Source organism: Panthera tigris, chromosome A1 (genome assembly GCF_018350195.1).
Source record: "Panthera tigris isolate Pti1 chromosome A1, P.tigris_Pti1_mat1.1, whole genome shotgun sequence".
In the NCBI taxonomy this organism is placed as follows: Eukaryota; Metazoa; Chordata; class Mammalia; order Carnivora; family Felidae; genus Panthera; species Panthera tigris.
In genome coordinates this window covers 111,018,765-111,162,943 of record NC_056660.1, presented here as the reverse complement: position 1 = coordinate 111,162,943, position 144,179 = coordinate 111,018,765, and the positions used below count along the sequence as shown (strand labels likewise).

The window sequence follows — 144,179 nt, the reverse complement described above, 5'->3', positions numbered from 1 at the left end:
TTTGGTTCCCAGTAAAAGCAAGAGATTCGATGTTCTCTTGCCAGAGCAGCAAGAGAATCATTTCTTCTGTGGGTGTGCAAATATTTAATCAGATATTGTGAGCAAGTCCCAAGCCAGCCAAGAGTGCTACCTGGCCTACTGACTCCCTCCTATAACCCAAGCTCTCACCCCTCCCATCAGGCTAGCCAGCCCGGTGGGACTCGAGTGAAGACAGCACTCAGTAATCCTGAACTCACTAATCCTGCCTGGGTTTATGGTGGCAGGAGTGGTGTGGGGGTGGAATCAGGCAATGTCAGTGTGGGGGATTGGAAAAGGCTGAGATGCAGGGGACCCACAGCCTAGCTCAGGAAACTCAGCCCAGGGTTGGAGGAGGGCTGAGGAGGGTAGAGGTCATACAGTGGGAGGATAGGTGAGGATGGGCAAGTACCAAGAGTTGGGAAAGAAGAGGTTCTTACTAAATTGTGGGAGAAAGTGGAGGGGATATTAGAGAGAAACTAGTGAGAAGTGAACAGAAATTAAATATTTGCAGAGAAACATATTTGGCATATATTTAGGCGGCAGGAGAGAAACATTTAAGGGAGGGCAAAAGGATCAAACATGTGAGGAAAATAAAGAATTGACTATTTAAGAAACAGTAATGGTCAGATATTTGGAAAGACGGGGAAGAAACTTAAATATTTGAGGAAGAATCAAAAGGATCAAAAATGAGGGATAACGGAGAAAATGGACTGGGGGGGGAATAGTTCAGATAGCAGGGTGGACCAAATGAAAATAAACGTTTGGAGGAGAAATGGGCATATCAAACATTCCCGATAAAGATGGAAACAGATTATTTGAGGAGTGAAAAATAGAATGAAGAATGAAGGGAGTCGGGAGATCTTATATTTCAGGGAAGAGAAATACCTTTTGTATTCGAGGGAGAAGAAAAAGAATGGAATATTTAGGAGACAGACCGGGACCCGTTTGGAGGAGAAGGCCGGAGATGGACCAGTTGAGAGAGGAAGAAAGCAAACGAATATTTGCTAAAACAAAAGAGGATCGCTCCGGATTAGGAAGAGAAAATAGATTTAACTCGGGGGGAGAGGATCTAGATCAGAAAAGGGGAAAGAGGAATGTTTTCTGGGGACAGGAAAGGAACCATTAAGGAGAGGCTGCAGGGGCGGAAATATCGGAGAAAAGAGACGAAATTCGGAGAGAAGGAACCCGGCGGAGGGCTGGTGGGGGGGGGCGGTGGAGGGAGTGGAGGTGGAGGGGACTTCCCGCGCTCGGCAGCCCTGACCCTTCTCTTGCCCCCTCCCCCAGGTCTGGTTCAAGAACCGGCGAGCCAAGTGGCGGAAGCGCGAGCGTAACCAGCAGCTGGACCTGTGTAAGGGCGGCTACGTGCCGCAGTTCAGCGGCCTGGTGCAGCCCTACGAGGACGTGTACGCCGCCGGCTACTCCTACAACAACTGGGCCGCCAAGAGCCTGGCGCCAGCGCCGCTCTCCACCAAGAGCTTCACTTTCTTCAACTCCATGAGCCCGCTGTCGTCGCAGTCCATGTTCTCGGCGCCCAGCTCCATCTCCTCCATGACCATGCCGTCGAGCATGGGCCCGGGCGCCGTGCCCGGCATGCCCAACTCGGGCCTCAACAACATCAACAACCTCACCGGCTCCTCGCTTAACTCGGCCATGTCACCGGGCGCCTGCCCGTACGGCACGCCCGCCTCGCCCTACAGCGTCTACCGGGACACGTGCAACTCGAGCCTGGCCAGCCTGCGGCTCAAGTCCAAGCAGCACTCGTCGTTCGGCTACGGCGGGCTGCAGGGCCCGGCCTCGGGCCTCAATGCGTGCCAGTACAACAGCTGACCGCCCCCGCCAGGCCCCGCGGGCCCGCGGCCGGCACGGCGCCGGGGCGGGGGCGGCGCGGAGGACCTCGCCACGCCGCGGCCCCCGCGCCCGCGCAGCCCCCTCCTCCCCACCTCCCCACCTCCGGGCTGGTTGTGTGTTTGCTTTTCCGGACCCCACTCTGCCCTCCCAAACGAGACGAAACAAAACAAAAAGACGTCGGAGAAAAAGTGCTGCGAAAAAAAACGGATGAGTTGCAATTTCCCTCGGGATGGCGCGGGTGGTGTGTGTTGACTCCCTCGGGCCCCGGCGGGCCGTTGCGCGGAGGGGACGCGGCGCGGGAGGCGGGCGGTCCGAAGAGGACGCCCTCGTAGCCCGCGTTCCCGCCGCGCTGGACCCGGAATGAGTGGCCGCGCCTGCGGACTGGACGTGCGGAGCCCGGGCAGGCTGGCCCCGGCCCCGTACGAACCGAGGTGCCCCCTCCAAGCTGGCCCCGGCCGAGCGTACCTTAGCTCGATTCGGATCCGAGTTGGAGCGGCCGTTGGGTCGGGGATGACGGTGCCCAGCCTGGGATCGGGGACTCGCTGTGGAGCCGCACGCGGCCGCGGCGCGCCCGGAAGAGCCGTCGGCCGCCCAGAGCCCCGGAGTCCTCTTTTAAGGCTAAGGAGACGCAGCTGGCGGTGCGGACGTGGCAGGAGAACGGGGTGGGCTCGTCTCCGAGCACCCGGCCTCCGAGCTTCGCCGCAGGCCCAGGTCCTCCGCTCCGCTCCCGGGGTAGGAGGTGGCCCCCTTGGCCCGGCGAAGAGCCCCCTCCTCACCGCCCGCCGTGCAAGAGTCGAGCCGGGAGAGCTCGGGGCGCGGCCAGGGTCCCCGCGCCGCGCCCACTTTGCACACCCGCTCTCCGGCCCGCGCCCCTGTTTACAGCGTCCCTGTGTATGTCGGACTGACTGTATAGAATTATAAATCTGTCTATATCGACTTGTCCATGTACGTCTATTAAAACCATAGTACAAGCGTGCTAACCACTGCCGAGCCCCGACTGCTTCATTCCACTGGGTAGGGAGGCGGGTTAGAAAGGGAACGCCGCCACCGCGGGTCCTGAGGGTTAAAGAGAGGAGCCGAGGCAGCCGCCCTTCAGTGGAGAGGGAGGTGCCCTCTCTTCCCACCGCAATTCCCGACCTGCTCTGCCCGGCTCCCGAGAGGGCGCCATTCGGCGCTCCGGGCTCCGAGTCCGCGCCCACCAGGCGCTCGCCCGCTGGGCCGCTCGGCCTCAGCGCTGTGCTCAGCGGTCCTAGCCAGCACCCCCACTTCCCCGGCTGCCGGGCTCTGCAGGCTCTTCCCAAGCAATGTCTGCGGGGACCCCCGAAGCCCTCAGGGTGCTCCGTGGCCCTTGTTCACCGGGGGAGTTGGGGTGAGGGCCACTGAGAGCCCCTTTGGTCCGGGAGTTGCCTTTCCTCCTGTGGGCCCAGTACCCCCACCTTGGAGCCCTGCCCTAACTGCTCCAGGCGGACTGAGGGTGCAGGATCAGCCGGTGTCTAGCCAGGGCCTCCCTCAGCCTTTCCCTCCTGAAATGACACTCAGGGGCATCCGGCAAAGCTGTGCTGGAGAAAGTGACCATCACACAGAATTAACTTCTCACTTCCCTTCCACCCCAACTTATTGGAAGGAGGCTGCGGGCACTTCCACCCTCCCCAGGCTTTGGAAACTACTGAACAAGACCAGCCTGTAAACTGCCTGTAAAATTCTGCTTCCCTTAAGTAAGTCACTTCCAATGGCAAAACAAAATGTTTGCAGCTGCAACGGGGGAGGAAGGAGGGGTTGGTATTCTGCTTTAGAATCACCTTGTGACTAGGATTGGCGCTGCCCTGGAGCTGGACCCAGGCAAGCCCTTGATGGGAGTGGGGCACAGCCACGGGCTTGATCGTGAGCTAATAGCTGGAGAGCCCTGTGCACACATTCGCAAACCAGATCAGCCCTGCCTCTGAGGTCAGGAGTGTTGTCCCTATTATACAGATGATGGAACCGAGACTTCATCATGTCATGCAACTGGGCCAAGATCACAGAGAGTCAATAGTCTTTAGATTCCAAAGTATCTTTCCTCTGGTCTTCCCACATTAAGATGAGGAGTGGAGGATGGCCCAGGATGATGCTGTAGGATTTGCATTGTGGGGTTCTGAGAAGGACAGGGCCAGATACACAGGCTAGAGGAGGGAGGTGGGTGGAGGGAAGGCTGGGGCAGGGGGCTGGAGCCAGACCACCCCTCCCCCAACGTCTCCAGTCCAGAGCTCTGACCCCTCATTCTCTGGAAACATAAACATAATCACATCTGGACTCAGAGTGCCTCCCCCAGCCTCACACATCTGCCAAGGCCAGGGGGCCCTGGTCTCTCTTGAGGGCAGAAGGCAGGAGAGACCTAGGAGATGGGACTGGAGGAAAAAGGGAGGCAGAGAGGCCTCTCCTGGAAGTCAGGCCCCGCCTCAGGTGACTCAGCCAACGAGGGGCTCTGGTAGAGACTCAGTGTGGCTTTGGGGCCACAGACCAAACAGCTGCAGATGGGCGGCAGGGCAGAAGCAATCCCAGAATGACCTCATCATCCAGCAAGAACCATGGCCAACAAGGTGAGTGTAAGATCCTGCGTCGGGCTCCCCCCAGCTCTCCTGTGGCTGCAGATAGTAGCCAGCCCTTCCCAGCTGCACCAGCTACAGAATCATCTCTGAAGGGAGGCTGAGAAATATATGGGATTCTGGAAGCCCAATCCTCTGAAAACAAAACAAAACAAAACAGAAGGTCCTAGTTCTGCTCTGCCTGAAGAAGATTGGGGAGGGGGTGTCATTCATTGATGCAACATTTACTGTGCTCCCGCTCTCGGTGCTAGGGATCGAGTGCTGGAAAACAGACAGTCCCTGCTCTCATGGACAAGTAAACAAAAATGTGTATAATTACAAACTGAGCTGAGTGCTTTTGAAGAAAGAGAACAGGGTGCTGTGAATAAGAAAAAAAAAATGAGAGTCCTGCTTTTAACAGGACGCTCTGTCTGGCAAGGCTGCTCTGGAGAGGTGGCTCTGTCTCTGTCTTAATGGGTAAGCGCTACCATTTATTGAGCCCGTTTGGGGTCCAGGGCCCAGGGCTAAGTGCACACTCCTCGCTGATTGGCCCTTTAACCTACACAACAACCCTATGAGGAAGAGTTCTCATTATCCCATTTCTCTGATGAAGTCCCTGAGGTCAGGTCATTTGCCCAAGGTCCAGAGCAGGAGTGATGGAGTAGATCCAAGCCCAGTCAGTGCCCACTCTACCTTCTGCATTGGACTACCTCATGCCAAGCACCGTGGGCAACATGGTGGGCAGAAGGCAGAGTTTGACCTTGAAGAGATAAGTGATTTCTACTGGCCACACAGGACTAACCCCAGGAAACAGAAAAGCAGATTTGGTCTCACTTGGTCCTGAAAGCCCCAAAGGGCAGCTGCAGGTTTAGAGAGGTTATGAATTAGAAACAGGAGGCAAGAGGCTGGTGCCCAGCACTTGTCTGCAGACACCCTGGGCCACCAAAGCCAAGTGCACAACCTCCAGAGTGCCTGGTCATTGAGGAACCGAGTTACCTCCCCTAGCTTTATGGCCCCAGCCAGGCTGCAGGCCTCCGCCTGAGCCACAGCATCCCCGAGTGCAGCTGGCAGAGTCATCTAGAAGGGTGAAGAAGTCACAGCTGGAAGGTCTGCCTCGAAGGGGGCACTGCCCAGGGAGTCCAGGCCCTGGAGGTGGCTCTGTGTTGTCCTTCGGCTCCACATGCCTGAGTCTGTTGCTCTCCTGTGAGATTGCAGCAGATAGCAGCAGGCCTCAATCACAGGAGAGCCAGCGTGGGAAATGAGAGGAAGGGTGGTTTATGCCCATGAACTCCCCATCTCCTGGGCCAGTTTCTTGGCTCTGGCATCCATAGGAAGCTTCAGTGTGGTCTTTGAGAGCAAGGGTTTGAGTTCTGGCTCCACTACTGAGTTGCCTTGGACAAGAGACAATTAACGTCTGTGAGCCTGTTTCCTCTTCCATAAAAGGGAATAACAATCACTTCACACAGTTGTTTAAAGGATTAAAGGAGATAACACATAAGGCATTGGTTGTGGTGCTGGCATATAGTTATTACTGATGGTGTTGGTGATGTTGTTGTTAAAATGACACATCCGGCCTCTCCCCTTGAGGGCCCTGTTCCCCACTTTCCACATTAAAAACGCTTCTCTAAGTTTCTCAACAGGTCATTTCTGAAAGTGTCGTTTGGGGCCCAACTTGGTATTCCCTCCAGGTTTGCTGGGTGTTGTGAATGTGATTCATGACTGACTGTCCCGCTGAATGTCTTCCCCACTGCATCCCACCCTGGGACCCATCCTGGACTTGGACCCTCAGGAACCCAGCCCGGTGTCCTATGGCCAGGCCCTGGGAGGCCCAGAGGAACTGTGTCCAATCCCTGCCATCCACTGGTCCTGAGGAGAGGCACGTTGGCAGTCAGTACTCTGAGACACGAGCCGGGGGAGCAGAGGGGCCAGTCACCCCAGAATTCTCCTCTAAGGGCTCCCTGCATCATGGGATAAAGAGGCCCGGACACTTCTTTTTGTGTTCTGCTATCTTACTGACCACTAACGTCAGGCCCTTACAGAGTGCCAGGCCCCATGATGCATTTTATAACAATTACAGTGCTCACTCCTCACAGGCAGGAAGGGCACCCTGCCCTGACACTGTTCGACCCTGAGGCTCAGAGGGAATCAATAGCTCACCTGCGATGGCACAGTTAATGAAGGACAGAGTTGGGACCTCACTTGGATCCTCTGACCCAGGTCCATGGTCGTATCTACTGCACACTACACTCTCTTGATATTTGTATTGGGCAGCGGCAGGGGGAGGGGCAGAGAGATAAACAATTATAATTCATGTAGATTCCTGACAAGAAGCTGAGCTCAGGGGTGCTCTGGGAGGGAGAAGGAAAAGGCCCCAGGCCCCAGGACGTGCCTTCACTGAGCTCACTTGGCTATAGGGGACAGCAGCAGATGGCACAAGTGACAGGGGGACTGAGGAAGCCCCAGGATGAGGGCGGCAGAATGGAGCGAGCACATGAGGACATAGGGAAACTCTCTGGCGAAGGCAGGGCCCTGGAGTATCAACCATTCAATCCAAACTTCTGTCTCATGCAGTATTACAAACTTATTTCCTAGATGCGTACTTCTCGTCTGCCTCCTTCTAGAAGCCCTCCTAGGCTGCCTCTCAGCCCTTGCTAGCCTGCCTCCTTGGCACCTCTCACCATTGGAACCCCACTGTTCACACTCCTGTGTTGCCTTTGCAGGGCCCTAGACCATGCCTCCCTATTGACTGGTGTTGCCCAGAGCAGGTGTCCACCTACTGAATGGCTATAAGAACTTCAGGAGATGCAGCCGCCAGAGCCCAGCCAGGCTGGGGGTGCTGACCCTGGGAAAAGAGCTACTGCAGAGGAGCAAGTCAAGGTGCAGGAAGCTGCACTGGGACTGGGGTGGAGGAAAGCCATTTTGGCTGTCTGGGTCATGTGGCTGTATCTCACTCTGTGCTATCCCGTACATATTTTATTTCTCTTCTTAGTCTCACTTTATAGATAGGAAGCTGGGGCTTGGAGATGTCGTGTAACATGCCCAAGTGGGCACAGGTTTTAGGGACTCAGATCCTAGCCTGAGCACAGTGCCCACAGCACTGGCTTCTATGAGCCCAGCCTCCTGGAGGCACGGTTGCTGCAGTCACAGAGAGCCAGGATGCAGAGGCCAACAGGTGTACCCAGCAGCACTTGGAGAAGTGTCTGCACGGTCATGCTCAATAAATATTTCCTGAATACAAGAATTGAGGAGCTACCTTCCCTTCCCCCTCACTCCACAAAACATTTCTTGGCCCCTTCTCCCTCTCCCTGCTCCTTTGTCTCCTCTCTCTTGCTTCTTTCCTTCCTCTACACCACCTATTCCTCCCTTTCAGCACAAGCAGCTCTGGGCACGGCTTTTAAAAGGGAATCGACAAAAAAACACAAACCACCCAATTCAAAAATGGACAAAGGATTTGAATAGACACTTCCCCCAAAGAAGATAAACGCGTGGCCGGTGAGTACATGAAAAGATGCTAAGCATCACAAGTCATTAGGTAGATAGATGCAAATCAAAACCACAGTGAGATACCCCTACACATCCATCACGGAAAACAAACAAACAAACAAAAACAAAACATTAGGTTTGGCAAGGATGTGGAGAAATTGGAACCCGTGATCACTGGTGGTAGGAATGTCAATGGTGCCGCATCTGTGGAAACAGTATGGCGGATCCTGAGAACAGAAGACTTAGAATTCCCATGTGATCCAACAATTCCACATCTGGGTATTTACCAAAAGAAACAAAAGCAGGGATTCAAAAGGATACTTATACGCCGGTTCAGAGCAGCCTTTCTCACAAGAACCAAAACCAGGGAGCTACCCAACCGTCCGTCAACAGATGGATCAACAAACATACAAAGCACTACTAATCAGCGTTAAAACAGACGGCATCTTCTGCCACATGCTACAACATGGACAAACCTTGAAGACATTATACTAAAGTGAAATAAGTGAAATAAGTGAAAGGTACAAAATACAAGTATTGTGATTCCACTTATCTGAGGTACTTACAGTAGGCAAATTAATACAGACATAAAATAGGATGGCGGTTGCCAGGGACAAGGGAGAGGGGAAATGGACAGTTAGTGTTTGATGGGAATAGAGCTTTATTTGGGGATGAAGAAATGCTCTGGAGATGGATAGTGGGGATGGTTGCACAACAATGTAAATGTACGCAATGTCACTGAACTATAAACTTTACAGGGGCACCAGGGTGGCTCAGCTCGTTAAGCCTCCGACTTCAGCTCAGGTCATGATCTCACAGTCGGTGGTTTCAAACCCCTCATCAGGCTCTGTGCTGACAGTTCAGAGCCTGGAGCCTGCTTCAGATTTGCCTGTCTGTCTGCCTCTCCCCTGCTTGTGTTCTATATCTCACTCAATAATAAATATATATTTTTAAAAATAAAATGTAAAAAAGGTTAAAATGGTACATTTCATGTCTCATGTGTATTTTACTACTACCTTTTTTTTAACAGGTAGATCTGTGTTTATGCCCCTACCTTATGCAGAGTGGTGACCAGAGGCTGGTGTCTAGGACTCTGAGGGACTGAGACCACTGCAGGAGGTGGTCTGCTGTCTGTTGGAAAACGATTCCCTACAGCTATCTTTCATCACAACCGCTCAGAAGCCCCAGTGACAGCTACTCCCAACCAGGCCCTCACCTCACCCTCTTCCTCTGGGTATCCACAATGCACCCAAGAGAGTACAGCTGTTGTGGATGATTTTTGTCTATAAATTTAGCATAAAATTAAACAATAGGTCTGCCACTGTCAGAAAAATATACTATATATTCATAGGTACTATACATTCATATATATATTCATATGTATATTCAGATATACATTCATATGTATATTCATATATATTCTCATATATATCCTTGTATATTTTCATATACTCGACTATATATTCATATATACTCTAATATATTCACATATATTCATATACATTCTCATATATATTCATATATGTTCATATATATTCTCATGTATATTCAAATATATATTAGAATATATGTTCATACACATTCATATATTCATATTTTCATATATATTCTCATATATTCATATATATTCATACATATTCTCATATATATTCATATATATTCTCATATATTTATATATATTCATATCTATTATTTCTATATATATTCTCATATATATACATATATATTCTTGTATACTCACATACATTTTCATATATATATTATTCATATATATATTCTGATATATTCTCATATATATTCTCATGTATATTCATATATTCCTATATATTCAAATATATTCTTATATATTCATATATATTCTCATTTTTATTCATAGATTTATTCCTATATATATTCCTATATACATTCATATATATATTCTCATATATATTCATACGTATGAATATCTATTATTCCTATATATATTCATATATTTTCTCATATATTCATATATTATTCCTGTATATATTCATATATATTCTCATATAGTCATATATATATATTCATATGTACTCCTATGTATTCATATATATGAATATATAGTCATATTTATTCTCATATATTGTCATATATATTCATGTTTATATTCATATGTATTCTCATATGTATTCATATATATATTACTCATATATACATTCATATATATTCATATATACATTCTCATATAAATTCATATATATTCATATTCTCATATAAATTCATATATATTCACATTCTCATATAAATTCATATATATATATGTATATATATTCACGTATATATATTCTCATATATATTCATATATATATTCTCATATATATTCTCATATATATTCATATATATTCATGTACCTATTCATATAATCATATATATTCATATATATATTGAGATATATATTCATATATATATTCTTATCTATATACATATATATTCATATGTATATTCTCATATGTATTCATATATATTCATATATACTTTATATATGAATATTCATATATATTCTCATATATATTCACATGTATATTCTCATGTATATATTCATATACATTCATATACATATTAATATATATATTCTCATATATATTTTATATATTCAAATATATTCATATGTATATTCTCATATATCATATATATTCTTATATATTCATACATATTCTCATATATTCATATATGTGTTCTCATATATATTCATATATATTCATATTCACATATTTATTCAGCTAGTGTTGTTTGGTGATGGGCAGGGGTGCGTTCAGGAATGAATATTTGAATATATATTTATTTATATATTCAAATTCCCATATTCCTACAGCGAGGGTTCCTTGGTGCTGTGTGGGGTTGTGCTCAGTAGCGAATATTTATATATATTCATATTCGCATATTCATGCAGCAAGGGTTGATTGGTGTTGGGCAGGAGTGCACTCAGAAGCGAGGATGGGGCCCGCTGGTCAGCCCCGTTGGCCTCGGAGAGGGAATGGGTCCTTGGGGTGTGGGGCGATGATGGCGTCCAGTGGTGGCAGCAGGGTCTGTGAGGCGGTGCCTGTTGTGCCTCTGTCACATGCCAGCAGTATCTGTCCGCAGCCGGGGTCAGCGTCGAGGTGTGGGCAGTGCCACACCTGTCCTCCCACCTCGCCCATCCTCGCCCTATCCAGGTACCTGGTGCATCCTGGCACGGAGGTTTAGAGATCCTTTGGGGTTGGGGGTTGCCCATCCGCCTGGGGTTGGGGTGTTTGGCCAGTGGGGAGTCGTGGAGCCTGGTTTCCCAATTCTCCCCCAAACTCTGCTGCCCACTCCTGGTCCCCAGGCAGTGGTCCTGCAGCACAGTGCCCACTCCAGGGTCCTCCCCGGATATATGAGTATGTATATGAGTATGTATATGAATATGTATATGAATATGTACATGAATGTATCTAGGAATATATATACATATGTATGTATATATGTATGTGTATATATACATATATCCATATATATATATATATATATATATATATATGGATATATGAGCACAGTACCATTTTTGCTCTTACATATGCACAGGGAAGTATCTGAATGTACACGAAGCGTTAATACCACCTACCTTGGGGTGGTGGGATATGAGGCATTTTTTTTTCATCCTAAGTGTTTGGCACTGAGCATGTGTTACTTTTGTAATGATGACGTGAACAAATATTATTTTAAAAATACAAAGACCTATGATCTGTAGGACAGGGAGTGGCCGGCCCACAGGTGCCTATCCTCATCCCAAAGGTATCAGTCATCACCTACCTGAAATGACTTGTCAACCCTCAGGATTCAGCCTCATTTAGGGGGCAGGCCAGATTTTTACAGAAACGAAATTTTTGCATTCAATACATTCTTCTTTAACGGATGTCAAATTATTAGGTGCCAAGAGGAATGTTCGAAAGAAGAAGAATTTGTAATGCTTTTTTTTTTTTTGCTAGGAAAAGATGACCCACGTTTTTAAAACAGCTGTCATAGGCACGGAGTCCATCCCTGTCCCTTCTGTCCCCTCAATGCACCCCAATCCCTGGCCCCAATCCTCCAACACAGCAACCTCTTTGCACTGCTACCTAGCCCACGCATACACACACACACGCACACACACATGCACACACATGCATGCAGGGTGTGCCTGCCAGCCAGCATGATCATGGAATCTTTATTAAAGAGGTCCAAATTACCAAGGTTTTACTACACTACTAAAAATAGTCATGCTTACTTAGCCTGCCTAATAAGCACACCATTTCTAATTTTTCTGCCTGAGTAAACTGAAACATCATTCCAGAAATACATTTTTACTGAAACAAGAAGACTTGTTTTTTCTTCTTCGATCATACATTTTCCCCCTCTCCCTCCTCTCCTCCTCTCTCCATCCCCTGTGTCCCCCTCAGCTCCCCTCCCCTACCCATTTTTAAACTTCAAAACATAAAGGGGAAAGTAACAGTAATTTGGACTTGGCTTTCACACAAAATGGACCAATTTTTTTTAAGTGTTGGTAATTTGTCCTGAAAATGGATATAGGGGAGTCGGGCTGGGAGGCTTTGAAGAATGGGATTTTATGAGAGGAAAATGAGGCCTGAGTGTGTGGGAATGTACCTCCCCTCCGTGCCTGGAACAGTGCAGGCACGTGTAATAACCACAGCTAATAGCACCATTATTGCTATTATCACATTATAGTATTATTATTCATCAGAATCAGACAAAGCATATTAACCCATTTAATTGAACCAAGGGCTTAACGTCCCAGTGACTTCACTGAAAGTGCTTGGCAAAGTCTCCCGGACGTTGCAGCCACAAAGCAGCCGGCCACTTTGCCGCTTGCCAGGCTGTGGCAGGGCCCGGCAGAGGTTTCCCCAAACTGTTCCCGCCTGTGGCCTATCTGGGAACTTTCCAAGACACACTGGGAAGGATGCTTATCCCCACCCTCAGTCCAGCCTTTTCATGCACACACCTGTCTGTCCCTGTGGATAAACCTGGCCTGACGAAAGAGGGTGACACAAAACACACATGCACACATACGCACGCGGTGTGGCCAAGGACCCCTCCTCTATCCCCCAAGCTGGCACTCCTTTTGACTCACCCAGTCTGGCACACGAAATTCATGCTGAACACCCGGCTTCTCCTGAACTTGGTGCCCACTGCTCCAAAGCTCCTGGACTCTCTCACAATACAGAGATCGGGTGGGGCTGCCGTGTCCACCTCTGACAGCCCCCAGGCTCAGAGAGACCGACCCAGCCCAACTAGGGAAGGATACAAGCAGAGCTGCGGCTGGTAAAGGCAGCTGGGGGAGGCCAGGACCCCTCTGGCTCCTCGCTCCTGGGGTGGGCTTCTCCCTGGGGCAGGCTTCTCCCTGGGGCTCAGCCTTCCCTTCGTGGAGCCTCGGTGTTCCCCTCTGTCAAATGGGCACTGGACCTGCCATCATGCCTCTTGAGAGGTTCAGTGTCAAGGTTTGAAGGGACCCTGGGTCCAGCATGTAAGACTTTCAGGTAGGCTACTGCTTCAGAGGCACAAAATTGTTCTTAACCTACAAGCTCTTTGTTGGTCAGCAGGCTCAGCCTCCCTCCCCTCCAGATTCCCCCACCGCACCACTGCCAGGTGGCCCTATGGGCAAGTATCTGGCTTTACTGGGGATGATAACACCCGCCGAGGCCTCAGCAGGGCTGCTGCAATGCACCCAGATCCCCCACTGGATCAGGAGCTACCACCTGAGATGGCATCACCTTTCCACCCTGAAGTCCATTTCCACTGGGCATGGGGCAGCAAGGTGCACAATGGCACCACCTCAAGCCCAGCCCAGCCGACCTCCTTGGGGTGAGGGCCCAAGACCAGAGTATCACAGAGGTTAAGACTATGGGCTCTGGAGTGAGACGGGACCTGGGTTCAACTTTCAGTGCCGCCACTTACTGCCACATTAACCTCTCCAAGACCCCGTTTCCTCATCTGCAAAATGCGGCTAGTTGTGAAAAGATATGTACAGTGTTTGCCACTGTGCCTATGACATAGGCTCCAGATCACTCCTGGGTCTCTGCTGCCCATTCCTCCTCTATCCACCAGGACTCTAAAACTGGCACATCTCAGGCTGTCCATCACTGGCATCCAGATGTTAGGGCAAGATTCCCAGTCCATGGCCCTCCCCTGGGAGTATCTGTGGATGGAGGAATTAAGTCTGAGTTAAGGTCAGGCATAAAAGGTCAAGGGTGAGAGTATGAGGAAGGAGAAATCAAAGGTCACCAGAGCAATCTGGGAGAGCTTCCTGTGATAGGAAGCCTGGCCCTGAACCTTGAAGGACAAACAGGTTTAGAATGGGTGTGTAGGAGCGGAGGTGAGGATGAGTCCTGGCAAACGGGGTCCTGAGAGATATGGGAAGAGAAAGGGGGAGAGAGACTAGGGGAGGCTTAAGTGCCAAGCGAGGGTAATAAGGCCTCTCTCAGGCAGCAGAAATCAAATCTGGACAGGTTACCGCCCCGCTTCCACACTGGCAAGCTGAGTACTCATGGTCCTTAGGATCTGGCCCCAATCTACTTACCCAATCCCCCAACACCCCACCCTGCCCTGCAAGCTGTGGCCACACCAACCTCTCAGTACTTGCTAAACCCTCTGCTGATCTACCCTTGTTTCTTTTTTTTTTTTAATTTTTTTTAACGTTTTATTTTTGAGACAGGGAGAGACAGTGCATGAACAGAGTAGGGTCAGAGAGAGGGAGACACAGAATCTGAAGCAGGCTCCAGGCTCTGAGCTGTCAGCTCAGAGCCCAATGCAGGGCTCGAACTCACGGACCGCGAGATCATGACCTGAGCCGAAGTCGGCCGCTTAACTGACTGAGCCACCCAGGCGCCCCTACCTTTGTTTCTTTGTGCATGTCATTCCTCTGTTTGGAACGCCCTTCTACCCGCCACAGGTGTGGGTGCACATATACACACAGTCCACTTAACATTTTTCATTCAAGGTGACGATTGTGTTATCTGCCCTGATTGTACATATATTCATTCTTAAAATTTTTAAAGTTCAGAAAACCATGAGGATAAAAATCAAGACCACCAAACCACTATTTTTCCCTTTTTAAAAATGTTTTTAATGTTTATTTATTTTTAAATTTACATCCAAGTTAGTTGGCATATGGTGCAGCAATGATTTCAGGAGTAGATTCCTTAATGGCCCTTACCCATTTAGCTCATCCTCCCTCCCACAATCCCTCCCATAACCCTCAGTTTGTTCTCCATAGTTAAGAGTCTCTTATGTTTTTGTCCTCCTCCCTGTTTTTATATTATTTTTGCTTCCCTTCCCTTACGTTCATCTGTTTTGTATCTTAAACTCCTCATGTGAGTGAAGTCATATGATATTTGTCTTTCTCTAATTTCACTTAGCATAATACCCTCCAGTTCCATCCACGTAGTTGCAAATGGCAAGATTTCATTCTTTTTGATTGTCGAGTAATACTCCCTTGTATAGATATACCACATCTTCTTTATCCATTCATCCATCCATGGACATTTGGGCTCTATCCTTTGGCTATTGTCGATAGTGCTGCTATAAATATGGGGGTGCATGTGCCCCTTCGAAACACCACACCTGTACCCTTGGATCAATACCTAACAGTGCAATTGCTGGGTCATAGGGTAGTTCTATTTTTAATTTTTTAGGAAACTCCATACTGTTTTCCAGAGTGGCTGCACCAGTTTGCATTCCCACCAGCAGTGCAAAAGAGATCCTCTTTCTCTACATCCTTGCCAACATCCGTTGTTGCCTGAGTTGTTAATGTTAGCCATTCTGACAGGTGTGAGGTGGTATCTCATTGTGGTTTTGATTTGTATTTACCTGATGATGAGTGATGTTGAGCATTTTTTCATGTGTCAGTTGGCCATCTGTATGGGTTCTTTGGAGAATTGTCCATTCATGTCTTTTGCCCATTTCTTCACTCGATTATTTGTTTTTTGGGTTGAGTTTGAGAAGTTCTCTATAGATTTTGGAAAATAACCCTTTATCTGATATATCATTTACCAGTATCTTCTCCCATTCTGTCGGCTGCCTTTTAGTTTTGCTGATTGTTTCCTTCGTTGTACAGAAGCTTTTTATTTTGATGAGGTCCCAATAGTTCATTTTTGCTTTGGTTTCCCTTGCTTCCGGACACATGTTGAGTAAGAAGTTGCTGCGGCCAAGGTCAAAGAGGTTTTTGCCTGCTTTCTCCTTGAGGAGTTTGATGGCTTCCTGTCTTACATTTACATCTTTCATCCATTTTGAGTTTATTTTTGTGTCTGGTGTAAGAAAGTGGTCCAGGTTCATTCTTCTGCATGTCGCTGTCCAGTTTTCCCAGCACCACTTGCTGAAGAGACTGTCTTTATTCCATTGGATATTCTTTCCTGCTTTGTCAAAGATGAGTTGGCCATACGTTTGGGGGTCCATTTCTGTGTTGTCTATTCTGCTCCATTGATCTGAGTGTCTGTTCTTGTGCCAGTACCATACTGTCTTGAGGATTACAGCTTTGTAGGACAGCTTGGAGTCTGGGATTGTGATGCCTCCTGCTTTGGTTTTCTTTTTCAAGATGGCTTTGGCTCTTCGGGGTCTTTTCTGGTTCCATACAAATTTTAGGATTGTTTGTTCTAGCTATGTGAAGAATGCTGGTGTTATTTTGATAGGGATTGCACCAAACCACTATTAATGACACCTTTTCAGACATCCCTCAGCCTGCACACATGTGTATGTAAACATGTGCACACACTATTACATAAATGATATCCTGTCACATGTTGCTCAAGAAGCCACTTTTTTCAATCAGTATAATATCAAGAACATCTATTCTTACCAAAAAAAAAAATCACTATTTTTAAGGGCCACATATATAGACTCATAATACTTTAACCATCATCCTTACCAAGTGGACATTTAGGTAACTTCCTATTTTCTTTTGTTGTGTTTCCATTAACAGGCCACAGTAAACATTCTTATCAATGCATCTCTGTGCATTTGTCAGGTGGCACCTTCGGGAAACTTCAAGAAGAACTGTTGAGGAGTCACCTGGGTGGCTCAGTCGGTTGAGTGTCTGACTCTTAATTTGAGCTCAGGTCATGATCTCACGATTCATGAGTTCGAGCCCCACCTCAGGCTCTGTGCTGACAGTGCAGAGCCTGCTTGGGAATCTCTCTGCCCCTCCCCAGATCGATCTCTCTCTCTCTCTCTCTCTCTCAAAAAATAAATAAACTAAAAAACAAATTTTTTTTTAAAAGAAGAACTGGAGAGCCACAGGAATGTGTACATAAAATCTAATCAGGACAGTTGTCTGGACTCTTGACAGTAGAGACTGCCAGCTTCAGGAAGTGTAAAATGAACATTTTTTAGATCAAAAATACGTAAACAGACAAACAAACAAATTCTACTACAAGTTGTCTTAGGAGAAGGCCACACCTATGGACACTGCCAGCAGAAGACAAGGCTGCCCAGTCTCCAAACTCTGGCCAATACTAGGTTTTGTCTATCATCTTCGCCACCTGGAAGGAAACAAATATCTCCATGCCACTTTGTGTGTGTGGCTTTATTTATTTCTCCTTTTTTAAAAAAAATACAGATGGTATCATATAAGTACAGTACTACACCTGGCTTTTTCCACCTGCCAATTTTCACTCCTTTTCCACTTGCTCATCCAAGGGTCAGGTAAAAAGCTACCTACTTGAGCCAAGACACTCACAAAGTGCCCCCTCTGGGTGCCCGCAGCTTCTACCCTTGCTGATGAGTTATCAATGGGTGCAGGGGCAGGCAGAGAGACAGAAAGTATGCACCTTAAGGTTACCACCCAAGAGGCCAACCCTCTAGGCACAGGGATGGCTGGCGATGCTCTACAGCACAGACAAGGCTGGCTCATCCTGCCTGCTGAGCTCACATCCCATCTGCTGGCCAAGCCTCCAAGTGCGTCTGCCTCACTGAAACCCAGGGAAGGGTAACTTGTAAGCCAAACCCTCTTCTGCCTAGGCTGTAATTTCCTGATTAGGCGCCACAGTCAAAACCCATCTGCACACACGGATTGCTTCTTGCCATGTTCTCCATCTCTGGAGCTCCCAGAGCCACGCCAGGAGCCATTGGGCCAGCAGACTGCAGCCCCAGGCCTTGCTTGGAAGGCAATCATGGTTTGATTTTTAAAGTTCAAAAAATAGCTTTGTGAAGAAAAACTAACGTTGCTCTAGGGCTGTAGAACAGGGGGACACATGTGTAGCCTGAATTCAAATACTGACTGCACGCTTTAATGACAATCTTGGCCAAGGGACAGTCCCTCTGAGTGCCTGCTCACCCACCTATAAAATGGAGCTAAGAATTCCTTAGAGGATTGTGGCAAGCATTGTAGCACAGTGGTTAAAAAGCCAGGCTGCATGGTTGTGAATCCTGGTTCTTCCCCCTTAGTTGTACAGACATGGGTAAGGTTACATCACCTTTTTGAACCTTAGTCTTACCACCTGTTTCATGGGAACAATGAAAATACCACCTTTGGAGCCTGGGCCTGAACTCTGCCTGGATTCCTCCTCCTCTCGTCTAGCAGCAAGATGTGAAGAGGCTTCTTACCTCAGACTGCCATTCCAGGTCTCAAGGTCCTGCTGGGGAAAGGAGGGAGTCTAGTGGCACGTGTGCTGAACTGGGAGGCGGTGGGGTGCCTCTGCTATGAGGACAGCGTTGTCCCATCACCCAGCATTGTCCCATTACAAAGGCTGGGGTCAGCCCCCAGGTTCCCAAGAGTTTTAGAACAGACACTTCATCTTCCCCACTTCCTTTTGAGATTTCAGTTTCATTTTACAAAAAGCCAGCCACATATGATGACTCTGCCCCCTGGGGTGCTTCACCTAGGAGCCTCTAAGCCCATTTGGGGGTTCAGGTGGTGGTTTGTAAAGCCCTCTTAACATTTCCCAGTGTTAGCCTGAGAGGTCCCTATTACACAGGATGATCTTTAGGCCGCCTGAATATAATCCAGATTCCACGTGGTCACGTCTATTCATGGGGTTCCATTTTTAAAAGGCACAGTCAGCAACCAAAAATTATCTTTAAATGATACCAGCTATGACTTGCCTATCACAGAGAACATCAGACAGTATCTGGTTGTCACCCCACAAGGACCTGCCATCCCCCTTCCACCCCTTTGCAGGCCTAACACTCCAGCTGGGTCAGAACCTCTAAGAGTCTTTGATTCTTGGGGGCACCTGGGTGGCTCAGTTGGTTGATCATCCAGCCCTTCTTTTTTTTCCTTTTTGAGAGAGAGTGAGCAAGCACAGGAGTGGGCAGAGGGGCAGAGAGAAAGAGAGAGAGAATCTTAAGCAGGATGCACTTTCAGTGCAGAGGCTAATGTGGGGTTCAATCCCATGACCCTGGGATCATGACCTGAGCCAAAATCAAGAGTTGGATGCTCAACCAAAGAGCCACCCAGGCACTGGGAGCATCCAACCCTTGATTTTGGCTCAGGTCATGATCCCAGGGTTGTGGAATCAAGACCAGGGTCAGCCTCCAAGCCAAGCATGGATCCAACTTAAGATATTCTCTCTCTCTCTCTCTCTCTCTCTCTCTCTCTCTCTCTCTCTCTCTCTCCCTCCCTCCCTCCCTCCCTCCCTCCCTCCTCCCCCTTTTTCTTTCTCCCCCCCGCCGTCCCTTTCCCCTACTTGCACGCTCTCTCTCCTTCTCACTTTGCACACACTCTCTCTAAACAAACAAACAAACAAACAAACAAACAAACAAATAAAGGTCTCTGACTCTTAGCCCTCAACTTTTACTTCCTTCTTCCCTCCCTGTCCCAGCTCCTGATTATGCAGACCCATCAAGCCTGACTGGTCTCTTCATTTTCTCTGTTTTGCCCATTACCCTGATTCTCCATCATGGAAGAGACCAAGACATCACAAACGCCCCCCCCCCTTCCTTTCCGATCCAGACCTGGCTCTCCCCCACCCTCCCAGTGCCGCATCACCCAGAGCCTGAAATACAGTCAGAGCTGGAACTCGAGGACGGTGAGGCATGGGGCTGACCAAGCACAGACAGGGCTCCTGATGGTGGTACGTGGGAAAGAGCAAGGCTCTCACATGTTGACAAATTTCTCTCTGTCACATTTAGCCCCCTTCTCCCCATTTCCCAAGCCCTGAGACTAGAAATGGCAGCCATCACCTCTCCTTGCTGAGCAGCCTACTTAGGAATCCAGAGCCATCTTCTCTCCTGAGAGCCTGGGAGACAAAGGAGCAGGCCCAGGCAACCTGGAGCCAGGGACAGAGCCCAAAACCAGGAGAGAGACCACTGACAGCAAAGCCTGACTGGCTGAAGGGCGCTGTGATTTAGGAAGCATCCCATCTCACCCACAGTTGAAGAAAATACAAGGTGTGCAGTTCCCAGCTTCTCCATGTAGGATTTCTAGGGGCTGCTGGAATAAATAGCAGAGTTTATATTCTCACTCACTGCCTGGATCTCCATAATATAGAGACTGCTTCCTGCTGGTGGAATCAACAAGCTGTTAAAATAAGAAAGAAAAAAAAAAAATCCGGCCACCTTCCAAACACCTCCAGCCCCGGATTCCATCTCCTTCCCACAGGAGCTGGGGGAGGGCCTGAGCATGACCAGAAGACTCAAGCCCAGGTCCCCTGCATCCCAATGCAGCTACCGAACCACCAGGCTGGCAGGAGGGAGACAAACAAGCCATCTGGGGACAGTTCTGCTGGATCAGAGGGCTGGGGGACGGTGAGAAAGGTCCTGCTTTCCACAACCAGGCCTGGACAAGCAGAGCACTTCTGCCCCAAGCAAATCAACTGAAAGTCATGGCCAAGCCTGTTTGAGTTGGTGAGGGCCCAAGTGGGAATTCCAATCTGCCAGTGTTTGCTCTGCAGACGAATAGAGCCAAAGAGAAATGCTGCTTTGGGACTTTGCGCCAAATATCCGCTGGCTTATTCTGCCAGCAGTGCTGGGCCAGCCCTCTGCACGTCACCCTCTCCCAGCTCTCTGCTCTGTGACAACCTTCCGCTTGTGCCCTTAAAGGCAGCGTGCCCTCCCGTGCCACAGCCCAGAGCCCCATACCTGGGGCTTCCCTGAGGGGACCCAGGCCTTCCGGTCACATGCCATCTGCCCTTCCTGTTGGGCCAGGTCCCGACGGAGACCCTTCACGGCCCAACCCCAACGCAGGTTCCAGACCTCCACTGCCTGCTCTCCGCACCATACTGTCCTCCCTGCCACCCTGACATCTGTGCCGTCCTTCTCTGCCCTGGATCAGCACGGCCCAGAGTAGCCGGCCGCCCAGCACAGAGACAGAGCTGACAGCGAGAACACACCAGCCACAGCTGACTGCATCTTTTTTCACGCTCTCACATGTATTTCATTTGATCCTTAGAGTGGGTCCATTTTATCAGCCCATTTCTCTGTAGAAATAGCTGAGTTTTCAGAAGATCAGACTCCTTGACCAGGGTCACCCCATTAAGGGATCCAGATCTCCTCACTCCAAAACCATGGTACTTTCCAACTTACCTGAGGCTAATTTTTTAATCTTTTGTTCACTTCCAGAGGCCTAAGGCAATTCTCAAGATTCCTAGTGAGAGCAAGGGAATGTGTTTTCGTATTCTCCCAAGCAACGTAGGCACACAGCGTGCCAAAAGTATACACAACAGTGTGAGCAGCTGGCAATGTTTGCTTTGCCCAGCCCTGAATCAGAGCCACGGCCTGAGGCCTGCCTGCCTGTTCTACTGACAGGGCTGTGCCCCCAGAGCACCCCTGGAGGCCCTCAGCCTTCATGTTCAAGCACCGCATGCATTAGGCCCTGGGCTTCTCCCTGCTCCAAGAAGGGCACACACATCCCGCTCACTTCTGGCCCACCTCCCAAGACATTGGCATCAAGTTTTCTGCACCTCAGGAAACAGCTAGGCTATACCCTCTGCCCTCAGAGGGCTCCCCTACGGCATGGTGATGGGTCTCATACAACATGGCAAGCCTTCCTGGCATTTTTACACAATTCTCAATTTGGCCCTGAGAGTGTGAACATTCACAAGCAGCAATGATCTGAGTATCTTAGAAGACTCGTGCTCTCTGCATTCAACAGGCACTTCCTTGGGGAAATTTCTTTCATCCAGTCTGGCTGGATTACTCTTTCCCCTGTATAACCGAGGGCCCCAAGAGGACCAGGACCAGACTGTGGGTTTCTCATTATGGCACCCGCAGCGCCCAGCACAGCTCAGGAAATAGCAGTTGGATGTATGAACAAAACACCGAGTAAAGGGTTCCACGTGCCCTTGTCCTGTGGCCTCAGAGGGGCTGTCACCCATGCCCGGAGATCCTGGGGCCACCCAGGGGACCCTCTGTCCAGCTGCTCTCAACTTTGCCCCACGTGTTTTCTGCTGACCTGACTCCCCCGTGTGGGTGTGGGGCCTTTTCTCCCCTCAGCTGTAGGTGTGGCTGTCCTACTCCCAGTCCAGCCAGAGCTCACTCCTCCCTCCGTGAGAGGTGGCACTGCTGAAGGGATGGGCCTCAAGAATACCTCCCCAGCAATGGGAGCCGGTGGCACACTGTAGGGCCTCTGGCCTGGCCAGGTGGGAGCAAGGGGTGTCAGCCAACCCTGCCCTCCCTGTGCCTTCAGAAGATTCCACCATGGCTGCATCAAGGTAGGGACAGGTCCTTGCCAACTCTGCTAGTCATCTGGCCCAGGAATAACACAGAAAATGCCACCTTTTGAAGTGAAGAGTTCTCACTAACCGTAGGAGGGGAAACAGTCCAAAGCGCCTGATCCTGCTGCTCCTTTGACCCCTATATGAGGTGCCCTGGCACTGCTGGGAGGTCACTCCCCCAGGTCGGGCCACCGTGAGCTCCATGCCCACACAACACAGTCCTGCCAGTCACAGCTGCACCTGCTGGGGCACCACGACCACTGTGAGCCTAGAGGAAAGCAGAGTCAACTTCCAAAGAGGGGTCTCCGCGACAGCAGGTCCACAGACAGAGATGACGCTCTGCCTGGTGCTCACCCACAAAGATGAGCCCAGCTTTAAGAGGTTCCAAGAGCAGGGGAGCCTGGGTGGCTCAGTCGATTGAGCATCCGACTTCGACTCAGGTCATGACCTCACGGTTCATCGGTTTGAGCCTCACATTGGGCTCTGTGCTGACAGCTCAGAGCCTGGAGCCTGCTTTGGATTCTGTGTCTCCCTCTCTCTCTACCCCTCCCCCACTCCTGCTCTGGCTCTCAAAAATAAATAAACATTAAAAAAATTTTTTTTAATATAAATAAATAAAAAAAAAAAAGAGGTTCCAAGATCAGTGGTGTTACACCAGCTCAAAGGGGCCATACACACTTATGGGGCTGCCAGAGGCCCTCCCTGGTCTAGGGGTCCTGAGGTGGCTTTCCCAGGAACCCAATAAGTCCTCGCTGCTGAGGTCAAGGGAGGGGATAGCCACTGTGGCCCCTGGATGTGGCCTCTGGCCAAGGTCAAGTCTTGAGCGTCTCTCTCCCCACTCCCCAGGCCTGGCTATATCATGTTGAGGGAGGGAGTAGCCCAGGCAATCAGAATTCGTGGTCACCCACGTAGACCCAACCCCGGCAGCAGGGAAACACCATAACCCAAAGGAGCTGCAGAGACGTCAGTTCAGAAAGCTTGTGTTTAATGGGGGGCCTGTCACGCCCTGCAGGTCACACCGGCACCTGGTGCCCACGCCCCCTACTGCTCAGTGGCCTTTTCAGAGGACTGGGACTGTTTCTTCTGCGGCAAGTCTTCAAGCATCAGGCTCAACACGTGTGCGATCTCACAGTACAGCTCCTGAAGCCTGAAAGTGGAGGCAGGGGAGAGGGGGCCTGAGCTCAGCAGGGGAGGTTCTCCATGCCACCCCAGCTCCGCCCACCACATGCCTGCACCTATGGATTCACCACCCCTGGCAGGTATGGGTTCAAGGGAGAGAAGGGCTGTAGGCCAGATCAGGACAGCTGGAATCCGGGTCTGCCGCTGTGCCTGTGGCCCCCAGAGTAAGTTATTTTAACACATGTGTCAGGCTGAGGACAACAAATCCTGGCTGTAAGTGAGGTGACCGTGTGGAGGTGACCAGACACTGCCTGGCCCGCTCTTGGGCCAAAAGTGGATGTTGCCTGACACCCTCCTTTGAGTTTCTCTAGTCCATGAATTCCTCCAGGATGCTTTTGTCGAGAAACCAGCCTACTATGTCCTTCCTTGCTCAAGAGCCCACTGTGGCTCCTCAGTGCCATGCCGGGCTCCTTCCAGCTCAGTAACAGACAGGTATAACTCCAGCTAATGCACACAGAGCACAGCCCTGGGCCGGGCCAACTCAAAGCTTCACACACTGTTTTTATAGAATCAGCCCAGTAGCCTCTGGTATGACAGGTGGGGAAGGGGCAGAGACCTCCCCAGAGTCATAAAGAAAGGTAGCTGTCGGAACCAGGCCACAAGCCTCAGCTCCTGCCTTGCCAACCAGCACTCTTTCTTCTGACTTCTGTAAAGGGGGCCGTGAGGAGGGGCCTGAAGAGTCTAAAGGGCCAGTCAGAGCAGGCCAGGGAGGGACAGGGGAGCAGAGGCCCCTGAGCCACAGGCCCATCCACAGCCACACAGGCCCTGTGCATACATGGAGTCGTGCATTTCCCAAGAAGGGCCTCCCTGCACTCACCCTGCACATCAGCCACCGCCCCCCTGCTCTCCCAGGGCACCTGCCAGTGCCCCACCCTCGAGGAAGCCTGTGGACTAGGAAAGGCTTGGTCTCCCTGGGCCAGCGGGGCTGGGACTGACTTGCAGATCGTAGTGTCCTGGTTGTCCAGGGTGGACAAGTAGACGTCGATGAAGGGCAGACTGGTGCCAAAATCATCCAAGACCATGGGGTCAGTGTGCCGCAGGGTCTTCTTGAAGTTCTCTACCAGCTCACTGAAACTTTTGTAGTCACCTTTTTTCTAGAGAGGCAAGCATAAAGAGGGCAGTGAAGAGGAAGAAGTAATACCCCAAGATGCAGAGACCTGGGGATCCTGATGCTAGCCCCAGGATAAGTCTTGATCTTCTTAATCACAGGTTCACCCCCACTCCTTCCAAGCCTCAACCCGCCCTGACCAAGGTAGCCTCATGAGCCACCATCACTGACATGAGGACAGGTGACATAGACAGGAACCAGTGAGAGCCCGAGTGCAACTCGGCGTGGTCTCACCCTGCCCTGGACAAACCTGGTGACAGTCAAGACAGGCGGATGTCTCCAGCTCAGAGGAGGGGCTGAGGAGGGATGCACTGACTGCATGGGGGAGGGAGGGCAGGGGTTCAGACCCAGCAGAGCATCCAGGGCTCGGCATGATTTGTTTGGAGAACCCAGGCTGAGAAAAGACGGCTCTCCCCCAGGCTTTCCCCATTGTATCATGTTTGACAGAAGATCTCTAGCCCATTGCGCTCATCCCGGTTCCAGTTTAGAAAAAACAGAGTTGAACAGAGCACCTGGGTGGCTCAGTCAATTAAGCCTCTGACTTCAGTTCAAGTCATGATCTTGCAGTTTGTGAGTTTGAGCCCCACATCAGGCTCTGCACTGAGAGTACAGAGCCTGCCTGGGATTCTCTCTCTCTCCCTCTCTCTCTCTCTGCTGGTGCCCTGCTCACACACACACTCTCTCTCAAAATAAATAAACTAAAAAAAACTAAATTAAAAAAGGAAGGAAGGAAGGAAGGAAAGGAGGGAGGGAGGGAGGGAGGGAGGGAGGGAAGAGGGAAGGAAGGAAGGGAGGGATGGAGGGAGGGAAACTGGAGTTGAGCAGCACCTGTCAGGACCTCCACGGCCTCATCCACTGGGTGCACAGGTGCCTGCCTGGCATCCAGGGGGCCTCAATAACAAAAGCACTCCAGGCAGAGGGCCTGGAAGTGGAGTTGTGCCCAGGAAGAAGGGAGGAACTATAACTATAGTACTCAACTCTCTAAGAGATCCAGAGAAATACAAAAATAGAATAAAGCCTGACTCTGGAAAATACAGGGTATAGGCACCTGCCTTACCTTAGACCAGAGATGTCTGACGTGAGCTGGCCCCAGGGCCCTTTGTGACCTTTGCTTTAGCCCTGACTGTCCATAGACCAGTTCTTTATCCACCCGCCTGGGGAGATCACCTACCTGTGTCTGCATCAGCCTGCTGACCTCTTCCTGCTGCCTCTTCACAATCACCTGCTTCTCCTCCATGAGTGTCACATGTCTCTCCGCCATCAGCTCCCGCTCAAACTTTTTAATGGAGTCCTGGAGAGGGGGAAGATGGAGGTAAGATACAAGCTCTCACTGCATACCCACCCCGTTTTTCTTCTTCCCTAGTCTTACACTGCCGCTAAAGTCCCTCAGCAGGAGGATACCCCATGCAGGGCCAAGCCCCCCGCTCAAGCAGCCATCTGTGGCTGCAGTGACTCTCCGAGCCCCTGTCCTGCTGACTGCCATCCCAGGGCAGGGAAATGCACTGGCTCAGGGAGAAGAGGGGGCCCAACTGGCCGCCTCCTCCCCGGCCCTGGAGACTTGGCCTGCAGCTCCGCCTGCCACAGCTGAGCCCACAATCATTACAGGTGCAGCTGAGCCAACCCCCAGTCCTTACAGGTGCAGCCTCACCTCAGTGTGGATAATCATCACACCCACGAACATGCTGAGGAAGACGAAGGAGGCAAGCAAGATGAAGATGATGGTGAATGCCCGGCTGAGAGCCAAGTTCCGATTATCCAACTGTTCCTGTAGGTCTGTCCAGCCATCGACCTGCTCAGGCAAGGCAGGGCATGCCAAGTGCCAAGGCCCAATGAGACAGGCCTCCTTCTCACCCACCCTAGGGGAGCCCCAGCCCCACTGAGAATGCAGCTGGCTCTGCCTTCACATCAGCCTCTCCCCACCAGCCCCCATCCACTCCAGCCCATATATGGTGGCCAGGGACTCAAGTGCAAGGCACCACTAGGCATAGACAGTACTGGCCAAGGGGCCGCAAGGCACCCCATCCTTCCAAAACAGCCACTGGCTCTCTGCAAGGCCCTCCTTTGGAAAGACCCCAGAGTCTACACTTCTAGACTTGGGCTTTGCAGGCCGATTCTGATCGGATTTGTGACAACCTAGTCCCAGAAAGCCTATGTGACATGGGCATCATTTCTAAAGTAAACTTAATCCAAATGAGTTCTCTTTTGAGAACTCTTTGAAAGTTTTATAACCCTGGGGGACAAATGGGAATGCTTTAGGGAGTCACATGATTAGAGAGAGCAGTGGACCCCTAGCCAGGGCCCTGGCCTCTGCTTAGTCCCGGAAGGCCAGCCTTCAGCTTACCCAGCCCAGCTAAGTACCTGATCATGAGGAGGACCCCATGGAAGGCCCAGCCTGTCCACACACCCACACCCACTCCCTTCTCAAGGCCCCCACCCCCACCGCTGTTCCCAAACACGGTACCGTGGCCAAGCTGAAGAGGGTAAAGAAAGCCACAGCCAGGTTCCCCCAGTTATTCGGGTCACCCCTGTCTGGAACTCCAAACAGGCAGAAGCCCAAGATGGCGAAGATGAACATGAGGACGAAGAGTAGGATGATCACGGAGGCCACGGTGTAGGCTGTCTGCCCCACGGCGGTGATGAGTGTCTGCAAGGCAGAGGCACTGGGGCTAAGCCAGGCTGCCAGGCTGGGAGCAGCTCAGAGGACAGGCCCAGGGTGCCCGACCACAGCTGTCCCCAGCATCCAGTGCCAGGCCTGGCACATAGGAGATGCTCCATAAAGGGTTGGGGGAATGAATGAGTGAACGAACGAGCGAATGAACGAACAGGAACTGTGCCCAGACTGAGAGCTGGACCAATCCAATAGTGGTTCAACAATGCCTGGCCTCCACCCTCAGTCACCCAGGGGCAGACTGTGTGCGCTGCCTTGGGCCTGGGTGTCTGCAACGGCACCACCAACCACTTCCCTCGAACCCCACCTGCCTCTGTGGTCATCCCAATGGGTCCCGCCCCTGCTTCTCAGCTGAGGGCCGGCCTGAACGCTCTTCCAAGCCCAGAAGGAGTTGGGGAGCTACCCTAGGAGAGGGAATGATGAAGGCTAAGAGGAACGTGGCTTCCCATTCGCCCCGAGTACTGTTGCCCAGGCAGGTCTCTGGCTTGTGACCTCAGTCTTGCCCTAGGAAGTGGGCATTTGTCTGACCTCCCACTATGTTGACCTCTCCAGGGAGCACAGTGTATGGCTCCTTACCGTTTATTCTCCACACCCTGGAGTCTTGTAGTAGTAGGAGGAGTAGGAGTAGGAGTAGGAGTAGGAGTTCAAGACATGTTCACCTACCTACATGCTGCAACAGACACTGTTTTAATGCAGGTGGGTGTTATCATTCATCACATTTCAAGATGAGGAAGCACAGTCTCAAAAAAGCAAAAAGCCTTGGCCGGCATCACGCTCCAATACAGCAGCAGACCTAGGACCAAGTCCCGAGCCCTGTGCCTTGTGCCACCAACTTCAACCACAAAAGCCCCCTTTCCCAAGTCAAGAAGCCGTTTACTGGCTCAACACTAGGAACGGAGGTGCCGGATAGAGCTGGGCCACAGGACAGGGAAGCATTGGCACTTCGGGATAACTGGGGAAGCAGAAAGGCAAGCTGAGTGCCCCGGCACTGCCCTGCACATGGACTGCTTTGACAGCTGGCTGCAGAGGGGAATGCTGCCTCTCCTTGCGGGAAGAAAGTCAGTGTTTGGGGATTAATTCCCAAAGAGGTGAGATGCAAAGAACTGGCTCCCTCCCTGCGATACAGAGACAGAACTTCCTTCCCGAGAACTACCATGAGCGAAGGGGTCAAGCCCTCATGACAAATGTTGCAACGGGACGACGCAGTGTGCAGAAGAGGCCTCCCAGGTGGCCAGGGAAGGGGCAGCCGACAGTGGGAGAATGGAAACACCACGGAAGGGGTGGAGGATGGGCTCCAGGGGGGTGTCCACTCCCAGGCCAGCCTGAGGCCCAGTGCTACCTGAGGCCAAAGCCGAGCAGCCTCGAGAACGGCAGTGGAGAAGAGGCCATGCTCTCCAGAAGCCCTGACATGTGGGAATCCTGACAGCTGGCCTTGACGATGTTCTTCAAGCACAACCCAGGCGGTCCCACTTGGTCTGCAGTCCAGGGGTAGAGAAATCCAATCCCAGCAGATGCTGCCCAGAAAGAACCCCATAGGCTAGAAGCTCCTTCCCAAGGAAGACTTGAGCTTTCAAAGCTACAACCTGACCCCCACAGGTGCCTGGTTTTGAATTCTCAAATTCTTTGGAGAAGCAATTCCTGGTCCCTAGCTCAGCTCTCCCGGGCCCTGGGTCGAACCACAGCCGTCCTCCTGGCCCTGGGGCGTTCAGGGTACAGAGAAGAACTTGAGGCATGGCAGGGACCCAGGACCAGCCACTCTTGAGAGAGCACTTCTGTGCAACTGCTCTGATGTGTGGAAAGTGATGAGCTTCAAGGAGAAGCCCCAGCGTCTCCCAGGTTGTTCCTTGGGCTAAAACACAGATAAACGGGGCAATGTGGTCCTCGGGTGCCCAGCTAACAGAACCTCTCTGTGTGCAAAACAACAAGGAACTATTTCCCCATGGTACAGGTTTACTGCCATGTGGTGGATGAGAGTGTCATTTTAATTAATCAGGGGATAGGAGCCAAGATGGGCCTGAGTGCTAGCTTTGGGCTCTGAGGCTATGGCTCTGTTAGAGCCTCGTTTGGACTTCAATGAATATAAATTATCACAGAGGTGCAGGTCCCTCCCTTTGGCACCTCCAGCTCCACCTGGCCCGTGTACAGAGGCTGTGTAATCTAGAGTCACTTCTGTGCCCCTAGGGATCTGGGGTCCAACGATATCCCATAGGCCTTGGCAAGCCACAGGCAAATGGCTTGGTGGTCCCCAGGGAACAACTTTGGGACACAAGGTTTGGCTTAATGACAGAAACCCCTGAGGTCAAATATGAGCCACATGTCCCTGAGAATATTCCATCTACATGTCCATGGGTCTCTGTTCACGTCTACAAGAACCAAAGGCTGAGCAAAGGTCTGTAGTCATCAAGCAATTCAGGCTGGGTCCTGGGACAGACCTTGGTCAGCTGGGAGGGCTCTCCTCTCTTCACTGGATCCCTGCCCTGGAAATATGGGCTGTCTCTGCCAGTCCCTAAACCTCAGGCATCTTCAGGCCTTAGCCTCTGACCAGGCTACCGTGACATTCAGCAAATAGCTCATTCCCTCAGCTTCACAAGGTGCCAGTCTGTGTCACTGTCCCTCCCCCAGACCCCTGTTCTATCTGCTTCCCTCCTCCCCATGCAGCCTTAGGCTTCCTTTCCCTCAGCCCACAGCCATCACCTCCTTCATCACATGCCTCCCACAGGTTTCTGCCACCTCCAGTCCATGGCGACCTCTCTTGTGACCTCACCTGAAAATCCTCTCCTCCACAGGACATTACTCCTCAGCAACCCTCTTGAGGAAGGCTGACTATTCCTCACCAGCCTGATTCAGGAGACCATCCCCCGTCTTGCCCTGAGAGACCCTGTCATCATGGGCAAAGCCCCTGCTTCTAGAAAAGTCCAGCCTTCTAGCTAACTACTCACCCTCATGTCTTGGAATCTCTGCCTCCAGGCTCCACACCATCCTGCTGTCATCCTCAGAGACTTCAGGATCCCTATGGAATATCAACCATCTCCCAGACCTCTTTGTCCCTTGACTCCCTCAGTCCCAGGGACCTTGGCACCATTATTAGGCCCTTGCTCCCTTGGTACCCAACACCTGCACAAACTAGACTATACTTCCAACTGTCTTTCTGACGGTTCCTTCACTCTGAGGTGCCCATCAACCAGCATCCACCTCCCAAGGACCTCCAGTCTTCTTTCCTGTCCATGTGCCTTACTACCGTCCCTAACTGACACGGACTCCAATACCCAGCACCTCTGACACTCCCCTCTCCCGCTTCTAGGACACATTATAGGCTTTATCTCTAGCCTACAAACAAGGGGAGCCACTCTCCAGTTTGAAAGGAAGGTGACTGTGATTTGATGTACCCTTTAAAGATTCTCCCCAGCTGCAGGGGCATCTCCTCTCTTGGTAGTGTGGGAAGCCAGGGCAGGAGTCCTGATGAAGATGGGTGGTGATGGAGAAAAGATGATGGCTGTAGGAGTGAAAAGATGTGGACAGGTCACTAACTATGTAGGAGGCCATGTAAGAGGACTTTGAGACAGAGGCGTTAATGCTGACACTCAAACTTACAACCTGGCAGTTGAATGGGGGTGGGGCGCACCCTTCACAAAAAGACCCAATGCAGGAGGAGGAGCCAGGCTTTGGGGATGAGGGTGGGGCAGAGTGATGATTTCCAGTTTAGACAAGTTTGAGTCTGAGGAGCACGTGAGATGTCCAGGAGGCCGTGGGTCTGAAAGTCAGGGGGTGGCGTGGGAGGGTGCAGACCCCTGAAATGTGGAAAAGATCACCAAAGAGGGTATGCAGAGTGGGAGCTGAAGAGCACTCAGGACACAGTCCTGAGAAAACAGCACCTGCGGGCCGGGCGAAGAAAGCACACATCCGAGCAGTCAAGTCATGCTCAAGAGGCTGGAGGAAAACCAAGAGAAGGCGGTGACAGGGAGGCCAGTGGAACTGGCCAGTAGACTTGGTGACAAGGAAGTTGTTGGCAACCTCAGAGAGGCTAGTTCCTTTGGAGGGAAGAAGCCAGAGCACAAATGACAGGTAAGGCAGTGGGGACTAGAAGTACACATACCTCTTTCCAGGAGCCTCCCATGAAGGGAAGGAGAGGAGGACTGGCCTACGCTGTCTGGGAGGGGCACACAGGCACGTGACTACATGAGAGCATGGAATGAATGGGGGGGTGGATCTGTGGCAGGGCTATCTTTTCAACATTCTCCTCATTTTCTCCCCCAGGCCTGGGGCTGCTGAGTGTAGAGCCCAGGTCCTAGACAGACACGCAGGCTGGGGCTGGGGGCAATGTCTCAGCAGAACAGGCCGACACACACCCTAGCTGCTCAAATGGGTCCAAAGCAGCCCCCTCCTGGAGAAGCATGGATATGGGGCACAGAGCCAGGGCGAACTTAAGGGCAGTTTGGTTCGGCTTTCTGGAGCCTTCTGAGCCAAAGAGCTGCACGTGGTGCACCTACAGCTTCCAGAACAAAGTTGTAAGATTATTCTCTTCAAGAAGCAGCAGATTTGGGGCGCCTGGGTGGCTCAGTTGGTTAAGCATCTGACTTCGGCTCAGGTCATGATCTCTCGGTCTGTGAGTTCGAGCCCCACCTTGGGCTCTGTGCTGACAGCTCTGAGCCTGTTTCAGATTCTGTGTCTCCCTCTCTCTCTGATCCTCCCCCGTTCATTCTCTCTCTTCTCTCTCTCTCTCTCTCTCTCTCTGTCTCAAAAATAAATAAACATTTTTTTTAAAAAAAGAGGCAGCAGATTTTTCATTGTACGGGGAAAGCAGTGAGTGGCCAGAGCCACCAAAAAGCTGGGGACTCCTGGGAATGTAGTTCAAATGTAGCCTGTGCCATAAGAAGTCAGTCCTGGGGGATCAGGTCATGATCTCACAGTTCCTGAGTTCAAGCCCCATGTTGGGTTCTGTGCTGACAGCTCAGAGCCTAGAGCCTGCTTCTGATTCTGTGCCTCCACCTCTTTCTGCCCCTCTCCCAGTTGTTCTCTGTCTCTGTCTCACAAAAATAAACATTAAAAAAAAAAAAAAACTTAAAAAAAAAAAGAAGTCAGTCCCTTTGTAGCATGGGAGAGAGGATAAGTTCAGGTGGCCACTGGAGTCAGACACACCTTTCAAATCTCATCTGTGACATCTAACTGCAGAGTGACTGTTGGCCTCAATTTCTTCATCTGCAAAATGGAACTAATAATACTTTTCCTCAATTGTTCTAAGATTAAATGAGACAATATTGGTAAAGATCTACCTGCCACAAGGTAGGATTCAGTAACTGGATAATGGTAGTAGAATTATTATTTTGTCTGGGGCTGGTGGGCCGATAGGCCCTGCTGTCTACACTCCCAGGCCGAGGTGCCCCCCAGGTCACTCACCCGGATGCCACGGCTATAGGTGATAAGCTTGAGGATGCGCAGGGACTGAATGCCGTCAGCAATGTTGAGGTAGGGGTAGTGCTTGCCCTTGAATTTGCGGAGACTGTAAGGAATGAAGATAATGATGATAATGATTATATCCAGCAGGTTGTAGCCATCCTTCCAGTAGTTGATGGGGTCCACGTAGAGCTTCATGCAGAACTCAGAGCTATAGATGGACACAAAGATGAGCTCCGAGACCTGCAGGGATGCCAAGGGTTGGAGAGTCAGGCTGAGCCACAGAGCCCCGGAGTTCCACCCTCTCCCTGCCTGAGGTACTCAATCAAGTGGGTGCATTGTCGGAGGGAGGGTACTCCTAAGTCACCCATGTGACAGAGAAACCCAAGCAGAGGCCCAGGCGCACAGTGCACACACAGTGTGCCTGATTCTCCTCTTTCTGAGTCTTCCCTCCCTGCAGCCCTAAGCCTGGGGCTAGTTCGGACCCAGGGTGCTTAAGAATGACGGACTGACTGGCAGACAGAATGACCATCTAGGCCCTGGTATTAGCAACTCGACATGTCAGGTGACCTGAACGTAAGCTTTCCCAAAGAGAAGATCCCAAGTTTTCTAGCCAACCTGAATATCCAAATTTTTAGGAACAGAGATGAAATACTCAAATATCTACTAATAGGTATCAATTAATCACACATCCCAAAATCAGTTAAGTGAACTATTTCTGAAGAACACTAAGCTTTTTTCCTCACTTATATACTTTATGAAATAATCTTATTCAAAGTCTTCTCATGCATCTATAATGCCAGTGGCTTTGATTTTACCAGGAAAAAAAAAAAACAAAACAAAACTTGAGTCAAATAACTTTTTCCTTATCATCGGTGCACTGATTCACCGAAGCAGCTTTGTTGACTAAGCATCTCCCATGAGCCAAGCAAGCACTATTTTGGCATGGGAAAATGCAACAATGAACAAGGCAGAAAATGTCCAGGCCCCATGAAGCTTATGATCTGGTAGGGGAGACAGAAATGAACGCTCAAACAAATACACAGTGTAACATCAGAAAGGAACAAATAGGAGAAAAGGAAAGAGCCAAAGGGGATAGAGGGACTGGTCATGTCAGGGAGGGAGAGTCATGGCAGCTGTGTTAGAAGAGGTGGTGGTGACTGGAGGCCTTGAAATGGAGCCATCATAAAAACTGGGACAAAGTTCCCAGATGTTAAGTACAGGGGTCTTACGCCGAGAAAGGGTTTGTTCAAAGAACAGCAGAGTCAGCATGGCTAGAACAGAAAGGGGAGGCAGGCCATGTAGGGAGGGCCTTGTAGGCCTGGTAAGGGCCTTGATTTTAACCTCCACCTTGGAGGATTTTGAGCAAGGGAGTGATATGAACTGATTTACATTTTTATGAGATCTAGATGGAAAAGAGACCGGTGGGGAGCTGGCAAGAATAAGGACTGGAAGGCGACTTTGGGAGGAGGTGACAGATAGCAGGAGAATTACTTCCCACAGTCAGCCAGCAAGAGGTGAGGTTAGACTGGACTGGATCGGGGGATGGTGTGGCGTCGAAGAGAAGAGGCACAAGGAGGAAGTATTATGTACGCTGCCATCTCAGGACTCACTGCTGGAGCCCGGGGTGCACAGGAAGGCAGAAGGCAGAGAAGACTCTAGTGTTGCAGACAGAGCAACTGGGTCAGCGGGGATGCCTTTCCTGAGATGAGTTTCGGGTGAACTGAAGTGGACTAGAGAGAGTTTCTGGAGGGAAATAGAAAGGTTTTTGAGGGGCGCCTGGATGGCTCAGTCAGTTGAGCATCTGACTTCGGCTCAGGTCATGATCTCACAGTTCGTGGGTTCCAGCCCCACGCCGGGCTCTGTGCTGACAGCTCAGAGCCTGGAGCCTGCTTCGGATTCTGTGTGTGTCTCTCTCTCTGCCTCTTTCTCTCTCTTCTCTCTCTCAATTAAATAAATGTTAAAAAAAAAAGGAAGGTTTTTAAGATTTATCACCTTTTAAATATATGCCAGATGCTGCCACTGGAAAGGGTAATTCAAGCCACAACTATCCATTTGGGTAACAATAAGGCAGCTGGTGTTTTATTCGTCCTGTATACTTATGTTTGTGGCCCCTACTTGGCAACCATTTACATACATTTTTATTTCTTAACTACTATGTAATATTTAAGATACACAAGATGATGTAAAAAAAAAATAACAGAATGAACAACCATATATTACCACCCAGCTTAAGAAATAAAACATTATTGGGGCGCCTGGGTGGCGCAGTCGGTTAAGCGTCCGACTTCAGCCAGGTCACGATCTCGCGGTCCGTGAGTTCGAGCCCCGCGTCAGGCTCTGGGCTGATGGCTCGGAGCCTGGAGCCTGTTTCCGATTCTGTGTCTCCCTCTCTCTCTGCCCCTCCCCCGTTCATGCTCTGTCTCTCTCTGTCCCAAAAATAAATAAAAAATGTTGAAAAAAAAAAATTAAAAAAAAAAAAAAAAAAAGAAATAAAACATTATTACCATGCAGGCAGTCTCCTGTCCAGCCCTCAATGACCCAGTCCACTTCCCTCCCATGAAGGTAATCCGACCATAAATCCAGAACTCCTGTATTTTATACTCTTACCACATATATATCCCTAAAAGTACATGGCATCCTTCTGCATTTTTTCATATATTACACAAATAGCATAGCCACTGAAGTATTCTTTGGCAATTTGTTTTTCTTTTTTTTTTTTTTCATTTAAAATCTATGAGATTCGTCTCTGTTGCATTCGTAAACCTAGTTTACAGTTTTACTACTATGTAGCAATACCACTTAGGAAAATACTGTAATTTATTTATCCAAGAACCCACTGGGTGATATTTGGCTTGGTGGTAATTTTTACTATTGCAAGCAGCATACTGGTACAAAAAGGTAGAGTAATACTTGTACGTTTTATCATACCCATGTGTAAAGCTTCTCCCAGTAATATCTACAATATCTACTAATATCTACGAGTAGAATTAGTCAGTGCCGGACTGACGTCAGCATCTTCCACTTCGTCGAATAGAGAAGTGTTTTCTGAAGCTACTGTACCGATATACCTTAATATCAGCAATGTTCCTATCGCTTCACGTGTTCACCAACACTTCGTACTGTTGAACTTCTTCATTTCTGTCAGTCTGATGAATATGCAGTGGTATCTGATTTTTTTATTCTGCTTGTCATTTCTCTAATCATTAGTGAAGTTGGACATCTTTTTATATGTTTAAATTGTAAGCTGCCTATTTCTTATCTTGTGCCAAATTCTCTGCTGGATTGTTCTTTTTCTTACTGGCTTGCAAGACAATCAAATTTTCACGTATTCTGAATCTGTACTATGTGTCACAAATATCTTCTACGCTGACGTATGTTTTCACCTTTTCAATGATCCTTTGATGAACACAAGTTTAAAATCTTAATGGAATCAAATTAATCAAAGCTGTTTTTTCATGATTTATATATTTTGCATTTTGTGAAAATTTTCCCTCCTGAGATCCTGTAAGTATACTCTCTTCTAAACATTTTAAAGTATCACTTTTCCTGGGTCTTTTGTTATTATTAAAACAATTTTTTTTGACATTTATTCATTTTTGTGAGAGACACAAAGCATGAGTGGGGGAGGGGCAAAGTGAGAGGGAGAAGTAGAATCTGAAGCAGGCTCCAGGGTCTGAGCTGAGATGGTGACCTGAGCCAAAGTCGGACGCCTAACCAACTGAGCCACCCAGGCACCCCTTGTGTTGGGTCTTTAAGCCAGTTGTGTGTGCTGTGAGGTAGAGATCCAGTTATATGCTTTCTCCACATGTACAACCAATGGTCCTAGGACTGTTTCCTGCAGAATCTTCCCTGGTGCCACAGGTACGTCTTCACACGGGCCAGAGTCTGGTTCCAAGCACTCTACCCTGCTGTGCTGGTCTCTGCTCCTGCTTCATTACCCTGCATTCATTACTAAAGCTCTCCAGAAAGTCCTGTTACCTGGTAAGTCAGGCCTTCTCTCTCCTTTTAACTGTCAAAACCATCTTGTTCATTTGCTTTTTGTCTTGCATTCTTTTCTTTAAATTTTAGCATCAGCTTTTGGCAACCTGTAAAAAAACCCTGCCTTCTGGATTTCTCTGGGGAGAATGCATCTCTAAGAAATTGAGCCTTTCTATCCATGGTCTAATAGATCCTTCCATTTCTGTCTTCTTTTTTTTTTTTAATGTTTTTTATTAGTTTTCTTTATTTTTGAGAAGCAGAGAGACAGAGCATGAGTGGAGGAGGGGCAGAGAGAGAGGGGAACACAGAATCAGAAGCAGGCTCCAGGCTCTGAGCTGTCAGCACAGAGCCCGATGTGGCCCGAACTCATGAACTGTGAGATCATGACCTGAGCTGAAATCAGACGCTCAACCAACTGAGCCACCCAGGCGCCCCTCTTTGTCTTCTTTAACTACCTTTATATATTTGAATTGTTTTCGCCTTAAAGATCACAAAAGTCTTTTATTAGATTTGCCTCTAGTATTTTTCACATTTTCTTATTAGAAGTGCTATTTTATAGCTGATACATTCAATGTATTTGATTGTATTTATTGGTCATATATCCAACAAACTTGTTAGACTTTATAATTAACTTTGGAGCACCTGGGTGGCTTAGTCAGTTGAGTGTCCTGACTCTTGATTTTGGCTTAGGTTGTGATCCCAGGGTCGTGGGATCAAGCCCCACATCAGGGTTTGCGCTGAGCCTGGACCCGGCTTAAGATTCTCTGACTCTGCACCTTGCCTGCTCAAGTGGGCACATGCACTCTATCTCTCAAATAAACAAAATTATTAACTTTATTAAGTAGTATTAACTTTATCAACAATTTTTTCACAAAACAATTTTTTTCAGATTCTTTTGGGGTTTCTATGCAGAAATGACACATTTTTAACACCTTGAAAGAGAATACTGCTAAAGTTTCATCACTGAGTGTGCATTTTGATGTAAGTTTTACATAATCAGTTTAAAAATAAGTCCTTTCACGGGACACCTGGGTGGCTCAGTCAGTTGAGTGTCTGACTTTGACTCAGGTCATGATTTCATGGTTTGTGGGTTCAAGCCCCACACCAGGCTCTGTGCTGACAGCTCAGAGCCTGGAGCCTGCTTTGGATTCTGTGTCTCCCTCTGTCTCTGCACCACCACCACCCACCACCCCACTCACACTCTGTCTCTCTCTCTCTCAAAAATAAATAAATGTAAAAAAAAATTTAATAATTCCTTTCTATCCCTAGTTTGCTAAATTTTTATCCTAAAGGATATTCATTATCAAATTTTTTTTCTGCATCTCTCAAAATGATCTCATGGTGTCTTTTTTTCTCCTTTAATATTTTAAGCTAGTTAATAAAACGTGTAAATTCTTCTAATACTTGCCTTCCTAAAAAAAAAAAACCAACTTGACAACGATATACAATCTTTTTCATACATTTTGATTCAGTTTCTCAATGTTCTGTTTGGGATTTTTGTGTGCATGTTCATGTAATCGGATGTTATTTGTCTTTCTCATACTGTCCTTGTCTAGTTTGGGCACTAAGTATCCTGCAGAAATGAAATTCACAAAATGAATTGTCTGTGGGCAGGGCAGATGTACTCATTTATCTAATCAAAACAAGCATTTTCTGTGTTTGGAATTGTCTCCTCCATGAATATAAAACCATCTAGTCCAGGTGAGTTTGTAGGTTTTGGGAACAGAAAGTTTTAACTATGAATTCAGTGCTTTATAGCACTGAAAACATATAAGGATATATAAAGACTATTTCAGGTTTTTCCTTTTTTACTGAAAGTTTTATAATTTTTTTCTAGAAAGTAATTTCAGCTAGGTTTTTAATTTTTGGCACAAAATTATTAGATTTCTGATACTATGTCACCTATAATTTTCCTTTTAAAACTCTAACATAATTCAGGGCTTCTATTTATCTTGAATTGTCTCCTGAATAAAGTTATTTTGTAATTGTTTTCTGAGATCTAACTTTTGGCTTTGTTGATACCTTTTATGTTCATTTTCCATTTCATTAATTTTTGCTCTTTACTATTTCTTTTCTACTTTCCTTCCTTTTTCTTCTCCTTATTCCTTCTTTTTGATTTTATTTTGTTGCTTTTTTCCAACAAGTAAGCTCATTAATTTTTAAAATGGAGAAATATTTCATGTACCATAAAATTCATTATTTTACAGTATAATATTCAGTGGGGGTGTGAGTTATATTTATAACCTTTGTTTTTGATTATAGTAAAATATGTATAAAACATGATAATTATCATATTTAACCACTTTTAGGTGTACAATCAATTCACTGGAATTAAGTACATTCACAGTATTGTTCAACCATCAACACTATCCATTTCCAGAACTATTTCATTCTCCCAAGCAGAAGCTCTGTAACCATTAAGCAGTAACTTTACATCCCCTCTCCCCTATGCCCTAGAAAACTCCATTCTACTTTCTGTCTGTATGCATTTGCTTATTCTAGGTACAAACCATATAATTTGCTCTTTTATATATGGTTTATTTCACTTAGCATAATGTGTTCAAGGTTTATCCACATTGTAGCATGTATCACAATTTCATTCCTTTTTAAGGCTGCATAATATTCCATTTTACATATACACCACACTTTCTTTATCCATTCATTGGCCAATGGACACATGACTTGATTCCACCTTTTGGCTACTGTGAACAATGCTGCTATGAGCACTGGCGTACAAGTATCTGCTTGAGTCCCTGTTTTCAATTATTTTGAGTACACACCTGGTGGTATTGCTGGATCATATGGCAATTCTATGTTTAACTTTTTGAGAAACTGTTTTCTAAAGTGGCTACATGATTTTACATTCCCACCAGCAATGCACAAGTGTTCTAATTTCTTCACATCCACCTCACCAACACTTGTTATTTCCAATTTTGGAGTTTTTGTTTTTATAATAGCTATCCAGTGGGCGTGAAGTTGTTTTGATTTGCATTTTCCATTCTAATGACTATTGACTTCGAACATCTTTTAATGTGTTTATTGGTCATTGGCATTATCTTCTTCGGAGAAATGTCTATTCAAGTCCTTTGTACATTTTTTTAAATGGTTATTCATTTTTAAGAGAGAGAGACAGAGCATGAGCAGGGGAGGGGCAGAGAGAGAGGAAGACACAGAATCCGAAGCAGGCTCCAGGCTCTGAGCAGTCAGCACAGAGCCCAAAGCAGGGCTCAAACCCACCAACCATGAGACCATGACCTGAGCTCAAGTCAGACACTCAACTGACTGAGCCACCCAGGTGCCCCCCTTTGTGCATTTTTAAATTGGGTTATTTTGTTGTTATTGCTGTTGAGTTGTGGGAGTTCTTTATATAGTCTACACGTTAATCTTTTAACAGCTATATGATGTGCAATTATTTTTCCCTTTCTGTGGGCTGTCTTTTCACTTTTTCACTGTCTTGATAGTGCCCTTAGACTCACAAATGTTTTTAATTTTGGTGAAGTCTAATTTATCTACTTTTCCCTTTTATTGCCCATGTTTTTGGTGTCATACCTAAGAATCCACTGCCAAATTCAAGGTCATGACCATTTTCCCCTGTGTTTTCTTCTAAGAATTCTAGCTTTTAGATTTATGATGTTGATCCATTTTGAGTTAATTTTTGAATGTGGTGGGAGGTAGGGGTCCAACTTTACTCATTGCATGTGGATATAAAGTTGTCCCAGAATCATTTGATGAAGAAATTATTTTTGCCGTAAATGAATGGTCTTGGTACTCTTGTTGAAAATCAATTAGCCACATTATTTGGTTTTATCTCTAGGATCTCAATTGTATTCCATAGGTCTACATGTATCCTTATGCCTGTATCACAGTTTTGACTATGATATCTCTGTAGTAAGTTTTAAAGTCAAAAGTGTAAGTCCTCCAACTCTGTTCTTCATTTCCAATACTGTTTTGCCTACTCAGGGCACTTTGCACATCCATATGAATTTGAGAATCTACTTTTCTTTTTTTTAAGGCAATTAAAATTTTGATAGGGATTGCATTGAATTTGTAGATCATTCTGGAAAGTCTTTGTAACAAGTCTTAACAAGTCTTCTAATCCATGAATATGGGATGTCTTTCCATTTATGTAGGTCTTATTTCTCTCAACAATGTTCTATAATTTTCAGGACACACATCTCTCATCTCCTTGGTGAAATCTAATCCTAGGTATTTTATTATTTTGGATGTTTTTAAATTATTATTTTAGAGAGAGAAAGAAGATGTAAGCAGGGGAGGGAGAGAGAAAGAGAAAGAATCCTAAGCAGACTCCACACTCAGCATGGAGCCCAATGCAGGGCTCAATCCCATGACCATGGGATCATAACCTAAGCTGAAATCAAGAGTCAGATGCTCAACGGACTGAGCCACCCAAGGTGCCCCTTCGCCCCTTGGATGCTTTTGTAAATGGAATTTTCTTAATTTCCTTTACAGATTGTTCACTGTTAGTATAAAAAATACATCTAATGTTCGTTGTTTATCTTGTGCCCTGCAACTGTGCTGAATTTAATAGTCCTAATAGTTGTGTGTGTGTGTGTGTGTGTGTGTGTGTGTGTGTGTATTCTTTAGGATTCTCTATACATAAGATCAAGTCACATGCAAAAAAAGATAATCTCAATTTTTCCTTCCCAATTCAAGTAATTTTTTTTTCTTTTTCTTGCTTAATTCCTCTGGCTAGAACTTCCAGCATAATTTTTTTAATGGTGAAAGCAGTCTCCTGATCCTGATCTTAGATTAGAAAGATTTCCAGTCTTTCACCACCGACTATGATGTTAACTGTGGATTTTTTCATACCCATTATCAACTTAAGGAATTTCCCTTCTATTTATAGTTTGTTAAGTTGTGTGTGTGTGCATGTGTGTGTGTGTGTGTGTGTGTGTGTGTGTGTGTGTGTTTTATCATGAAAGGGTATTGGATTTTGCAAATGATTTTTCAGCAAGAACTGATGCAAACATGAATTTTTTCCTTCATTCTACTGGTGTATGACATTGATCGACTTTCGTATGTTGAAGGGATTCCTAGGATAAATCTAGGAATGAATCATAGTGTATAACCTTTTTCAGTATGCTGCTTAGGGGCACCTGAGTGGCTCAGTCAGTTGGGCACCCAACTTTGGCTGAGGCCATGATCTCACCATCCATGAGATGAAGCCCCGCATAGGGCTCTGGGCAAACAGTTTGGAGCCTGGAATCTGCTTCAGCTTCTGTGTCTCCCTCTCTCTCTCTCTGCCCCTTCCCTGCTACTGTTCTCTCTCAAAAATAAAATAAAAACATAAAAAAATTTTAAGCATGATGCGTAATTCAGTTTGTTAGTATCTCCATGAGGATTTTTGTATCTGCATTCATAAGGAATATTTGTCTGTAGTCTTCTTTTCTTGTGATACTTTTGTCTGGCTTTGGTATCAAGGTAATCCTGGCTTGATGTAATGAATTCAAAAGTGTTCCATCCTCTTCTAATTTTTGGAAGAGTTTGAGAAGGATTGGTGTTCATTTCCCTTTATTTTTATTTATTTATTTTGAGAGAGAGAGAGCAGGAGAGGGGCAGTGGAAGAGAGAATCCCAAGCAGGCTCCCTAACATGGGCCTTAATCCCATGATTCTGAGATCATGACCCAAGCCAAAATCAAGAGTTGGACACTCAATTGACTGAGCCACCTAGATGCCCCCATTCTTCTTTAAATGCAGCAGAAAATTAACAGTGAAGTCATCTGGCCCTGGGCATTTCTTTGTTGGGAGATTTTGATTAGTGATTCAACCTCTTTATATATAAAACTAAAAAAATAGTCTCCTATTTCTTTTCAGTTTTGTCCTATGTTTCTAGGAATTTGTTAGTTTCATCTAGGTTGTCTAATTTGTTGGTGTACAATTGTTTATAGTATTCTCCTATAACCCTTTTTATCTCTATGAGGTCAGTAGTAATGTCCCAACTTTCATTTCTATTATTAGTAATTAGAGTCTTATTTTCCTTAGTCAATCTAGCTAAAGTCATCAATTTTGTCGATCTTTTCAAAAAATGAAATTTTAGTTTTGTTGATTTTCTTTATTCTCGATTTTATCTCGTTCTAATCTTTTTAATTTCCTTCCTTCTGCTACCTTTAAGTTTGGTTTGCTCTTTTTCTAGTTCCTTAACGTCTAAAGCTAAATTATTAATACAAGATCTTTTTTCTTTCCTAATGCAGGCATCTACAGGAATGTATTTCCCTCTGAGCACGGCTTTTGCTGCATCCTGTAAGTTTTATCATGCTTTTTAAAATTGAAGTATAATTGACATACAATATTAGTTCCAGGTGTACAACAGTGATTTGACATGTATATACATTGTGAAATGCTCACCATGGTTAAGTGTAGTTACTATATGTCACCACAAACTTATTACAATATTATTGATTATATTTCTTACATGTTATGTTGTGTGTTCATTTTCATTCACCTTAAAGTACTTTCTAATCTTCCTTGTGATTTCTTCTTTGACCTACTGGTCATTTAAGAGTGTTCCATATGTTTGAATTTTTTCCAGTTTTCTTGCTGTTATTGATTTCCAGTTTCATTGCATTGTTGTCAGAAAAGATACTTTGTACAATTTCAGTATTGTTAAATTTATTGCAGCTTGTTTTGTGGTCTAACATATGGTCTATCCTGGAGAATGCTCTGTATGCAGTTAAGCAAAATTATTGTATTTTCTTGATGAATTGACCCTTTTGTCAAATATGTTGTTTCTTGTAACAGTTTTGCCTTAATGTCTATTTTATCTGATATCAGTACAGCCAACTCAGATCTCTTTTCATTTATACCTGCATGGATTATCTTTCTTCATCCTTCTACTTTCAACTTATTTGGGTTGTCTTTTTTTTTTTTTAACATTTATTTTTCAGAGAGATAAAGCATGAGCAGGGGAGGGGGCAGAGAGAGAGAGGGAGACACAGAATCTGAAGCAGGCTCCAGGCTCTGAGCTGTCAGCACAGAGTCCAATGTGGGGCTCAAACTCATGAGCCACAAGAAGTCAGGTGCTTAACCAACTGAGCCACTCAGACGCCCCTACTTTCAACCTATTTGTATCTTTGAATCTCAAGTTAATCTTTTGGAGATAGCATATATTTGGATTTTAAAAACCCATTCTGTCCTAATTGGAAAGCTCAACTGCTCTGCATTTAAAGTAATTACTGACAAAGAAGAAATACCTCGGCCATTCTATTTGTTTTCTATATGTCATACCTTTTTGGTTCCTTAATTCCTCCACTACTGCTTTCTTTTGTGCTTGATTTTTTTTTATAGTGTACCATTTTGATTCCTCTCTTATTTCTTCTTGTGTACATTTATTAAGTTATTTTCTGGTGGTCACTCTCATGATTAAATTAAGCTCTTAAACTTGTAACAATCTATTTTTAATTAATACAACTTTAGCTTCAATAGTACATAACAATTCTGTTTCCTTACAGCCCCATCCCTCCCCCATGTTTTTGTTGTCACAAAATACATTTTTAATTTTTTTTAATGTTTATTATTTTTGAGAGAGAGAGAGAGAGAGAGAGAGTGTGTGAGTGGGGGAGGAGCAGAGAGGGAGGGAGGGAGACACAGAATCTGAAGCAGGCTCCAGGCTCTGAGCTGTCATCACAGAACCCGATGCAGGGCTCGAACTCACGAGCCATGAGATCATGACCATGAGCTGAAGTTGGATGCTTAAATGACTGAGCCACCCAGGCACCCCACAAAATACATTTTTATACATTGTGCACCCATTAACTATAACTGTTTTATGCATTTGTATTTCAAAGCATACACATACACACATACATACATATATTTAGTTACAAACCAAAAATACAATAATATTGGCCTTTATATTTACCTATGTAGTTACTTCTATCAGTGGATTCAAGTTACTGTCTAGTTTCATTTCCACCTAAAGAACTATCTTTAGCACTTCTTTTTTAATACCTTTTTTTAAATGTTTATTTTTGAGAGAAAGAGTGTGAGTGGGAGAGGGGCAGAGGGGACAGAAGATCTGAAGCAGGCTCCGCACTGACAACAGTGAGCCCAATGTAGGGCTCAAACTCATGAACCATGAGATCATGACCCTAGCTGAAATCACATGCTCAACTGACTCAGTCACCCAGGCACCCCAGGGCAAACTTTAGCATTTCTTGTAAAAGAAATTCCACAAGCTTTTGTGTATCTAGAAATGTTTTAATTTCTCCTTCATTTTTTGAAAGACAGGTTTGCTGCATATTGAATTCTGGGTCAACAGTATTTTTCTCTCAGTACTTTAAATCTGTCTTGTCACTTCCTTCTGTCCTCCACAGTTTCTGGGGAGAAATCAGGTGCTAATATTATTGAGAATTCCTTGTACATGAAAAGTTGCTTCTCTCTTGGTGCTTTCAAGATTCTTTTTGTGCTTGGCTTTCGAGACTCAATTATGTGTCTCAGTGTGGAACTCTTTGTGTTTGTCCTTGGAGTTTATAGATTCTTGGATGTATATATATATCCTTTATCAAATGTGGGAAGTTTTTAGCTATTATTTTTTCAAATATTCTCTTTCTCTTTCTTCTTCTGGAACTCTTAATTTATGTATGTTGATATGTTTGTGTCCCACAGGTCTATTAGACTCTGTTCATTTATCTTCATTCTTTATTCTTTCTGCTCCTCAGACTAAGTTAGATTTGTCTTCAAATTCAGTGATTTTTCTTCTGCCTGTTCAAATCTGCTCTGGCACCCTCCAGTGAATTTTTCAATTAATGTACTTTTCAACTCCAGAATTTGTTTGGTTCCTTCTTATAATTTCTATCTCTTTATTGATATTCTCTCTTTCTTGAAACATTGTTCCCCTGGTTACATTTAGCTCTTTTCCCATGGTTTCTTTTAGCTTCCTGGGCATATTTTACACAGTGAACTTATTAAACTTTTTGTCTAGTAATTCCAGTGTCTGTGCTTTCTCAGGGACAGTTTCTATTCATTTCTCCTGTGTAAAAGTCATACCTGCTTAACATGGATGGAACTGGAGGGTATTATACCAAGTGAAGTAAATCAGTCAGAAAAAATATCATATGTTTTCACTCATATGTGGAATTTGAGAAACTTAACAGAAGACCATAGGGGAAGGGAAAGAAAAATAAGTTACAGACAGGGAGGCAAACCATGAGACACTCTTAAATCAGAAAACAAACTGAGGGTTGATGGGGGTGGGGGCAGGGAAAATGGGTGATGGGCATTGAGGAGGGCACTTGTTGGGATGAGCACTAGATGTTGTATATAAATGATGAATCACAGGAATCTACTCCCAAAGCCAAGACTACACTGTATACACTGTATGTTAGCTAACTCAACAATAAATTATTTAAAAATAAGTAAAGAAATAAAGCCATACCTGCTTGTTTATTGGCATGCTTAATTTTTTTTTAAACTAGACTTTTTAAAAATTTTTTTAATGTTTATTCATTTTTTGAGAGGGAGAGAGAGAGGCAGAGCATGAGAGGGGGAGGGGCAGAGAGAGAGGGAGACACAAAATCTGAAGCAGGCTCCAGACTCCCAGCTGTCAGCACAGAGTCCCACATGGGGCTCAAACTCACGAACCAAGAGATTATGACCTGGCCAAAGTTGGACGCTTAACCAAGTGAGCCACCCAGGCGCCCCTGAAACTGCACATTTTAAATATTACAGTGTAGTAGCTCTAAAAATCAGATTCTTCCCTCTCCTCGGAATTTGTTACTTTCTGTGGATAGCAGTCATTTGTTTAGTGGCTTTTCTAAAAAGTTTTTGTAAAATTGTATTCTCTGTGGGGTGCCTGGCTGGCTCAATTGATAGGGCATGCAACTCTTGATCTCAGGGTTGTGGGTTCAAGCCCCATGTTGGGTGAAGAGATTACTTAAAAATAAAATCTTTAAAAAACACTGTATTCTTTGTCACATGTAGGTCATTGAAGTCTCTTCCTTTAGCTAGTGTTTAAAGAGATATTTTCTTAAATGCCTCAAACAGAAGAAATAGAGCGAGGAAAGAGAAAAAGAGAAGGAAAGGAAAGGAAAGGAAAGGAAAGGAAAGGAAAGGAAAGGAAAGGAAAGAAGAGGAAGGAGGGAGGGGGGAGGGAAGGAAGAAAGAGAAAGGCAGAGAGAGAAGGAACGAGAGACAGAAAGAGAGAGAGAGGAAGGAAAGAAGGAAGAAAGGAAAGAACGAAGTGACTGGTGGTTCAGTCAGTTAAGTGTCCGACTTTAGCTCAGGTCATCATCCCATGGTTCGTGGGTTTGAGACCCATGTTGGGCTCTGTGCTGATAGCTTGGAGCCTGGAGCCTGCTTCAGATTCTGTGTCTCCCTCGCTCTCTCCTCCTCCCCCTTTCATATTCATTTGTTCTCTCTCTCTCTCTCTCAAAAATAAATAAACATTTAAAAATTTTTAAAAAGGAAGGAAAAAGAGGGAAAAAGGGAGGGAGAAAAGAAAGAAAGAGAGGAAAGGAAGGAAAGAGAAGAAAGAAAAGAGAGGGGGGAGGGAAAAGAAAAAGAAACTCTCCTAGTCTTTGCAGACTAACTTTGTGTTGGAAGACCCCTTCAAGGCTTAGCTAAGCCATTTTTCAACTCTACCTTAGCCTTCATTTCCTACTTGTGCTGATCATAGAGATCAGCCAGAGGTGAAAGCTTGGGATCTTCTCAAGTCTTTTCTAAGTATGTGTCCTGCCCTGGGCATTTATGGCTCTCTAAATCCTTCCATATACATGGGAACTTGTCAATGCCTTCATTTTCCAAAGTCTCTCTTTTCCTGGATTTCACCATGTCCTTTGTTTACATCACCACTATCCTGATTTTCATAATAATCACTTTCTTACATTTCTCTATAGATAGGAACCCATGTATACATCCCTGGAACTAATTCTTCAAGTTTAATTGTAATTTTTTTAAAATTTGATAGGTCTTTTAAGTCTTCCATTCCTTTTTCTCTTTCCTTACACTTTATTTGTTGATGAACCCAGGCAGCCTGACTGGTAGAATTTGCCAGTCTGGATTTTGCTGACTGCACACTCATGGTGTAGCTCAGCATTCTCCTCTGTCCTCTATTTCCCGGAAACAGGCAGCTGGATCCAAAGGCTAGATCAGATTCAGGTTTCATCTCTTTGGCAAGATTGTATGTTCTGTTCTTTCACAGCAGGCATATAATGTCTGGCTGTCTCTCCTTTTATGACGGTAGCAGCCACTGATGCTCATGGCCTAGATCCATTACTTCACTGGGGGATGAAAATAGCGATATCCTAATTCTATCATTTCTTTTTTCATTTATTAACTGGGATGCTTTTTTATTGTAAACATTTTTTATTTTAATATTTTAATGTTTATTTATTTTTGAGAGAGAGAGAGACAAAGCACAAGCAGGGGAGGGGCAAAGAGAGAGGGAGACACAAAATCTGAAGCAGGCTCCAGGCTCTGAGCTGTCAGCACAGAGCCTGATGTGGGGCTCAAACCCATGAACATGAGATCACAAGCTGAGCTGAAGTCGGACGCTTAACCGACTGAGCCACCCAGGTGCCCCTGGGATTTTTCTGTAAAGAGAGTTTCCCCTTACTATGTAATATTACTCTGTAATATGATTTATATAAGGTTAGTAATGTATGATTCTTTCTCTTAATTTAACAGTTTTTGAGATAAAGGATTAGTTCCTTATTACCCTCCAAAGTGACATTAGTGTTTTGGTATCATTGCAAACTTATAGATTGTTTGATGAGTTTCAATCCATTTTAATTATTATCCTTATTGAAGCTCAAAGTGTCCCATCTTTGTCCAGTAGGAGGCTCTTCTTCAAGTTGTTTCATGAGTCCTTTTGACATGACCCCAGTAATCTTTGATAGCTTCCTTGCTATGTGCATGACAAGATACTCCTGACCCAACTATTTCTTGCCCTAGACCTGCAGTCAATCATTTCTCTAAGAATCTCTAATCTGTCTGTTTTGTTTGTTTGTTTGTTTGTTTTAGTAAGAAATGGTCTTTCAAAATCAAATTGTGGGCAGTAAGGATGCATAACAGTTTAGCGGTCAATGTTCTAGATCTTTCATGAGTAAGGATGAAATACATTAGTAATTTATACTGATGTTTCAAATTTAAATGTGAAACTACATGGTTTTTACTTAGTTTTGTCTATATGTTTCTCCTTTCTTCCATGATTATTACTGGTTCTCAAGAACACAAAGGAGGGGCACCTGGATGGCTCAGTCAGTTAAGCGTCCGACTTGGGCTCACGTCATGATCTCATGGTTCATGAGTTTGAGCCCTGTTTCAGGTTCTCTGCTGTCAGCACAGAACCTGCTTCAGATTCTCTGTCTGTCTGTCTGTCTCTCTCTCTCTGCCCCACCCCCACTCATGCTTTCTCTCTCTCAAAAAAAAAAAAAAAACAAACATTAAAAAAAGGACACAGAGGACAACACAACTAAACTGTCCAATAATCACCCATCTGCTTTATCCTGTATTACACACACAACAGTCTCAAAATGACACAACTACTAGTATCTCCACTAAGCTGACTTCTAACAATGGTTTTAAATTTTTTTGCATTAACTCTCCCCAGTCCCCCCCATTTAGTCATAGTGTATCTTCCCTGCCAGAGGACAGATTCATTATATGCTGGAATCTCTCGTTAACCCACAATTATGATTATTTCTACAAACAATTATGTTTAATGCTCATCCGCATCCTAATGTTGATGCATCTCTAGTCACTCTGGTTGGCTGAAACTTATTCTTCACCAGATTCCAAAGGAAGAGCTCAAGGGAACAGTATCATCCAAGTGTTTTAATGATCGGTGACAGTTTCTCCATGTGCATGATACTTGGAAGTCAGTTATACTGCATCTAGAATTCTTGGTTCACATTTTCTTCCCTCAAGTATCTTAAATATATTACTCCGTTTCCTTTAGCAGAAAGCATTACCAGAAAAAAGTCTGTCAAACATTTTCTTTTCCTTATCCAATTGAGATGCTCACAATGTCCTCTACCTCTTTCCTTTTGAGTCCAATAATTTTACTAGAAAGTCCTGGGGTTTATTGTTCTCAATCCATATTCTCAAAGTGTGCTCTTTCAATATATAATTTTAATTATTTTATTTCAGGTAACTTTTCTTAAATACAGGTTTGTGTTTGGTCTGTCCCTTTGTTTTTGTTTCAAATTCAGGGACTCCTATTATATTTATGTTGGATCTTTTCTTCCCACATCTTCAATATTCATCATTTTCTCTTGAATCCTTTTTATCTCTTCATTTCTTATGGATTTTTAAAAATCCCTTCCATTAATCTAATATTTCACTTAAGCTATTACCTATTGTGCCTAATTGCTCTTAGTTGCATCTTCAACTTTTTTTCCTTTGAAAGAAAACACACAAGCAAGCAAGAGAGCAGGGGAGGGAGGGAGGGAGAGAGAGAGAGAGAGAGAAAAGAAGAGAGAATCCCAAGCAGACTCCATGCTCAGTATAGAGCCCGATGCAGGGCTTGATCTTAAACCTGTGAGATCATGACCTGAGCCAAAATCAAGAGGCTGACGCTTGCGTTTCATGGGTTCAAGCCCCACATTGGGCTTTGTGCTGACAGTGCAGAGCCTGGAGCCTGCTTCAGATTCTGTGTCTCCCTCTCTCACTGCCCCTCCCTGACTCGTGCTTCCTCTTTTTCTCTCAAGAATAAACATTTAAAAAAATATTAAAAAAAAAAAAAGAGTCTGACACTTAACCAACTGAGCCACCCAGGCACCCCACATCTTCATTTTTGAAATGACTTTTATTTCTAATTCTTTTTTTTTTAATTTCTTTTAATGTTTATTTTTGAGAGACAGACAGACAGAGTGTGAACAGGGGAGGGGCAGAGAGAGAGGGAGACACAGAATCCGAAGCAGGCTCCAGGCTCTGAGCTGTCAGCACAGAGCCTGATGCAGGGCTAGAACCCACAAACCATGAGATCATATCTGAGCTGAAGTCAGACACTTAACTGACGGAGCCACCCAGATGCCCCTATTTCTAATTCTTTCCTGAGTTTTGTCACTTGGCCTCTGTTCTTTCCTATCTCATATCATTTTCTTAAACATTTACCTAGTTCTGAAATAACATGCTACAGTTCTCCTCTGTTTTGTGGACGTGTCTTTGTGGTAGGCTTCCATTATCTACAGGGGTATTATTCTCCACTTTATTCTCTTTTTTCCTTTCATAATAATTCTCTGTGGGATTTTACCTCAATCTATTTCTAGTATACTCTTTTATACTCTTTCCTGAACTTTTATTTTTTTTTAATGTTTATTTTTGAGAGAGAGAGAGAGAAAAAGCACATGTGCGAGGCACAGGAGGGGCAGAAAAAGGGAGACAGAGGATCTAAAGCAGATTCTGCACTGACAGCAGAGAGCCTGATGTGGGCCTCAAACCCACCAACCACAAGATCATGACCTGATCTGAAGTCAGATGTTTAACCAACTGAGCCACCCAGCTGCCCCTTCCTGTACTTTCAGAAGGTGTGGTTCTAACTACATGTAGCTCCCTCTTTTGTGCTGTGTTTCAAGGTGGGGTAGCTTCAGGTCATGATCTCACAATTGCATGGGTTCAAGCCCCACATTGGGCTCTGTGCTGACAGTGCAGAGCCTGCTTGGGATTCTCCATTTCCCTCTCTCTCTGCTCCTCCCCCACTCACACTTTTTCTTAAATAAAAAATAAACTTAAAAAATTTTTTTAAAGATGTGGCCTCATTTAAGATTTCTTTGTTCTGTTTCCCTCCTCCAATTTTATCTGGACCTTTTCCTCCTTCATCTCTGGGCCCCTACCCTGCTCAATTTTTATTCCACTCCCAATATCTCTCCTAGGTGGGCAGGGGGTGGGAGAGTGGCGGCCCTGAAGGGAGCCCTGGATGGTCATTCTTCAAAGTTTACAAGATCCAGACTGTTCTAGGCACTCTGGAAACTATCAAGAACTTCTTGCACTAAGCCAGTACTGGAATGGGCAACGCCCTTCCCACCATCAAGGGCTATTCTCACATCAGCCCATCATACCTTCCAGTGGATATTTATTGAATGCCCTCTGCTTTGTCTCCTTCAGAGGCTAACACTGTGCAGTTATGGCTCTTAGTAAAGATATCTTTTTAACTAGTTTGGGTTTCAATGCTGCCCATCGGTTTTTAGCTCTGCTCTCAAATTGCTCTGCTTTCAAGAGGAAACTCAGGGAGATTAAAAAACACTGTCATCACTGCTACTGTTGCCACCTTCTTCCCCGATTTTACTGTAGCTTTTTAAAGCCCTTAGAATTTTTCTATGGAAAATTTTCTTGAACAAAATGCCTTAAACATAACATTTTCAAAAATAAAACAGGTGAAACAGAAGAAAATGGATCCATTTTTGTCTGCTTACCTCACAAAGTGTGAATAAGTTGTATCTTGTATTATAATCAGTCCACAAGACCACAAAAAAGGCATTCACGGAGACGATACTAATCATAATTATCTTAAAGAGATGACTCATTATGACTCTCTTCACAAATTCCTGACATTGAGGATCTTTCCTTCTGTCAAAAAGTTGAAGCAGAGGTATGATTATCTTACAACAGAACTAGATCCCAAACATTACACATTTTTGTAGGGATGAGGGTCTGCTCTATCCTCTCTGTGAATGTAAATTTAAATATACTGGGGCACCTGGGTGGCTCAGTCGGTTAAGCGTCCGACTTCAGCTCAGGTCATGATCTCATGGTTTGTGAGTTTGAGCCCCATGTCGGGCTCTGTGCTGACAGCTCAGAACCTGGAGCCTGCTTCAGATTCTGTGTCTCCCTCTCTCTCTGCCTCTCCCCTACTTGTGCGCTCTCTCTCTCAAAAATAAATAAAATGTAAAAAAAAATATTTTTTAATGTAAATACACTTTCACATTGCAACACAACATGAGACTCCTGGCTGGCTCAGTTGGAAGAGCATTGACTCTTGATCAGGGTCATGAGTTTGAGCCCCATGTTGGGTGTCAAGATTACTTAGATAAATATTATTTAAAAATTGCAACACAACACTAACTGAATAACCACTGAAATATGTATAATGATCCCTAAATTGTTCTGTCCCCACTCAGTTATTTAGTACCTTCGCTTTAGACCTCGGTGGGGGGGGGGGAGGGGAGGAGGGGGGAGTTACCACTACTTCTCAAGGAAAACAAAGCATCATCTTCATTTACTCATTCAACAAATTCTTATCGAGTGAGTACTACATGCCAGGCAATATAGCAGACACTGTGCATATAAGGTGAGCAAACCTCAATCCTCTCAATCTAGTAGGAAAAACTGGTAATCCAATAATCACCCAGACAAGTACTCACAAATTAATGATTAAAAAAAAAAAAAAAACTGGACACTCCAGGAAAAAACAGGCAATCAATTTATGAAATAAATATAAATGGTAATGAACGTTCAGTAGCATTACTAACCAAGGGTATGCAAATTAGGTGAAACCACCATTTTCGCTTATGAAGTTAGCAAAGACTTAAACGTAATAGCATTTAATACTGACAATAGTGTAGTGTGATGAGGCATTCTCATAAAATGCCAGGAGGAATGTAAATTGGCCAGCTCCTCTGAAAAGCCTTAGCACTGAGTGTATCCTCTGATGTAAGGAACCTACCTACCCTAAGAGAATACAATCTGGAATGAGGTGACTATGGCCAAACACATGCATCCCAGCATTATTTATAGTAGTGAGAACTTGAAAACAATTTTAAAAAGTCTAGCAAAAAAGACTAGTTAAGTACACTATAGCATATCCATCTCATGGAATATTATACAGATACTAAAATATATCTGTGCATTTTTGATGATTTGAAAAAATGATGATCCACTGTATAGCAAAAGACAAAAACAAGATACGCAACTCTGTATACTCAGAATTATCTCATATGTACAAAAATAGGTAGAAAAAACTGAGTAGGAAACATGCCAAAATGTCACTAGTATCTGCCTATGGAAAGTGAGCTTATAGGTAATTCTTTTTCTTGGTTATTTATATTTATATGTATATTATATGTATATTATATGTATATTATATATTTATATAATATATATATTATATGTATATTATATGTATATTATATACACAGTATATGTATATATATTATATGTATATTATATACACAGTAGCTAATAAAAGCAAAGTAAAAATGACAAAAAGGTAAAAAGTAAAAAAGGGCAACAGAGAGTCAAATTCAGTGTACGGGTCAAATAAGAGCACAACTGAATGTTGACTTAAATAGCCAGTCATAATAAGGCCAAAGAAACAAAGGGTTTGGCTAAGCCTCCACCAACCTTACCAGCCACAGAAGGCAGATTCTCAAGGGCATGCACCTTGTTTTGGGCAGCGGAGGAGCGTGTACAGGAAGAGGCTAAGAGAACATTGATACCCTGCCCCCAAGCTGCCATTTGCGCATTTCTTAACAAGCAAGAGAAATAAAGAATATTTACTGAAAGCTCCCGAATCTCGAATGGAATGGCATTGAGGCATTATCCAACAGCGAGCTTGAAATGACTCTTGTGTCCTTCTGGTAATGAAACTGTTGAGGCATTTTCCCAAAAAAATTTTCCATTTTTATTCTTTGCTTTAATCATCCAACAGAAAATCTATGCTTAGAGATCTCCTTGGCATCTAGATCCCGAGAGGCCACAGAGCAGGGCCCACAAAAGGAACCCTTGCTTTATGAGGTCACTCTTGGGCATTCCAGTATAGTGGTAGTCTGCAGTTCCCTGGAGTAAAATCCTCCCCATCTGACCTATGCAGACAGCTTGTCTTCCCTGGGAGACTAAGCACCTCAGTTCAGCCAGAGGGTTATGAGTACACAGGAACTATAAAGCTCCAGGCTAAAGGTGAGAGACAGATGCTAGAGCTAAAGCAGACAAAAGCCCTTCCTTCTTCAGAAGTATCCCCATCGGATAGACAAAGTCCCTTAATGTGTTAGAAAGAGATAAGGGTCATATAAGAGGGAAAAAAAAAAGTTCTCTGAGTTCTAGAAGCCAATAGCGTAACTCTAGGGCACAAGACTGGACTGGAGACACCAGGAATGACAGAAAAGATTTTGGTGGGTTTGGGGCTAGAAGGCAAGAAAACGTAGAAACAGAGAAGGTTAGCCATGCCCAGCACTAGCTAATTGGGGGGATGTAATTGTGTGCATACGATCCTCCTAAACAGAGTTTAGGGGATAAGCCTGTGGGGTAGAGATACTTTATGTGCATGAGCAATAGGGTTTTTGCTCGGTTCAATTCTTGGGATTAATATATTCACCATGCTTTCATACTCCTAACCCCTTTGGTTTCCAAGGCAAATCTAGACAGAGTGATCTGAGGAGCCCTGTGCTGCACTAAATCTTTAGTGGCTAAATTGATCAAATTTGTGCAAATCTAAGTTCTTGATCACTAAGAAAAGGAAGTAACTACCACAATGCCTTTGCTGTCACAGGCATTCTAAAACAAGTGTATATGACTGTTCCTGGTAGGAAAATACTCTTAGAGGCAACCAATACACTGAACTGGGAAATAACATCTGATTTATTCAGTTTCTCCATTTAAAATCATCAACAGTGAAGCATGAAGAACCACTCTGATTAATGTCCCCAAGATTCATACTTCAGCTTCTTTCTCTACATTCTCTCCCTCAGGGATCAGCTCTTCCTATACCCCCTACTGCCTTCTTTGGTCATATGCCCCCTAAATTCTTCTGGGCTTGTGGCTGACATTCCCACAGTGGTCTCCTGGAGCAGCTGCTGGGAGACAGTCTGAAACAGTTCTCCACCTGAATCTGTTTCCACCTTCCCCCAATACATCAATGCGCCCACTCCCCCTGGGGCACACAGAAGGCCCTTTGCAGGTGTGTGCTGTATGAGTATACAGATGGATGGCATCAGGGATCCTCATGCTCACTCAAGTAGCTGAGCATGGTGCAAGTCCATCCCCGGGAACCCCAAAGGTATACATACCTCCATGCCTTCCCTCTTTAAGCATCAAAGCACACTTTGGGGGAGAAATAGAGAGGAGATTAAGAATGTAAAGAAATCTTTCACAATGCTTGCAGGGGTGAAGAAAGTTGGCCAGCTGGAAGCAGCAGAGAAAAATCCAGTTGTTCTTAGTATACCATATCAGCATAGCTAAGCCCATCTGAATGTGGTTTCTGAAGTCACTGATGAAGACATCTAGTCCGGGAATGGAACTCCAGCTGGTGAAGAGAATCAGAGGCGACAAACTCATCCAGGGTCCACAGAAATCATCCATATTTTCTCATGGACAGGTGGACAGGACGGGAACACTGGAACAAGAAGCCAAAGGGCCACCTCTTCTACCCTTTTGGAAGCAATCCACACTTGGCCCCACTTGGGGACACACAAGCTGAGCATGGCAGCTTGGGGACTCAAGTCTTCTGGCCAAGAGTCATTCCTTTAATCGTCCCAAGTAACTGGCACTGAAACAAAACGTTCACATATTCTAGCCAAACCCTTTTATAGCCCTTGCTGTTTTGTAGGAAATTCACAAAACTGTAAGTTACAGAGTTCAACCAGCTTATTTTTGAACATTGGATGAGAAAGCAGATAGACTTGCCCCGTACCTCTAAGAGTCCTGCAATCCTTCAACACTCTAACGGGAGTCAGGTTTGTGTCCAAATACAATATACCTGCTGCTGCTTTCTGTCTAGAGCAAAAACACGAAGAACCATGCTTATTCTGTTGAGCCAAAGATCTCCTAACTCCTACCAACACCAGAAAGTAACCATTATTTTCACGACTTTCATTAACTTCAGTTTATGAAAGGAACTGTCAAACATGCTGGCACCTGGTTTGTTATCTATGGAAGTCATACAAGGGGTCATAGTTCGTGTCTCTAACTCTTCTGGGCTCCAGAGATCACTTAGAAAGAAAATGGAGGGAAACCAAAGTTTACCATGTCAGAGAAACCACTGCCATCACACAAAGGTTTGGAACAAAAGGGAATTTGGGGGCCTCCAACTCGGACAGTGTCTTTTTAGGCTGACATGTCAGTTACTTGAAGAATGTCTGGAGATTCATTCTGTTGGAATTTACCACAATGAGTATTTCTACAGCCTTCTCATATGAGATCTCTAATTCTCTACAGTAAAGTTTGTGAGTTCCAGCAGACGCAACAACCCTTAACAAGGACCTTATGTCAAACCCTCATGTAGCTGCTAATTAGTAGATGCATTCTTGGGTCTTCACCACTGCAATTACAAGCCATATCCTGCTCCCTCCACTGTGTTAATATGTGGTGTATGTTAACAGCCAACAAGTTGAGCCCCTCAGGCTTGCATTCAAAATAAGGGGAAAAGTTTCCATTCAGGGTACGTGAAACAAGTTAAATGACACCAAAAGGAACAAATTCAGAAGGTGGGATCCTCTAAAGGACACCTGACCCCACTTATACAATAAGTCAATGACATGGGGCAAATGGGGAAAGAAGGGGAGCTTGCTGGCTCTAGATTGAAAGAATAAAGAGAGCAGATGTGATGGGTGGACTCACATGGATCCTAATTAGAAAATTACTGTCCAAAGGCATTCTTAACCTTCCAGGAAATTTGATTTTGCCTGGGTACTGGGTGATATCAAGAAATTGTGGTTTATATTGTTCGGTATAATAGTAGCATTATGGTTTATACAAGAAAATGACCATATTTTCTAGTGATATTTATGAAGGATGTAAGGGTAAAATGACATGCTGAGACTAAGTTTCTAAGCATTTTTTCTTAATTTTTTTAATGTTTGTTTATTTTTGAGAGAGAGAGACAGAGTGTGAACAGAGAAAGGGCAGAGAGAGAGGAAGACAGAATCCGAAGCAGGCTCCAGGCTCCAAGCTGTCAGCACAGGGCCTGACGCGGGGCTCAAACTCATGAACCAAGAGATCATGACCTGAACTGAAGTCGGATGTTCAACTGACTGAGCCACCCAGGCATTCCTAGTTTTTAAGCTATTTTAAAGCTTTTTAGCAAAGAAGAGAGAAATGGAGAATTATATGAAGTAACTGATGTAAATTCTTGGTAATTGTTAAATCTGAGTACATAAGGGTTCAATGTACGATTCCCTTTATTATATGCTTAAATTTTTTCATGTTTAAAAATTCATGTGAAAAAACTGAAGCACTGAGCTAAAAATCTTTGGTAATAAAATGTATAAAAGTTCCTCAATCTACAATATAGGAAAGACTTTACAAAAAACATAGCTTTAGGGCACCCAGCTGACTCGGTCGGTAGAGCACGTGACTCTTAATCTGAGGTTGTGAGTTTGAGCCCAACGTTGGGTGTAAAGATAACTTAAAAAATAAAATCTAAAAAAACCCAACAGCTTTGCCTTTTCCTCTAAAAAAAATTCTAAGAAGCAGAATCTCTCAGCAGCCACAGAACCTGGGTGGCTCTTATCTCTCTTCCTTCCCCGCACACTCCATATCCACAGGGCAAACTGACAATACCTGTCTCACCTAGGCCAAGAGACCTAGCAAAAACTGGCTTTCCAGAGCTCAGCCTCCTTGTCCTGTTCTCATGTGGTTTCTCTGACTGGGGCCAGGGTTGGGTGAGGAGGGGAAGTTTTGCTTATCATAGCATACTGATTTTTCTGGTCTCTGAAATGAGGTGGATTACAAAGATGATCCCTGTTAAATCCTACCACCATAATGCTTCAAGGGATGAACACATGTTCCTTGGACAGATATATATATTCAAATGACAGATATTCATAGGCATATATATGGATATATATGTTTTTATATATAAAAAATTATATATATTATAATATATAATTATATATTAAATTATATATGTATAATAAATTATATATATATATGTATTATATATATATAATTTTTAAGTTTATTTATTTGTTTTGGGGGGTGGGGAGAGAATCCCCAGTGCAGGGCTCAAACTCACAAACCGAGATCATGAGCTGAGCCAAAAACCAACAGTTGGATGATTAGGCGCCCCTATATATAAATTATTTTAATCTACATTCTAATATGATTAATAGGTACATTCCTGAGTTCCTTCACAGAACACTATTATTGCAATTTTTAAATAATAGATTACTTTATATTCCATTTTACTCCTGTCAGTGACACACAAAACAAACAGAGCTTATCATTAGATAAAAGCTCAGTAACTTCTAAATCAGTGGCTACAGACCCTCAGTTCAGGAGTCACAAATGGCAAATGATTTTTAAAAATGACCTTGGTTCTTCCTTCACTCAATAAGTCAAATAATGACCTGGCAAGTTGGTCACTGTGACAGTGAGTCCTTATACTGCCCCATGTTGCCAGAAGCCATGGATAAGACACTTGTCCTCTTCTTCAACTCCCTGTCTGAAAATGATAAAACACAAGAAAGCTTACCCAATTTTCGTGACTTCTGTAACCTAATTAATTACATAGGTATAACAGCAGCTAAAATCCAAATCAACTTTGGCATCATAAGAATTACTGTATGCAGTTAAAACCCTTTACCTACAGGGTTCACTGTTTTTCTACCGTACAACTATCCTCCAACACAATGCATTGGCAAAGTCACCATAATCACTTGGATTTCTGGGTTATAAAATGTGTGAATACCCCCCATCCCAATTTCTGGTCTTCAAGAATGCTATTTCTCTGGTGCCTGGGTGGCTCAGTAGGTTAAGCATCCCACTTCATGTCACGTCATGATGTCACAGTTCATGAGTTCTATCCCCATATGGGGCTTTGCAGTGACAGCACGGAGCCTGGAGCCTGCTTCAAATTCCATGTCTCCCTCTCTCCCTCCCCCACTTGCCCATGCATGCGCTCTCTCTCTCTCTTTCTCAAAAATAAAAACAAAACAAAACAGAGAAAGAATGCTATTTCTCTCTTTGACTATTATGAATATAATTACCTTGGTTGGTTTGCCTCATGTTTACAATTAGAAATAATGAAAAATACCTCAGGCTCAAGTTTAAATCATTTTGTAATTAAGCACTGATTGATTGTACAAGACTGTGCAAAAGGCGAGCTTAAATTTACAACTTAATTTGTTCACGTAAACTGCCTTCAACATACATGACAACTAAGATGTGTACAGGGTTTGACATGCATTTTGGAAGAAATCACACAGAAGCAGCTGCTTTTTCAATAAACTTGGCCAGTTTCACATCTCTCTTGGTCAGTCCACCATAGTCATGCGAGGTTAGGGTTATCTGCACCTAAGAGACACAAAGGTAGTTTTTAAAACCTGTAGCTTGCAATTCATGGTACTCATCTTTGGTGGTTCAGAAATCAATCTATTATTCACATTCACATTTGAGAATTAGGGAGGTTAAATGATTTACAAAATACTACATTACAAATCATCACAGCATTTCCAAAACCCAGTAAACTCCAGGGACAGAGTCTGCTTCAGGCTGGGCCCAGCAGCCGCCCAGGGATAAAAAGGTCCTCTCATATGAAGGGCAATTCAGCTGCCAGCATCTCAAATCTTGTCTCTCAAAAAAAAAAAAAAAAAAAAAAAAAGAGAGAGAGAGAGAGAGAGAGAGACTAAGGTTCCATTTTAACTCCCATTACTTTAATTACATGACTATTTTCAGGCCACTGAGAAAAACCAAGCTATCAAATGTAATATCTTAGCAACCACGTTCAGAAAAGCCCATTTCCAAATTAGGGAAGTGGGGTGGGGGTGGGGTGGAGGAACAGACTGTCACTTCTTGAAAAATAAATTAAAAAGAAAAAGCAAAATTATGGACAAAGAGAGGAAACTAGGAAAGAAAAGTTTATCGTGGTACCTGCATGTTCTGAATTACTCTAATAAATCCCAACTACATCAGGAAATTTTCTCTTTTTTCAAAGAGGACTTTTAAAGAGAAAACAGAACTGCACAGAAATCTAGATGATAAGATATCCCAAATGTCATGGCCATAAAGGCAAGGACATTTTTCAGGGGGTACCATGATTGTCCCTACTGTGCCCCCTAAAAAACTACATAAAATCTTTTTCACCTGCTCTTTGTCTTTAGAAAGCCAGTTCCCACTTAGAATACAGAATTTAATAAACAGTTATTATTTAAAGCACAGTTCTTGAGCATATTTATTTCAATAAGACAAACGAGGCCCTATCTTTCTTATTTGCTACGATTTCTTTCACAAATTTATCTGCCTGGCTGATTTTCAAGTGTAATCCAGAAGCCCAACTTGGCCCAACTCGCTCCTATTAGTTTCAATAGAAGACAAGCATGAAAATAGAGCTTTGTCATTGCTCTCTTGAGCAGATATGAAAATTTGTTACTAATTTGCAATAATACACAGGGATTCTCAGCAAAAGAATGAGAAAGAACACTTTCATAAAGCACAATGACACTTGGCTGCAGAGGATGACAAGGAAGAATGAAGTTTCCTGAACCCCATAGCTAAGGTGATCCCCAAATAAGGCAATTTAGTTACCTTGTTATACACATTGAACCATTCCGGGTGGTGATTCATCTTCTCGGCTTGCAGGGCAACTCGGGACATAAAGCCAAATGCCTGCATGAGATGGAGCTGAAACTGATTAGTGGCACTGCCCTCTACCCTGGACCTGAGACAGAGAGAGACCAGAGCAATCCAGCCAGATGAAGACAAAGCTAGGATCCTTAGGGAAGCCTGGAGAAATCAAATATGAAAGGGACTCCTTTCCAGAGAGCTGGGGAATGGTGTAGCAGGACCTTGAACTGCTGCTCAACAGCGAAAAACAATCAGGCTCAAATAAACAAACCAGGAAATTGGTCTCACCCAGTGACCTGTCTGGACTGTTTAATTGTCCTCAGGACAAGACCCTCCAAAATAGCATGGGAATAATTTCCCTTCAACCTAGTGCCCTGGATCTCACTACCTGGATCCCAATCTTATGGGTTACTTTTCCAGTATCATCACTCCTTTTGTTTGGTGACTGGGTTGCAAACTAAGGCATCGACCCCAAGACTATGGAAAAATAACTTCCAAGTGTGTCTTAAGCAAAAGCACTGGCAGAAATGAAAAACTTCCCCATCCCATTTCCCAGAGAAGACAGGAAAGGATAAAAGACTGTTTTTTGACATCTAGAGTGAAACAGGAAAGACTGTCTTGCCTGCTGTGGGTCTTCTCGCTGTTGCCCAGCACGGCCATAAGGAACAGAAAGTGGACCTCCTCGGAGCACAGGGACGCAGATTTGGCCACAGGCCTAAGTGCAGACCTGCAGGGCTCTGTCTTCATACAACAGGGAAAGTGCACACCTAATTGTGCTAAGTGGAAGGCAAACCTGTTCTGAGAGGATGATAAACTTTTTTCCTTTTGCTTGTTTTCCAATTTTTATGAAGGCAATCGCTAACAATACGAGGGTCTGTCTCTCATGTGTCCAGAAAGCAGAAATACTCGGTAAGACTCTAAGGTAATGGCACATTAGCTACAAATTTACAGAATTCACAGGGCAGTACCCATTGTAGCCACATAAACAAATATTCAATTTTATTACCCATATCCAGAAAATCCAATCTGATATTAGCTGAGCCATGTTTTTCAGATCACCCAACTGACAGAAGAGTGGACTTCCAAGTTAGTGATAAATACAGAAAATGCCATTTTTTTTAAATATGAAATTTATTGTCAAATTGGTTTCCATACAACACCCAGTGCTCATCCCAACAGGTGCCCTCCTCAGTTCCATCACCCACCTTCCCCTCCTTCGCACCCCCCAATAACCCTCAGTTTGTTCTCAGTTTTTAAGAGTCTCTTATGTTTTGGCTCCCTCCCTCTCTAACCGTTTTTCTTTTTCCTTCCCCTCCCCCATGGTCTTCTGTTAAGTTTCTCAGGATCCACATAAGAGTGAAAACATATGGTATCTGTCTTTCTCTGTATGGCTTATTTCACTTAGTGTAACACTCTCCAGTTCCATCCACATTGCTACAAAAGGCCGTATTTCATTCTTTCTCATTGCCACATAGTATTCCATTGTGTATATAAACCACAATTTCTTTATCCATTCATCAGTTGATGGACATTTAGGCTCTTTCCATAATTTGGCTATTGTTGAAAGTGCTGCTATAAACATTGGGTTACAAGTGCCCCTAGAAGATGCCATTTTTTAATCCATTCTGTGTCACTCATTATGATTCCTATCACAGAATGATTTTATTCAGGATCAAGACTCCCATTTTGATATTAAAGGCCTGAAGATTTACCTGTCAGGAAAAGGAAGAACATGCAAGCAAAATCCACTTAACCATGTATGGAATTATTAGTGGAAAACAATATTCACTCCCCTACCTCTTCTCATTTCATAATCTGATTATCTAGGTTATGTGAGGGGAAGAACAAGTCAAAAGTGAAAGTCTGTTTTACCTATTCAAATACAGGGCACCTTCGTGGCTCAGTAAGTTAAGCACTGGACTCTTGATTTCGGCTCAGGTCACAATCTTATGTTCTATGAGATCAAGCCCCGTGTCGGGCTCCGTGCTAACAGCACGGAGCCTGCTCTGGATTCTCTCTCTCCCTCTCTCTGCCTCTCTCTCTCTCTCTGCCCCTTCCCTGCTCACACTCTCTGTCAAAATAAATAAATAAACTGAAAAAAATCTTATTCAAATACAGAATTAACCTGCATTAAATGATGTATAATGAGAATTTTTAGTCTGTTTGCCTATAACGCTGTACTCTTGTTTAGCTTTAAAAGGCTTCCAAAGTTAAGCACTCCCCCTGAGAGATAGTAATACAGTCATTAGAGGCAGGGGCTTTTGTTTTTTTGTTTTTTTTTTTTTTAAGGTTTATTTATTTTTGAGACAGAGAGAGACAGAGCATGAACGGGGGAGGGGCAGAGAGAGAGGGAGACACAGAATCGGAAGCAGGCTCCAGGCTCTGAGCCATCAGCCCAGAGCCCGACGCAGGGCTCGAACCCACGGACCGTGAGATCGTGACCTGAGCTGAAGTCGGACGCTTAACCGACTGAGCCACCCAGGCGCCCCATGGGGCAGGGGCTTTTGAACCAGAAAGTGCTGAATTTAAATTCCAACTCTACAACCTGTCACGTGAGCCTCGGTTCTCTGGTCAGTAAACTGGGGATCATAATAAAAAGCAGTATGTAGTCACCCTAATAAAAATGAGATGGGTGACATACAAGCACTCAGCACAGCTCCTGGCCCCAAGTAAGAGATCAGCAATGGCACACACTGCTACCATGCACTGCTCTGGCCAAACTGCATATGATAAACCCTATAGAATGCAACGATAAGTGAGAATCACAGTCTTGTAAATCGAATATTCCAGTTGGTGTCTCCCAGAAGAATGGCATTTTCCTTTTCCCACATGTCATAAATCCTAGACAAATAGAGAATATACTATGGAGTAATACCCTGATGCACACTGACTGAGGAAAACAGCTTAATGATAAGAAATTAGGTGGGCAAAGTCAGTTACCCAAGCTCTTAAACCCTGTGGCCACAATTTCTTTCAACTATATTACCCTAAAGGTCCAAAGTGACATTTAGCATCCCTTACTATTTCCAAAGAACCAAGTGGATCAAGGGGATGATTTGAACATAGTCAGAAGCGCTCCTCAAATTTTTAATTACCAGCATGCTCTCAGCATGGTAGCAAAATCTACTCTATAACAGATAGGACTTAAAGAGAAAACTCATACACTAAGAGGTGCACTGACCAAAGAAAAACCTACCATACCTACATAGGGCGTAAAAGGGGTGGAAAATAAAGGGCACTTCCAAAGATCCTCCAAATCTGTGTATTCCTCTGCTTTACATATTTCAACTGTCACCTAATATTTGCATTTAATTAAATATCACAAAGCCCAATAAACCATTTACACAGGATCTACTACTAATTCTTCCCTAGGGAGAGAACGCTTGCTTCTGCTCTGGGAGCAAGGAGACAATTTCATAATCCTTCTTCCATATAACAGAACCAAATAATCCCCCAAATATTTTTAAATCCACAAATTAAAAACATGCATAACAATACTCATTCAAATTAAAGTAAAAAGGATTTCTGCAAGGAAGTGAAATGAGTGGAGAGGAAAAAAGCAAAACCTCAAAAGGGAATTCTGATTATGTGGCATTAATAAAGAAGGAACAGGAATAAACAGCAAAACTGGCAGATGGTGAAAAGCATCTGTCCCTTCTTTCTAAGATTTCTTTTTACAGCCCTAGCTATTTGTTACCAGAATGCCAGTTGGAACCTAAAAGCCTTGAGCTAGCTAAAAGTACAGGCTTTCTAAAACCATTCCACCAAAGAAAACTGCCAGGAGCCCAAGGCAGAATAGACACCACTAACGATCCAGTGAGAAGCTTAGAGGATAGGTCTGAGAAGATGGACAAAATGAACTAGAAATTGATAAGAGTTTATAAGAATTAAAAATAAGTACAGAAGACAAAGTAGATCTAACATAAAGGTAACTTTTTTAAGACAACAAACACAGAAAGAAATTAGAGATATAACTCAAAAATTTTCCCAGAAATAAAAGATTTAAATCTATTGATTGTAAGAATTCAACCATTTCTACACATCCCAGTGAAGTTAGTGAATTTGATGACTTAAAAATCCTTTTGGCATCTAGTCAAAAGGATCAATTCATTTATACAAAGAAAAATAACCTGGCCAACTTCAAACTTCCACGTGCCAACATTTAACACAGAAATCAGAGGAGCAATGCCTATAAAGACTTAAGGAAACCAAAGTGCAAAGAATTTTATACCCAACTAAACTGTTGTTCAAGTGTAATGCATCCTCTTCATCCTTTCTATGGAAATTTTTATTAAAGGATGAAATATAAGTAACTACAGATGGATGGAAAAACGGTACCAAAGGTACAGACAGTAAGCAACAAACTGACTCAGCTCTAGGAATATATTTAAAACAACTGCAGGGACTGTAGTCATGAAATGCAATGCAATGTTATTAGCTATTAGAAGAGATGGAAGAAAAGGGGAAGAAATGGAAAAGGTAAATGAAAGTTTAAAAAGTCTGAAAGTTGAAAGATCCAAAGTATATTTAAAGCACTCAAACTAAAAATAAAATGAAACAAAACTGCATGGTGAAGGGAAAGTAGAAGAAGGTAGAAATTCAATTTTGATATTGCTCAGTGGGAATATCGCTATCTAAAGAAATGCTGTCTGAAGGGCTGCCTGGGTGACTCAGTCAGTTGAGCGTCCAACTTTGGCTCAGGTCATGATCTCACAGCTCATGAGTTTGAGCCCTGCATTGGACTCTCTGCTGTCAGTGTGGAACCCAGTTCAGATCTTCTGTCCCCCCTCTGCCCTTCTCCCGCTGGTTCTCTCTCTCTCAAAATAAATAAACTTAAAAAATAAAATAATAAAATAAAATAAATGCAATCTAAAGAAATAGAGGATTAAGTATGCTGTGTAAAATTATAGGTATAATAGTGTCCACAAGAAAAACAAAAATAATAATAAAAGCATTCACAATTAGGTCAAAGAAAACACAATTCAAATGAAGCAAAGAAAACACAAACCCATCATGATTTAAATGAAGGGAGAAAAAATTATATCGGCTCTGTCATGGTTAACAAGACCAAACATCTTTCCAATCAATAAACATAAAGAGCCATAATCCAACTGAAAAGAAGAGAACATTGGGGCACCTAGCTGGCTCAGGTGGTGGAGCATGCAACTCCTGATCTCAGGGTCATGAATTCGAGCTCCACATTGGGTGCAGAGATTACTGCATAATAAATAAAAACTTAAAAAAGAAAAATAAATAAAACTTAAAAAGAAAAAAGGGTTTGAATGAGTGCCCAACTCTTGATTTCGGTTCAGGTCATGATCTCACAGTCGTGGGAAAGAAGCCCTCATTGGGCTCTGGGTTGGGCATGGAGACTGCTTAAGAATCTCTCTCTGCCCCTATCCCCTATCAAAAAAAAAATGAGGAAGAAGAAGAGAAAACTACATGAATCACAAAGCAAACCTCAAATGCTGGAAATAAAGACACAGGCAAACATAAAAAAAAATTTTTTTAATGTATAAAGTGTATCTTCAATGAGGATTGAATAATTATGAATAGCTATACTACAAATAACATAGCAACAAAATCAATGAGGTAGAGGGATGCCTGGGTGGCTCAGTCGGTTAAGTGGTCAACTTCAGCTCAGGTCATGATCTCACAGCTCAAAGGCTCAAGAGTTCAAGCCCCGTGTCAGGCTCTGTGCTGACAGCTCAGGGCCTGGAGCCTGCTTTGGATTCTGTGCCTCCCTCTCTCTCTGCCCCAACCCACTCGCATTCTGTCTCTCTCTCAAAAATAAATACACATTTAAAAAAAATTTTAAATAAAATATTTACTGAACGCTCACAGAAATTGAACATATATTGGCCCACAAAGAAAATCTCAATAAATTCCAAAAAGTAGAAACAGTGCTGACGACATCCTCTGATTAAATTTTAAAAAAAAGTAGCAAAAAGTACTACCTGGAAATTTTTTTAAGTCCTCCTTTTAAATTCTTGATTAAAAGAAGAAATCACAACTGAAACTGAATAGAAATTAATAATGTAGGCACTACATACAGGATATGTGTAAAGCAATGATCAGAATAAACATCTTTACATGCTTAAGAAAATGAAAGAGTAAAAACAAATAAATTAAATTCATAAACAAATAAATAAAAATTAATGAAGGCAGGAGAACAAGAATGACTATAAAGAGAACAGCAGATGTAAATGAACATGAAAGAAAAATGGCAGAACTAATAAATCCAAAAGCTGTAAAAATTATGTAACAGAAAATAAGATACTTCGGGGTACCTGGGTGGCTCAGTCAGTTAAGCATCCAACTTCAGCTCAGGTCATGATCTCATGGTTTGTGAGTTCAAGCCCCACATCAACCTCACTGCTATCAGCGCAGAGCCTGCTTTGGATCTTCTGTGTCTCTCTCTCTCTCTGTCCCTACCCCACCCCTGCTCACTTTCAAAATAAATAAACATTTAAAATTTTTTTCAAAACATACAGAAAAGTAATTTTAAACAGATACAAATATTTATACAAATAAATTTCAAAACATAGGTAAAATAGTTCCTTCATAAAAATTATCAAAACTGATCCCAGAAGACAAAAACATACAAATGAGAGTGACACCAAAAAGTAACAGTTCCCAGGCATTTCAAAGAAAAATTCTACAAAACCTTGAAAGCAGAGTTAACCCTAATACTAACTAAACTGTTCCAGAGCACAGAAAAAGTGGAACATATCCAAATTATTTTTATAAACTACCATAACACTGTCTCCAAATTCCCACAAAGATAGCATATAATAATAAAACTATAGATTGATCTCACATTAAGTAAAATCTTAATAAACAAAACCTAGCAAAACACCATGAACAAATGGGATTTATTCTAAGGAATGCTCAATATAAGAAATATAATGATATATTTCACCATATTAACCAAGAGAAAAATCATGACTTCTACAAATTCTGAAAAGATATTTGATAAATTCAGTATTTCTTATGTATTAAAACTCTTAATGAAATAAGACTATATGGCCTCTCTTTTTGTTGTTATCAATTGTGTTCTCTTTATAGCAAGTAATGAGTACAAAAATTGCTTTATATTTGGAGGGTAATACAGGAACATGTAACCACAGCATCAAAATGTACATACCAAAATTGGCTACATGGGTAATCATCACTGTTTGTTCATCATAACAACAATTAGTAAGAACCCAAATTGGACCCCTCTTTAAATAAAGGAACACAGTCTCAGTCCAAAAGGTAATATTATTCTTAAAAGGGAAATAGTAGAATATTCCCATCAAAGTCAAGACGATTCCCAAGTAAAGCCAAGCCAAAAAAACCCAAAAACACCTTTTTATACTAACAACAACTAATTAGAAACTATATTGGAAGAAAAGATCCCATCTAAAATGGCACCAAAAATTATCTAGGAATAAACTTAACAAGAAATGTATGAATTCTATAGGCAGAAAACTTTACACCACTACTAAAAAACAGGTAAATATTACTACATTAAATTTTTTTTCTGTATGGCAATAAAAACCAACAAACAAAATTAAAAGACAAACAGTAAGCTGTACTTGCAGTACATACTTCCTCAACATGAATAATTCCTACAAATTAATATGAAAAAGATCAACCACCCAATTTTTTTAAATGAGCCAAGGACATAACAGATAACAAAAGAAATCAAATGGTTCTTAAACATGAAAACTGCTCAAAGTCATACATGATAAAAGAAGTACAAACTGAATACTAAGTTTTAAGTCAAGTGTATCTCAGGAAAGTTGGTGGGGGTGGGAAACTAAGTTAAATCTATCAGTTTGGTAAAGATCAAAAAGTCTGATAATATTCTGTTGATGAAGACAGGGGAGAAAAGGCACTCATGTCTCTGGTGAACATAAACTGGTATCATCACTCTGGAAGAAAATTTGACAACATTCATCAAAATTAAAAACACCCATGCCTTTCAGCTAGACAACTACACATCTAGAAATTAGTCCTGTAGACACACTTATACATAAATTATAAGAATGGTCACTGCTGCACAGCTTGTAAGAGTCATAGATTTGAAAAAGCCAAAGGTCCATCAGTAAAAAACTGATTAAATAGATGAGGGTACATTTACACACTGGAGTACTATGCAGCCACTGAAAAGAATCAAGTAACTATCTTCTGACATGGAAAAACCTCCAAGACATATTACTAAATGAAAAACAAATGCATAACAATAGTCTGAATTGTACAAAAAGAGAAGAAACTACATGCATTTAATATCTCTGCAACCACACATGAGAAACTGGTAACAGCGAATGACAGCAGGTGAAGAGAAACTGGATGGTTGAGAATCAGGGACAGGAAAAGAGTTACTAGACCCTTGGTTGCCTTCTGAATTTGTACCACACATATACCTGTTCTATTTTTAAAAGTTAGTTTGGAAAAAAAACAAAGATGCCATGCAAATGAAGATCTCACTCTAAAGGGAGCTGAGATACTACAGTGTATGCAACATGGTTCATATTAAAATATTTTGGCTCATGTTAACTTCTTAACATAGGCCTACCTGTTTAGGTGGGTTTTTAGTGCCAATTTACAGCATAGTTTGTCTATGAGCCATGTTCTGTTGAGCCACGGACATTTCAAACAAACATATGGCCAACAAATAACATATAATGGCTGATAATAGTTTCAGTCTTTCCTCTATTGCAAATTACAAACATTTTATGAACAAGTCAATGAATGCATGATGAAGTATGACTTTTTAAGTCACTCTGCCATGTTAAGGAATGTAAGCATTACAATCACCGTAAATTAGACCAATGAAGTTTGTCATTTGGAAATCTCCAAACCATCAGCAATTAAAAGATTTTTCCGTGAACCCCAAATCAAGTATTCTTTGGGAACTTTAATTTTTCTTAAAGTTCCTTTTGTTTCATTTTATTCCATGAAAATATGAAAGACTATCAGATGCACAAAACCAAAACAAAAATCCTGTATCAATCTGTGAAATGTTTAAAAGCACCCTGAATTTAAAAAGCAGCTTCAGTCCAAATAACATGTATCATTTATTAAGTTCTAAGACTTAACTTCTAGCACACACTTACAATACAAATCTTTCATTACTCAGAGCAATTCTCTTTGATATATGTTCTTTAAATCTGCTGCCTTTTATATTTTGATTATAGACTATTTTAATTACGCACTAAAAAAGAACACATCTCCCACTAAGAAAATGAGCACCAGCGACTCCAAAGTAATTTCCCCAGTACAATCTCCATTAAGCCTCTAAATACTTCCTTTACCCATTCAATGAATTAGAACTCTATTGTTTATGAATCACCTTTACGTTTGTAGGCCTAGAACTCTTCTTTTATAAAACACAATTGCTATGGAAGGAAATGATATTTACGTCTGATGAGAAATGAAAACACTATTACATAAATCAGTTTGGGCATTTCTTCACGTCTTGAAACATGATCGGCAATTTAGTCTAATTGGTGATCAAGGAAACTATCTTGTGATCAATTAAAGTAATTACCAGATTCCGGCAATACAACCTACCTTAATTTCAGCTAGAGTCTGCACTTCTTCAACTTTAATTAAAAATAATGAAAATTATTAAGCAAAATGCATAGCAAGATCATTGCCAAGCACGCACATGTCACAGGACGGGACCTTCCCTTAGTATTGGTGACTGATCCATCACATAAACATTGCTCGGTGCACCAAGGAAAGGCGTCCTTTGCCCCAGAACATTATGTGACTCACCGTGACTTTCTCATGAAAAAGACTGTTAACTGTTCTAGCCACTGCAGGCAACAGAAGAATACCCTTGACTAGCGACATGAGAATTGTGAGGAACAGACACAACCAAAGGGGTAGTTGATCCATGCTTTTTTTCCTCCCAAGTGTCACTCTTATTTTGAGCACACTGCACAACTGGTCAAATGCAAAAACATTAGGGTCAGAGACCTAGACTGAAATCCTAGTGCTGCTATTTACTAGCTATCTGATCTCTGAGAAAGCACTTAACATTTGAAATGAGCCTCAGTTTCTTCTTACGTAAAAATGTAATTTCTTTAACATACTTTGCAGTTTACTGGGCATTCTATCCGGCACTCAGTTAATGCTAGTGATTATTATCATCAGCAACACTTTAACATTATAGTGTCTAGGGCCCGGACAGGAAGAATTCCTTTCTGAACCTAGTATAAGAACCACTGGAAGACCAAAGAAATTCACCCTTGCAAGGATGAGAAAAATCAGAAACATATGGAAAACTTTCTCTGAGTGGGTAGATTTCCAGTGGAAATCTTCCAGTGGGTAGATCTTCTTCATAGAAAGATTTCCAGTGGAACCGGCACTCTGTCAGTAAGCATCTTAGCCAAGCACGTGACCCATGTCTCCCTGAAGAGCCAGACTAAAGATCTTACCTGAGGACCACCCCCTAGGCAGTCCGTATATGTGTCTGGGGATAGATACAACCCTCACCAGTCCCAGGCTGCTAATCTACCTGCCTCTACTTGATCCACCACAGAATGCAACATCTCCAATAACTCAAGCCAAGAATATCCCACTCTGAACTTAAAAGTGGCTTCCCCAGACACTTGAGACAATGCCCACAAGCTACTGAAAGAGCAGCCTGCTCTACAACGCTGTAGGCTAAGTTAGTGCCCTTTCAGCTGGTGGTAATAAGTATACTACCTGAGAGATAGCAGGCTCACTTCCTACACATTACCTTCAAAACCTGTGCTCACAGAACCATAACAGTGCAGAGCCTTAATAAAAAAAAGAAAAGTTCTTAAGTCACCATTTTTGGCAATTACCCTAATATCCTAAACAGCCATTCAGAAAAATAAGACAGCTTTTAGCTAATTACATGGTACTACCTTCAACATATACTGTTAAATGAAGCAAGCTGCAAAATAATTTTCTTTTGCAGAACTAGGATTTATAATTACATTAGTAAATTACGACTAAATTCCCAGGGTAGGAAAACAACTCTTTGACAGAGGTCTACGGAAGAGTATCTATTCTTCTCCAGGCAGCAGAGTTTAACCAACATAAACACCTTCACCCACAATTTTACCTAAGAGCTCATTATTTCTGTTCCACTTTTAGGGAAAGTCCTCTAACTAGATAGATACCACATATCTGATGTGTGCCTAAAAAGCTTTCTGGACAAGATGATTACAAGCTGAGAATATCTCTTCCGTGAAAAGACATTACTTATTTCTAAAGTTCTCTGCACATAAGTTTAAATTACACCTCCCCATGGGATATCCATAGTAACTTCAATAAACCCATCTTGTCATGCTCATAAATAAATAAATAAATAAATAAATAAATATAAATAAATAAAGTTAAATAAGTAAATAAATAAATAACATCTCCCCACATCATCATCAGCTACTAATCAGCTACTATGCGGCATACCAACAGCTCCACCTGATTAGCTGCTTCTAAAATTTCTCACAATCCTTCAGTTTTGCTCTCTTGGAATCAGCACGTTTGACCATTTGCTGTTCATCTTTTCCCCCTAAAGCAGAGGGAAACCAGGGTTTCAAAATCACCCTAAGGGGAATCCATGAGAGAAGCCATTTACCCGGAGTTTCCCAATGTCAAATAACTTCTGATGCCTCACTGTTCACTGTGGCTGTTCATTACTGCCAGCCAGTTGCTTTGGAAAAGCCCCCTTGGAGGCTGTCTTTCCTAATCAGCTGATAATCCCTATTTGTTCACTTTCAGGAGTCTCATGAGGTAAGAGGTATTACAAAGACTACCCAAGTGTTTTGTTTTGTTTTAGCAAATTAGAATTTATGAATTAGATTCTTAAAGAATTAGAATTGAGGCCCCTTAGCATTGTCATCATTATAAAACTTACAAAAATTCAAATCTATATAGAAAAATGTCCCTAGGCTTTAACTTTATACATCCAAGCCACTAAGATATAGAGAAGATCTGGCCAAATACATTTTTAAAAATCAAATAATAGGCAAAATGGCAGCCTACTCCTTACCTTTTCTTCTTTATAATCAAATGGCTCGTTTTAAGAGGTGCAACTATGTAATTCTAGTGTATATCTGACATGAAATTGTCAGATAATTTTCAAAAGAGAGAGAGAAGGCAAAAAGCTCCCACTACAACTGGAGTATATAAAATTAAACTCAAAGTCGAGATCCTTCAACAATAACCAAAAGGGTTGAAGGAAGAGAACAGGGGCTTAGAGCAGAAAGAACACCTACTCCCCAAACGGCATGACAAGGGGTCAGGGAGGCCTCAAAAATTATTTTAAAGAAACAAAGCAACGCCTCATTTAGCTTAATTGTACAGAAAATACATCTTCTACAAACAGTACACATTTTGTAAAACAGGGTCTCATCTCACTGGACATCACAAAATATCTGATGGTATAAAAAGGTCTGTCACAACATCAAGTTCATACTTAGGCTTCCCTTTGCTTTGTTCTAAACGCAATCAATTCTTCTTTTAAGAGTTTTTAAGTACAGTTTTGGCAACATTTGCTAATGTTTCCTGTAAGAAAAATACATCACTCAAATACAAATATTCAAGCCTAATCAGGGATCCTGATAATATAGCAGAGGACTTCCAGTGATAGACAGCTGCAAGGGATCACTGCAAGCAAATAGCCTGCCAGACCCACTTCGCAGAAAACAGTGTCAATCCAGAAGAAGCCTGGTGAGGAAAGAGACCATCTCTTAAGGCATCTGTATTTATTTGTTTCAAAGTGCACACATAGGTTGTGAACTTGGAAAGGTCCCTGAACCTGTCAGAGTCTTCAGACACTGAGCTAAAGCAAACCACGAATATATTCAGAATTCATCCTCAACCTGTTATGATGAGGTTTAAGGAGTGATCTTCCTATGGTGAACAGATTGAAACTAGGGACTTTCTTGTTTCTGTGTTTTAAATAGGATTACTAATGAATTAAGAATATTCTCAGGGCTTGAGACACACAGAGAGTAAAACAGACTTAGCACTTACCCTGTTTTTGGTATCAAAAGACTCAGAAGGTCTGGTGGATGGTGTCATTTCATCCTGCAAAATTCTAATCCCAGCTTTGTCTCATTCTCTGGCCTTGAGCGAATCCTAAACCTCCTTCACCTCTCCTAGTCCCTGTGAATCGGAGGCTCTACTATTTAACTTCACTGTGTGAGGAGGTCTCATAAAAACATGCAGAGCGCTTTGCACAGAACACATGCTACTGTGGTGCACTGAAAAGGTTCCAATCCGCTTCAATATCACACAAAGGAATTTTGAGCTGTTCTTTTTTTTTAATCTAGAAAATTTGCTCCGTGTGGCCAAATAAATTCAGTTGTATTCTGAATACAAATGAAAAAAATTTAAGTCTCTGTGTTAAAAATTCACAAATAAGGCTCACAATGCAGGAAACAGTAATGAACAGAAGAAACAAAAGAATAAGCGCTTACTTAGGTCAATTCTTTTTGCAATACTCCTATATAAATTACCTTGGCTTCAGCTGTTGATCAAGTTGGACTTGGGGGGTTTGGGGTTTTGCTTTGTTTTTTGGTTTTTTTTTAGTAATTCCTAATATCCTGAAAGAAAGGAAAAAAATGGTTTGTTTTCCTGCATGTCCTGCATGGGAAAGTCTGTTTTCCCTCTTCAGAGCAGGCTCCCATTCTGTTCCACCACAGAGCGGCTGCCTTCTCTGTGCACACGAGGGCTGATGGGCAGGCAGCACACAGCGAAGCTCCAAGTCTGCACCAAGACCTGCACAGCTCATTTGCAATCCCACTAGAGGAAGAGCACACAACTGGCTCTAAGACGCTGGGACAAAGAAAACATATAGATATGGATGGAATGGGAGTGCTCTGCCATTTGATGCAGCTGCTACAGAGAAATCCTTCCCTTTTGTTTTCAAAAGTTTATTATTTCATACCTTATGCAAATCATACTTTATATATTAGGCAATAATATTTTAGAAATACTCAAGTCAAATTAAAGGCTTCAATAGCCTTGCCAAAAGCACTGTGATTTTCCTATAAAAAAATTATTCCAATTTGTTGATCTTACATAGGATGAAACATACTGTAACAATCTTCATAATTTATGTCCTGTTGGGACACAATGATTTAAAGTAACATAATACAGAGCCGCATCATGGCTAATCTAAACCACCTGACCAGATAAACACCAGCTTCCCTTCTCTCTTCAGCAAGGGCATTTCTGTTTATTGTCATATCATTTCCTCATTCTAGGAACATGCAGAATAAATGCAGCCAACCTCCATTTCAGTGGGAGGCTGAGCCGGCCTTTCCCATGTCAGGAGGTTTGTGCGCACACAGGTACCAGTACAATGTCAAGGGCTTACAAGACAGAAAGCAATCCAAGAATTCCACCCTCAAAATCATTTACAGTGAAGCAAATATGGATTCATCCAGTACAATCTGGACCAGGTGTGGTGTTATAAACCACAATCTTTGTGTTTTTTTTTTTTTTTAATGTCACCGAAGAGGTAATTCTTTCAAACAAATTATGGGACTTACTATGAGCCAAATTTTTATAAACGCTTCAATCATGCTTCTTGCTATGTTCACAGGCACTCATGATGTGATTAACTAAACTGAAACACCCCAATTAACCAATGTCTTTTTGGGGTGAGGAATCTTGGTAGGAGAGAAAGACAAAGAGCCCCTATGGCACTAACCATGGCCATTCCTGGTGAACAACTACTCAGGCAGATTTCAAATCGTGAGGTTTCTCCAGGGTCCAGATCCCTTCAACCCTTCTCACATATGCAAACCGTACTGGGCAAAGGAAGGTTTTTAGAGGGACTTAAGGGAAGGGTTTAAAGTTTCAATCGTGAAAGAAAAAGTGCAGGAACACATGTGCATTCAGCAGATAACAAGACACTGAAAATATTTTAAAACAAAACAAAACAAAACGCCTGTCTGACCAAATTTTTATAAACTTGGTTAGGGAAGAGGAAAACAAACAACTGTTTAGGGATGGTTTCAAATATTGCTTTCTGCTATTACTGAGAAATTTCAAAGCTTTTCATGCTCCATTGGAAACAGCTCTGCTTCACAAGCTATTCTTGTCGGTCCTGCCAAAGAAATGGTCTGATACGCTTTATTGAAAGCTTATCGATTTGCTTACCCAGACAAATATATATATAACTCTCTCTGCCTATAAAGACCAGTGGACAAGAGGATTCCTCCAGTGAAAGCAATGAGATGATTAAAATACAGCTGGATGAGACGGTAGAGCAGAGAAGAGGCATGCACATCCCAACCCCAGCACCGCTGAAGTGGACACGCAACATCTGAACTCAGTTCCGCCAGTCCCAGCATGCGCAGAACCTGAGCCAACTTGACCAGTACCAGTTTTCACGGGCATCTGTACAGGAACGGAGACAGCAAATAGGTACATTTCTGTCACAACCTGGAGCCTTTTGACTTGTGAAATTAAATGGAAAATGCAATCTGTGAAATTAAACACAAAGTATCCTTTTTCAGACAACAGACATTCATTAACTTGGGTTTGAATTTAACGCTATGCATAGTTGTAAATTTTTAAGGTGACATGTTATAAGCCTGCAACATTACTGGCGACATTACAAGTTAGTGCTATCGAGAGTGAGTTCTGGTAAAAAATGGGTCTTTTTGCCCTCAAGTACTCATACCTTGGACTGACAGCCCACTTGCTAATTCCTGTTTTCATTATGTCTACACTGTACGTACACCTTCCCACACTTCCACAACCACTTCAAAATCAGCTCGCATCAGTCTGAAAATCATGAGGACTCCGCTCACTATAGGTTACTCTAGGCTCGTGCATGGATAGGGTTCTCTGATGAAAAAGAGTCTTGGCAATGAGCTACAATGTGACTGTCCCCAAGCCCTGACTTCTCACAACCCTGAACCTTCATTTATTAATCTGTATATCAGGTTAGGAAGTGAATCTGCATACCAGAGAGTTGCCCCAGCAATTATATTTTTTTAAGTTTTATTGATTTTGAGAGAGAGACAGAGCAAGGGAGGGGCAGAGAGACAGAGAGAGAATCCCAAGCAGTCTCAACACCATCAGCACAGAGCCTGGCGAGGGGCTCAACCGCAGGAACCATGAGATCATGACCCGAGCTGAAATCAAGAGTCAGACGCTTAACCAACTGAGCCACCCAGGTGCCCCCAAACAATTAAATTTTTAGATCTATAACCTAAGGAAACTCTCACATATGTACACAAGGATACACAAAGATGCTTGTTAAAAAACTGACAGTAATAATAAACAGTGCCAAGAACCTAAATGTCCATCAATAGGGGAATGGATAAACTTGGTTAATTTATTTAAATTTTTACTTGATTTTCAGAGGAATAGAACACCGAAAAACAACCTACTACATGAGAAGCAGTGCAATGGATTGAAAGAGTATTAGTTGAGGAATCCAAAACCTGGGCTCTGTACCCAAACCCCAAACAAGCTACATGAACTGGCTAGGTAAAGACTCCATTTGGACACAAGGAGGTGATGTGCACCAATTACAAAGCACAGCAGCACCTTCACACATAATGTTCAATAAAAAAGAGTATCAGCTAGGGGCGCCTGAGTGGCTCAGTCGGTTAAGCATCTGACTTTGGCTCAGGTCATGATCTCATGGTTCATGAGTTCAAGCCCTGCACCAGGCTCTGGGCTGACAGCTCAGAGCCTAGAGCCTGTTTCAGATTCTGTGTCTTCCCCTCTCTCTCTGTCCCTTCTCCCACACTGTCTCTCCCTCTCAAAAATAAACATTTAAAAAAATCTTCTTAAAGAGTATCAGCTACAAATAATAGTACATCACCATGTAGCAGGTTCATCATTCCTACTTTACAGAGGAGAGAGAACTGAGACTCCAAAGGATCCAAGTGTGTGTTTAGGACAAATCCCTGATGTCAGGTTATACTTTTTCCATTTCTTTCCTTTACCTAAAAGCTAATTATACAAAAATAAGTTTCCTGTACTTTTTTATTTTATTTTTTTTAATTTTTTTTTAACGTTTATTTATTTTTAAAATTTTTTTTTCAACGTTTTTTATTTATTTTTGGGACAGAGAGAGACAGAGCATGAACGGGGGAGGGGCAGAGAGAGAGGGAGACACAGAATCGGAAACAGGCTCCAGGCTCCGAGCCATCAGCCCAGAGCCTGACGCGGGGCTCGAACTCACAGACCGCGAGATCGTGACCTGGCTGAAGTCGGACGCTTAACCGACTGCGCCACCCAGGCGCCCAACGTTTATTTATTTTTGAGACAGAGAGAGACAGAGCATGAACGGGGGAGGGGCAGAGAGAGAGGGAGACAAAGAATCGGAAGCAGGCTCCAGGCTCTGAGCCATCAGCCCAGAGCCCGACGCGGGGCTCAAACTCATGGACCGTGAGATCGTGACCTGAGCTGAAGTCGGACGCTTAACCGACTGAGCCACCCAGGCGCCCTGTACTTTTTTATTTTAAAAGTTTAACTACAAGAGAAAAATTAAGCATAACAGAAAATTTAGGAAAAGAAAAAATGGGGGCACCTGGCTGGCTCAGTAGGAAGAGCATGTGACTCTTGATCTCAGGGTTGTGAGTTCAAGCCCCCACAGTGGGTATAGAGGTCACTTAAAATAAATAAAATCTTTTAAAGGCACCTGGGTGGCTCAGTTGGTTAAGTGACTTCAGCTCAGATCACGATCTCATGGTCTGTGGGTTCGAGCCCCATGTCAGGCTCTGTGCTGACAGCTCAGAGCCCGAAGCCTGCTTCGGATTCTGTGTATCCCTCTCTCTGCCCCTCCCCCGCTCATGCCTCTGTCTCTCTGTCTCTCTCTCTCTCTCTCTCTTTCTCTCAAAAGTAAATACACATTAGAAAAAAATTTTTAATACATTTTTAAAAAAGAAAAAGGAAAAACGATTATAATTTTTTTTCCTGTGCCTTTCCCCCACATCTGATGTGATAATGTTCATTTATTGTGTACCCTGAACTTTCTTAAAACATTAAAACATCCTACCCATTTTCCAGTTAGCTCCACGGTCTTCTTTACTTCTTTTTGGAACCCACACAATCTCAGACAGAATGGGGGATCTTCTCTTTGAGAAACTATTTCATGTAAATGGTTCAAGCATGTTTGGGAAAGACATGTATACCACACATGTCTTTTCAAGCCAGGCCTTCTGAGCGTTGAAGATTCTTTGAACTCTCTACCAATACACATTGTGGAGTTGCAGGGGCAGAACTAGAAGAGCAACTGTATAATTGGGGGACTATGGAATAAATAAGGTTTTGTTTAACTCCTTTTTTTCAATACTCAGTGAAAACATCAGATGATAAACTCCTCTTTAACTGAGGACCCATTAAAGCAACCAATTAGCTTAATGTCTTGTGCCAAAACCATGACAACTGAACCTGTAAGAACAAACACTCCACCCACCAGACTTGAAATGACAGGGACAATGTCATCAAATCCTCCAACACGCAGGCAGTGTGCCCTGTGGAAAGATCCCCAGAGTAGGAGTCTTCTCTGGGACCCAAGTTCTTATCCTCAAATATTTCTTCCAGGCACATATGTGACTGGGGCATGTCACCCAACCTTCACACTCAGCTCCCCTCTTTGTCCAGAAGACCATTCACTGAGGGGCTGTGAAAAGGCCAAGGAATCAGGATCCAAAACTGCTGTATGTACTTCTGTCTTCTGTGCTTAGAGAAATGAGTACAGATCTCAAATGATCTGCATCTTAGGCCTTCAAAATTATGATACTGGTAGGCTATCAATGAGGTAAAAATCTTCATTACCCTCATAGTGTGCCTCATCTTCTTCAAGCACCAAGTACAAACCTGGGGGCCATGCCCACCCTGCTGTTCTGAAATGTCTTCTTCATTGAAACCATGAGAATTATGAGCAGTTGTAAATCCGGGGTTATAATAAAACAAAAAATATGCTGAGCTGTGAATATGGAGAGTGGGCATGGGGTCAGAAATAAATTCGGGGGTGGTACGATCCAGGGAGCCATGTTTCATGAGACCAAGAGGGCTGGAGCTGGCAGGGACCGCAGCAGTTACCTGGGCCAAATCCCTGAGGCTCAGAAAAAGCATGCATTGTAATTTTTAGTTTGAATTAATTTTCTTTACAAAAGAGATGTTATGCTTTGACTTTAAATCCTTCTGACCCCGTGCAGAATGCTATGGAAAAGTGCCTGAATAGTCCTGAGATACAGAAAGTCCGGACACTGAGAAGGGGAACATGTTCTTGGAGTTGAGGCCTAGCGCTCCCACCTGGGGTACTTACTCCTCCCTCCCAGTCTTGACTTCCCAACCACGGCAGGAAGGGGGTAGACCAATGATGGTAGCGTTCCTCCCACTGGGTGATGTAATGACCAGAATACAGCGATGGGTGCTGTGTTCCTTGATGATTAAAAAAAAAGATTCTTCTCACAGCATGGACTTGGGGTCTCTCTAAGCCAGCAATCATACTATTTAGGAAGTGAGGGTTTATCTTTTCATGGTAGTTAGGAAAGAATCTGGAGTTCTTTGTCTGGCATAAATGACCTATTTGGGACCTCAGAAGTGTTTCTAAAAGATCTAGTAAAACTTTAAGGTAGTTAAGCATCCAATTTATCTTTCAGTTTTATATATTGTGAGAGCAGACCCCAAGTCACAATTATCTGTCTCGGCCTCTCCCAGAAGAGCACTTTAAAACCTTCTTATGTATTTCATCCATTGTCTTCCTTACATATACTGAAGGTCTGGGGCTTAGAGATCGTGTCTACACGTTGTAGATGCTGTACAGGATTTCAGTAGTCTCTGCTTTTTGGCACTGATTGAGGTAAAGCACTCTGCATTACTCTTTCTCCTGACTGCCTCAGATTTCAATGAAAACCCCCTTCAAAGATGAGGAAGGTTCCTATGACTCAGCAGATGACCCACACACATTACATGGGCATACCTGGTCATAGATATAAAGTTCTAGAAATTCCAGAATCTCAGGGAAAAAAAAAAATGAGTATAAGAAAATCAATGACTAGGGGCACCTGGATGGCTCAGTCAGTTAAGCGTCCAACTTCGGTTCAGGTCACGATCTCAGAGTTCGTGGGTTCGAGCCCTGCATCCGGCTCTGTGCTGACAGCTCACAGCCTGGAGCCTGCTTCAGATTCTGTGTCTCCCTCTCTCTCTACCCCTCCCCAGCTAACACGCTGTCTGTCCGTCTGTCTCTCTCTCTCTCTCTCAAAAATAAATAAACATTAAAAAAAATTTTTTTTTAGGGGCGCCTGGGTGGCTCAGTCGGTTAAGCGGCCGACTTCAGCTCAGGTCATGATCTCGCGGTCCGTGGGTTCGAGCCCCGTGTCGGGCTCTGTGCTGACAGCTCAGAGCCTGGAGCCGGTTTCAGATTCTGTGTCTCCCTCTCTCTGACCCTCTCCTGTTCATGCTCTGTCTCTCTCTGTCTCAAAAATAAATAAACATTAAAAAAAATTTTTTTTTAATTTTTTTAAAGAAAATCAATGACTATATTAACATAAGCTTGTAATAAAGTTAGAAATCCTGTCTGGCCACCATCTGTATATACTTTCTAAGAAAGCAGGGCAGAACTGACCAATGACAGCTAAAAGAGAAGTTTCTAGGTTGGTGTTTTTTCACGAAATTCAATACTATTCAGTACTTTCTTTAAAAATACTTCCTTTAAACAGTAAATATGGGCAGGTATATTTCAAATACAGTATTTTTTAAAGACGAAAAACACCATGGTAATGGGATGTAACTTAAGAAAAATCTGCTCACAACTGACAACAGAGAAAATGAAGGTTAAATTACTATAGCTAGTATTTACATTTCATTTAAGTAAAGACTTTGGCCTTTACAAGTTTAGGTAGGTTCTACTTCATTGAAAAGCTTAAAAAATTAAAGGTAAACAGAGATTTTTTTTGATGCAACACATTTCTTTTGCCACTTGTAATTTTATGAGTTAGTAAAAAGTTAAGTTTCATTACATCAAAACAAATGGGAAATGGTTTGGGTTTTAACACAATAATTTAAAACCTGGTAATAAATTCCTTTAATAGCATTCTAAATATATATATTAAAAGTAATTAAAATTTTTAGGGGCACCTGGGTGGCTCAGTCAGTTGAGTGTTCTACTCTTGATTTCAGCTCAGGTCATGAGCTTGATTGTGGGATCAAGCCCCGTGTAGGGCCCCACACTGAGCATGGAGTCTGCTTAAGATTCTCTCTCTCCCTCTCTCTGCCTCTCTCCCCCTCTTGCGTGCTCTCTCTTCCTCTCTCTTAAAAAAAAAACAAAAAAAAACAAAAAAAAAAAACACTTAAAAAAAGGTAATTAAAATTTCTAAACCTAATGCTTGAATTTCAGACAGCATTCAAGCATTCCTAAATTCACACCCTGCTAACTCTATCACCTCCCACTGCCCAGCACTACCTCAGCACCAGATTCCCATCTGCTTCTCACACAAAAATTAAGTCAGAGGTTCATTTCATTAAGTCAGAGGTACAAACTCCAATCCAAACTCCAGCCCTGCACTCCCAAACTGCCCCACCCAACACACAAAACCACCACATCACCGTCTCTGGTCCAAAGGGGGGTACTTCTCAAAAGGGTGACAACACTCAACACTGAAAATCAGCTGTAAAACTTAAAGTGCCACTAATATCCACACCATGTTACAGAGGCAAAACGGTTACTCAACAAAAAAACTATTTCAGGGTATCTCTGCTGCCATTTCTCAGTGAGAAAATCACTTTTAAAAACTAGCCAAAGCACCATGAGAGGTGAGGCTAACAGAGCAAGAGCGAGTTTTGCCTCTGGTACCCAAGGTCAGAGGCAATAGTGATGGATTCTGAGATGTGCATTATGATAAATACTGAAAGGCTGCAACACAGTAGGCACAGAGACTACAGAACTGCAGACCAAGAAGCAAAACCTCGAACCCCCACACTCACGAAGCTAAAACGTTTCCTCGTGTGAGAAACAGAACCACCACTAAGAATTTTCGGAAATAATGTTTGAGTCTTGGCTCAATTGGATAATTTTGTTCTGCACCAAAGACAATTCCATTCAAATTCCCAAAGTCTACGAGTAGATTCATTCTAATTTCAAGACCTAGTTTCCTCCCAAGCCCAATGAAATGAAAGGCAGAAACCAGCAAAAGAAAAAAAAATAACATATAACATGGTTTGCCATTTTATGAAAAACAAATGAAGAATTACAGTCACATCACACTGATAAACTGAGAGGCTGCCAGTGGTTTTCAGGGCAGATGTAACATTTTAACAAATGTGATTGTTTGTGAACGAAATAATTCTGATCAAAAACTTAATTGCAGCCAAAGTGAGCCCTGGGCTGTGTCACCATAATCCATTCTGACAGGAAGCAGTGAGTGGAGATTCCTACTGTGAACGGAGCACATGTGAAAGGTCAGCTCTGGCCTGGAACTTCAAAACCGTTAACGTGTAAAACAGTGTGCATTAGAGCCCGGAACGGCTAACCACTGGATTAGCGGATGTCCGCTGTGTGGGTCTGATGTGCTTTTGGCAGGTAATGGTTAATTTGTAAATAGGCAATGTATTGTAACTTTCTTCTGTGCCTCTTCCCAACACTATCCAGCAGAGCCCATTTTTAATTACAGACCCAGAGTATTACAATATTAGATGTACAACATGGGCTAATTATAACAAAAGTTTCTTATTTTAAAGGGCAACTTCTCTTTTAATAATTTAGTGAAGGAAGAGTTGCATGTGTTTTAAAAAATGTTTGATACAATAAATGAAAAATGTTTCATGTGAAATCTATTTGTTCATCCAATAGCAACTATATTAAAACAGCCAAAATTTGCCAAGTGAGGATTTCATCATCAGAAATATATACTTTATATATTCTCATCTGAAAAAACAATTATACAATGCTGTTTTGCATGGTTTAAAACAAAATTCTAAATAAAAATGCAGTGAGTACCAGTTTTCATGTCTCAACATGAGATGTTACTTATGAAAGAACCAAACTACATAGTGCCTTATAAGCCAATGCATGCAAAAGTGCTTTGTGCATATGTAGTGCTATAAAGTTGGCCCATTTGGCTTCCGATCAGCCATTTCCCCCGATCTAAACGACTTAAAGTAACATGGCATTAATGAGTGATAAAAGCTGGCACTGTGCACTTCAAGGATTATTTTAAGATTTAAGTCATCTCTGAGTTGAGAGGAAGTAATACCTCTCTTTGAAAATAAGCAGGTCTTCTAAAATAAGGTTTATTTCTATTCTCAAAATCAGCCTTCTAAGGTTGTGTCTGTGGCCAATGGACATATGTAGCTCCCGGGCCCTCTGGAGGCTAAATCTAGGGATCGTGCAAGTGGCTAAATGGTAAGGTAGCCTCATCACCAGCCACCTCATGATGCCTAAGCCCTTCAGAACATCAAGTGACACACTTAAGAACAAAATCATACATGTGCTTCTAACTGTAATGCAAGATGGAGGAGAAAAAAGAACTGTGGGCAGCAAAATTTCTTATGTTTCTGCTTTCCGTACAGGATCTGAAACCTTTAATGCATCTGGAAGATTCGCCATCTCCTGAACAGTCTGCCCCTGAAGGTATAGGCTATTCACAAATGCCAATCTGCTGCTCTACACCAAGCACCATTCTGGACTCTGGGCCCTGGGACATAGTCCCTGCCCTTCCCCCACCCCACCCCAGGAATTTGGGTGTGGTAGGAGAGGACAGAAAAGCCAACCAGGAGGACCTAGTAAGGTAAGGAGGGAGAGGACGATGCAATGGAGAAAGGCCATGTGAGAGTACGGTGCTGGGCACACCCACGTTATATTTTCACCCTTCTTTTCCACCGACATCTGAGCAGAAACTATGATGGCAATCCAGATTCCCAAGTAGGGCACCCAGGTTACCCTAGGAGCTGAATTTATCCTAGGTATACAAATAGGAAAGAGATGCCATACTCCACCAAAAAAATACCTTACAAGGCTCCAAACTGGTCATTAGAGTATTTTTTTATACTGTTAAGTGATTAATTACACCAGGTAACGCACTCAATGTGTATAATTTTAGCCTCACTCCTAATCATTTCTCCCACTCAACACAACCTTTTCAGCGTAATTATTCTTGACTATTGCTCCACTTCCTTGGTGAGGCTTGGGCTCAAAGCTTACAAAGATCCCTCCAGAAAGATGACCAGCAAAGCACAATGCTCCCCACGGAGCTCCGACCTAACATGGCATGCCAACTCAGGGTCAAGGCCCCCATACTGAGGGCCTGTGTGCTGCCCTACCCGGCGTGTCAACACTTAGAACTCTCTCTCAGGAGGAAGAGGACTGCTCAGGCAATTACAACTACAGATTACAAAAAAGACGTTGCTTCGTTCTTAACTGGCATTTGTTTATATGTCAAAAAACTAAGTATCCAGAAAACTGAACTTTAATTCAGTTCTGGACTGTGAGTTAAGTTTTCACAAATACAAAGAAATATGTTAGCAGTTTCTTTTTAAGGACCCACGTTCAAATGGGAGGACACTGAAGAAATTAATCATTCAATTCTTATTTGTAGGAGCAGATCCTCTGTAACTTGTAAATTATTTTGATTTACAGTGAATCATTATTATATCCATAAATGCTGGAAAGTTGGTGAACAACATGATATAATGACACCCCAAAATAATTTCAGAAGTGCAGGTGCACAAATCATAACATGTGGGAGATGACTCAAAGGATAATGGGGAATAAAATAGTTTAGGAAGGGTCACATAAAGGAGGGAAAGGGGTGAGGGCATGTACCCCAATTTTCCAAGATGTCTTTAAAACCAAACTACTCATTTATAGACAGACTCAGTGGAGCAGCGAGGCATGGGCAGCAGAGTCAACATCTACGTTTGAATAAGCAAAGGCAAAACGCTCCATAATTTATAACAACCCAATCACATTGCTGATTCTTTTGAGGTTAAATGCTACTGACATAAGCTACACCTGAATCCAATCAGCGCAGAGACGTTGAGAAGATTCACACGAAAGGACTAAATTTGTCACAAATGGGTTGGTTTCCGATCTTAATGTAGCCAAGTTGCTTTACTCTGACCTCCATTGAACAAATCAACTTAATGGGCACTAGGAGTGCTATAAAACTTAACAATGGAGTGATTTTTAACTTTTAAAATATAGTTATGAAGCAAAATGTTGGATAGCTTCTACAATACTGGAAATCAAATTAAATCTAGATGTTTTTTAACAGTCTTGACAGATATAATCCTAGTTACCATGTAAATTTATGGTAAGCTGCTGTGATATTAGCCACAGGTGCTACTTTTAATATATGAGCCGCATCTGGCTGGGAATAGAATTTCTCAGAGGACTGAAAATGACCTCACTATCAGACAATGGAAGGGAAAAAAACAAGACCACTGTGGCATATAAAAAGCTGAAGATGTGGTCCACAACTAAATATTTCACATAAAATTCATTTTAACTCTGCAGCTATAGGTTAAAGGATATAATGCTTTCAATATTTAAGAGGCGTAGATATATTTCAACCAAATAGCCAAAAGATTAAGAATTAAGACAGTTATGAATGCCCTAGCTACATATATAATACTGGTTTTCCAACCTTTGATCATTGTCAGCAAAACGATGCACTAAGACTTGAAAAGAAAATTATTTCATGGTTCCCAAGAACACTACATGATTAGACACCACCAAGCATACCAAACCAAGATGTAACAATTACTGATCTCTACGCAGCAGCAGCTCTCCAGCGCCTGGCGAACATCACTGGCTGTGTTTTTAAAGTCCTTTGGAGTCATTCATCATGCCCAAGAAAACATTCTCATCAGGTGAAGTTTTTAAAAACTCACTACAAGTAGTCACCATTCTGAGTTTAAAAGCCACCAATATCACCCACAGACAAATACAAGGAGAAAACGGAAGCTTCTCTCACCTCTCCAATTCAAAAATAAAAAGACGAATATGTAGAAAACATGGAATTGTTTCCTTTTAAGAAACCCTTTCTGAACCATTTGAAAGCCATCATTTGCCAGAGAACTGGCAAGTGTGGAAATGTGATAGAGGATTTACAAAGATTTAATTTCCTATGAAATAACTCTTCCTGAATTAAACAAGCCTTCTTTATCTGAAAAAAAATCTCTAAAAGAGAAACATTTCTATGAAAATATTCCCTACATCACTGCACTAAGCTGTGAGAATGGTAGCTACAAAGCCCTGAAACATAACATTTTCCTTCTGACCTTCTCAAGTAACTTGAAAGAGCTTGATTTTTTAGCTTCAGTAGATCAACTCAATCTAGGCGATGATTTCTATTTACTTTTTTTTAACAAGTAACTGGATCTATGCCTGATCTCCAAGGACATCAAGACCCTGAGTCTCTTTAACAAGAAGAAGCTGGTATGAATCCCTGCTACTTTTGTGACCGACCGGCAGAAGGTACATGGATCATTTAGAAAAGGTAGGCTCACTAAGCCTCAGCCGTGAACAGGTTAGTTACTATAGAAAGGTATTGGTTAAATTAAATATGGCCTTTCTGTCCAGTGGAATACTACATATATCCAACCGTTAAAAGTCATGAAGTAAAATATTTTACTGACAGAGAAACTGTACATGAAGAAAAAAAAGCAACTGAGCAAAATACATTTACAATATGACTGCAAATATATATACACACATACATACGTACATACTGACAAAATACACATTCACACACACTGCTTTATAAGTAGGGAGCTGGATTAGAGATATATTTTTCTTCTTTGTACTTTTTCTGCTGTTCAAATTATAAAACATAATATGCAACCAGGAAAAAAAATGTATTAACAAGCTAAACACACCACACAAATACAACAGGGTACCATCATTCCCAGAAGAGTGAGAGAGGCCTGGCTGATGTCTGTGGGGTATACAAGTAATATATAAATGCTAAAGCCTTCTCTTGAAAGCTTGCAAGTTTTTTTTTAATGTTTATTTATTTTTGAGAGAGGGAGAGGGAGACAGAGAGAGTGTGAGACTGTCCCAAGCAGGCTCCACGCTGTCAGCACAGAGCCTAATATGGGGCTGAAACCCACGCACCATGAGATCAGGACCTAAGCTGAAATCAAGTGTGGGAAGCATAACCAACTGACCCACCCAGGTGCCCCTGAAAGCTTGCTGTTTAAAACAAATAGGACGATGGAAGAGACTTGCTCTCAAGCTTACATAGCAGAATCATATTCGCAGACATTCAGAATTACAATTGCCCTTCTCTTCTACACATATGTATCCACAGCTGTATGGTCAGTAACTCAGAAAGCTGGTGTCTCTCAGTGGAGGACAAGTTTATCTTTTCTAAACAGAGAAGTAAAGTTGGCAAGTAAAGTTTTTAGCTGCTCTCTGCAGACCTATCTGGAAGTGACTTCCCTCTCCAGATAGAGGTTGACTTCCAATCTGTAGTCGACTTAGGGCAAATAACTGAATGATCAAGTACTATAAATTAATGCTATCAGGGCAAGGCATAGGAAACCATATAGCAATTTACAGGTCAAAATCCAAACAGTAGTTGGCGCACCTGTGTGGCTCAGTCGGTTGAGCATCCGACTTTGACCCATGATCTCACTTCGTGAGTTCGAGCCTGCGTCAGGCCCTGTGCTGACAGCTCAGAGCCTGGACCCGCTTCGGATTCTGTGTCTCCTTCTCTCTCTGCCCCACCCCCCCCCACCCCCCCCCGCTCATACTCTGTCTCTCTCACTCTCAAAAATGAGTAAATGTTAAAAAAAAATTTTTTTTAAATCCAAACAGTAGCTGGTTTCCCTTTTCTCCAAAATATGCAAAGAACATGTAGCCTCATTTAGGCCCTCCAAAATAGACATTTTCTTTTCCTAAACAAAGAAAGAGACTCAATTTTGAACTCAACAAGAGAGATGGTCATTCAAAGGTCTAAAACATTCAGAAACAGAAAGTCAATCCACATCTTGAATTATTCCGCAACCCTTCGAAATAACAGACTCAAGTGAGATAAGAACTTTGGCCTTAGGGCAGGAGCCTGGCCCTGGAAGGATGGCCTCCTTCCTCTGTTAAGTCTGAGCAGGTTCCTTCACTTCCCTGCTTTGACCATGACCAAACTGGGTTACAACACCTAACCCTGCAAGGCTGCTGAAAAGCTTCAATGTAACAATCTACATTATCTCACAGGTCTCTAACAGAAAGCATCTACCGCCTACTAGAAGCACAAATACTCCTTAGTTCATAAAATTTTTTGTGACTCTCCAAACTCACAAGGACAACTGATGGTGCTACATTTCAGGTAAATCATGCAACATTAAGAGTTACCTATTCAGGGGCGCCTGGGTGGCTCAGCTGGTTAAGCGTCAGACTTTGGCTCAGGTCATGATCTCGCGGTTTGGGAGTTCAAGCCCGGAATTGGGCTCTGTGCTGACAGCTCAGAGCTGGGCACCTGCTTCGGAATCTGTGACTCCCTCTCTCTCTGCCCCTCTCCCACTCACGCTGTCACTTTAGATATCTCTCAAAGGATAAATAAATGTTAAAAAAAAAAAAGTTACCTATACAGAATGAGCTTAAAGCAACATTTTTGGTCTCATCAAAATTTGTGAAAATAATTCCTGGAAAATGTATCCAGTAAATTTTTAAACTTTTCTACCTATAACACCAGCAAGTTATTTTTTTTTAAGTCATCCAGTGCTAGACCGGTAATCAAAGAAAAGGGAAAAACAAAACAAAAAACATATCTGGGATTAAAAGAATTGTCTTGAGGGACACCTAGGGGGCTCAGTTGGTTGAGCGTCCGACTCTTGATTTTGGCTCAGGTCATGATCCCAGCATCATGAGATCGAGCCCCACATCAGACTCTGTGCTGAGCATGGAGCTTGCTTGAGATTTTCTCTCTCTCTCCCCTTCTGCCCCTCTTTCCCCATCGCACACTCTCTTTAAAAAAAAAAAAAAAAAAAGACTGTCTTGAAACAGAAATGAGTGCCTAATCTATAGCAGGTGAACAGGCCTGTGGCAGTCTCCCAGTGTGATACTTTGTGAAAGCCTGGAAGAATTTACCAAGGGCCCTCAGGACACCAAGATTCACAGAAGACAAAAGTTATGGGTAGCTGAATCTGTGGAGCCAAAATTCTAAATGCTAACCTCAGTCTCTCATTATTGGAGGCAATTTACTACAGATGCCACAAGTAGCCCATTTCTTTCTCTGATACTTCAAAACTGCAACCTGAACAACAACACAATCTTTGCTGGTTTTCTGGGAAGTGCACCATGGCATTAGAGTTCATCCCAGCATACACAAATACTTAGTGGCCAAAAATACCAGTCACTGTTACAAACCATCTGTGGCCAAGACTAAGGAAACGAGGGAGGGGGAAAGTCCCTGGTGAGAAAGGATTTTAGGTAATAACTTGTAGGAGACAAAGAGATGGAAAATACAACTCTCTGGGGCTAAGGGCACTGCTAGGATCACCTATGGTGAACCCAATGAACGGATCTCATGTATTCCAAATACACCTAGATCTATCTAAAAAAAAAAAAAAAAAAAAAAAAAACCTAGGTAACACTGGCCTGGGTACTGTGGGAAATGTACACAAGCACAACCAGAGTCTCTGCCCTCAAGGTGCTCCTATCTTAGACGGAGAGAGACAAAGGTGAGTAGCTACATTTTCTCTGCTGCATGATCTAATGTGAACTTAGTTACATGCTAATTCTGCCACTGGTTCCTTGTTAAGGTGAGCAAACCATTTCAGTCCCAAGCCCTGGTTGCCTCATCTCTTCTAGCTCTACCGTTCATGGATTCGACAACCAAACAAGGCTGAAAGAACACCACAAACAAGATAACCCAGGGGCTGAAATCTAAATGGAAGAACAAACAAGAGACTAACGCCTATGGCTATAAACATCTGTATAAGGCACATGAGCTCGCCTTCCTGTCCAGGCTGGCCTGCACCCCAATACTATCCAAGCCATCCTTACTACGGTCATGGATGACATCCATGCCACTTAATACAGTGGTCGTCCTTTGGTGTTACTTGGGAATCTCAGCAGAACTGATCCCTCTCTCCCTTTTAAAACATCATCTTCTTTAGGATTCTGTGATACAACACTGACCTGATTTTCTTCCTATTTCACTAATAAGTCTTTCTCAGGTTTCTGCCACCTCCTCCTCTTCCCTCCAACTCCTAAAATGGATTGAGTCCTGAGCCCTCTTCTCACCTCACACCACAGTTTCTGCCTCAGTGGTCTCATCTATTACCCTGGCTTTTTTCCACACATACCTGAGACTCTCCAGTTACCCACAACCCAGACCTTTACTCTAAGTTCCTAACTCAGACATAAAACTATCTTCTTGAAGTCTCCCAGCAATTCACAATTAACAATATTCAAACCAGAAATCTTGGTCCCAGCACCCCCATCTCGTTCCCCTTCCACACTTCCCCAGCTTAATTAAGGCCACTTGTGACCACCCAGTTCCTCAGGTCCTAAATCTGGAAATCATTTTTACCACTCCCTACTCTTCTTCCTCACCACCCATCACCACCCCTCCAGAGTCACAGAATCCTGGGTTTTCTCTTTAGAAGAGCTGTGTGTAGCAGCCCTGGTTCCTGCTCATATAAGCTCCTAAATACAGCTCCAACCTCTATAGCACTCTGCTGGCCCTCTGTCACTGCCCTAGTCCACAGTCTCCTGCTGGGTCCACCTTAACAGTGAGATCTCACCTGGATGAATACACAGCCTCCTTACTATTCTCCTCCTGTCGTGTTTGCTTCCCACCCCTTTCCACTCCATCCTCTAAGTTCTCTCACTGGCCCTTTTAAGAAAAGGTCTCAATCCTTTGCCCACCCACCTACTTCCACTTCCAAAAGGAAGTCTTGCAATAGCCCTCACGCTTCCCGTAATACCTCACACTAGCCCCTCTAGTCCTCTCCCCTCCATCTTTGCATGCTACTATCATGGCGCATGTGCGTGTTGTTGCAGATGCTTTCAAGCACCAGTGCCAAAAAGAGAGGCAAATGCTACCTTCTGATAAGATTGTGGTCCAAATTCATCACCCGGTTTCTCAGTGTGATGATGAAGCATAGTTATGCTGGTGATTTGAAATCAGTGATGACCACATCAATGGGAAAAGTGTGAACCTCACCAGCAGGACAAATTGGTGAGGAGTGATCAGGCCTACAATTGATGTGCAACACAAAGATCTACAAAAATGGCTGAATAACCTGCTCCCCTCTCTTTGATTTCATTATACTGACAACCTCAGCCAGCATCATGGGTCATTAAGAATGAAGAGGGGGGGCGCCTGGGTGGCTCAGTGAGTTGAGCGTCCGACTTCGGCTCAGGTCATGATCTCGCAGTCTGTGAGTTCGAGCCCCACGTTGGGCTCTGTGCTGACAGCTCAGAACCTGGGGCCTGCTTCAGATTCTGTGCCTCCCTCTCTCTCTGCCCCTCCCCCACTCATGCTCTGTCTCTCTCTCTCTCTCTCTGTCAAAAATAAGTAAACATTAAAAAAAAAAAAAGAATCAAGAAGAAAACACAGGAGGGAAAATCCTGGGATCCTTTTCCTAGGAATATAATACAAGTGTGCAAATAAAATGCCTCAATGAACAAAGGGGAAAAAAAAGAAAGAAAATGTATCAGCTTCCTTAAAGAGACCTTCCATGATGGCTGTCCTCAAACTTAATTAGGTCTTAACCTCCATTCTTCCTCATAACATCTTTTCTATTGGAGACGCAGCATCCATGCTGGCAAATGTTTTGAGACTGCCTGAGGTCAAATCCTAAATTCTAGTGCTTACTACCTGTGGAGTTTAGGGAAAGTCCCTCAATCTAAACCTCAGTTTCCTCATCTGTAAAATGAGGAACACAGTCTCTACTTCACAGGGTTTTGTAAAGATTAAGTGGATACATGTAGTGTCCTTATAACATAGTGCCTGGCCCAAGGTGTAAGCATTAAGCATTAGCTACTAGGATTTTCCTTCATGACACTTACCATACTTTGCAATTATATATTCATTGCTTTGTTTATGCTCTCCCTCCACTACTATATCTAGTATGCTCCATGAAAATAGGGACAACATCTGCTCTGCTCACCAATGCACCCCCAGTGTCTAGCATAGTGCCTAGCCTACAGTAAGTGCATAGTAATTGCTTAGGAGTGCTATGTGCATAAGTGTCAGGAAAAACTTTCTAGAAGTGGGTGAGATGTGGACATACTGGGGTAGGATACGTGGGATGAAACAAAGGAGGGGAAGAACAGTTTAAATAAAGGTAGAAGAGAACTGAACCAAGATGCTGGGTGCCTTGGCTCCAGTTCGAGCACGGCCACTGTTTCATGTTCCCTCCATCTGAACCTCGGTTTCCTCACTTCTTCAACGACGGGGATGACTAGGTGACCTCTCAGGTATCTTACAGTTCTAATCTCTAACAGAGGAAAGAGGCCTTTGGCAGAGAAGTAATGAAAGTTAAGTTTAGGGCCAGACTGTCAGCAGCTTTGAAAACCTGTGAGAAGATGATGTCTTGTAAGATATAACAGGAAGGAAACAGGATTTTCTGAGCAGAGACCAATTTAGTCACAACAAAGCAGCATGGAAAGCAATCAAAGCAGGAAGCAGGTAGAAGTAAAAGGCTATTAGAAATCTCCTAAAGGGGACACCTGGGTGACTCAGTTGAGCATCCAACTCTTGATTTCAGCTCAGGTCATGATCTCACAGTTTGGTTTGTGAGTCGAGCTCCGTGCTGACAATGTGGACCCTACTTGGGATTCTCTCTCTCTTTCTCTCTCTCTCTCCTTCTCCGTTTCTCTCTCTGCCTCTATCCCACTCGTGCAGTCACTCTTTCTCTCTCTCAAAATAAACAAACAGAAAGAAAGAAAGAAAGAAAGAAAGAAAGAGGAAAGGAAAACGGAAAAAGGAAAGGAAAAGAAAAGAAAAGAAAAGAAAGAAAAGAAAAGAAAAGAAAAGAAAAGAAAAGAAAAGAAAAGAAAAAAGAAAAGAAAAGAAAAGAAAATCTCCTACAGGAACTCAAGGGGGAGACCAGGCGAACCCAGAACAGAGCAGTCTTGGTGAATGTGAATGAGTTCTTATTAACTAATCACTAAGATAAACTCTTCAGTTACAGGTCTAGGTGCTTGAGACAAAGGTGGTACAAGCAAGTTGGAGGAAAGAAGGTTGAGTCTGCCTCAGATACTCCAAACCTGAAACAACACTAAACCCAGGGGAGACAGCACAAGGACCCACCTTTCCAATCTTCAGTCCAGCTCAATGAACCAAACTTAGGGCCCTCATTTCCCATCGCGCACTACAAATAAGATGTACCCTCTTTTCCCTGTCCCTGACCTACGCCACCAGCTAACCCTCCCTTAGCTCCTTCCCTCAAAAAACCTATCAGACCTTTGTTTGTTTGTTTTGTTATCTGTTGACCACCTTCCTCCAATTCTCTCTTCCCTTGCTCTGATAACAGCAGGTCTGATCTCTTTTTCTGTAAGTCCTTCTGTTTTTCAGATTCCACATATAAATGAGATCATACAGTATTTGTCTTTTTCTGACTTATTTCACTTAGTATAATGCCCTCAGGTGGTAAAATTTCCTCATTTTTTATGACTGAATAATATTCTGTGGCAATATATACTTTTTTTTTATTTAGCTTAATTGGTTTGTCTACTTGGTTTGTCTTTTTTTTACTTTGTTCATTTTGTTCCTTAAATTCCATGTATGAGTGAAATCATATGGTATCTCCTCTGACTTACTTCACTTAGCATTATACTCCCTAGTACCATCCATGTTGTTGTAAATGCCAAGATTATGGCTGAATAATATTCCATTGTGTGTGGGTATGGGTGTGTGTGTGTGTGTGTGTGTATATATACATATATATACACACATATATACATATGTGTATATATACGTGTGTATGTGTGTATATGTGTATTATGTGTATATATATGTGTGTGTATATATATACACACAACACACATATACAGACATGTATATACCACATCTTTTTCATCCATTCATCTATGAGTGGATGCCTGGACTCCTTCTATAATTTGGCTATTTTAAATAATGCTTCAATAAACATAGGAGAGCACAGATCCTTTCAAATTAGTGTTTCTGCATTCTTTGGGCAAATACCCAGTAATGCTATTACTGGATCATAGGGCAGTTCTATTTTTATTTTTTTGAGGAAAATCCATACTGTTTTCCACAGTTACTGCAGCAGTCTGGTTCCCACCAGCAATGCAAGAAAGTTTCCCCTTCTCCATATCCTTGCCAACACGTGTTGTTTCTTGTGTTGTTGATTTTAACCATTATGATAGGTATGAGATGATATCTCATCATGGTTCTGAATTGTATTTTCCTGATGACGAGTGATGTTGAGCACCTTTTCATGTGTCTGTTGGCCATCTGGATGTCTTCTTGGGAGAAATGTATGTTCATGTCTCCAGCCCATTTTTTAATTGGATTATTTGTTTTGGGGTGTTGAGATTTATAAGGTCTTTATGTATTTTGGATACTAACCCTTTTTTGGGTATATCATTTGCAAATATCTTCTCCCATTTAGTAGGTTGTCTTTTGGTTTTGGTGATTGTTTCCTCCACTGTGAAGAAGCTTTTTATTTTGATGAAATCCCAATAGTTTATCTTTGCTTTTATATGCCTTGCCTCAAGAGACATACCTAGAAAAATGTTGGGGCGCCTGGGTGGCTCAGTCGGTTAAGTGTCTGACTTCACTTCAGGCCAGGATCTCGTGGTTCACGAGTTCAAGCCCTGCATCAGGCTCAGAGCCTAGAGCTTGCTTCAGATTCTGTGTCTCCCTCTTTCTCTCTGTCCTTCCCCCATTCGCTCTCTGTCTCTCTCTCAAAAATAAACATTAAAAAAAAAAAACTGTAGAAAAATGTTGCTTCAGCCAATTTCAGAGAAATTACTGCCTGTGCTCTCTTCTAGGATTTTAATGGTTTCAGGTCTCACATTTAGGCCTTTAATCCATTTTTAGTTAATTTTTGTGTATGGTGAAAGAAAGCAGTCCAGTTTTCCCAACATCATTTGTTGAAGAAAATGTTTTTTTCCCATTGGGTATTCTTGCCTCTTTTGTCAAAGATTAAGTGACCATATAATCACATGGGTTTGTTTCTGGGCTTTCTATCCTGTTCCATTGATCTATGGGTCTGTTTTTATGCCAATACCATACTGTTTTAATTAGTACAGCTTTGTAGTAGAACTTGAAATCTGGAATTGTGATACCTTCAGCCTTTTTCAAGATTTTTTTGACTAATCAGGGTCTTTTGTGGTTCCACACAAATTTTAGCATTATTTGTTCTAGTTCTGTGGGAAAAATGCTGTTGTTTGTTTTGTTTTGTTTTAAATAAGCTCCATGCCCAGTGTGGGGCTTGAACTCCTGACCCGGAGATCAAGAGTTTCATGTTCTACCAACTAAGCCAGCCAGGTGTCCCTAATGCTGCTGGGTCTTTTGATAGGGATTACATTAAATCTGTACATTGCTTTGGGTAGTATGGACATTTTAACAATATTTGTTCTTCCAATCCATGACCGTGGAATGTCTCCATTTGTTTGTGTCATCTTCAATTTCTTTCATCAGTGTTTTATAGCTTATATAGTACACGTCTTTCACTTCCTTGGTTAAGTATATCCTAAGTATTTTATTATTTTTGGTGCAATTGCAAATGGGACTTTCTTAATCTCTCTGTTGCTTCATTTTTGGTCTATAGAAATACAAAAGGTTTCTACACATTGATTTTGTATCCTACGACCTTACTGAATTTAACAGTTCTAGCAATTTTTTGGTGGAATCTTCAGAGTTTTCTATATATAATACCACAACTTCTTTACCCATTCATCCATCAATGGACACTTAGGTTGCTTCCGTGTCTTAGTTATTGTAAGTAATGGGGCTATGAATGTAGGGGTGCAGAGAGCTGAGTCAGTGTTTTCATTTCCTTTGGATATATTCCCAGAATGTATGTTATTGGATCATATGGCAGTTCTATTTTTAATTTTTTGAGGATGCCCCATGCTATAAAGAGGCTACATCAACCTATCAGACTTTCAAGGACCAACTCAAAACTCCCCTTCTCCAGGCAGCCATGCTGGAGTATGCCTCCTTCAGTTCATTAGTACTTCACATTCTAGTGCCTGATCAACATTAAGAATTTGCAACTACATGGATGGAACTAGAAGGGATTATGCTAAGTGAAATTAGTCAGTCAGAGAAAGCAAAATATCATATGACTTCACTCATATGAGGACTTTAAGAGAACAGATGAACACAAGGGAAGGGAAGCAAAAATAATATAAAAACGGGGCGGGGGGACAAAACAGAAGAGACTCTTAAATATGGAGAACAAACAGAGGTTTGCTGGAGGGGTTGTGGGAGGAGGAATGGGCTAAATGGGTAAGGGGCATTAAGGAATCTACCCCTAATTGTTGCACTATATGCTAACTAACTTGGATGTAAATTTTTTTAAAAAATAAAATAAAATAAACAATAAAAATAAAAATAAATAAGATTAAAAAAAAAAGAATTTAAGATCAGCTATCTCACACAATTCTAATGTGCCACCTCCCCAACAAAACTGGAACGTCCTGGGTGGCTGGCTGGCTCAGTTGACAGAGCATGCAACTCTTGATCTAGGGGTTGTGAGTTTGAGCCCTACAATGGGTAGAGAGACTGCTTAAAAATAAAATCTTCAGGGGCGCCTGGGTGGCTCAGTCGGTTGGGCATCAGACTTCAGCTCAGGTCATGATCTCACAGTCCATGAGTTCAAGCCCCACATCAGGCTCTGTGCTGTCAGTTCAGAGCCTGGAGCCTGCTTCGGATTCTGTGTCTCCCTCTCTCTCTGCCCCTCCCCTGATCGTGCTCTCTCTCTCTCTCTCTCTCTCAAAAATAAATAAACATAAAAAAATTTTTAAAAATACAAAATATTGGGGCTCCTGGGTGGCTCAGTCGGTTAAGCATCCAACTTCAGCTCAGGTCATGATCTCACAGTTCGTGAGTTCAAGCCCCACGTCAGGCTCTGTGCTGACAGCTCAGAGCCTGGAGCCTGCTTCTGATTCTGTGTCTCCCTCTCTCTCTGCTCCTCCTTCACTCATGCTCTGTCTCCCTCATTCAAAAATAAATTTTAAAACATTTTAAAAAATACAAAATATAAAATAAAACCTTTAGGGGGGCAGCTAGTGGCTCAGTTGACTAAGCATCTAACTCTTGGTTTTGGCTCAGGTGGTGGTCTCAGGGTTTCATGAGTTTGAGTCCTGCATTGGGCTCTGCTCTGACAGTGCAGAGCCTGCTTGGGATTTTCTCTCTCTCTCTCTCTCTCTGCCCTTCCCCTACACGACACTGTCTCTGTATCTCTCAAAATAAATAAACTTTAAAAAATTAAAAATAAAATAAAATCTTAAAAAAACACACACAAAAAAAACTTGGAAGGACTTCTGGGCAGAAACGGAATCATGTACTTCTTTTACACTGTCCTTCCACGCTCAGAGTGGAACTAGTCCCTCAGTGGTTGCCAGCTCAAGACCTGGCTACATTCACTGATCCCACCACAGGTAGGCTCTGTGGCTCTTGGTGGGAAGACCATGTGGCTCCCTACCTGACCCTGACTGGGTCTGCTCCAAGTGCCCAGTATGTGTCCACAGCCAGGGCCGCAACGGCTGAGGACAGGGCATTTCAAATCAATCTGATGAATGATATGGTAGAAGGCCACAATCCTGTCTTGCTGGTTGAGAGCACAGAAGCAAACAGATTCATTAGTGGCGTTTGCTGTTTTGATAGGATTGACTTTAACGATACAATAAATGACCTCTGATTGCTCAACAGTGATTCCTGGGTTACTCTTAAACAAGTACAGCTTTGTTTGTTTTAGCTGGTGAATAGTGCCTTTCTCAGGGAAGTGTTGTCAAACCCATTTAAAGTAGAAAGTAATCCAACAGGTAGTCCTTGGAAAAAAGATATCTCCTAGGAAAAAATAAAAGTAAAAACAAAAACAACTTTCTGTATCACAGTAGGATCTAGAAATGTTGCTGTAGGAATCAGAGATGTGAGCTGACACCCACTGTGACATGACCCAGTATGACCAAAAGCAATCCCGCCATCTCAGTCAGCTCCAGGGTCCTTCTGTGAAATTCAATGGATTAGTTAAAATGGCCCATTCCAACCTGGATCAGAAGGGCAAGGCAATATGACGGTTAATTATCTGCAAAACATGGGAGACCATGTACTGGTCTGTTTTGTTTACGAGGGTATAGGAAAAAGAGCAGAACATAAAGAGCTTCAAGCCACGGAAGAGGCCCCTCACCCACCTGTCCACACTGGTGGGCTGAATCCCTCTTGAGGGCAGAGGGCAAGTGGTCACAGCACACCCCCAGCCACAGAAACAGGAGTGTGCCATTGTATTTGCTGCTACGGAGAGCTGACTAGCTGTTAAGGCCGCTCCTTCACGCACCCCCAGATCCATTTTTGAAAAAGCTGAATTTAAGTTTCTATGTCACAGCCCTAATGCACCAAAACTCTGACAGAACTCTTGCTTTGCAAACCTGAACACTGTTTTCAATGGGCTGCTATACTCAAGAAAAACAGAAACAGAACAGAGCAAGACCAAAATACATTGAAGTTATTATTTAAGGCCTCCTTTAAATTATTTTCTGTAATTATTGAGCCAGCAGTCCATTGTTATTAATTCATATTCAACTTATTTAAGCGGTCCCAGTAACACAGGCGGAAAACAAATGCCTCGGTAATTTCCTAACTTTTGAGTGTTATTTTCTTGTCAGTTAAATTTAAAGCAACCCATTTCTGACCACATTATACCAAGTTAATCTCATCTAAAGTGCTTCACAAACCCTAACAGCTACGCTAAGGTTTTATACTAATGAAAGCAATTTACATGAATGAAATTTATGTCAATGTATTTCATGAAAAATTTTTTATTTTATAATAATTATAGTAGTTATATGATAACATCTGTTGATATTCACAGTCTAAAGCTGGCAAAGATTTAAACCCACAACCTTTTCCATGCATCATGTACATTATCTGTGAAAAGCAATAAAAAAAAGCAATGAATGCATTAATCATACCAATATCATCTGCAAAGCATAAATCTGAAATACCTTTCACGTCAGCTCTAACTGCTTTTTATTTTTTACACACCTGATTTTACGCCATCTGTAAAAGGGCAAGACAAAGACTGCTGAGGAAATTATATTTCTTGGCTATTTGACTTTCACAAAATACTCAGGCTAAGTTCTGTAAACAGAAGATTTACTATACGACGAAGAAAAGCGATGCAGTTAAAAGTCCATTTTTATTAAAAGACGGTGTAGTGGGCACGGCATTTTCACACTGCACTGTGGTGTCACATTTGCATTTTTGACACCTGTTTTACATTTCCCCTTGTCTATTACATGTGTTTTTACAAATACACATCAGGTCTAAACTTAGTTTATGAGATAAACAGCAGAAGCAAGACTCCAAATGATACCATCTTAGGCTCAAATCTCCCTACCCTGAAGGGCACCGACCCTGGTGTCCCAGCCATCGCCTGACAACATCAGCATCATCCTGCCCCTGGCTCCCTGGAAACCCAGGAAAAACTCCAAAGCGAACACTAACATGGAAATACCACACCGATATTTTAATTAGCTCCTCAAATGTTAGGTAAAGTTTGCTGAAATGTGTCTCTCCTCTCCATTCCAGTGGTAATGAAGGACATTTCCTCAGGTTTCTAGTCAGCTGTGGCTACAAAGCCTCTCAGTGGGCACAAGTTAAGCACAAGCTACTATGTGGTTAGGTAAGCAGGTAGGTTTTCACTCTACCTGGCTCCCAGACACAAACATATTACCCTCTGTGTTAAAAGCAAAGGACACTCTCTAACCTACATGATGCCTCAGTCTCAGGAACATCTTCCTGGGAGTGTTTCCCTACCCTCAACAGGCAGAACAAGTATCCACCTTCAAGAGTCGTCAGATGTGACATTTATATTATTGCAGTGCTGACTCAGAACTTTGATGTGCACCAGGTTCTGGCTTATAATGAGCAACGCAACCTGAATTAATTTGTTCACAATGAGAACTGGTAAGAGTCCTGTCCCACTGAGAACTGTTAAGATTTTCATTAACAGTTGTCTTTGTTCTGGTATCATCAAGCTTCTGACTTCACTAAGTGTTTCAAAATGTTAACCATGAGCCTATTATCAAATTCGTCAATAAAACATTTTTATAAAGTAAGTTCAGCAACAGTAATTTTCAAGTGCTCTATGGCAGGAGCCAGCAGGCAGGAGCTCGGGGGCACAGGAAGGGGAACATTTTACAAACCCCAAACTCACATATGGTGCTTAGTGCCGCTGGATGCACGAAATGGGGTTCCCTGGCACCACCACTCTCATGGCCCAGGCCATTCAGAGGGGAGTGGCCCTCCCCACTCCCCATTCTCTTGATGGCAGCAGTCACAGCAAGCAAATGTGATGAACGAGATGTCAAAGACGTGAAGCTTGGATCCTGCCTGCAAGCCGTACCTGTGACACGCCATTAGACTGAAAAGGGCCATTTTCCGTAGGTCAAACTGGCTGAGAGTCTGCCAGTTCATATGATTCGTTCTAACAAAATCAAATGCTTTTGAGTGCGGGTCCGCTGGAGGAAGAAGAGACAAGGTACAGGAGCTCCTCCAGGAATGCAGGGAATCACAGTTCTTTCTCACAAAGCTCAGTTCCTTTCCCCAGAGTCAACTGGAAACCCCTTGGATCCTCCACCTGGAATTCTCCGTTCGCTCAAAAGATACCAAACCAGGTCAGGTGTCCCACTGCCACTGCTTACCTATTCCTGATACTAAGCTTCTTTCCATACTGGACAAGGGTGGGAGAACGGGGACAGCCCTCCCAGGGGGTTGTGCTGCCCAGCCAGCCCTGGAGGGCTCCACCTGCTGGCTTCTGGAGAAGCTGTTTCCTGGGTTCCAAAGGCTCACCTCCTGGACCTACTTCCACAGCTTCAAACTGTGCCTCATTTTGTAAGCTACCAACTTGTCCACACACACGACAACGCCTAACAAAATTTACCTTTACGGGACACTCACACCCGCATTTCTAACTGACATTCTCTTCTTTCAACACAGTCGCCCCTGCAGTTGCCAAACACCTAAGAGTCAGTTTGTCTATCACTTAGAGGCCTCTCCCTCCTTAAGTCTACATGAACAGAAAAAAGGCAAAACGCCCTTACAAATGCTCACCCCACCCTGTGTGAGTCCAGGCACTCCAAGTATGGAAACTTCCGGCCTCACGTCCTGGCACTGCTATGCTCTGACCCCTCAAGGAGTCTCACCATGCCTGTCACACTGACCACCAACTCTCAACACGCTGTGGCTCGGGGCGACCCACCCCAGGGAAGCACAACAGCTATCAGCAACAGAAACCTATGGCCACGTCATCCACCGACGCAGCTAGAATCCCTTGGGTATTCTGCATTTATAGTCTCTAAATATTTGCACCTGCCTCAGCTATTAACATGAATGTGGACTACTTGGAACTGACCATATCCTAGAATAAAACTACTAAGAAAAAAAAAAGTTCTAATATATTTTGCTTTCTACTTATTACTATGGTAAAATCTAGAATAACCCAAGCTTTGAGCAATAGGTTTTTCACCCAGGGTCACTAAAAATCTTTCTGAAACGTATGATTCATTTTCTATGGTAATAAAAGAAATGAATTCTAAAGCAAACTGGTAACACCATTTTACACACTCTGCATAAGCAAACCATTTAAAAACTGTAACACCTAACCTAATGTAACCTTACTCCTGAAGATTTATTTAAGTAAAAAGACTATACAGAGACCTGAAAAATGTTCGTAACCTACTAAGAGGATTAAAAAGAATGTAATTTTACCTGTATGTTCAGCCAAGAGTTTTTTTAAATATATGCTAACACTCAGTGTGGGCTGTGTTAAGGGAGAGAGGGGACCAGTTCTGAGAGCGGCTCACTCCGTTTACAGAGTTGAGGACACACAGCGAAGCCATGGGGAGGTACTGCCACTGGCAGGAGGGCACAGACCACAGCAGGTCTCCCAAACTCTCACTAAGGGCGGGGCTGCTTGAGCAAGGGAGACATCATCTCATCAAGGTGTGCCTGGGGCACATGGAAATGCCCACTCACAAAATATTCTAGGCCAACATCCTCATATATCCATTTTGCATCCATGGAGCACAGTATCTAGAAGATAAATTTCTAGATTAGACAATGGGTATGTGCATCTTAAAAGCTGATACACACCGCCCAACTGCCCTCAAAAAAGGTTATACCAACTTGACACCTCCACCTCTTCACCATCCATCACCCACATCACCTCCCTCCTTACCAGCTAGATTCCAAGCTCCAATGTTCTTAATTCCTGCCTTGCACACACCCTTATTTCCCCTGCCCCTCAGTTCCTAAACTGGACTCATTTGTCACAAGTGCATCCTTTATTAAGCCCAACTCCGTATCTACTCGAAGCCCGTGCCCAAACAGCTGAACAAAGCTGGACAAAACACACAAAAATCTTCCCTTGCAACATACGACCATAAATCCCCAGGGACACTGAAAACTGCCCTGAAACCGACCACATTCCCCTAATTAGTGGGCTGCCTTAGCCTGCAAGGTGGCTACCCCACTCTTTTTCCTATCTTCCCAGATTTCCAACACTCCTCCCACTCCTGTTCATTCCCCATTGAAAACCTCACTGAAAAAACAGAAACTATCAGAAGAGATGGTTCTACCTCTACTTCCCAGGACAAATGTAGCAACCTACCTGCACCTAATATGCACACATCCTGCCTTTTCTCCTACGACAAAGGACGTACCAGGTGCCCAGTGCCTCTACTTGCCCATTCCATCCTGTGCTCTCTTGCCACCCACGTCTGTGCTCTCATGATTACCCCTGCTGACAGTTCTTAAACCAGCATCTCCATCCTGAGCTCCGATCTCACATACCCAACTGCTGACCCGGTAACACCACTTGGGGACTAGTAAGTATCTCAAACCTGCCATGTGTAAAACAGGATTCGTAACTCTGTACCCTGCCTCCCACCCTATCATCCTCAGCTCAGTAAATGACGTCCTTCACCCTATACCTTGCACCAAAACCAAGGGACCATGCTTGCCTGACCCCTTCCCCCAGAGCCAATCTAACAATAAGTCTTGATTGTTCCTTCTTCAAAGTACATGAGGAATCCTACATTTCTCTCCACTCCACTGCTACCTCCAGGATCCCCCATCACCACTTACCCAGCCTACCACAGTGGTGTCCCAGATGGTCTGCCTATTTCCACTCTGGCCCTCCTACTGTCTATTCATAGCAGAACAGCCTGGGAAACCTTCTTAGAACATAACCAAACCTTGGCACTTGTCTGCTTGAAATCCCAGTAGCCTTCCCACACAGACTAAAATCTAAACTCCTCACCATACAGACAAGGCTCCAGTGCTCTGGCCGCTCCCTCTCCTCAGCCTCATCTCCTACCAGTCTCTCCTTTCTGCTCACTCCAGAACACTGGCTTTCTGGCACTTCCTCAGTCAGGCCAAGACCATGCCTGCTTCAGGAATTTTGTACTCACCTTTCTCTCCTTCAGGAATGCTGTTGCTTTGGCTGAGCTCCTTCACATGATTCAGGCCTCAGATGTCCCCTCCCTAAAGAGGGCCCTCCAGACCAGACCACCCCATCTTAAACAGTGCGTACACTCCTCCATCAGCCTGCATTCCAGTATCCTACTTTACGCTTCTTCATGGCACTTAGCTCTACCTGAAATGATATTATCTACTCGTGTAGATATCTTCTCCACTAGAATGGGAGCTACATGAGCTAAGAATTGTGCCTGGCACAAAGAAGATGTTTAATAAATATTTGTTGAGTTAACAAATATTACCTTTACAATAAAAATTAAGCTGATTGTTAAAATTTAACTGCATGAACAATTTCTACAATGTGAGTCAACTCTTGGCGGAGAAAGACTAGAAAAGAAGAAAACCTAGATGAGAGGAGTTACAATGGGATTTTTTTTAATTTACAACATCCTATTTTAGTGTTTTATATTAATAAAAACCAGTATCTTTTCTGCCCTAAATAAAAGGTAAGTGAGGATCTATCAGTGCAAGAGGGTCACCACTCTAAACATCACTTGTGAAAAAGAGAAAGGCGACTCCTGATGTCCGGGAGCCGGCCTGGCACTCACACCAAGGCGCTGGGGTTAAACGTGAACATCAACGCCAGACAAGGCCACTCTGCTACTGTGATGGATTCAAACAAAAACAAGACCACCCTGCAAGGTTATGTGAACACAGACAAAACGTGAACACTGTCCACACCACAAAATACCAAACACCCTCCTCTCCCAGCTAATGAATGATTTCTTTCCCAATCTCAGCTTTGGCCCCACTTTAGCCTAACTCTCCCTACTGGTAAGATGTATTCAAATACTGAAGCATAGAACTGCCCATTTCTGACAGCATCTAATCAGACTAAACCATCTTTCCAACACCATCTCCCTGAGATGCTCCGCAGCTCCCTGTGGTGTGCAATCTCCCTCACTGCAATAAGAAAATAAGCCCGGCATGCTCAACGGAGCCCAAGGTATGTCCCTGGTGAATCTGGGCTGGTGGGCACCGACAAGTGTCATGACAACAGATGCAATTACAGGCCATTGTACATGCAGAAGTCATAAGAGACCTAGCTGGAAAACTGACCCCAGGATATAATCTCTTGTTCTCTGAATACATTCCCTGACATTGGCTGATTTTCCTGTCATGTGCCTCTTTCTCCCAAAAGCTGAGTGAATTGGGGGGGGGGGGGGGGGGGGGGCGGGGAGGCAGTTAAATAAAATGTCCCGATGAATAATGTTACAATTAATCAAGGACACCCTGCACAGCTTCCCTTCCCTCCCATATCTGAAAGTCACCCCAAGCACAGGGTTAGAGTGTGCCGGACCACTGACTCCTGGGCAGAGCCTGAGGCAACACTACTCAAGTACTTTAAGCCACATGTTCAAGCCCAATAAATTAGCCCAGGCTTAAAGAAGTCAGGCTGTACACATGTAAGAATTTTAATAAGCCTGGAAAATGCTACCTAGAGCTTATGCACGAGCTTACTGTACCAAGGGGATTCCCTGCCACCAGCCACGGAGTGCTAAGCCCCTGACAAGAGCTGTCAAGCACATGGGGCAGCAGGGACAGGGAATCGGCGTGGTCCAGGTTTCCTCAGGAGTTGGGAGACTCAGAGCAGAAGGCTGGCAGCCAGATGGATGGAGAGCAGAAAAGGGCATGGAGCTCAGCGGAGCCAACGGCATTTACTAGGAAAACATGTCGGAGGCTTCGTTCGTGGAAATCTGGTCCTCACACACCCTTCCAGAAACCAGCAAACACTGTAATCAATGTCTGCATTTATCAAATGCCTGTTTGTACCCAGTACTGTGTCAGGTACAATAGAGAGTTATTTAAGCAAACATGGTCTCTGCCTTCTAGATGCTGACACCTAATATAAACAAAAACAATAAATCTGTCCAGAGGATTACCAAACTAACTGAACAAACATGAAATAGTCAAAAGTACTGACCTTGTATAAACGCAGTGGAGTGAAAGCTGCAGGGTAAGTCATGGGAGATGACTCTCTAAAGAGGGTGGGGCCCTAATGGAACAGTTACCTTGTTAAGGCTGAGTCTCCAAGGGGGGAGGTTAGCTTTTAAGAAAAGCTGTAAGAGCTGGCTCTTGGGCTGGGGGAAAATGAGCCATTCAGAGAAGAGGGTGCAGCTTGGGGGTTGATTTAGAGACTGAAATACACGTACAGAGAGAAAGAAAACTTGACAAGTGTCCAAGAAAAGTAGGGGAAATCAGTCAAACAGGTGTATGTTTCTCAATTGCTTTTACTCTGGCCCTCTTCTGATAAACATAAAAAACTCACACTATCTTTTTTTTTTTTTTTTTTTTTTTTTTTAGCTTATTTATTTATTTAGAGAGAGGGAGCACAGAGCCAGATGCAGGGCTCAAACTCACAAACCGTGAAATGATGACCTGAGCTGAAATCAAGAGACGCTTAACCGACTGAGCCACCCAGGTGCCATCCATACTACCTTTTAATATTATTTAGAATTTGAAAGGATGGGAATGCAAGCTGGTGCAGCCACTCTGGAAAACAGTATGGAGGTTCCTCAAAAAACTAAAAATAAAACTACCCTATGACCCAGCAACTGCACTACTAGGCATTTATCCACGGGATACAGGTATGCTGTTCCGAAGGGACACATGCACCCCCATGTTTATAGCAGCACTATCCACAATAGCCAAAGGATGGAAAGAGCCCAAATGTGCATCGATGGCTGAATGGATAAAGAAGATGTGGTATATCTATACAATGGAGTATTACTCAGCAATCAAAAAGACCAAAATCTTGCCATTTGCAACTATGTGGATGGAACTGGAAAGTATTATGCTAAGTGAAATTAGTCAAAGAAAGACAAAAATCATATGAATTCACTCACATGAAGTCTTTAAGAGACGAAACAGATGAACATAAGGGAAAGAAAACAAAAATAATATAAAAACAGGGAAGGGGACAAAACAGAAGAGACTCATAAACATGGAGAACAAAGAGAGGGTTACTGGAGGGGTTCTGGGAGAGGGGATGGGCTAAATGGGCACTAAGGAATCTACTCCTGAAATCATTGTTGCACTATATGCTAACTAATTTGGATGTAAATTTTAAAAATTTTTTAAAAATTTTTAAAAATAAAAAGAATATGAAAGGAAACTATATGTCCTAATCAACACCAACACAATGGTTTCAGAATCTGATTTTCCAAATGACAAAAACAATTCCCTTCCCATACATCTGAGAATCACCTGGTTAGATGATAGCACCTGTCAACAAGGACAGAGCAACTACCATTGAATTCTTGAGGAAGAGAGGATTTGGACCCTGGATTCACATGGGACCCCAAAACCAGTAGGATTAAAAAAAAAAAAAAAAAGTCACAGCCTAAGGTGACACAAACAGACGACGGCACTAGCAAGAATATGTAATTATTACCTGATTAAAATTTTTGAAGGAGAACTCTTTGTAGATGGCATCTCTCTCATTTAATTCTGACCATCCTGCTGCTTTAAGGTCATGTATAACTTGGTTCCTCTCCTCTGCAGTCAAACAGTGAACATCTGCAGCCTATGAAAAGAACACATTTAATATCTGAAATGTAGAGGTTCAGTTTAATTACAATAAACTCAAAGCTCTTTACCTTATGGAGAGATATAGGAAAGCAAATCTTAAGGGCAACAATTTGTAACCACCTTTGGCTCCTCTGTTCTAAAAAATAGACAAAAACAAGGCTAACTACATATAAAATCAGCTGTCTCCATAGAATGTTGTCTCACCACACCTTTTTGTTGCCTCAAACTTCACAATTGTGTCTCTGGTTTATTACAGATACAACCATTAACCATTAACCACTGGTCGTCTTACCAATGACCATTACGGATGGCCAGCATTCGAGGATGTGGGAAACTCGCTAAGCACATCCATGCAAGAAAACCCTGCAAGTCCATTGTCAGGTCCAGAATTAGAACTCAGGGCTCTAAACTCCAGGTCTACTGCTCTTTGGATGGTCCCATGTCACATTAGTAGCAGCCTTCACTGCTTACTCACATGGGTCTTAGCTCTCTGGGTTCACTATCCCCTTTCAGATCTGATGAAAAACTAACCTCCAGAGGGGAAAAAAATAAATGCACACTTAACACAGGATTTTGGATAATAACTTCTGGGAGTCCATCGATCCTCTGGATTATAGGTAAAAAGCCCTAGCCTAAGCAGAGTGAGTTTTTTCAGGGCACCAATAAAACAAATCCCTCCAGTCTGGCCAGAGCAGTGTCCAGTTTGGTCCTACTCACCCTGGTGATAAAATTCACAGACCCAGAGTTCTGTTGGTTAACAGGCCCACACTTCTCATGCTGTTTTTTAATTGAAAGAACTCTAAACATCATGGCCAGAGAAAGAAGAGAAGGACACTCTAGTGGCAAGTCAGAGGAGCTTACTTCTCATTCCACCATAAATGCCTACCAATACCTCCTACCTTACCTATCTGCAGGGCTACTGATGGCTCAGGTGAGAGAGGCAATGTCACCCAGAAAGACAAAACTAATACAAGGACTCCTCACCAAATGGCAACTGGGGGCTGAGTTGAGCCCACTTTCAGAAATCCTGAAATCTTTTATCACTGACATTGATGTGATTAAGATGGCAAAGTAAACAAACCTACTTTAAGGTAACTTATTCTAGGGGAGCCTGGTGGCTCAGTCGGTTAATCACCTGACTTTGGCTCAGGTCACGATCTCACAGATCATGAGTTCAAGCTTTGTGTCAGGCTCTGTGCTGACAGCTCAGAGACGGGAGCCTGCTTCAGATTCTGTCTCCCTCTCTTTCTACCCCTCCCCAACTCATACTTTGTCTCTCTCTCTCTCTCTCTCTCAAATAAATAAACATTTAAAAAATGTTTTTAAAGAAAAACATTCTTAAAGAAATTTTCTTAAAGAAAAAATGTTTTCTCTAAGAAGGGAAAAAACGGTTGCTAATGAACTAATTTTCTTGTTTCTCTTCCTTGCTAGGTCAGCTACCCTTCCCCCAACTAACAAAAGAGAAAAAAAATTTTAAGCTCTTAATTAAATACAAACATTTAACGACTTATTATGAAATCCATTTACTATTAAGAACCAAAACTGGGGAGCCTGGGTGGCTCAGTCGGTTAATCGTCCGACTTCAGCTCAGGTCACAATCTCACGGTCCATGAGTTCGAGCCCCACGTCGGGCTCTGGGCTGATGGCTCAGAGCCTGGAGCCTGCTTCCAATTCTGTGTCTCCCTCTCTCTCTGCCCCTCCCCCGTTCATGCTCTGTCTCTCTCTGTCTCAAAAATAAATAAACGTGAAAAAAAAAAAATTTAAAAAAAAAAAGAACCAAAACATCTATTCATTAGTTTTACAGTGACCCACTATAGGAGATCATGTAAAATTCTTATTAGTCACCTAAATATGTTCTCAAGTCAGATCATAATGGAAAAAAATTAAATTTTCTGTGTCCACACTGAGTAGCTGCAAAGAAAACTATTAACCATGCTGGAGGTAATGCAGCAGTCACCTGAAGTCAGTGGAACATGCTGAGCTGCTTTTGTCCACATTCTCTGCCATGCACATCTCCAGTGAAGTCGGTGGTTTGCACTCTGTGCTCACCACAGGTGCCTGCGCAAGAAGAGGGACATGTCCAGGACTGTGAAATGGAGCCACGTCATCTATAACACAGATGGTCCCCCTGGAGACACACCTTCTATAGAACCCTTTGTGGTGGACTTAATCTTTTTTTCTGCAGGAGACGGGGAGAAGGACAGGGAAAAGCATAGGATTTGGAGAGAACACACTTGGGAGAGAACACACATAGGATTCGAGGCCTAGCTTTGTTCAGCTGGGAGATACTGAACAATCACTTAGCTTCTCTGAATACTAGTATCCTCCTGTCTATGGCGAGGGTATTACAACATCTACGTGTCGACATTTTTTGAAAGACTTAAGTGGAAGAAATCTTGATTGTGAAGGCACCCGGCATAGAGCCTAGCACGCGGCAGCCACTCAAATCATGTCTGTTTATTCATTCCTCTGAACCCTACAATTTTAATCATCAGCACTTTGGGAACAGGTAAGCCTCAGCCCACACTTAGGTGTCAGCACTCAACTTGTTTTCTCACCTTAATGGTCACGAAACAGAGTGCTTATCTTCCTCCATCATCGAGCTATTTTAAATTTCTCTTGTTAAACACCTTCAAACTGCCAAAGGGTTCTAACAAGCAAGCGAAGATGAAATGGCAAATTTAATGCAACATTCTCCCACTAGGTGGTGCTACGTGTTAAAACTTGCCATCAGGTTAATTTACCCTAATACATTAATTTCTAACTCAAGAAAACTGACGGGACGCCGCGCGGAAGACGAAAGAGGAATAGACTTGTCACGCCAAAAAAAAAAAAAAAAGATAATTTATTAATAATTCCTCCAAAAACATCACACCCAAACAAATGAGTTAACTCAGCGGGTTTCCGGCGAGCGCGCCCTGCCGGAGCCGGTTCCTGCTCTCACCGAGCGCACAATCTAGCGGCACAGCGTCTTTCGTCATTTCAAGTGACTCTAAGCATCACATAGTTTTACAACTACTTTTCGTACTTTAACAAAACTCGTCCTCGGTTTTTGTTTTTTGTTTTGTTTGTTTTGTTTTTGTTTTCCGGACAGCAGTTTTCGTAGCCAACGACGGGATCTGCAAGCCAGGAGAAGACGATGGTGCCCCGCACCCGAACGCCTCCCCATCAAGGTCCGAGGCCTTGGAGGGTGGCCCGGGCTCGTCCCTCCGCCTCCCGCACCGCGGGCCCCGGCACTCACCTTGGCCGAGAAGCCTACCGCCCGGCCCCGCAGCATCTCGAACAGGAGTCGCAGCGGCCCCCGCGCCCCCCACGCCGCCGCCATAGCCACGGGTCTAGGGCTGCCCGGCGCGCTGCCTGCGCGCCGTCCGCTGGCGTCCGCGGGGCCCGGCTGGGAGCCAAGGACAGTGCGGAGGGCCCTCAGCCGCCGGTCACGCCGTACCGCGGGGCCCCGCGCGGCCAGCCCCGGAAGGCCCCCGGGAGCTCCGAGGCCGCAGATGGCGCTGGCAGCCGACTGGCCGGTGCGGCAGGCCCCCGCAGGCCCTCGCGCTCTCAGGTCCCGCTCCGCGCCCGTCGCTTGGTGCTTGCACGGGATTCGTTTCGCTCCCGTGCGGCAGAGGGGGCCGGCTAGCTTGCGCGCCGCGTTGCGTTGGGCGCTCAGGTGTGACCGCTGGATCGGCTCTTCGGCGTCCGCCCCGCTGGCCGCACACTCACGGACAGCCTATGCCGAGTTTCCTCCTGGGCGGTGAGGCGAAGAACCAGCGCGGGCGGCAGGACGTCGCGGGCGGAGACAGGAGGCGATGAGCTGCGGGTGGGTGCTAGGGCAACGCTCCACTTGCTGCTCGCGGAGGGCCAGGAACCACAGTGGTTCCGAACGGGGCTTGTAAGGTAGGGAACCGAGGCTGCGAACGTAAACCCTGCTGTGTCTTTTTCCCTATCTGCTGAGGCCTTGGCACGCTGGCTCCTCTCTGCTGGCCCAGATAGGACAATCTGGAAACCTGGCTCTTCGTGCTCTCTAAAAAGTAGCTCATAGTAGGCACTCCAGGTATGTAGTAGATAGATTTACTAATTATTATTTGGGTGGGTGGGTGGGGGGTATTCTTTTACATAAGTTTGCTAATATTTTCTTATTCCTTTTTCATGGCCTTTTTAAATTTGTTTATTTTGAGACCGCACACGGGGGAGGGGCAGAGAGAGGGAGAGACAGCGAATCCCAAGCAGGGTCTGCACTGGCGGAGCCCGATGCGGGGCTCAAATTCACAAACTGAGATGATGACCTGAGCTTAAATCAAGAGTCAGACGCTTACCCAACTGAGCCACCCAGTCGCCCCAGTTGCCTTTTTTTTTTTTTTAATGTAATAGTATGTATCATAAAATTCACCTTTTAAAGCGTACAATTCACTGGTTTTTAGTATATTCACTTGTACCTTTTTTTTTTTACCAGTTTAAGCAAATTAATCAATTTTGCGTAGGATTTAGCAATATATGAGAGTCCAATCAGTTCAACTTAGCAGTCGCTAGCAGTTAGTTTTAGTTCCCAATATGGAGTTGGGGGAAAAAGACTTTTTGCCTTAAAATATGCTAAAATTAAGACTTCTGCCACAACCCACCTTTTTACCTTTTGCCCACTTGACAAAAACTCAAGGGAGGAATCTCCAGACCCTGATCAAATACCACTGGTCTCAAGACGTTCATCTAAGACACCCAAGATTCCTTTGCCTGATGTCTCAAGTGGGCAGAGACTGGGGATGGAATTGAAAGTTGCATTTTATTTCCAGTACCTAATTGGGGGAATACAAGTTTGTATTCTACAAATTTGCTTATTAAAGTGAGAACTGCAAAATGAAACTGGTAGGTGTGAGGTAACAAGAGAGTCCTCATCATTTTCCTTCCCACAGGAAACTGTGGCATCTCAGGTCTAGTTATGAAAAGCAAGCAGTAGTAATGCCAGTAGGACCCAGAGGAAGTGATGTCTACCAGTAGTGGCTGTGAATACTCTGCCTTCTTGTGTAGGTCTCCAATTAGTAGGATTTAAGTTCTTTAGCAAAAATTGAGCACTTCCTGTATAGTGGACACTCTTGGGAAAGGCAGTCTCCTCCTCACAGTCCTTTAAGCCCTACTCAACTAAATAAGAATGGGCTTTGGGCCTAGAATACTTGCTTACCAATAGTCCTAAAGAGCCTATGTAGCCTGGTCTGGGCTTATCACCTTATGTGGGAATATCCTTCCCTGTGCCAGACTCGGTATGTAATCCTTTGTTCAGATTAAGCACAAAGTCAAATATCCCTGGGGCATGCTCCCCCACCCTGTTTCAGTATTTCACACTCCATGGATAGGGGTGACTTGTGCTTAGGCACTAGAGTGGCACTCAGGCCTTTGGCTGCTGTGGAGGACCAAGGCACACTACTAGAGCTGATCTTGGCTGTCTCTTCTGTGAATAAAAATGCTGTTCATCCAGTGCGTGTGTTGTGTTTTCCTTGGCAACCGATACTACATAGTGGGCAGAAGTGTTTGGACTTCTGTCCCTGGTGACTAGCATGATCTTTGCTGTCTTCCATGTAGTTGAATCATGGCCCTCCCCATCCCTGGCATGGGTACCAGTGCACTGTGTTCTGCTAGACAGATACTATGTTTGCCTAGGGTGGTTTAGCAACTCTTGGACCTTCCTTCCTGCCTTCTGCTTCCCTTTCCTTCAGTACCATTGCCTCCCAACTGATCTCTCTACGCTTGAACCTCCCCTCTAGGGAACAGCCCTGCTCCAATTTCCCTCCAAGGAAAACCCAGAAAGATTGTCTCAGCTAAGTACTAGAAGCAAAGCCATGAACCTTTTGGTCATCCTAAGAGCCTTTCCTCAAACTCCAGACTAGAGTAGGGCCCCATTACATTTCAAAGGTATGAAAATACCTGTATCTTTGATAATCTCCAATCTGGCAGTGTGCCCCTAAGGAATTGAGACAATACACAACCATTAAAAAAAAAAAAAAAAAAAAAGTTAAGTAATGCTGAATCTACTCAAAGACCTATTAAGTAATCATGGTTAGGAAAACTACTGGCAACAGTGAAATATTTATTTTTGTTAAGCAAAACAAAATAAAAAGACCAAAGTGCTAAGTGATGGCTATACTGTAATTATAACTATGGGAAGCAAAGGGGAAAAATGAGAGGGAAATGTATTATGATGGTCCCTCAGGCCATGGCATAGAGGCAGGGCAAGGTCCCAGCCCACCTAGAGGCTTCTCCAGTCAGCATGCTTAGGTTTGAAGCTGGGTCCCACCACTGGAAGCTGCCTGACCAAGAGAATTTACTTGAGGCCTCATTTATTACCCTTATGTAAAATAAGGAAATGTAATACTAGTGTCAGTCTCCTAGAGCTCCTATACCAGTAAACAAAACAGTATGTAAAGCACTTAAAATAGTACCTGGAACACACATAGTAATACTCAAGTGTTAGTTATTATAAAAGATGAAATCACTAGAAGTTCTTAAATTCTTAAGTATACATACACATACATGTAAAGGTTCAAATCTCAGCTTCATCAACTTACTATGTGTGTAACCTGGGCAAGTTACTCAATCTCTTTCTATGCCTCTGTGTTTATTTGTAAAATGAAAATCATAATGGTACTATTCTGAACCAGTGTCCCCTCCTGTGAGCGACCACTCCAGCCACAGCTGTCCACAATATAAAGTTATACATAAACTCCTGTCCAGTGTAACATTCTGAAAGGTGACTCAACTACGGTTCCACTTCCATAGAATGTAGGGTGTATCAGAAAATGAAATACTCTATAACACTGTAAACAGTATAAAAGTTAATTATCATTTTTAGTTAGATGTCATGTCTGAATTTAAGGGATCTTTTAGAAGGAGCTTTCCAAAACGATGGAATAAATTATATGTTCTCTCTTTTCTACATGTGATCTAAACTAGAATAGAATCAACTTGTGGGCAGGAACAGTGTTAGATATTTCTTATGGCTCTCACTAAAACTAGCACAGTGCTAAGAACATATTAAGGTTCAGTTAATGCATGCCAGTTAGGGAATTGTGACTAAAATTTGAGTTATGCTTTAGCCTAGAACTGATAATAAATAAGCTTTAGTTAGATAACATATACTTTCTCCTAACATCTGCCTTATCCAGAAACAGCTTAAAGCACTTCATATTCTTTCGGTGAGATGAGAGATCACAAACACCAAAGCAGCTGACTCTTCCATTTTCCCAACAGTTACTCAGAAGGTGACACTTACCGATTCTACTTATTCTTAACAGAACACTTTTCTGCTTACAGACTGAGAGCAAAATTGCAAATGAAAAGAAAAACAACCTTCTTAGACATTTATTTAAGGAATCAAGAGTTTTCTAAAACTGTAACGTTAGTGTCCTATTTCTTCCTTCTATGAAGTGTACTGTCATTCTACTCACCATACCACCTGAACACAGCTTTGCATTTCAAACTGGATTACTCTCTTAAAATATTGGATTATTAAAAACAACAATAGTGAACTCTACCGAGTATTTTTGTATTTGCTTATTGCAGTATTAAAACAATTTATAATTTTTAACACATTTAACAGTTCAACAAATGCATGATTCTTTTAATCTGCCTGAAGTTGTAAGAGGACACTTCACTGGAGAAAATGTATGAAAGTGCAGCATTAATTTCTGAAATTCCTCATTCCGACTTCTGCTTTTAGTCCATCACTACTCCGCATGTTCCTGCTCTTGTCCTGGAATGAGCCACCGGATGCTCTCAGTTCGAATGGTAGCATACATAATAAAACTAATTAAAAAGAATAAGGAAAATACAAGCAGCCAGTCCACACTTTTTATCAAAGTGCTGGGAAGAGGGCCTATTTGGTCAGCTTGAGTTACCACCACATTTTTCTTGGCTTCTATACCTGAAAGAGAAATCAGCTGTTTCAAATCAGATAGAAAGCACACCGCTATAGATCTTTCTGAAGTATTTTGCATGGCATGCAAAAAGATATGCAGTCTTAAAATAAACACTACCACTAGTATATCTGGGATGGGTTTCATTTGCCTGTTGGTATAATTTGTACCTTGCCTTTCTCCCACCACATCAAAGAAACAGGAACCCATTCAGCAGTTCAAAGCCTAAACACTCGAATTACTGTGAACTCCTCAGAAGGGTCTTAGTGCATTGTAAGAGCTGTATTTTCTTTTTTGAGACCAAAATTCAACAAGTAACTGGTAAAGCTACTCTCAGGGACCTACAGATTGTTTTCACAGGTTCAGGAATGCTAAATCCAAAAAGTTTTTTTTTTTTTAATTTTCTTTTTTTTAATTTTTGAAAGAGACAGAGCACAAGTGGGGGAGGAGCAGAGAGAAGGAGACAAAGAATCTGAAGCAGGCTCCAGGCTCTGAGCAGTCAGCACAGAGCCCAATGCGGGGCTCGAGCCCACAAGCCATGAGATCATGACCTGAGCCAAAGTTGGATGCTTAATTGACTGAGCCACCCAGGGGCCCCAAATTCAAAAAGCTTTTAAATAATTTACTGAAAAAATTGTTAGACCCACCCACCACTGAGATCAGTGATTACCAAAGATGCTGTGACCTCTCAATTTCACTTGTGTTCTAGGTTTTCTTAGAGCATTGAGCAAAATGGCTCCCTCTCTCCCTATCAATCTGATTGATAATCAGGGCTCTCGTACTGTAAGACCTGAATAGCTAACTATCTGATAACAAGCCTCTTGCTCCTATGAGGTAACTGAGCTCTTGGTTCTTTAGTATAGATATAATTAGATGCAACTTAATATATATGGAAGGCATGATATAACTTATTTTTATTTCCAATGAATTTACTTCAGGAAGAAGTGGGATGCTCATAATTAAGGCATTAAAGCTTCTAAGGAGCAAATGTTTCCAAAGAAGAAAATTTCTTCATTATATAGTGTTCAGACTTATACAGAATAAAAAATAAGGTCATATGTTTTGGCAAATATTAAGGAATTAAAATAGCATCTGCAAATAGATGAATAAATGGAACACCACATGGCAACACAAAGGAAGAAAATACAACCACCTGCAGTGACGCCGATGAATCCCACAAACATAATGGTGACTGAAATAAACCAGAGACAAAAGAATCCATACTGGGCACCTGGGTGGCTAAGTCGGCTAAGCGTCCAACTTCAGCTCAGGTCACGATCTCACGGTTCATGAGTTCAAGCCCTACATCAGGCTCTGCACTGACTGCACAGAGCCTGATTCAGATCCTCGGTCTCCCTCTCTCTCTGCCCCTCCCCCATTCATGCTCACTCACTCACTCTCAAAAATAAACATTAAAAACAAAAAAAAAAATAATCCATACTGTATATCTCCATTAATACAAAGTTCAGAAACAGGTAACACTAGTCCACGGCGTCAGGAGTCATGATGGCGGTTATCCTTGTGGGCAGGAGCAGCAGTGCTGGGGAGGGGTGGGCGCTGGTAATGTCCTCTGTAAATCTGAGTCCCAGTTACCCAAGGTATTCATTTTGTGAAAACTCATCACTCACAACACCAATGATTGATGCACATTTTTGTGTAAATATTATACTTAAGTGAAAAATGTATGTAAAAAGTTATCTACAGTTGTATGGTATGTGAATTCTAAATCAATAAAGCTGTTTTTTAAAAGGTATCAGTACTCATTAAAATTACCTATTCATGTTAAGCTTGCCACAATGATTGAGATTTTTTTTTTTAATTTTTTTTAATGTATGTTTATTTTTAAGAGAGAGAGACAGAGGGAGTGCAAGGAGGGGAGGAACACAGAGCGGGAGACACAGAATCAGAAGCAGGCTACAGTCTCTGAGCTGTCAGCACAGAGCCCGATGCAGGGCTCAGAACCACAGACCACGAGATGATGACCTGAGCTGAAGTCAGACGCTTAACTGACTGAGCTACCCAGGTGCCCCGAGACTTTTTTTTTTTTTTAATTTATTTATTTTGAGAGAGAATGTAAGAGCGGAGATGGGGGGGGAGGGGCAGTGGTGAAGGAAGGGGAGGGCAGAGAGAGAATCCCAAGCAGGCTCTGTACTGTTGCCGAGGGACTTGATCCCATGAATTGTGAGATCATGACCTGAGCCAAAACCAAGAGTCAGATGCTTAATCAACTGAGCCACCTGGATGCCCCTGATTGAGAGACTGTTAGCAGAACCACAACAGTTCATTAGAAAAGAAGGTTTAAAATAAAATCCCTTCTACAGCATATTATTTCTACATACCTGTCTGGTTAAAAATGAAGATTTTCAGTGTTTCCAATGTTCGGTCTGTATGATTAAATCTAGCCATTGGTTTAGCTCCTTGAAATAACAAGATGTTAGGAACCGCTACGGTGCCAAACCTGGTAGAAAGGCTATGAGAGAAAGAAGTCGGTCAGAAAACCTGAATTAACAGATTTGCTCACACAATTACCTTATCAGAACGGATAGCAAAGAATGACAATGGATCAGCTTCCTGTGACCTATAAAGGTTTCTGATATTCAAACTATATGCTTCAGCTATTTCTGACCTTTTTCCTTATGGGTTGAGGCTGGGGGCATTCCTGTTCTGCTGAGTTGCTTTCTATTACAATAAGGAACTACCCTCAACAGTTATTCCACTTTTTTTTTTTTTAAGTTTATTGATTTATTTTGAGAGAGAGAATGAGAGAGTGAGAGAGCAAAGGAGGGGCAGAGGGAGTGGGAGAGACAGAATCCCAAGCAGGCTCCACAGTGTCAGCACAGAGCCAGATGCAGGGCTTGGTCCCACGAACCATGAAATCCTGACCTGAGGTGAAATCAAGAGTCAGACACTCAACTGACTGAGCCACCCAGCTGCCCCTCCAGTATTTTTTTTTCTAGTAAACTCTACATCCAACATTGGGCTCCAACTCACAACCCCAAGATCAAGGGTCACATGCTCACATGCTCTTACTAGGAGCCAGCCAGATGCTCCTAGTTATTCCACTATTTAAATTGCTAACTGCCAAAAGAGATCAGACTAGAAAATCCTAATTCATGGACAAAGCACACTGTGTCAATTTACTTAACGGAAGAAATTTCAAACTCTCCAGAATGCCCAGCTCTATCCCTCATACAAAAGTCAACTTATAGTAAGCAATTAGTTTGGTAAGTCTGCACAAGGGAATCTACGATCTAGCAGACACACCAGGAAGTTCCCAATTGGGGCAGGATGTAATACGATCTGAGTGGTACCATTTCACCTTTACATAATACAGAGTAGTGGTATACGCTCTGGAGTCAAAACGCTCAGGTTGAAGCCTCCGTTCCGCCACTGAACCAGCTGTGTGAACTTTGGGCAGACTGTGTAACCTCGAAGCCTCAGTTTCCCCTGTTTGTAAAATGACAGTATTGGGTAATCAGGATTTCTTCTTTTGTAAACCTGTTGTAACTTAAATATTAACATATGAGGCAGACACACGTCCCAGGCCATATAACAAGTATGCCCTACTCTCCATGATTAAGGCGCCGTTGCAGGCGCTGAGAAGGATGCAAGAAAACGAAGGAACAAAGCAGATGATAAAAGCTGGCAGGGAATGGGGAGTAGGGGGGTGAGACCGAAACCCAGAGCACTGAACTGCTGATGGGAGCCAGCCCTGCCAGCTTGTGGGCAGGGGAAGGCCCAAAGTCTGACACTAACATCAGTCTGTCCCCTTGGGCCAGGCCATGTTCATATTTCCCTGAAGCCCTTGTGAGATCACTAACTCACTGAAATTTCTTTCTTCCTAAACAATTTGAGCAAAACATTGGCAGTTACATTACCCTCACTGAAGCTCAGTGGAGCACAAATTTTTACTCAAAATTTTCATTCAAGGGGCGTGTGGGTGGCTCACTCAGTTAGGCATCTGACTTCAGCTCAGGTCATGATCTCACCGTTCCTGAGTTTAAGCCCTGTGTCGGGCTCTGTGCTGACACCTCGGAGCCTGGAGCCTACTTAAGATTCTGTCTCCCTCTCTCTCTGTCCCGCACCTGCTCGCTCTCTCTCTCTCTCTCTCTCTCTCAAAAATAAACATTAAAAAAAAATTTTTTTTTTTAATTTTTACTCAAAAAAGTTTCACTCAACTTCATTTTTACCAACTTGACCATGTTCCAGACTTTCCAAACTGACTCACACACAATCTCCTGTGACCTGCTAAAGGGCATATGATTTTGAGGAGGTGGGGCACACTTGACAATCCATGCACAGTCACAGCACTTGGGGGAAACACATAACATCGGAACAAAGTAGTTCTTTATAACTTACCTCACTGAACATCTAAAAAAGACAAAGCCCACAGAATATATAACAAAAGTAAATTTCATTTTAAAGGGCTAAATTAATTCTTTATATTAATTTATTGACTGTCCACTAAGAAACATGCATGCACGAATAAGTGTAAACAAGAGGAAAGAACAAATATCATATGACTTCACTCATATGAGGACTTTAAGACACAGAACAGATGAACACAAAGGAAGGGAAGCAAAAATAATATAAAAACAGGGAGGGGGACAAAATATAAGAGACTCTTAAATATGGAGAACAAACAGAGGGGGTGCTAGAGGGGTTGTGGGAGAGGGGATAGGCTAAATGGGTAAGGGGAATTAAAGGAATCTACTCCTGAAATCATTGTTGCACTATATGCCAACTCACTTAGATGTAAATTTAAAAAATTTTTTTAAAATAAGGAAAAAAAATTTTTTAATGAATAAACATTAAAAAAAAAGAGAGAGGGGTGCCTGGGTGGCGCAGTCGGTTAAGCGTCCGACTTCGGCCAGGTCACGATCTCGCGGTCCGTGAGTTCGAGCCCCGCGTCAGGCTCTGGGCTGATGGCTCGGAGCCTGGAGCCTGTTTCCGATTCTGTGTCTCCCTCTCTCTCTGCCCCTCCCCCGTTCATGCTCTGTCTCTCTCTGTCCCAAAAATAAATTAAAAAAAAAAAAAAAAAAAAAAAAACGTTGAAAAAAAGAGAGAAAGGAAAGAAGAAAGGGGGAGGGAAAGAAAGGAAAGAAAAAAATAACAGAAGTTAAGAAATAAATCCTTAGCCGACACAGAATTGGATGCTGATTTGGGCTATTAGGAGTGGAAACCTAAACTGGGGTTGAGTCTCAGGAAGGTCACACTTGTGACACTAATTTTGCTAATTCAGTCTGGCCAAAACCCTAAATAATCCTCTGGACCCTCCAGTGCCATCAGACGGAGCCACCTTTAAATTCCACCATGCAGAGAACAATCCCTCCTCTTAAGGGGCCTCCAGAGAGGGAGGCATCAGCTCCCTGAGAAGTCTGACAATCCTTACCACTCACCCTCTCTATCCCTCCCGCTACTCCACACCTACCTGCTCTGCCTCTAACTGAACCGATGATGACCTCCAAATAACCGCAACCCTCATCTGGAAGGATGACACATAAACTCTATTGAGGGAACATACCTGCTGTGCTGAGATGCATCCAGTGCCAAAAAATGAAGAGCTGGAAATGCCCGGGGCAGAGAATTAAAATGAGGGGCCAAACTGGCAGAAAATCGGCACCACGGGGTGTAAAACAGGACTAGGGTGCAGTCACTACCATTTGGGTTTAGAAAATCCATGAGGTCCTGTGGTAAAAGGAACAAGTGTCAAAGTCAGCAGTAAATGTGCACGTACCTTTTTCCGGACAGATGCCCGAGAAACTGTAAACACCGCTGCTTCCAAGGCGAGGAGGAGGGACACCAACCCAAAGGAGATGTAGGGCATCCCCTTAAGAACCTTTTGGATTTTAGGGGCGCCTGGGTGGCTCAGTTAAGTGTCCAACTTCAGCTCAGGTCATGATCTTGTGGTCTGTGAGTTCGAGCATCACAAGGGGCTCTGTGCTGACAGCTCAGAGCCTGAAGCCTGCTTCAGATTCTGTCTCCCTCTCTCTCTCTGCCTCTCCCCCATTCACGCTCTGTTTCTCTCTCTCAAAAATGAATTAAATGTTAAAAAAAAAAATTTTAAAGGGGCACCTGGGTGGCTCAGTTGGTTGAGTGTCTGACTTTAGCTCAGGTCATGATCTCGCAGTCCATGAGTTCAAGCCCCATGTCAGGCTCTGTGCTGACAGCTCGGAGCCTGGAGCCTGCTTCGAATCCTGTGCCTCCCTCTCTCTCTGCCCCTCCCCCAATCTCTCTCTCTCTCTCTCTCTCTCTCTCTCGCTGTCAAAAATAAACATTAAAAAAAATGTTTTTAAATAATAAAAAAAAGAAATAAAATAAAAAAAAAATAAAAATAAAAAAAAAAAATAAATAAAAAAAAAAAGAAAAAAATTTAGAAGAACCTTTTGGGTTTTGAACCATATGAATCCATGAAACAGTAGAAAAGTATTATGAAATGACAAATTATAAACTTTCCTGTAAGCTTTCTTGATACTACTAGAGAGCAATATTAGTATTTTTCATAATTCAACAATTCAAATACTAAGTAGTCACAGGACACAGGCTACTGTCCCAGCCTCTGACCTGTGCCTCACACACAATCTAATGGCACGATTAAAGCACTGTCATCTCCACCATCATCTCAGCAGATCAAAGTCTGTACTAAGCAGTCAGATGAATATATTTGGCCAAAGGCTAGTTCAATTTAAGGGTGCACCACCCCTGCTACCACCCTCACTCAGACTGCTGAAAGTGCACTCTCCTGGCCATGTGTGTGCCAAGAATCAGTCCCACAGAGCACTCAGGGGAGGCAGTGAGGCCAGGGCTGACCCCTGCACTTGGGAGGGGCTACGGATGCTCAACGTACCACACATCCTCATCTAAAATAAGCAGCCACACCTTGCAGAGCTAGGATTTCTTCTCTTACATAAGCAGACTGAACTCATCCTGCTATCTGGCTTAACAATCTTACAGAAACAGTCAGTTGTTATCCCAGTGTTCTCTTTGGAATCATCCTTTATGCAACAGGCTGGAAATGCGTGACTGGGATGGGGACAATGGTCTCAGCTCTCACTCTGGAGTAAATACTGGAGTCATATTCTTTGGAGGAAAGAAACTTTTCATTACTAGAACATGCTTCCCAGGAGTATCACTGGTCTAAACAATGCTAAATCACAGTTTCAGTAGTTCGGATATTTTTAAGTTGCCTCTAACAAAGACCTCAGGGAAGAAGAAAACTGCTAGGATTCTGATGCCAAGTGCCTATCTGTGCACTGGGATTTTCATCATGAGGCTTGGTGGTGAGGGCACCCCAAGGTGACTAGGCTTAAGCCACCTAAAAAGCATAATCAACACTAGTCATATCTCCTCCTGTCCCTACAACATCAGAGACACAAGTCAATTTTCTCTGATGCAGCCCCACTTACAAAAGGATAAAGACTGTGACCCTCCATTTGAAGGTTGAGAATATTAAGTCATAAAACCCACATGCTGAAAAGATGAAAAGTGCTAAACCATTCTTTCTTACCTGTGACATATTTAAAATTTTCAGAGTGGAGTTCTCCAAACCAGTCACATTTCTCTCCTCACAGTTCACCTTGGGGGATTTCAGACTCTCGGTGTTATTGGAGTCCTCGGGCGGGGCTGGATCCGCGTCGGCCACTTCGGGCTCTGGGTAATACTCCTCTTCTCGGTCGGGGAAGCTCGCCCCGGCGCCATCCAGAGAGAACAGATGCTCTCGGAGACTGCAGCGTGAGTCCTCCTCCCCTCCGGCCCCGCAGGTGCCGCTGCTCAGCTCACGGCCCAGCCTGGCCTCAGCCTCAGCCTCCCCGGGGATCACGGACAGCATCACCACGTGGTCACCACCCGTGTCCAGCCCCAGCACTGCGCTCGAGTCTCCGGCTGATCTGTCCTGGCCCGCCTGGCTGCGGGAGGGCTGCTCCTCACCCACCGACAGGGCCCCTGCCTGCAGAGCCGGCGCAGACTGTTCCTCCGACAGCAAGTGACTGTGTTCCTCTGCAACTAAAATGTGCCAGCATGTTCACAGTCATGTCACTTCAGAGCACATGAACCCCAAAGATTTACAGTTCTCCTGAAATAAGAAACGCTCCCCTATAGGGAAAAACGGTAACCTGTCCATGAAACTATCAGAGGACCACCCCTAGTCTCCAGATCATGAAGGTCACCAGGAGGTACTAATCAATGCCAAATATAAAGTGGACAAATAAATACACAGCTTCATGCAAAACCTGAAACCTGCTTTATGGATTATAAGCAAAAACATTCCAGGGCAGACATCCAATTAGGAAAATACAACACAAACACTAACAATTTCATTTGTTTGATGAGACTATCTGACAAAATAATGATGCCTTTATAGAAAATTCCACTACGGCAAAGCATCTTTGCGCACTTTATAAAAGCTCTGTGAGACCGGCAGCACAAGGGTCACCATCCCCACCAAATAGGTGACCAAGCTGAGGCACAGAGAGGTAGTGTAATGGCCAAATGCACACAAGCTAGTAAGTAGCAGAGCCAGGTCAAGGAGTGAAATGTCCTGGCTGCTCCTCCAGATTGGGCCTTACCCTCCCCTCCCCTACATGATACCTCCAGGGTTGCTGTGCCACAAGGCCTGAGAACACTGCATGGGGTGGACTCTCCAGCCAGAGCCTGCTGCCCTTGGACTACTGCCTGTAGGAGTGCCAGGAGGTGGGCTCCTCAGTGCAGGGACAGCAGCAGGGGGGAAGGAGGACTTTCCTCTCACTTTGGAGCCATTAGACAGAGAGTGGGTAAAATGCTCAGGTAAGGGAAGTCTAGGGCAGTCTTATACATCCATTGAGCAATCTCCACTCACTCCTATAACAATGACTCCCACCTTCCAGCTCCCATGAACTCAACAAGAGCTGCCAGACTCTATGCCAGGCACCGACCAGGGGAAACAAATGAGCCCAGCCACACTCAGACAAACTCATCATGTGGCTGGGAAACCACCAGCCAGGTAATGGGCTCTGCCATGCCAAGAGCATGTCCCCAAAGTGTGACTAACCAACTGGCTTCAAAGTTGGGAAGGGGTCTGGGAGCTTCCTAAAGTATGCACATTTGTAAAAGTTCTCCAAGAATATCCCCATAGAGATTTACAGATTCATTCACCAGTTTAAAAACATTCTCTGAGAATTCTGTTTCTGGATAAGATGGGGTAAAAGGGACCAGATTTACCCTCCCTATTGAAAAATGTGAAAGTTTCCCAAAAAAGGCCAAAAATGTGAAACAGTTTCAGGAGACTAGTTAGCAGGCAACGAAGGACAGGGATCACGGAGAAACAGGAAGAGAAATCAGTGAGGACAGCCCTACAAATACTCCAGCTTACCGCCCGCCCGAGGGAGTTCCTGCCATGGCTCAGGAGGGGAAAGCAGGCAGTCCAGGAGACTCCTCAAGTTGAGGATACAGTAAGTACTGAGGGTTCAGAGAGACCAAGAAAGAGTCTGTGGGACAGACTAAGTGGAGATGGGCAAGCTGCAGAGACAGGATTCAAGACCTGGAGAGAGATCCTCCCCGCACCCCCTCAAGGACACCAGTCAACATCTGCATGTGAGTAAGCTCCCAAAGCTGGGGGAAAAAAACACTCAAAAGGATTAGGATCACACAGAGTTGAGAAAAGCACCTGTTCCCACCAGCTAGACTGGAAAACCTCACAATTCATGGAGAACTGGGGAAGGTACACAAAAATAGAGGGGTACAGGGGCACCTGGGTGGCTCAGTCAGTTGAGCATCTGACTTCAGCTGAGGTCATGATCTCAGGTTCTTGAGTTCGAGCCCCACATTGGGCTTTCTGGTGTCAGCACAGAGCCTGCTTCTAATCCTCTATCTTCTCTCTCTGCCCCTTCCCTGCTTGTTCTCTCTCTCAAAAATAAATAAACATTAAAAATAAATAAAATAAAAGAGACTGCTTCTTTTAAGTTTATTTATTTATGGGGGGGGTGGAGTACAGAGAGAGAGGGAAAGAGAATTAAAAGAGACTGCTTCTTAACCTCAACAAGGCGATTACAGTTTGAGGGATGCAAAGGTGAAAATTACTACCTTAATGGCAGAAAGAAGATGTTTGGAGAATAAGGGTAGGGGCACCACGGCAGTGCTGCCAGGGAGCCATAACCTGGGTCAGATCCTTCATACCCTTCCAATTTTGTTCAGAAGACTCTGAACCAGCCACAGTATTCCACAATGGTTTCTGAGGCAGGGAGCCACATGGGAAAGGACCAAAAACAGCCAGGGGTTCGAGTGCCAGCAACCCATTCTTTCAATAGGAAATACTGCGCTCATCTAAAAATGGAGAAAATACCACAATACAGAAATTCACAGGGCTCCTGTGCAGATTAAATGAGAAAAGATGTATGTAGTCCCATGCATGTGGTAAGCACTCCATAAATGATGATCATCACCCGCAGTTTTGTGGGTTCAAGGCCTGTAGTGATGATGACGGCTGAGGTTTACGATTCAAAGAGGTGGAAAGGCACTGTAACTAAGTTCTATGAATTCCTCTGCTAACTACATTCTAGAGTTCTCCCATCCCCACTCACGCCCCTCAGTCCAGGCCACTGCCATTTGTTACCTGGACAATTGCTGTAATACCCAATTGGGCTCCATGGTTGACCCTCTCTTCCCTCTCCAGACCCTGCTCCTCACAGCAACACAAGAGGAACTGAAAGCTAAAGGCAAGTCTGATCATGTCACTAAAACCCTTTCAGTGGCTTCCCCTTGCCTGTGAATGAGTCTACGGTCCATAGCAATGATACCCAGGCACCACGTGAAGTGGCCACTGTCCACACTCTCAACAGGCATCACCAGACATTTCTGTTCCCTGCACACTCATGATCTCCTCCACCTACTTGTCCCAAGGGCTGTTTCCCTGCCAGGAAAGCCCTCTACTCTCTCTCCTTCTGGCTAATCTGACTCATCTTTGAGGGGTTTCTTTCTGTTTTTAAATTTATTGTTTATTTTGAAAGAGACAGAGAGAGCACAAGTGAGGGAGGGGCAGAGACAGAAGGGGAATCCCAAGCAGGCTCCCAGAGCCTGAGGTAGGCCTTGAACCCACAAAACTGCGAGATTTTGACCTGAGCTGAAATTAAGAGGACACTTAACTGACTGAGCCACCCAAGCAACCCTCATCTTTCAGATCTTACCGCTTACTTCACCACTTTAAGGTGAACTTCATCCTCCCAGACCCAGACCAGAGGTGTCTACCATTGCATCCAATCCACCCAATAATTCCATGGGATTCTCCCTGAAGGATTTAGCATTTTCCACTCTTGAAATTTACTTCTTTGTAGTCATTTAATGCCTGCCTTCCCCATCATACAAGAGGGCAGTCCTGTTTCCCCATCTGGCTCACCACTGTACCTCAAATGCCCAGCAGAGTATATGACATAGGATGGGTGCTCAGGAAAAATCTGCTAGTTTACTGCTTAGTGAAGACAGGCATGGGGTGCTGAAGCCAGGAGTTCATTCCTGTGCTTTGACACCTGGATAGCACTGCTACCTCTAGGTGCTAATCTGCCAGTGGTGTCCACTACAGACAAAAAAGCCTTGGATTTTCAGCCACCCTAAAAAGGACACAGCTGGTGAAAGTCCCTCTGTCCTCACCCCATTCATGGCCTGGCCATGATGACCAATGGCCCACCTTAAGGCTAGTGTTTCTTCAGGTCTGCATGCACATGACCCAGACTGCCAGGTGGGCTCCCACTGACTTTAACACTAAGTCCCCTGTGCAGAGAGCACACTCAACTTGGGCAATCTGAAATCAGTAAAGGCACCACCAACGTATGGGCTGGCTGTGAAGAAACGAAGAGCAATGGTAAGGAACTCCAAGGCCAGTAAAGCAGAGAGGGAGCAAGTTACCACCCACAGACTCTAAGAGTTCAGAAACAGAACAGTCACAGAACCTTGAAACAGTGAGCTTAGCCTTCTAGAAGCTATGACTTTCCATGGACGGACAAAGCCAAGCCGTGATAATCCCTGGGGGAGGGAGCTGAGAGAATCAATATCCTGACCTCACTCTCCCCTCATTCCAACCCACAGAGGGGCAGGAGGCAAGAGAGCCAGTTATTATGCCATACAGGACAGCCACTCAGGCACAGCACAGGGTAGAGAAGACTAGAGAATGATCTGAGAAACAAACAAAAGTTATCCAGCACATGCTGTCCCCTCTCTGAAGCTGGTGGTTAAGTGCAGGGACAGGGAGGTGTAGTACAGAGGTCTGACCATGAGGTAGGCAGACATGGGCTTGAAACATAGTTCTTCAACTTCCAGATGTTGGAGACCTTGGCAAAAGACTTACTGATGCCGAGTCTCAGTTTCCTGATCTGTAAAATGGGGACAACAGCAACAATTGCTTCATAAGCATTTGAAAATTCAGTAAGATGATACTCATGAAGCACTAAGCATAGCACCTGGCACATAACCAGGGCTTTCATTAATAACATTTGTGTTACTATTCACTCTTCTCCCTGATACCCAGCTACCCTGCCTCCTTCCAGGACACCCCCACCCCAGGGGAAAGGAAAGACCTGCGTACTCCTGTAGCGAATTACAGGCAAGGTCAAAGGGTCCGGACTTTTTTTTTTTTTTACGTTTATTTATTTTTGAGACAGAGAGAGGCAGAGCATGAACGGGGGAGGGGCTGAGAGAGAGGGAGACACAGAATCGGAAGCAGGTTCCAGGCTCCGAGCCGTCAGCCCAGAGCCCGACGCGGGGCTCGAACTCACGGACCGCGAGATCGTGACCTGAGTTGAAGTCGGACGCTTAACCGACTGAGCCACCCAGGCGCCCCAAGGGTCCGGACTTTAATAGAACTGAGGAGTGGTGTGAGGCAGCCCTGAGGGTTAAGACCTCACTCCTGGCCGCAGCCATGCCTCCGAGGTGGCTGCCTCCCAACCTGAGAATGCCCTGAGAGCATGCCACAGCAAGCAGTGGGTTACCCTGGGAGTCTCCTGTATTTTTCTCATCTGTCCTTCATACAGCCACTTGAGCAAGAGCAGCCTTCTTAGAAGAGTGATCCAGAGACACCTGGATGGCTCGAAGGGCTAGGCGCACCACTCTGGACCTCAGCTCAGGTCATGATTTTGCGGTTTGTGAGATCTAGCCCCAGGTAGGGCTCCTCAATGACAGCACAAAGCCTGCTTGGGATTCTCTCTCCCTCTCCTCTGCTTGCCCCCCCCCCAAAATAAATAAACATTAAAAAAAATGTTTTTAATTAAAAAACAAAGAAAAAAGCGATCAGGATGCAAAGGAAAGCGTGGGCTCTGCAGGTAAATAGACAACCTCTGCCATTACCCGAACCTCCAACTCAGGCGTCTCCACCTGTAACACGGAGATACTCTTGGAGCCTATCTCCTAGGGTGACTACCTGAGACAAGGCACTGTTCCGCCTCCTAGGAAGGGCACCATAAATGGCGGCTATTCGTTATGATTTTTATCATTCATAATAAAAGCTAAGGCTCAGTAAGCGCTAATACACGGTCACTCCTGGCTGACTGACGCCTGCTGCTGCGGGAGCCGGAACGGGGTCCTCGCCACCCCTGACCCGGAGAACAGACCACCGGCGTAAAAGGTCTCGACGATGCGGGAGTGGGCGCGTCGGCCGCCCCAGGAAGGGCCGAGGGGCGCGCCGCGGGCCCCCGCGCAGGTGAAAGAGCGTCACCCCGACAGACCTCCACCGCGCCCGGTCACTTCACCCGCAGCCGCCTGCCGCCCCCGGCCACGGCCCCAGCACGCACTCACCCTCCAGGCCGCAGGCAGGAGGCCCCAGCACCCAAAGCAGGAGCTGCCACCAGCCGAAGAGACGCATGGCGCGGGGCGGGCGGCTGGCGGGACCACCACCCAGGACGCAGGGCGACCCGCGCACGGCTACGCGCGTTGCGCTCCCAACCCCCAAGAGGCCTGGGGGAGGGGAGTCGGGAGCGCGAGCGCGAGCGCGATTCCGTGCCGCCATCTTGGCAGCTGGCAGTCGTCGCGGGCGCCATCTCGAGGTCGGGCGGCCAGCCTGTGGCTTGTGGTTCGGGGCCTGTGCGGTGGGACCTGCGGCTGTTCAAGAGCCGGACACGTCGGGTCTCTTCGAACTTTCCTGATCCCCAAGTCCTAGACCGGGTTCCAACAGAAGCCTGCGGCTCTCTCGGTACGCGCGCGAGCCGATCTGGCCGCCAGCAGCACACAATACGCCCGAGTAGCTCTGCATTCCCTAAAAAGGCCCAGAAGCCTCCTCCTTTCAATGCCCCGAATCTCCTGCTTTACCCCTGCTACCCTACCTACAGTTGCCAGGTAAAATACAGGATGCCCAGTTAAATCTGAATTTCACAGAAACAACGAATGGTTTTTTACTTCCTATTCTTAAATGTAACTGGGTCCTGTAATTTTATTTGCTACATCTGGTAACCCTAACCTTACGTCCTGCGAACTCTGGGGCAGCGGGAAGATTTTGTTTCGGGGTTGGTTTTAACTAACCCACCTGCAGGGCAATCTTCCCCCTCCCTAATCTACCCCCCAAGACTGAATCCTAGAACACGTTGGGCCACCTCTAGCCTACAGCCAGAGAGGTCCAGAAGGAAGAAGGCCTTGTTGGGGACGAGAAGTGTGCAATAAAGGAACAGGGTTCCGCATTCCAGAGCTAGGCAGGGGCAGGAGGAGCAGGGGAGCTAAGAGACAATACCCAGAGGAGATGGAAAGAATGGCTCTCCTTGTCAGCAATTAGGAGCTAGAGCCTCCTAAAATCAATAAAGCAAGCTTTGAGCGGACAGCAGTGCTGCATCAGTGTAGAGTGCAGCTTTGAAACTTATGTTAAGAGGTTGAAAACAGAAATAGATTTCAAAGATCTTAACGTGAAACCAGTGGTAGATGAGGCAACGCTGAGAGAAACCTAGGCTTTTTAAGCCTTATGGTGAATCCCAACCCCAACATCTGTAACACTGTGTGGGCCATCAGCAAGTTACCTTACTTTTCTTAAAGTTTAGCTTCCTCCTGGGCTCATTTGGTTGAGTGTCCGACTTCGGCTCAGGTCATGATCTCTCCGTTGGTGACTTCAAACCCTACAATGGGCTCTGTGCTGACAGTGCAGAGCCTGCTTGGGATTCTGTCTCCCTCTCCGTCTGCCCCTCCCCTGCTCATTCTCATCTCTCTCTCTCTCTCTCTCTCTCTCTCTCAAAATAAAAAAATATTTGGAGGAAAAAAAAATTCAGTTTCTTCATCTGTAAAACAGGATGAAATCATATAGGATTATGTAGATTAAATGAGATGTAAAGTGATGAGCATAGTGACTGGTGCACAGTAACCACATCAGACTGGTAGCCATTATTATTTGGATCATACAGTTCTAGTGTAATAACTATCGTCCCCTTGTTCCCTTCAAAGATTGTTAAACTAGAAAGATGCATCATCAATCTGACCGAATGATTATTCTTACTTTCTAAATAGGCCACCAGGGTTTTGCTGTAGTAAGTTCTCAAGTGCCTGTGGGTCCAGGAGGATCTGAGACAATGGACAACGTGGAGGAAAGAGCCAGCAGTTCTAAAGCTGATCACTATAGTCATCATTTGGCTAAACTACCTCCTTTGCCTTGTATGTAATAGCAAACCTTTCTGGGGGTTTTGTTTGTTTGTTTGTGTTTGTTTTTTAAGTAAGCTCTAGGCCCAATATGGGGCTTAAACTCACCACCCAGAGATCCAAGAGTCACATGCTCTACCGACTGAGCCAGCCAGGCACCCCAAACCTTTCCTTCTTTAGATTATCCTCTCCCCTAGCCTTCATACCTAATTTGAAGGTGCATAAAAGTCAACAGGACAGAGGATTAATAATAAAAAGGAGAGTGATTTGATTTGTCTTGACGCCCCAAAGTGGATGTCTTGTGTTTACTACTCCCTTTTAATTATGTCCTCTCCCTTCCTGTGTTTGTGCTTTGGCTGTTTGTTTGGACAGGTACACTTGCAGATGAACTGTTGTCTTCCATTAAATACTTTATGTACACTCTAATGACAACACAGTAAATACTGTCAACAGGATAGAAGGCACATTTGGCTGTCTCACCACCAGGTGGCACTTGCACTTATTGTCAGCAAGAAAATTGCATTCGCATTGGTCTTGAAAGCTCGATTTTACTTCCATTTCTGAGGAGAGACGAGTTGACATCATCCTCTTCCTCTGGCTGAAAGGAACACCATTCGGCCTGGGATTGTTCATTCGTATGAATGATAATTTGATAATAACTGAAATTGTTAATGCATAACTACACACCTGCATGCCTGGTGTTTAGTTTGTCCCTCCTGATAGGTTTGCCTAATTTTTTTTTAATCTGATGAGTCTTAAGAGCACCTCTCTCTCTCTCTCCGCCCCCCCATGAACAAACAAGTGTTGACTTTATTTTTTTTTTAAGTTTATTTATTGATTTTGAGAGAGAGAGTGGGAGAGAGGCAGAGAGAGAGAGAGGGAGAGAAAAAATCCCAAGCAGGCCCTGCGCTGTCAGCACAGAGCCTAGCTTGGGGCTTGAAACCACAAACTGTGAGATCATGACCTGAACTGAAACCAAGAGTTGGACACTCAACCAAATGAGCCACCCAGGCCCCCCTGTTTACCTGTAGCAAAGTTGTTTTCCAAAGACTGCCACAATAATATCCCTCATCTCACATCCTGTCCTACAAAGTAATTTTGCCATTGCCCCATCAATAGGTAGAATCAAATTCCCCTTCTCTTGAATCTGGGCTGGGCCCCTGATTCACATATAACGAACAGAATAGAATAGTATATGAAGTGATCCTGTATAACTTTTTTTTTAATGTTTATTTATTTTTGAAAGAGAGACAGAGATTGAGCAGGTGGGGCAGAGAGAAAGAGGGAGACACAGAATCCGAAACAGGCTCCAGGATCTGAGCTGTCAGCGCAGAGCCCGACACGGGTCTTGAAATCATGAACCATGAGATCATGACCTGAGCTGAAATTGCACTCTTAACTGACTGAGCCACCCAGGTGCCCCTTTTCAGACTATTTCTACTTAACAGTGTATTGAAGGTTTTAGCCAGGTAAGCAATAAAAAAAAAATTAAAAGTGAATAGTTTGGAAGAAAAGAACAACTGTCTTTTTTCACAAATGATACGATCTTTCTTGCAGAAAATCCTATGGAAGCTACCCAAAAAACTGCCAGAACTAATAACTGAGTTTAGGAAGGTTGCAAGATACAAGATCAATAGACAAAAATGTATTTGTGTATACAAGCAACAAACAATACTAAGTGAAATAAAGAAAGCAATACCATTCACAATATCATCAAAAACAATAAAATGGCTAGGAATAAATTCAACAAAAGAACTGCAAGTTCTATATATTGAAAATTATAAAACAGTGCTGAGAGAAATCAAGGAAGACCTAAATACATGTAAAAATATACCATGTTATGTATTAAAATATTGCTATGGTGCCACATCTCTCCAAATTGATCTATAGATACAATACAATCCATAACAAAATCATAGGAATTTAACATTGACAGACTTACCCTAAAGTCTGTATGGAAACACAAAAGCCAAAATAGCCAAAACAATTTTGAGGAAGAAAAACAAAGTAGGGGCACTTGGCTAGCTCAGAGGGTAGAACATGTAACTTTTTTTTTTTAATTTTTCAACATTTTTTTTTTTTTTGAGAGACTGAGAGAGACAGAGCATGAGCAGGGGAGGGGCATAAAGGGAGACAGAGAATCCGAAGCAGGCTCCAGGCTCCGAGCTCTCAGCATAGAGCTCGACATGGGGCTCAAACTCACAAACCGCAAGATCATTGACCTGAGCCGAAGTTGGATGCTCAACCGAGCCACCTAGGCGCCCCAAACATGAAACTCTCAGGGTCATAAGTCCAATCTCCATGTTGGGCACAGAGGTTAGTTTAAAAAAGAAGAAGGGGAAGGGGAAGAAGGAGGAAGAGAAAGAGGAGAAGAAGAAAGAGAAGGAGGAGGGGGAGGAGGAGGAGGAGGAGGAAAGGAAGAAGAAGAAGAAGAAGAAAAGAAGGAGAAGAAGAAGAAGAAGAAGAAGAAGAAGAAGAAGAAGAAGAAGAAGAAAAAGAAAGAAAGAAGAAAGAAAGAAAGAAAGAAAGAAAGAAAGAAAGAAAGAAAGAAAGAAACAAGAGGAAATTCTATTTCAATTAACAGACATAAACAGCTAAAGAAATTTTTTACAATCATGGGACAATTAGGACAATATTAACACTGGATACTGGATGATATTTAGGAATTATTTCTTTAAATTTTTTTTTAAGTTTATTTACTTATTTTGAGAGAGAGACAGCACAAGTGGGGGAGGGACATAAAGAGAGAGAGAGACAGAGAGAGAGAAACCCAAGCAGGGTCCATACTATCAGCTTAGAGCCCGATGTGGGGCTCGAATTCACCAAACGTTAATAAGATCATGACCTGAGCTGAAACAGAGTCGGGCACTCAACCAACTGAGCCACACGGGTGCCCCAGGAATTATTTCTTTTAAAAATGTAATAATGGTATCATGTTTATGTGTTTTAGAAGGTCTTTAGATAAACATATTGAAATATTTTAGGAGGACATGATGTGATTTGGAGAATTTGCTTCAAATTCATTGGGGAGAGGCAGAGAGTTGGTGAAGATATAGATAAAAAAATGTCTTTCTTAATTACTAAAATTTGATGATGGTCATATTGAGTGTCTTTATATTCTTTTTACTAAAGTGTGTATATTTCCAAAATAAACATTTTTACACAAAAATTTTAAAAAGGACTTTTTTTGGTTTGTTTTTGTGATAGTCCTACAGCTGTTTACCCCAAAACACCATAATCAGTTTCAGTCATCAGCCATTCTGTACCTGGCTTACTAAGGATGCATTACTTTTTTTAAGTTTATTTATTTATTTTGAGAGAGAGCATGTATGCATGCAAGCAGAGGAGGGGCAGAGAGAGAGAATCCCAAGCAGGTTATGCATCAACAGTATACAGCCTGACGTGGGGCTTGATCTCCCAACTGCACGATCATGATCTGAGCCAAAATCAAGAGTCAGACACTTAACCAACTGAACCACACCCAGTCTCCCCAGGAAGCATAACGTTTTACAGTTTCTGTTTATGTTATAGAGGAAACACAACAGCCATGTAAATAGCTCCCATCATGACATAAAAGCCAACATTAAGCCAACATCATGATTTATGAATGATCTCTTGCCTGATACTCCTGAGTTTATAAAGAATAAGCATCATAACCAATTTATTTATTTTTTTTTAAAGTTATCTCTACCCCCAACGTGGGGCTTGAACCCATGACTCAGATCCAGTCACATACTCCCAACAACCGAGTTAGCCAGGAACCCCAACCCCCATGTTTTCTTTTTGGTGAAAGTCATCCCAAACCTAGCCTAAAGCTTAGGACTAGGCAGATGGGTTGTAGTTTCACTTGTTCTGAACACAAGTGAATTAGGTATCATGAGAGATAAAGCATGTTAACATATTAGTGCAGAATGAACAAAAATTGGCATCCCATACTTTAAGTTCTACTTATTAAGGCATGTTTTCTTTTTTTATTATTTTTTTATTAAATATAATTTATTGTCAAGTTGGTTTCCATACAACACCCAGTGCTCATCCCAACAGGTGCCCTCCTCAAAGCCCATCACCCACTTTCCCCTCTCCCTCACCCCCCATCAACCTCCGTTTGTTCTCGGTATTTAAGTATTTAAGAGTCTCTTACGGTTTGCCTTCCTCCTCCTCTTTTTTTTCCCCCTTTCCCTCCCCCATGATCTTCTGTTAAGTTTCTCAGGATCTACATATGAGTGCAAATATATGGTATCTGCCTTTCTCTGTAAGGCATATGTTTTCTACTGTTGGTTCCTTGAGGGTAGGGACTTGTGTCCTGCTCGGTGTGTGAGCTGCCACACTGCAGAGTAGATGCTCAGTAGTTACTAAGATCTATTGAATATATTAGGCCAGTTGAAAGTCTGAGAAAATTACTAATAAAAAATGTTTTTACTTAAACTATCAAACTCTCTACGTTCAAGAGTACTTGATAAGAAATAACAAGTATTGGTGAAGATGTGGAGAAAAGGGAACCTCTGTGCACTGTTGGTGAGAATGTAAATTGGTACTGCCACTATGGAAAACAGTACAGGAGTTCCCCCCAAAATTAAAATGAGAACCACTATGTGATCCAACAATTCTACTTCTGGGTATCATCAAAATCAAATGATAACACTAACACAGAAAGATATCTGCATCCCCATGTTCACGGCAGCATTGTTTACAATAGCCAAAACATGGAAGTAACCCAAGTGTACTTGAATGGATGAACAGATAAAGACAATGTGGCACATGCAAGGGCACATGCATGCGCGCGCGCACACCCCCCCCCCCACACACACAGAGGAATATTATTCAGTCATGAAAAAGGAAATTCTGCCATTTGTGACAAAGTGGATGGACCTTGAGGGCATTATGCTAAGTAAAATAAGTCAGACAGAAGAAGACAAATACTGTATGATTTCACTTATACATGGAATCTAAAACAAAAAACAAAAACAAGCCCACAGGTACAGAGATTAGATTGTTAATTGCCAGAGGCAGGCAAGAGGTGGGCAAAATGGGTGAAAAGAACCAGTTACAAAAGAAATAAATCATGGTGATGTAATGTACAACATGAGGACTATAGTTAATACTATATTATATATTTGAAACTTGCTAAAAGAGATCTTAAAAGTTCTCAGCACAAGAAAAATCGTGCAACTATGTATGGTGATGGATGTGTAGAGATCATAATGCTGTATGTCAGTTATACCTCAATTGAAAAAAAAGAAAAAAAAAAGCAAGGGGCTCCTGGGTAGCTCAGTTGGTTAAGCATCAGACTTTGGCTCAGGTCATGATCTCATGATCTCTGAGTTCTAGCCCGGCATTGGGTGAGCCCCGCTTCTCTCTCTGTCCCTCTCTACCCCTTGTGGGATTCTCTGTCTCTCCCTCTCTTTCTGCCCCTCACTCACTTGTGCCCTCCCCCCACCCAAAAAAAAAGGTAATAATTTTTTTAAAAGTAGCTCCTTTTTGCCTCACACCCTCCATCACCTATAAAAACAATATTTACCTTCACCTATAAAGGGGTGGGCTATTCTAGAATAAACAACCTTTTCATATAGGCAGGGGCCATCTTAACTGGTCATACTTGGCTTGGATATATCCCATCTAACCACCTCCCCCACCATGCACACACTCCCATGTTCCCTAGCCTAGTTAATAGTGTCACCCTCATTATCTTTTTTTTTTTTTTTAAGATTTTAGTTTTAAGTAATCGCTACATGCAATGTGGGCTCAAAATTACAACCCCAAGATCAAGAGTTGCACGTTCCACCAACTGATCCAGCCAGGCATCCCAACCCCAACCCCAACTCATAATCTTTGATACTCAATACTGACACCAAATTTTATTAACTCTGTGTCTCAGACCATAATCTGTCCTCTCTCTCTTCCCCACTGCCCAGTCCTAATCTTAGTATCTCACCCAAATGAGACTTTACCACTGGGCCTGCCTCTAATCTTGTCTCTTCCAAGCCAACCTAAACTACAAATGTTAAGTCATTCTCTTACTTAAAACCTTCTAAGGGCTCACCATTGTCCTCAAAATAGAAACGCTAATTAAAATGATTTTCTGTGCCCTTCTGTAATTGTGTCCGTTTCTTCTCCCCTCCTCAAACCTGTTCACCACCACCACTCATCACACAATTGTTGTTGAAGAATATCATGCTTTCCAGGCTTTTGTGTGTTTTGTTCTGTCTCCAATACTCTCCCCTCTTCCACACATCAATCCCTCTCATCTTTCAGGGATCAACTTAAATATCATTTCATGGGGTGCCTGGGTGATTCAGTCAGTTAAGTGCCCAACTTCAGCTCAGGTCATGATCTCACAGTTCGTGAGTTCAAGCCATGTGTTGGGATCTGTGCTGATAGCTCAGAGCCCGGAGCCTTCTTTGGGCTCTGTGTCTCCCCCTCTCTCTGCCCTCCCCTACTTGCTCTCTCTCTCTCAAAAATAAAACCATTTAAAAAATATCTTTTCATTTTGGGTACTCCTACAGCACCACTCAATTTACTCCAGAAATAGCATTAATCATATTGTATAATTGTCTGTTTACTTGTCTGAAATTTTCATTAGACTACAAACCACTTGTCTAGGGCACTCAGAATAGTGTTAGACCCAAAGACAGCACTCAAATCTTTAATGAATTAGTAACAATTGTTCAAAAAGGAGGGGGGGGGGGCACCTAGTAATGATTTAAATTAGCTTCAAAAACAGCCTGGTTTCATGTAATCTGTAGGATTTTGCTTCTTCGTTCTACTCCAATTTTAAGCCCACAACCCTTTTCTATAGAGATGTGGTAGATACTGTTACTAAAATCCATCTGCTTCCATACCTGGACATGTCTGCCAAGTAGGAACATTTCCCAGTGCCTCTTGCAACCACAGGCAGTCAGGTGACCAACATTTAGTCCAAGAACTGTGAGAAATTATACAACTTATTAAAAGGGCCTGATCTGTTTACGAATGGATTTTAATTGTAAATTCAAATTCTTTATATAGCAGCACTGTCAACAATAGCTAAATTACGGAAAGAGCCTCAATGTCCATCAACTGATGAATGGATAAAGAAGTTGTGGTTTATATATACAATGGAATACTACTTGGCAATGAGAAAGAATGAAATATGCCCTTTTGTAGCAACGTGGATGGAACTGGACAGTGTTATTCTAAGTGAAATAAGTTATACAGAGAAAGACAGATACCATATACTTTCACTCTTATGTGGATCCTGAGAAACTTAACAGAAGCCCATGGGGGAGTGGAAGGCGGAAAAAAAAGTTAGAGAGAGGGAAGGAGGCAAACCATAAGAGACTCTTAAAAACTGAGAATAAACTGAAGGTTGATGGGGGGTGGGAGGGAGGGTAAGTGGGTGATGGGCACTGAGGAGGGCACCTGTTGGGATGAGCACTGGGTGTTGTATGGAAACCAATTTGACAATAAATTTCATATTAAATAAATAAATAAAATAAAATAAAATAAAATAAAATAAAATAAAATAAAATAAAATAAAATAAAAGGGCCTGGACTTCCAAAGCCCGTCTCTCAGACCAGCTACAATAAAGTGAGTAATTGTGGGGCACCTGGGTGGCTCAGTCGGTTAAGCGTCGAACTTCTGCTCAGGTCTGATCTCACCATTTTTGAGTCTGAGGCCCGCATCAGGCTCTGTGCTGGCAGCTCAGAGCCTGGAGCCTGCTTTGGATTGTCTCCCTCTCTCTCTCTCTACCCCTCCCTTGCTTGCACTGTCTCTCTCTCAGAAATAAACATTAAAAAAAACAACTGAGTAATCTTGGAAACCATGTTTTGAAAATGGCAAAAGTCACTTGGAGACCAGGTCTTTGAAAGACTGCACAAAACATTTATGTGGTGAGAAATACACTACCTTTGTTAGACCCGCTGCATTTGCGGGTCTCTATTAATAACAAACTATCATTACTGCAAGGGGGCCTGGCTGGCTCAGTTGGAAGAGCAGGACAATCTTGATCTCAGGGTCATGATTCGGAGCCCCATGAGGAGTACAGAGATTACTTAAAATATTAAAAAAATTAAATCTTAAAAAACTATCATTACTCTAAGTCTTGATACACAGGGTACGGATAGGCAGATAAAATGGGAAATCTGAGATACTCAGACATACTACATTAACTTAATAAAAAAAGTAAAGATTAAAATTTCCAGTATCAGAACAGCATTTTTATAGGGGTGCCTAGGTGGCTCAGTTGGCTAAAGTGTCAGAATCTTGGCTGGGTCAGAATCTCATGGTTCATGGGATTGAGCCCTGCGTGGGGCTCTGAGGTGACAGTGCAGGGCCTGCTTGGGATTCTCTCTTCCTCTGCCCCTCTGCACTTGTGTGAATGCTCTCCCAAAAACAAACATTAAAATTTTTTTAAAAACCCAGCATTATTATGAAACAAGAGTCATATAAGTATAGAAATTAGGAATTTTCTTTTTTTCCCCCAAAGGATAACTTACTTCTTTATGAAAGAGCGAGTGAGCATGCACAAGCAGGGGAGAGGGGCAGTGGGAGACGCAGAATCTCAGGCTGAGCGTGGAGCCCTATGTGGGGGTCAATCCTGGGATCGTGACCTGAGCTGAAATCCAGAGTCGGATGCCCAACCGACAGAGCCACAAAGGCACCCTGAAAGTAGGTATTTTCAAAACAAAAAAATATTTTCCTTGAGGAGAAGGATTGATATATCGTTACCTGAGGCAATTTAACAATACTAGTAAGTAAAATTAATACAAAAATGAGCAGTAAAAAGAACTTGTATCTATTGAGACAGGTCACATGGAGCTACAAGGCAGCAACTGGGATGACTGCTACCCTACATACTTTTTTTTTTTTTTAAGTAGGCTCCACACCCAACGTGGGGCTTGAACTCAACAACCCAGAGAGTAAGAGTCTATGCATGCTACTCAGTTGCATAACTGAGGCAACCAGGTGCCCCTACATGCAACTTCTTATCCCAAGAAAAGCTAGACCAAGGATAAAGGGATGGATGCTTGACAATGTATCACAAACCAATTTCTTAGTCACAAACCAGTTCCAGTCAGCCCAGAGAAAATAGGCAAATGTAGTCAAAAACATGCCAAGCTCATATGGAAATAAACACCTAACAAAAAGGACTAAAGATTTTAAGAGTAGTGAAAAAACAAATTACAGAGAAAACAAAAAAAAAAAAAAAAAAGGCTCACTTTTTCTGTCACTCTCCTTGCTAAGAAGCTACTTCACAGCCTCTAGGTTCTCACAAGAGAATGGCTACTGGCATGCAGACAAAATGTATAGTTTTTCCAGAGTGACATTTATCTTAGTGCCAGTACAAAAATACCTACTACTAAAAGCAGAACCCCATTAAAATTTTTTTCCAATGGTGAGGGCACCTGGGTGGCTCAGTCACTTAAGTGTTCGACTTCTGCTCGGGTCATGATCTCACAGATTGTGGGTTCGAGCTCCGCCCCAGAGTCTGTGCTGACAGCTCAGAGCCTGGAGCCTGCTTTGGATTCTGTGTCTCCCTCTCTGCCCCTCCTCCCTCCTCCCCTGCCTGGACTCTGTCTCAAAAATAAACATTAAAAAAAATTTAAAAAAATTTTTTTCCAATGGTGAGTAGAAGGTAGTGGTTAAGAGCCGCAACCTTGCATGGGTTGATGCTCTCTACCACTTACTCAGTGTACAATTCTGGGTAAATTATTTAACTTCCATAGGATTCAAGTTTGTTTTTTTTTTTAATTTGCTTTTAAATTTTTTTTTAAAAAATCTTTATTTATTTTGAGAGAGAGACAGAGTGTGAGCAGGGGAGGAGCAGAGAGAGAGGGAGACACAGACCCGAAGCAGGCTCCGGGTCCGGAGCGGTCAGCACAGAGCCCAACGTGGGGCTCGAACTCACAAAGTGCAAGATCATGACCTGAACCGAAGTCAGACGCTCAACCAACTGCGCCACCCAGGTGCCCGTTTTTCTTTTTAAACCAGTGAAAGGGGTATTCCAATTCCTTTGACATCATTCAATAAAACTGCAGTGATTTAATGAGAGCAGGTAAAGTGTTTATTATTTATGCCAAGTACTATAATAAAGCCATTATTGTTGTACCCTATTATATTTTTACTCCAATGGGGTTTTGTGTTTTGATTTTTAGAAAACATTTATGGTTGGCATTAATTTTGAAGCAACTATCCTTTAAGGGTGACATTTATCACCAAAAAGGCTACGGTATAGTGTATTCTGTTTGCCAACGGCTTACCTCTGGCATTTGTGAGTCACTTTACCTGTGCTAGTTACTCTAAACACTCTTACAGAAATCAGGCATGAAAATCCACATGTACTTCACAAGATACCAGTGATGCACATTTTGAAACAGGACAGAGTGATGATGAAACCTTCATAAACCGAGAACAACGAAATCTGGGTGCTAAGAATGGAAAATGTATAGTGGCAGCAGACCTCCTTTCATTCTAGTAGGACATTCTTAGCAGAACTGTAATATTTTACAATTGTTCCAAAATTGATGCTTCTATGTTGTTATACAACTATCAAATGCCAATTGATTTCTATTTTCCTAAAGGTTGTTTGCGATTCTCACACACCACTGGCAACTAATGGGATCAAATCCACAAGTGTGTTAATAATAGTCAAGGTATAAATTCTGGGGGGTAAATGGAGACTTCCTTCTCTTCAATCTACAAATCTTAGTTGGCTGACTTTTTCAACTGAAAAGGACACTGATTTGCTTTCTGACAACTGACAGAAAATGAGAATTTTGACAAGTATAGTTACAATGAACAAATGAGTTTTTACTGTAAAACTCTCATAAGGATCTACAGAAAACATGGTAAAGACACAGTGAATAATAACTAAGTAATCCTTTGAGCCATTGAAATGATCCAGTACGATGGTGTAGATCTCTTCCTAGATTAGGACCAGTACACCTAATCACCAGCACACTCTCATGTAGATGTGAGTGCTTCAACAATGTGAGGAAAAGCACACACCCAAAAATGCTTTAAAGTATGATTTGAAGAATATCTAATACAATTCAAAAGCACAAAACAGCCATCATTTGCTCAGGTTTTGAAATTCAACTTCAAATTTCATCTGTTGTTTCCTATTCCAATTTATCCTTCTAAATGAAGGGTCAGCAAATTTTCCTGTAAAGGAATAATCAGAAATATTTTAGGCTTTGTTGGCCTTATGTCATAACTACTCAGCTCCGCCACTCTATTACAAAAGCAGACTTAGACAATCTGTAAACAAACAATGGCTATTCCAGTAAAACTTTATTTACAAGAACAGGCAGTAGGCCTTAGTTTGCCAACTTGTGTTCTAGATGATCTGCAGGCTTTGAAGAAACTAAAAAAGGTAATTATATGTTCAAAAAATCAGGGGAAAGTGTTTTCCTTTTATATCTCCAATATTTACAAAATATGCACATGCTGTTCTCCCTAAGGTTAACATTAAAACAACAATAGATTAGCCTTGTTTAATACATGAAATTTTTTAAACTAAAAAGATCAACAAAAATGTAAATATAAGCCTTTGGTATAACTATTAGCCTGCTGTATCTTAACAATGGGAAGAAAAAGCAAAGAATATTGAGATCCATTTAGAAATCAGGATTTTAAATTACAAAAATATAAATACTTCTATTTTGAGAAAAACAAAAGCACAGAGGTAACATTTCAGAAAGCACACCTAAGAAAATACAAGATCACAGCCATGATAAAGGTGTATGATTTATCATTCTTTTACTTGATAAATACTGTGCTAATAAAGCAGTAAACGTAGTTGGTTTTAAAGTAATGACTTTATTAATAAATATACATCCATATGATGATGTAGATACGAATCATGAACACTACTCCATTCCCATACACATAATTGCACACGAGTAGCTCAAGTTCATGGACATAAAAACATACACAGTATCTATTCAGACTTTTTACAGCAGAGGACAACGTGCTTATATCAGTTAATTGGTAATTATTTTTCTGTAATTATATGTGGAAAAAGGAAACTGTGAAACTTAAAGAATCAAAGTGGTCTGATTACTATAAATCACACACTTGATTTACTATAGCATTAAATTTTCCCAAAATTAAATACAATGTATGTGAGAGCACAGATTTATCTATTTGGGGGGAGGAGGAGGGAAAAGCAAAGGAAAGATTTAGATACATCCTAGAGTTCAGAGCATATAGTTAAGCTATAATAAAAACAAAAATAAAATAGCATCAAAATATTTTATGTC

At 43.3% G+C, this 144,179-nt stretch overlaps 5 protein-coding genes and 1 long non-coding RNA gene across 15 annotated transcripts in view; 2 read left to right on the top strand and 4 right to left on the bottom strand.

Annotated features, from left to right (window-relative positions):
- Nucleotides 1-1,869, top strand: part of PITX1 (paired like homeodomain 1) — a 5,476-nt gene extending 3,607 nt beyond the window's left edge. The window contains exon 3 of the mRNA XM_042958953.1: nt 1,303-1,869. Coding sequence (XP_042814887.1) covers nt 1,303-1,845 — 543 coding nt within the window. The 3' untranslated portion in view covers nt 1,846-1,869. The remainder of the gene's footprint in view (nt 1-1,302) is intronic.
- A 21,624-nt stretch (nt 1,870-23,493) lies between these two features.
- Nucleotides 23,494-59,552, bottom strand: CATSPER3 (cation channel sperm associated 3). 2 transcript variants are annotated; one of them, XM_042984281.1, is made up of 8 exons: nt 59,217-59,552; nt 52,225-52,378; nt 32,875-33,114; nt 27,274-27,456; nt 26,461-26,601; nt 25,984-26,103; nt 24,641-24,798; nt 23,494-23,672 (listed from the first exon to the last, which is right to left on the bottom strand). In XM_042984281.1, the coding sequence occupies exons 2-8, from the start codon at nt 52,333-52,335 to the stop codon at nt 23,567-23,569; spliced, it is 1,059 nt and encodes a 352-aa protein (XP_042840215.1). In that variant the 5' UTR covers nt 52,336-52,378; nt 59,217-59,552; the 3' UTR covers nt 23,494-23,566. The 2 variants fall into 2 exon arrangements, with proteins under 2 accessions (XP_042840215.1, XP_007087788.2); XM_007087726.3 differs by lacking the exon at nt 59,217-59,552 and adding an exon at nt 54,308-54,523.
- PCBD2 (pterin-4 alpha-carbinolamine dehydratase 2) lies at nt 59,098-112,240 on the bottom strand. 3 transcript variants are annotated; one of them, XM_042984297.1, is made up of 5 exons: nt 111,719-112,240; nt 108,341-108,472; nt 61,268-61,348; nt 59,895-60,037; nt 59,098-59,186 (listed from the first exon to the last, which is right to left on the bottom strand). In XM_042984297.1, exons 1-4 carry the CDS (start codon nt 111,800-111,802, stop codon nt 59,942-59,944), a joined length of 393 nt encoding a protein of 130 aa, XP_042840231.1. In that variant the 5' UTR covers nt 111,803-112,240; the 3' UTR covers nt 59,098-59,186; nt 59,895-59,941. The 3 variants fall into 3 exon arrangements, with proteins under 3 accessions (XP_042840231.1, XP_042840224.1, XP_007087794.1); XM_042984290.1 differs by lacking the exon at nt 59,098-59,186 and having other exon boundaries at nt 59,785-60,037; XM_007087732.3 differs by lacking the exons at nt 59,098-59,186; nt 111,719-112,240 and adding an exon at nt 110,435-110,647 and having other exon boundaries at nt 59,785-60,037.
- Nucleotides 60,392-61,597, top strand: LOC122238001. The gene is made up of 2 exons (XR_006216912.1): nt 60,392-61,238; nt 61,322-61,597. It is a non-coding gene; the product is annotated as an uncharacterized LOC122238001 (long non-coding RNA).
- Nucleotides 112,241-115,780: 3,540 nt separating the features above from the next.
- TXNDC15 (thioredoxin domain containing 15) lies at nt 115,781-130,347 on the bottom strand. Its single transcript, XM_042984267.1, has 5 exons — nt 130,122-130,347; nt 123,877-124,370; nt 121,894-122,057; nt 118,709-118,839; nt 115,781-116,377 (listed from the first exon to the last, which is right to left on the bottom strand). Exons 1-5 carry the CDS (start codon nt 130,330-130,332, stop codon nt 116,181-116,183), a joined length of 1,197 nt encoding a protein of 398 aa, XP_042840201.1. The 5' UTR covers nt 130,333-130,347; the 3' UTR covers nt 115,781-116,180.
- Nucleotides 130,348-141,915: 11,568 nt separating this feature from the next.
- CA1H5orf24 (chromosome A1 C5orf24 homolog) overlaps nt 141,916-144,179 on the bottom strand; it is a 12,263-nt gene continuing 9,999 nt past the window's right edge. For 4 of the 7 annotated variants that reach the window (XR_006216891.1, XR_006216892.1, XR_006216904.1 and 1 more), the window contains one exon: nt 143,717-144,179. This exon is cut by the window's right edge and continues 552 nt beyond it. The gene's annotated coding sequence lies outside the window, so the exon portion shown is untranslated. Of the gene's footprint in view, nt 143,080-143,716 lie in introns of those variants that run through there. The other 3 variants (XR_001510905.2, XR_006216905.1, XM_042984258.1) reach the window with 1 other exon arrangement.

Bases quoted from the DNA above. Each gene is read 5' to 3' on its own strand.
- PCBD2 (XM_042984297.1), bottom strand. From the start codon at position 111,802: ATGGCGGCGGCGTGGGGGGCGCGGGGGCCGCTGCGACTCCTGTTCGAG. The intron at 108,473-111,718 runs GTGAGTGCCGGG...TTCTTTTCATAG, and splicing joins CGGTAGGCTTCTCGGCCAAG to GCTGCAGATGTTCACTGTTT. The intron at 61,349-108,340 runs GTAATAATTACA...CATCTCATGCAG, and splicing joins CCTTCAAAAATTTTAATCAG to GCATTTGGCTTTATGTCCCG.
- TXNDC15 (XM_042984267.1), bottom strand. From the start codon at position 130,332: ATGGCGGCACGGAATCGCGCTCGCGCTCGCGCTCCCGACTCCCCTCCC. The intron at 122,058-123,876 runs GTAAGAAAGAAT...CTTTTACCACAG, and splicing joins AAATTTTAAATATGTCACAG to GACCTCATGGATTTTCTAAA. The intron at 118,840-121,893 runs GTATGTTCCCTC...TTTCTCTCATAG, and splicing joins GATGCATCTCAGCACAGCAG to CCTTTCTACCAGGTTTGGCA.
- CATSPER3 (XM_007087726.3), bottom strand. From the start codon at position 54,429: ATGGAAAATTTTTTTGGGAAAATGCCTCAACAGTTTCATTACCAGAAG. The intron at 33,115-52,224 runs GTAAGCAGACAA...GCATCCCTGCAG, and splicing joins ACTTATTCACACTTTGTGAG to GTCTCGGAGCTCATCTTTGT. The intron at 23,673-24,640 runs GTCAGTCCCAGC...CTCCACTTTCAG, and splicing joins CAGGACACTACGATCTGCAA to GCTTCAGGAGCTGTACTGTG.